The sequence below is a fragment of the Emys orbicularis genome, chromosome 2, assembly GCF_028017835.1.
Source record: "Emys orbicularis isolate rEmyOrb1 chromosome 2, rEmyOrb1.hap1, whole genome shotgun sequence".
NCBI lineage: Eukaryota > Metazoa > Chordata > Testudines > Emydidae > Emys > Emys orbicularis.
The window spans coordinates 250875198-250976335 of record NC_088684.1 but is presented as its reverse complement, the minus strand read 5'-3'; the positions used below and the strand labels follow the sequence as shown (position 1 = coordinate 250976335).

The window sequence follows — 101138 nt, the reverse complement described above, 5'->3', positions numbered from 1 at the left end:
GAACAGTCTGAGATGCCATGTTAACAGTCAGAGCAAGAGTAACATTTTGTTTAAAGTAGACCTGTATACTCCCGAAAGCTCGTTGAGGCTGAACATATTACTTGGTCAGACAATTAATATATTGTCAGAATAATGGTTCTTTGACAGACCTGGACAAAGACAATCTGTAAAGTCTTTGAGTTCAAGGAAGTGTAGGGGGCCTTAGAAAATCAATAATTGCCTGCAGTGTTTTTCACCACTTTCATCTAGTTAGTAGAGGAGAAGCAATGCTAAGAACAAGCATTTACAAACCAAAAGCTCAGTTTTGACTTACTAGAGGGTCTGTCATACTCCTCAGTATTGGTAAGTTTACTAGCAAATAGAGAAATAAGGTACTAAGCTTATAGAAATTGCAGTGTTTCTTCTAATCAATAGTAATTCACTTCTGGAGTCAGTCTCTTGGTGTATCTGGCAGATAGTTTCCATCCTGCTTGATATGAGTTATAACTTTTTATATCATGTTTCTGACTCTAATTCTTAGGTGTGGTATTGTGATGCTACATGACAGTAAGACTGGCTGCAACAAAGAGCTACCTGTTGTAAATGAGATTTTATGCAAACTTACAACTACTCACTGGTGGCAGCTCTTAGATCAAAAGTATAAGATGGAAGCAGTGGAAACTTTTTTTTATAAAATGCCAACCAGTATCCCTATAAAAACAGGAACAGATATTTTTCTTCAACCCATATAATATTTCAATCCTAGACATACAAATTATCCTAATGAAGTTACTTAGACTGTAAGATCTTCTGCTCAGAAACTACCATTTTGTTCTGTGTTTTTACAATGCTTAGCTAGTCTGTGACTGAGTCCCCTAGGCACTACTACAGGACAAATAATAAATAACTGGTTTGCGTGACAGGAAGACAACAATTGTATATTGCCTCAATAAATAAGTCAGCCCAAAATGATATACTGAGCTGGGTAAACCCCTCATCTGCACATGAACAGACAGAAGAACACTTAAAGGTTTTCCTCTGAATACTCATGCATGGTTTCCTGGGGGACTTCCAGGATGGCCTGCTGAGACAGTGAACTGAAACAGCCCTTGATCTGTGAGATAAATAAGCGCTTTCTGCTATGCCAGAATTACAATGTATAGCAATAATAACTTCATATTCTTATTGTCCACCCAGTGATATTTAGTAAGAAGGTGTAACTCTGTTTAGCTACCTCTTTATTTTGGACTACAAGCCGTCAGGAACAGTATCCCCAATAATGTGACGGCAAACCTGGTGGCTGAACTTTGTGACTCTGTCCTTACCCACAACTATTTCACATTTGGGGACAACGTATACCTTCAAGTCAGCGGCACTGCTATGGGTACCCGCATGGCCCCACAGTATGCCAACATTTTTATGGCTGACTTAGAACAACGCTTCCTCAGCTCTCATCCCCTAACGCCCCTACTCTACTTGCGCTACATTGATGACATCTTCATCATCTGGAACCACGGGAAGGAGGCCTTTGAGGAATTCCACCATGATTTCCACAATTTCCATCCCACCATCAACCTCAGCCTGGACCAGTCCACACAAGAGATCCACTTCCTGGACACTACAGTGCTAATAAGCGATGGTCACATAAACACCGCCCTATATCGGAAATCTACTGACCGCTATACTTACCTACATGCCTCCAGCTTTCATCCAGACCACATCACACGATCCATTGTCTACAGCCAAGCTCTAAGATACAACCGCATTTGCTCCAATCCCTCAGACAGAGACAAACACCTACAAGATCTCTATCAAGCGTTCTTAAAACTACCATACCCATCTGCTGAATTGAAGAAACAGATTGACAGAGCCAGAAGAATACCCAGAAGTCACCTACTCCAGGACAGGCCCAACAAAGAAAGTAACAGAACGCCACTAGCCGTCACCTTCAGCCCCCAACTAAAACCTCTCCAGCGCATCATCAAGGATCTACAACCTATCCTGAAGGACGATCCCTCACTCCCACAGATCTTGGGAGACAGGCCAGTCCTCGCTTACAGACAGCCCCCAAATCTGAAGCAAATACTCACCAGCAACCACACACCATACAACAAAAACACTAACCCAGGAACCTATCCTTGCAACAAAGCCCGTTGCCAACTGTCCACATATCTATTCAAGGGACACCATCATAGAACCTAATCACATCGGCCACACCATCAGAGGCTCGTTCACCTGCACATCTACCAATGTGATATATGCCATCATGTGCCAGCAATGCCCCTCTACCATGTACATTGGCCAAACCGGACAGTCTCTATGCAAAAGAATAAATGGACACAAATCAGACGTCAAGAATTATAACATTCAAAAGCCAGTCGGAGAACACTTCAACCTCCCTGGTCACTCAATTACAGACCTAAAAGTCGCAATTCTCCAACAAAAAAACTTCAAAAACAGACTCCAACGAAAAATTGCAGAATTGGAATTAATTTGCAAACTGGACACCATTAAATTAAGCTTGAATAAAGACTAGGAGTGGATGGGTCATTACACGAAGTAAAAACTATTTCCACATGCTAATTTTCCCCCTCCTGTTACTGACACCTTCTTGTCAACTGTTGGAATGGGCCATCCTGATTATCACTACAAAAGTTTTTTTTTCTCCTGCTGATAATAGCCCACCTTAATTGATTAGTCTCATTATAGTTGGTAAGGCAACACCGAATTTTTCATGTTCTCTGTGTATATGTATTTTCCTAATGTATTTTCCACTGCATGCATCCCATTAAGTGGGTTTTAGCCCACGAAAGCTTATGCCTAAATAAATTTGTTAGTCTCTAAGGCCTGGTCTACACTGGGGGGGATTGATCTAAGATACGTCGATTTCAGCTACGCTATTCTCGTAGCTGAAGTTGTGTATCTTAGATCGACTTAGAATCACTTACTTTGCATCCTTGCGGCGCGGGATCAATGGCCGCTGCTCCCCGTCGACTTTGCTTCCGCGTGTCGCCGAGCTGGAGTTCAGCAGTCGATGGGAGAGCGATCGGAAATCAATCCCCGATAGATCGATCGCTACCCGCCGATCCGGTACCCTAAGGTGCCACAAGTACTCCTCGTTCTTTTTGCTGATACAGACTAACAGGGCTACCACTCTAAAATCTTTATTTTCTGCCTTTCTCTCTGTTATCTACAGCATGACAGTGTTATCTGATTTCATTTAAGATAACTGGAATTAGTTGTTGAGACTGTTAAGCAGGGTAGTTGCTACTGGGACATATCAGAGAAAAGGACTGTGATCTCTTTTTATTTCAGAGGAGTTACGAGTAGAGTAATTGCTTCAGTATCTGGATCTCAAGCCAACTCCCACTGAAGCCCATGGAAATATTCCCATTCAGCGGGAGTTAGACTGGCTCTCTGGTAGGGACACAGGGATTTCAATTCCTCCCTTTTCCCAAACCCAAAGAGTGCCTAACAGGAGCTGGTGATTGCCAATGGGGGGACAGAGAGCCAAGTGCCCAGAATATTGCTAAGTCTTGTTAGAGTGTGAGTGATTAGAGTCTGAAGAGTATGCATCAATGGCCTTCGGAACAAGGTTTATAATGGCCTACTATTGTTACTGATGCTTAGCAATACTGAACAGGTAAGCTCTCTAAAATATTCCAAAACACATTGACCAGATCCTCAGCCGGTGTAAATCACTGTAGCACTATTGAAGTCAATGGAAGTAGGTATATTTACACCAGAGGAGGATCTAACCCCCTCTCCAGAGTTAAGCAAATAGAGGAAGCTGCTACTGAGGAAGGCACTTGTTTCTGTTTTAACAAATGTGAAGAATGTCCGATTCCTGAGAACTGCTGTTTAGTAATGAAATAGCTGCTCCCCTTTGAGCTTTGTAACCATCTCACACTGCAACAGGCAATTTACTGAAAAACAACTATCCTTGACTTTATACATAATGACACTTACCTTCTCAGAGGGAAATGTTTCAGCTGTCTTAGGCTACGTCCTCACTACGGGGGAGGAGCAGAGGGGGAGTTAAGATACGCAAATTCAGCTACGCGAATAGCGTAGCTGAATTCGACGTATCGGAGCCGACTTACCCCGCTGTGAGGACGGCACCAAATCGACCTCGGCAGCTCCCCCGTCGACGGCGCTTACTCCTACCTCTGCTGGTGGAGTACAAGCGTCGATTCGGGGATCGAATGTCGCGTCCCGACGAGACGCAATAATTCGATCCCCGAGAGATCGATTTCTACCCGCTGATTCAGGCGGGTAGTGTAGACGTAGCCTTAGCTATAGACTTTGATCCAGCATAACTACAAGCCATTATTCTTTCACATTATTCAACATTGCCTATCCCTTTCCACTGAATTCATACCCAACACACAAGTCAAAATAGTTAAACTGCATGACACCGTTCTGCATTTTCTAGTAATAAGATTTTGATTTCTGGGATCCCAGAAACATAAATTTTCCTGGAGACCTCTTTAAGAGAGAGAAGTTAGGTTTTTCCAAAACTAAGCAACGCTTTCAGGCCTGTAGTTAATTTCTAATTGCATGCCTTGGGTATGTGTGAAAGCCCATATTGTTATTGATGATGACTAAGGCTGCGAGTCTGTCTCGGAGGTCACGGATTCCATGACTTTCCAGGACTTCTGCATCAGCCGCTGCTGGGGCAGTCTCGGACTACCGTGCCCCTCCCCTGCAGAAGCAGCAGGAGTTTGGGTGTTGGAAGGGGCTCAGGGCTGAGGCAGAGGATCGGGGTGCAGGAGGGGATGGGGGCTCTGGGCAGTACAGTGTTTGTAGGACTGGAGCCTTGGATTGTAAAATCTTTGGGACAGAGTGTTTTCCTATATGCAGTGCTTAGCACAATGGGCACCTGATGCTGACAAGAGAGTCTCATAATACAAATTAAACAGGTTTAGCAGAATTTAATTTTTTTTATAACTTTCAGGGATAATAGTGATGGGGTTTAAAGCTGTTTTTTAGATTTTTATCCATTTAATTTTTCACAGTACAAAATTATGGGGGAGTGTCAGACAATAATTAGTGTGACTCAAAAAGTTAAAGCTTTATAACCAAACACAAATTGTCAACATCCAATGTCACAAGATACAAAGTAAATATCTTTAAATCAAACTCTGAGTTCTCAAGCAGCATTTTTCTTATTGTGCCTATCTGTAAATTTTGATTGTTATCGATGAATTTTTTTTTTTTTTTTGGTCAGTTTGTGTGCGTAGGATGAAAGCTACACTTACTGACAAAAATCTAATCTGCCAAACCTAAAATTAACCAATACACTTAGGCCACACACACCTCTTAGTTTCACTGCACAAGGTCTTTTTTTCAGCTATCTGTGCCTCTAGATCTCTTTATGAATTTCAGCAAAATGCATTGACAGTAGGTGAGGAAAGGGTTCTTGCTCTGTTTATTGAGTGTGCGTGACTGAATGCACCCCTGTATTCACATCCTACACAATATTCTAATAAGTTTTGTACAAAATATGCCTTTTTTAAAAAAAAGTTTATGAAGTATCATTTGAAAACTAATAACTCACTGGTTGATAATATCATGGTGAAATGTTTGTAGCAACATTATATGGGGAAAAAGGGAGGAGGTGTTGCCTTATATATTAAAAATGTACACACTTGGACTGAGGTAGAGATGGACATAGGAGATGGAAGTGTTGAGAGTCTCTGGGTTAGGCTAAAAGGGGTAAAAAACAAGGGTGATGTCATGCTAGGAGTCTACTACAGGCCACCTAACCAGGTGGAAGAGGTGGATGAGGCTTTTTTTAAACAACTAACAAAATCATCCAAAGCCCAAGATTTGGTGGTGATGGGGGACTTCAACTATCCGGATATATGTTGGGAAAATAACACAGCGGGGCACAGACTATCCAACAAATTCTTGGACTGCATTGCAGACAACAACTTTTTATTTCAGAAGGTTGAAAAAGCTACTAGGGGGGAAGCTGTTCTAGACTTGATTTTAACAAATAGGGAGGAACTCGTTGAGAATTTGAAAGTAGAAGGCAGCTTGGGTGAAAGTGATCATGAAATCATAGAGTTTGCAATTCTAAGGAAGGGTAGAAGGGAGAACAGCAAAATAGAGACAATGGATTTCAGGAAGGCGGATTTTGGTAAGCTCAGAGAGCTGATAGGTAAGGTCCCATGGGAATCAAGACTGAGGGGAAAAACAACTGAGGAGAGTTGGCAGTTTTTCAAAGGGACACTATTAAGGGCCCAAAAGCAAGCTATTCCGCTGGTTAGGAAAGATAGAAAATGTGGCAAAAGACCACCTTGGCTTAACCACGAGATCTTGCATGATCTAAAAAATAAAAAGGAGTCCTATAAAAAATGGAAACTAGGACAGATTACAAAGGATGAATATAGGCAAACAACACAGGAATGCAGGGGCAAGATTAGAAAGGCAAAGGCACAAAATGAGCTCAAACTAGCTACGGGAATAAAGGGAAACAAGAAGACTTTTTATCAATATATTAGAAGCAAGAGGAAGACCAAAGACAGGGTAGGCCCACTGCTTAGTGAAGAGGGAAAAACAGTAACAGGAAACTTGGAAATGGCAGAGATGCTTAATGACTTCTTTGTTTCGGTCTTCACCGAGAAGTCTGAAGGAATGCCTAACTTAGTGAATGCTAATGGGAAGGGGGTAGGTTTAGCAGATAAAATAAAAAAAGAACAAGTTAAAAATCACTTAGAAAAGTTAGATGCCTGCAAGTCACCAGGGCCTGATGAAATGCATCCTAGAATACTCAAGGAGCTAATAGAGGAGGTATCTGAGCCTCTAGCTATTATCTTTGGGAAATCATGGGAGACGGGAGAGATTCCAGAAGACTGGAAAAGGGCAAATATAGTGCCCATCTATAAAAAGGGAAATAAAAACAACCCAGGAAACTACAGACCAGTTAGTTTAACTTCTGTGCCAGGGAAGATAATGGAGCAAGTAATTAAGGAAATCATCTGCAAACACTTGAAAGGTGGTAAGGTGATAGGGAACAGCCAGCATGGATTTGTAAAGAACAAATCATGTCAAACCAATCTGATAGCTTTCTTCGATAGGATAACGAGTCTTGTGGATAAGGGAGAAGCTGTGGATGTGGTATACCTAGACTTTAGTAAGGCATTTGATACGGTCTCGCATGATATTCTTATCGATAAACTAGGCAAATACAATTTAGATGGGGCTACTATAAGGTGGGTGCATAACTGGCTGGATAACCTGGTTCCCAATCCTGCTGGAAAGGCATAACGAGTGGGGTTCCGCAGGGGTCTGTTTTGGGACCGGCTCTGTTCAATATCTTCATTAACGACTTAGATATTGGCATAGAAAGTACGCTTATTAAGTTTGCGGATGATACCAAACTGGGAGGGATTGCAACTGCTTTGGAGGACAGGGTCATAATTCAAAATGATCTGGACAAATTGGAGAAATGGTCTGAGTTAAACAGGATGAAGTTTAACAAAGACAAATGCAAAGTGCTCCACTTAGGAAGAAAAAATCAGTTTCACACATACAGAATGGGAAGAGACTGTCTAGGAAGGAGTACGGCAGAAAGGGATCTAGGGGTTATAGTGGACCACAAGCTAAATATGAGTCAACAGTGTGATGCTGTTGCAAAAAAAGCAAACATGATTCTGGGATGTATTAACAGGTGTGTTGTGAGCAAGACACGAGAAGTCATTCTTCCGCTCTACTCTGCTCTGATTAGGCCTCAGCTGGAGTATTGTGTCCAGTTTTGGGCACCGCATTTCAAGAAAGATGTGGAGAAATTGGAAAGGGTCCAGAGAAGAGCAACAAGAATGATTAAAGGTCTTGAGAACATGACCTATGAAGGAAGACTGAAAGAATTGGGTTTGTTTAGTTTGGAAAAGAGAAGACTGAGAGGGGACATGATAGCAGTTTTCAGGTATCTAAAAGGGTGTCATAAGGAGGAGGGAGAAAACTTGTTCACCTTAGCCTCTGAGGATAGAACAAGAAGCAATGGGCTTAAACTGCAGCAAGGGAGGTCTAGGTTGGACATTAGGAAAAAGTTCCTAACTGTCAGGGTGGTTAAACACTGGAATAAATTGCCTAGGGAGGTTGTGGAACCTACATCTCTGGAGATATTTAAGAGTAGGTTAGATAAATGTCTATCAGGGATGGTCTAGACAGTATTTGGTCCTGCCATGCGGGCAGGGGACTGGACTCGATGACCTCTCGAGGTCCCTTCCAGTCCTAGAATCTATGAATCTATGTAAAGGTATAAACATAAGCTAAAATTAGGTCTGAAATGTGTTTACCAGACAAGTCTGGATAAACCAGTTTCTGAAAGACAAAGGACAAGCTGATTCCTCTAACCAGCTGTCATCAAAGTTAAATGAACAATCACCTGTCAAATGGCCATTCTTTGGCAAGGAAGTGGGGCAAGAACAAACATCAGTATTTTAGCAAGAAACATGGAAACTCTTCCACCAGGAGACTCCTTGTTTACTCCCCAGGAAAATGTATTTGAAAGGGAGACTAGTTTATAAAGCCAGGGGCAAAAACACCCCAAGGTATCCTCCCCTAAGAAAACAAAGGAAGCAGCTACTTGATTTTGGGAGAGAGACTGACCTGAAATGTGGTCAGCCCTATTGCTGGGAGCATGTGGTAGGAATTTTATCTTGAACCAAGTTTAGTTTAAGTGATAGGACTAGAAAGCGTTTGATCTTTTTCTCTCATAATCATTTTTTTACTTTAATGCCTTGTACTTGTACTGACTTAAGTTAAATAAACTTATTTTAGTCTTTAATCAAACTATGCCATTCAATTTTGGGTAACTTCAATTAAAGCAGCAAACAGCTGAATATTGTTCCCTTACAGGGGCAATGGACCTAAACTACATGAACTGCCCAGGAGAGGGCTGCACACTGCAGAACACACAGTTTTTTTTTGGGGGGGGGGGGGATTTAGGACTGAGAGTGTGTTGGGAGCACCCTGCACCTGGTAACCAGGAGTGGTGGAAGCCACCTCTGGCTGCAGCTATCTGGGTGTGATGGGCATGCTGTTTGGGAAGGGCCCAGGCCTAGCCCAGGTTAGGTGCTCCAGCGTGAGGAACCCGACGTTGCAGGGAAGAAGGTGGTGACACAACCCCTCACTGGCCCCACTTGCACGAGGGGATGTCCTAGTGTGTGTACATGACTAATATGAGCGACTCCCTAGGGTCCCCAAAGGGTTTCAGTAGCTGCGCCCCAGCGTGCCTGCCACAGGGCAGAGGACGTTAGCGCCCCCCAATCCCAGGTGCGGTGCCTGCCTCGCTGCTGGGCAGGTGTCGAGGGCAGGAAGGGCCGCTTGGCCACCACCGAGCCCCGGGGAAGGGGTCGGGTTATAACATCAGCCCAGGAAAACTGTCCCCAGCCGCCAGCAGCAGCCACACGCCTGCCCGACGCGAGCCCCGGGCCCCGCCCCTGGCCTATGCTCGGGAGCAGCTGCAGGGCCACGCGGCCAGGGCGGAGGCGCGCTGGGGGAGGCAACAGGCGGCGCAGCGCGGGGCGGGGAAGGAAGGGACGGCCCGCTGCTGGCGGCTGAAGTGAAGCGGCGCTGCCAGGGGCAGAGGGCTGCGCCGCTGGGCTGGGCGGGGGGCGTCCTCTCGCCGTCCGCGGGGGTGTCGGGCACCACTCCGCGGCGCTACTGGCGCCGGCGGCAGCAGCGGAGGCTCCTCTCCCCTTCGCCGCCGCCGGAGACCCAGTGCTGCCCCGCTGCGCCCGCCCGCTCCATCGCACGCTGTTGTCATGGAGGAGCCAAGATGGCGGCCCTGGCCTACACCCTAGGCAAGCGGGAGATCAACCACTACTTCAGCGTGAGGAGCGCCAAGGCGCTGGCGCTGGGCGCCGTCCTGCTGCTCGCCGCCTGCCACGCCGCCTTCCGCCGCTACCGAGGTGAGGGGAGGACACGGCGCTAGGAGCCCTGCGGGGGAGGAGCCCCGGGACACTGGGGAGCCGGGCTAAGGTCCGCGGGGGGAGCCGCAGCGCCGGGGGAGGCATCCTGTGGGTCGCTCTTCCCCCGCGCCTCCTGCCTTGCAGGGGCACCTGGGTGCTGTCCCCGGCGTAAGGCGCTGCGGCTCCCGGCACCCGCCGCGGGACTGACCCGAGCCCTCCTGCGCAGAACGGGCGCTCCAGGGTCCGGGCAGGGTGGCTGGGTGCCCCGCGGCTGATGCCCGCAAGCTGGTGTCGCACGGAGGGGCCGCACCGCTTTGAGGGATGGGGACGGGGGTGGCTCCTAAACTTCGCCATAGTTGAGCATCATCTTCCTCCCCCCGTTACTTGTTATCGGAGCCGAGCTGTTCGCACGGACTGTACCTACTAGGGCAGCGCACGACGGGGACACCTTTTGCCTGGGGAGGGGCTGGCAGGAGGTAATTGAAATTGGCTGGTGTGTTTAGTCAGGGCCCCGCCCTGAGGACCTGGCAGTCTAGGACGCTCCAGTGCAAACAGTTAAGAGGCGGGGGAGTGAAAATAGAAAGCCCTAGCTGAGCCGGCACTGGGAGGCGTGGGGAGGAGAGGAACGAGTTTTGGAGGACAGGGAATGAATCCGAACTCCCATGGATGCTATTTAAAATGGTGGATGGCACCAGCGTGCTATACACCAGCCCCTGGCTTTGTTCAGTTTGGACTAGACAGTCAACAGAAATGTGCCTTGGTCTCAAACACCTTGCAGATTTCTTCTCCCTCCCCCCCCCCTTACAAAACCTGCATAGGTTGCTAGGGTTGCAAGGGATTTACAGTTGTGTGGTGATGTTCACCTCTAGGCTGCTGGTTGGGACCCAAAGTCAACAACTTTGAGTAAGCACACAAGTTGTACTGCTTTAACTATACTGGTATAGTTTAAGTGGTACAGTCCCCCTTCCAGTGGATGCAGTTGTCCATCTGTAAAAATACATTACTTATACCAATATTGTTTGTTCCCATACTGGAAGGGGAATAGCCTATACTGTATAACTACTTTCAGACCTGTATATGTGCATCCATAATATCAGTATAATTATTTTGGCTTGGAAAAAAATCAGGTCCTTGATTGAAATAGTAATAATGGTGTAAAATCTTAATTGTTTGATATATGCCCTTGTTCCATGTGAACAATTGACCTAAACCCAAAAATCACTGTCATAAATGCCCAATTTGATGAAAGCAAATAACATACTAGTGTCACTGTGTCTCTGTGGGTCACAATTGAGAATACCAAATTCAGGACAAGCTGATGGAAAAAGGGCAGATGCCCCAAAACCGGTGGTTATTCTTCCATGAGATATACCAATCCAGCAACAAAAGTAAACTTCTGTCTCACCACACTGGCTAACAAGAAGTCAGAAATGCAGCCTCCTTAGGTATTCCAGTCATGGATTCAACACCCAGACACCTAGACTTAATGATGAGTGGTTCTTTAAAACCAATTTCATCAAACAGAAGGGTTCTTCTGATCCCAAAGGACCAGCCGCATACCCAGGTCAATATATAACTCAGATCTTTACCCAATAATCATACTGTTGCCAATCCTTTAGTATCTAGTATCTAAAGGTTTATTTATAAAAAAGAAAGATGAGAGTTAAAATTGGTTAAAGGAATCAAATACATATAATAAATGCAAAGTTCTTGGATCAGGCTTGTAGCAGTGATGAAATAAACTGCTGAGTTGTCTCTGGTTGCTTCCAAATCATTGGAAGGTCCTCAGTCCCTTGGTTAGAATGCTCCCATTAGTACAAGTCCAGAGTTTTGAGGAGGACAAAATGGAGATGTTTCCAGGGCCTTTTATAGCTTCTGCCAAGTGAAGGGGAACCCATTGTTCTACTTTGTGGACAATTACAGGTAACAAGATGGTGTTTGGAGTCAGATAGGCAAGTCACATGTCCATGCACTCTTTGCTTAGTCAAGGCTATTACCCATACTCTAGTCAGAACATTCACATGAAAGTTCATCAGGTGTGGATGGGCGTCTTCCGTGGTGCATTGTGAGTTAAGTGTACCTTGGTGGGTCATTTAACTTGAGTAGTCCCTTCAAGATGTGCAGGCTAAATACCTTGTGCGTGTTACCACAGGAACAAACATTTGAAATACAGATACATAGTTAATATTCAGAACTTCAGATAAAAAAATAATACATGCATACAAATAGCATAATCATATTCAGCAAATCATAAGCTTTCCATAGACACTTACTTGACATACTTTGTACAAGATTTGTTGCAATTATATAACAGTGGTAGCAACAATGATCTACATGGTCATATTTTAATCCGATAACGTCACAACTAGATAGGTAGATTTTTTTTTAGTGGAAGAGCCAAGGGATGAGAAAGTACAAACATAGGTCAGCTTCTATATCATTTGAAATGACCCATTTTAAGGTTGAGGTAATTTGGCAGGACAGTACAGAGAAACTTGCACTGGTGCCTGTTCAGTGGATAATTAGAACATTTCAGTTCCAGTGTTGCAAATCCAACATATTCCATAAACAGCAATGAAACATTTAAAGGGATCTCATCACCTATTTCTAGTTTACACACACAGTCCTGCTGCACAGTCCTGTGGGTAAAGTAGGAAGTTTATCCACAATACAGCGCAGTAGGCCTTGTCTACAGTAGGAAAATTGGACATGTAAAAATTGAACTCAGTGCACAGTTAGCTAAGAATGGTAAAAATGCTTGTGTCCTATTATGCTACCACTTTCACTCTTGTACTGCCTATGAAGCTGTTCTAACGGTGTAGTACACATCCACATTTTTCCAGTATAGACTCAGTCTGTTTCAGAGATGTCAAGGAATGTAATGAACACCCTGTGTGGGTAGAGGCGGGTAGGGATAGGGTGTGGAGAGGGGGTCTGTGTACAAATCAAAGCCAGCAAAATGTCTGCTGTTTTCCAAAAGGTTGATGAATAATCACTGTGTTGGGTTGGATCACAGAAACCCCCTTTGGGCTGCCAACTGATGTGCCAAGACTACTTCTGCCCCTGCTTTCCCTGCCCGCTTGGGACTCCAGCACCCTGTCTTGTTGAGCCAGACGCGCCAGTCTGCTCCAACACAGACAGACCGAGGGTCTGAACCACGTGCCCCAAAGCTGCAGACTTAACTGAAAGCCACTTAAGAAGTGTTCCTGTCTTTAACACTCAGATACTCAACTCCCAATGGGGTCCAAACCCCAAATAAATCCGTTTTCCCCTGTATAAAGCTTATACAGGGTAAACTCATAAATTGTTCGCCCTCTATAACACTGATAGAGAGAGATGCACAGCTGTTTGCCCCCCCCCCCCAGTATTAATACATACTCTGGGTTAATTAATAAGTAAAAAGTGATTTTTATTAAATACAGAAAGTAGGATTTAAGTGGTTTCAAGTAATAGCAGACAGAACAAAGTGAATTACCAAGTAAAATAAAATAAAACCTGCAAGTCTATTCCTAATACAGTAATAAAACTGAATACAGATAAAATCTCACCCTCAGAGATGTTTCTTTCAGAGACTGGATGCCTTCCTTATCTGGGCACAATCCTTTCCCCTGGTATAGCCCTTGTTCCAGCTCAGGTGGTAGCTAGGGGATTTCTCATGATGGCCGCCCCCTTTGTTCTCTTCTACCCACTTATATAGCTTTTGCATAAGACGGGAATCCTTTGTCCCTCTCTGGGTTCCCACCCCTCCTTCTAAATGGAAAAACACCAGGTTAAAGATGGATTCCAGTTCAGGTGACATGATAACATGTCACTGTAAGACTTCATTACCCACTTGCCAGCACACAGGAAGACTTGCAAGTAAAACAGAGCCATTTACAGACAATTGCCCTGGTTAATGGGAGCCATCAAGATTCCAAACCACCATTAATGGCCCACACTTTGCATAACTACAATAGGACCTCAGTGTTATGTTTCATATTTCTAGTTTCAGATACAAGAGTGATACATTTATACAGATAGGACGACACCACTCAGTAGATTATAAGCTTTGTAATGATACCTTACAAGAGTCCTTTTGCATGAAGCATATTCCAGTTACATTATATTCACACTCATTAGCATATTTTTATAAAATCATATAGAGTGCAACGTCACAATCACTCTTTGCTAATTTCTCAAGTTTTCGCATAAAGTGAAATTGAAACTGTATGAGGAAGAGAGAACCCTGTCACAGGATTGGATATGAGTTTCTTAGATAACATCAAGCACTGCTGATCATATAAAACCTTAAAAGATTAAGAAGATTGCATGTGTTTTTTTGAGAGAAATCAGAAGATTGTGCATTAATAATTTGCTATAGCCAGTAAAAATGTGTTTTATTCCTCTTCTATGCTAATTAAAAACAAACAAACTTTTAATTAAATATGTACTTAAAAGAGCATCGGACTAGATCAGGGGCGGGCAAACTTTTTGGCCTGAGGGCAGCATCGGGTTTTATAAATTGTATGGAGGGCCGGTTAGGAGAGGGGGTCGTGGCCCGGCCCCCACCTCCTATATGCCTTCCCCCCTCCCCGGGACTCCTGCCCATCCAACCCCCCTGTTCCCTGACGGCCCCTCTGGGACCCCTGCCCCATCCACACACACCCCGCTCCCTGTCCTCTGACTGCCCCCAGACCCCAGCTGCCCCATCCAACCTCTCCTCTCATTCCTGATGCCCTCCCCCCTCCCCGGGACTCCTGCCCCATCCAACCCCCCTCCTTCCTGACTGCCCCCCGGAACCCCTGCTCCCATTCAACCCCCTGTTCCCCCCGACTACCATCCACACCCCCGCCCCCTGACCACCACCCCGAACTCCCCTGCCCTCTATCCAACCCCCCCTGCTCCCTTACCGCGCTGCCTGGAGCACTAGTGGCTGGCGGCGCTACAGCCGCGCCGCCCAGCTAGAGCCGGGCAACGCTGCCGCCACCACACAGCACAGAGCACCAGGTCAGGCCGGACTCTGCAGCTGTGCTGCCCCAGGAGCTCACAGCCCCGCCACCCAGAGCATTGCACCGGCGGCAGAGTGAGCAAGCTGAGGCTGCGGGGGAGGGGGAACAGCAGGGGAGGGGCCGGGGCTAGCCTCCTGGGCCAGGAGCTCGGGGGCCAGGCAGGACGGTCCCTCAGGCTGGGTGTGGCCCGCGGGCCGTAGTTTGCCCACCCCTGGACTAGATTGTTGGCTCAGACTTCTTGTATGTTGAGGCTTGCTTCCTAAATCAAGTAATGGGTCATTACCTGATCCTTTAGATAAGGGACAAAAACCTTTATGATTTGCTTAGTCAAATGTGCAGTGCTAAACGTGGAGACAATTAGTCAATAACATACTTTTTCTCGGTGATGGTAAAGACTAGTATTGTGGACTGTTAAAACAGTGAACATTAGAGCGGGACAAGAAAGGCAATAGCCAGTCACTAGAAAAGCATATGAAAAAGTGGGCAATCCTAAAAATGGGTAAAGACATATGAAGATGGGGGAAATTATAATGTATAATGATCACTACTACTAAACAATATCATGGTCTCCAAATAGGCAGGGGAATGGAGGTTAGTATAATTTTAATGTTTTTTAACTAGTAATTGGATACTATGTAACTTTTTGGTGGCTAACCTGTCCTTTCACCCTTGTCCCTTAGTCCAGTGGCTCTCAATCTTTCCAGACTACTGTACCCCTTTCAGGAGTCTGATTTGTCTTGCGTACCCCAAGTTTCACCCCACTTAAAAACTACTTGCTTGCAAAATCAGACATACAAAAGTATCACAACACACCATTACTGAAAAATCGCTTACTTTCTCAGTTTTACCATAGAATTATAAAATATATCAATTGGAATATAAATATTGTACTTACATTTAAGTGTATAGTATGTAGAGCAATATAAAACGCCATTGTCTGTATGAAATTTTAGTTTGTACTGACTTTGCTAGTGCTTTTTATGCAACCTGTTGTAAAACTAGACAAATGTCTAGATGAGTTGATGTACCCCCTGGAAGACTTCTGTGTACCACCACGGGTACGCATACCCCTGATTACGAACTACTGCCTTAGTCTGCAGAAATACGTGACTACTCACATGAGTAAAGCATGTGTGTAAATGTTTACTTTAGCTTTTATTGCCTCAATGGTCTTTTTCTGCTTTTGACTGAGGAGATGTTGTACTTGCTAAATGTTTTTTATTAGATTTTGTTTTCTATTGAAACATGGTAAAATTGCTCTTATTGCATGTTTGGAAGAAAAGTTAGTAGGAGAATGATGGGAAATTGTAGGTCTTACTGGCTAATTTTGGCCCTAATCCTGCAACTGCACATGGGAGGAATCTTACAGATGTAAGGGCTTGTCTACATTGGCACTTTACAGCGCTGCAACTTTCTCGCTCAGGGGTGTGAAAAAACATACCCCTGAGCGCTGCAAATTTCAGTGCTGTAAAGTGCCAGCGTAGACAGTGCACTAGCGCTGAGAGCTGCGCTCATAGGGTACCAGCGCTGGGAGCTACACCCCTTGTGGAGCTCTCTCCCAGCACTATGCCACGACTACACAAGCCGCGGCAGCGCTTTAACGTGGCCAGTGAAGACGTGCCCTAAGTAATCTATTACATTCAGTGAGACTATCCACTAGTGTAAAAATGATCATGTAAGTGCAGGACTGTGGCCTGTACGTGGAGGCAAGGGAAGCTTTCCTACTTATAAAGAGACAAACTAAAATTTGATACAGCTTTCAAATTAACTGCTAATGATGAGAGATGTGGATACATAGAACTTAATTATAAGCTTTGATATAGAAACTGTCTTTATGCAAAATTGTATGAAAACTAGCTTTAACCTATCTATACATCCTCCAGAGTATTCACTTGCCTAATTGTTTATAAAATGTCACAAATCTTAGCATTAGTATGGTGTATTTTGTCATCTTAGTAATATATATGTCAAAGCTATGGTGTTGAAATCCTATTGGGGATAGGTTTTTATTTATAATTTTGCATTTTTTCTTTATTAAATGGATCACCAAATATTCTGCAGTTAAATGTAAAATAACTTTAAATAGTACTTAACAAAATATTTATCACGGTTGTAATTCATATATCTGAAAATAAGGAAGATGCTTTGTCCATTCGGATTCAGAGTTTGTTTATTATGAGATTGTGTTGTTTTTGTCATTGGATGGAGACTGTTATTCCATGAATTCAGTAGAAAGCTATATAGAAGGAATAACTAACAAAATAGAATTAAATTATGTTCTCTATCAATTACTACAGTATGTGTGTTTGACATTTCATGAATATTAAACTTAATTTATTGTTTTTGCTATTTCAAATAAAACATGAGGGGAACAAAGAATAATAACTTCCTACATTTTAGCTATACTGGGGCACTTTTTAGGGTTCTTCTCATTATCACGTAAAAGGAATTGCTCTCAATAATGGTCAGAGATAGGGTAGGTTTTTTTGTTTTTGTTTTTTTTTAAGAAAGTATCATGGCCTGTTTGTTTTGTTAGTCAAGTGATTCATCCGTCTTCTGTTGTTCCTAGCGCTTCCTAATGCCTATATTGACTTTTCTTGGAGACACAATTTATGGTGGTCTGACTCTGCTTATTTTCTCTCCTCATTTTGATCCATGTTCTTTCCTTTTCTACCCTATTCATACCCTTTCCTTCACTAATATGTCACTTTTTGCTTCCTCACTTATCACTCTCTCCCCGCCCCCCCACTCCAAACTCTCCCATCTCTCCAAAAGATCTTCTGTTGTTACATGTTAACAGAAGTTCTTATGTCTAATGATAGAAGATAGACATCAGATGTTGGGAACACTTCTAGTGATCCCGTGGAACATGCTGTCTTGCTGACCTAAGGAGCTAAAACATCCAAACCCAGCTGTTGCTAGTGTATGTTGAAGGTGTAATCCCATGGTCTGAAATTATCCGTGTGTTAAAAGGATTATTTTTTGTGTGGATGTACTCTTGGGATTGATGAGTATTTGAGATTCATCCTATTGGTGATGCATGGTGTGTGAGAGCGGAGATTGTTACAGTTGCTCATAATAATAGTGTTGTCTCAGCTTTGTTATAGTTAAGGCTCAGGGCAGGTCTACACTTAAAAAGCTGCAGCTGCGCTGCTGTAGTGCTTTAGTGAAGACTCTACTATGCCAGTGGGAGAGCTTCTCTTGTTGGCATAGTTAATCCACCTCTGCCAGAGGCGACAGCTGTGTCAACAGGAGACGCTATCCTGTCGACGTAGCGCTGTCTACAGTGGGGATTATGTCAATATAACTAGGTCACTCAGGTGTGGATTTTTCACACCCCCGAGCAATGTAATGACACCAATGTAAGTTTGTATTGTAGACCTGGCCTTAGAATCGCCTACTGTTCAGTGCTCTATGGGTAGGTCTACTCTGCAGTCAGGAGGTGTGATCGTAGCATGTATAGGCATAGGCAACCTAGTCGTGATCTAGTTAGCTCACTAAAAATAGCAGTGTAGTCTAGCCATTCAAGTCTAATTCCACCTGGGACCCTGGGTGTGTACTCAGGGGGATAACCCATGCTGCTGCCTGTTCTGTTGTGGCTACACTGCTATTCTTAGCCCTGGTCTACACTACAAGTTTAGGTCGAATTTAGCAGCGTTAGATCGATTTAACCCTGCACCCGTCCACACGACGAAGCCATTTTTGTCGACTTTTAAAGGGCTCTTAAAATCAATTTCTGTACTCCTCCCCAACAAGGGGATTAGTGCGGAAATCGATCCTGCTGGGTCGAATTTGGGGTAGTGTGGACGCAATTCGACAGTATTGGCCTCTGGGAGCTATCCCAGAGTGCTCCATTGTGACCGCTCTGGACAGCACTCTCACCTCAGATGTACTGGCCAGGTAGACAGGAAAAGCCCCGCGAACTTTTGAATTTAATTTCCTGTTTGGCAAGCGTAGAGAGCTGATCAACAGCACAGGTGACCATGCAGAGCTCATTAGCACAGGGGACCATGGAGTCCCAGAATTGCAAAAGAGCTCCAGCATGGACCGAACGGGAGGTACTGCATCTGATCGCTGTATGGGGAGATGAATCCGTGCTATCCGAACTCCATTCCAAAAGACGAAATGCCAGAATATTTGAAAAAATCTCCAAGGGCATGAAGGACAGAGGTTATAACAGGGACCCGCAGCAGTGCCGCGTGAAGCCTACCAAAGAACCAGAGAGGCAAACGGCCAGTCCGGTCAGAGCCCCAGACATGCCGCTTCTATGATGAGCTGCGTGCCATTCTAGGGGGTGCCCCTACAACTACCCCACCCCTGTGCTTCCCTCCTCCCCTACCCCTCCCGGGCTACCTTGGCAGTTATCGCCCCATTTGTGTGACAAATTAATAAAGAATGCATGAATTTGAAACAACAATGACTTTATTGCCTCTGCAAGCAGAGATCAAAGGGAAGGGGGAAGGCGGTTGGCTTACAGGGAAGTAGGGTGAACCAAGGGGGCGGGATTTCATCAAGGAGAAACAAACCGAACTTTCACACCATAGCCTGGCCAGTCATGAAACTGGTTTTCAAAGCTTCTCTGATGCGCAGTGCGCCCTGCTGTGCTCTTCTAACCGCCCTGGTGTCTGGCTGCACGTAATCAGCGGCCAGGCGATTTGCCTCAACCTCCCACCCTGCCATAAACGTCTTCCCCTTACTCTCACAGATATTGTGGAGCACACAACAAGCAGTAATAACAATGGGAATATTGGTTTCGCTGAGGTCTAACTGAGTCAGTAAACTGCACCAGCGAGCTTTTAAATGTCCAAAGGCACATTCTACCACCATTCTGCACTTGCTCAGCCTATAGTTGAACTGCTCCTTACTACTGTCCAAGCTTCATGAGCCATGGGAGCAAGGGGTAGGCTGGGATAGGTGTGACCGCGTGGTGCTGCTGACTGGGAGAGCAGCCTGAGGTAGAAGCCTCCAGCTGGCATGATATTCCAGGCAGGACTGAATCTCCATTAGACGAAACTTAAAGAAGAGAATGACCTGGAGTTATTCCCATTTTTGTCCATGCGTCCCCGACCGACCTCACCGAGGCTGGCCAGGAGCACCCATGTCTGCCCAAAGCAACAGAGGGTCCTGTGGCACCTTTAAGACTAACAGAAGTATTGGGAGCATAAGCTTTCGTGGGTAAGAACCTCACTTCTTCAGATGCAAGTAATGGAAATCTCCAGAGGCAGGTATAAATCAGTATGGAGATAACGAGGTTAGTTCAATCAGGGAGGGTGAGGTGCTCTGCTAGCAGTAGAGGTGTGAACACCAAGGGAGGAGAAACTGCTTCTGTAGTTGGATAGCCATTCACAGTCTTTGTTTAATCCTGATCTGATGGTGTCAAATTTGCAAATGAACTGGAGCTCAGCAGTTTCTCTTTGGAGTCTGGTCCTGAAGTTTTGTTGCTATAAGATGGCTACCTTAACATCTGCTATTGTGTGGCCAGGGAAGTTGAAGTGTTCGCCTACAGGTTTTTGTATATTGCCATTCCTGATATCTGACTTGTGTCCATTTATCCTCTTGCGTAGTGACTGTCCAGTTTGGCCAATGTACATAGCAGAGGGGCATTGCTGGCACATGATGGCATATATAACATTGATGGACGTGCAGGTGAATGAGCCGGTGATGTTGTAGCTGATCTGGTTAGGTCCTGTGATGGTGTTGCTGGTGTAGATATGTGGGCAGAGTTGGCATCGAGGTTTGTTGCATGGGTTGGTTCCTGAGTTAGAGTTGTTATGGTGCGGTGTGTGGTTGCTGGTGAGAATATGCTTAAGGTTGGCGGGTTGTCTGTGGGCGAGGACTGGCCTGCCTCCCAAGGTCTGTGAAAGTGAGGGATCATTGTCCAGGATGGGTTGTAGATCACTGATGATGCGTTGGAGAGGTTTAAGCTGAGGACTGTAGGTGATGGCCAGTGGAGTTCTGTTGGTTTCTTTTTTGGGCCTGTCTTGTAGCAGGAGGCTTCTGGGTCCACGTCTGGCTCTGTTGATTTGTTTCTTTATTTCCTTGTGTGGGTATCGTAGTTTTGAGAATGCTTGGTGAAGATCTTGTAGGTGTTGGTCTCTGTCTGAGGGGTTGGCGCAGATGCGGTTGTACCTCAGTGCTTGGCTGTAGACGATGGATCGTGTGGTGTGTCCGGGGTGGAAGCTGGAGGCATGAAGGTAGGCATAGCGGTCGGTGGGTTTTCGGTATAGGGTGGTGTTAACGTGGCCATTGCTTATTTGTACTGTGGTGTCCAGGAAGTGGACCTCCCGTGTAGATTGGTCCACGCTGAGGTTGATGGTGGGGTGGAAGCTGTTGAAATCATGGTGGAATTCTTCCAGGGTCTCCTTCCCATGGGTCCAGATGATGAAGATGTCATCAATGTAGCGTAGGTAGAGAAGGGGCGTGAGTGGACGAGAGCTGAGGAAGCGTTGTTCCAGGTCAGCCATAAAGATGTTGGCATATTGTGGGGCCATGCGGGTGCCCATAGCGGTGCCACTGGTCTGGAGGTATATATTGTCACCAAATTTGAAATAATGTCTGCCCAGGCGCCCCCGACCAACCTAACCAAGGTCGGCCAGGAGCACCCACGGGGGGGACGATGACGGATAGCAGTTGTATTGCACCGTCTGCCGTCCTCAAGGCAAGGCAAGGGGATACTGCTCTGTAGCACTGCAGTACCGCATCTGCCAGCAGCACCCAGGAGACATACCGTGACAGTGAGCTGAGCGGGTTCCATGCCTGCCGTGGTATGTTGTCTGCAGGGGTAACCCAGGAAAAAAGGCGAGAAACATTTTTTTGCCGTTGCTTTCACGGAGGGAGGGGGGGCCTGACGACACGCACCCAGAGCCACCCGTGACAATGTTTTTGCTCCATCAGGCATTGGGGGCTCAAGCCAGAATTCCAGTGGGCAGCAGAGACTGCGGGAACTGTGGGATAGCTACCACAGTGCAATGCTCCGAAAGTCGACGCTAGCCTCGGTACTTTGTACGCACACCGCTGACTTAATGCACTTAGTGGGGACACACACAATCAACTGTATCAAATCGATTTCTAAAAAACCGACTTCTATTAAATCGACCTAATTTCGTAGTGTAGACATACCCTTAGTGAGCTAGTCTGCTTATGCCTACGCGTGCTGCAATCACACTTCCTGATTGCAGTGTAGACATGTCCTAAAATCCAGGTGCTGACTCAATTGCCTTAAAAATCGTTGTTCATTTTGGGGTTGTGAGGCAGGGGTAGTGGTCCAAATTTGGAGTCATTTGAGCAAGGGATTGCACAAATACTGTCCCTCCTTCTCTTCCCCCCCCCCCCCCCACACATGTTTACAAAATCACTTGGTTCTTAAAACATTTACTTGTCAACACCTGGAGCTCAAACTATGGAGCTTATCTTCCCTGAACTGATCTTACATGCTCAGGATTTATCTCAGCGCTGTACGGTATCCACTGTCCCTCTTTCCCCCTCCCCCCTTCTGGGGGGGGGGAGCAAAATTAAAGAAGTTATTGGAAAATTAAGTTTACTACTCCAGATTGGGTTGACCCTAACTAATGAACCAAAGAGAGTGAATTGTGTTTATGTAGCAAGTCTAGGCATCTGTTGAAGCTAGGGCTCTGTTGTCATAGTAACTGGGTAGCTCAAGGTGACATGCTCTGGTCATTGAACCTGAGCATATGCATACATTCTGAGTTTCAGCCCTACCCTGAGCAGTTTTCAAAGAAATTTGTGTTATGCACATTAGCTGCTTTCTTCCTGCATTCTGCTGGGGCTGTTTTTGGAAGTTTTGCCCCTAGACCAAAGCTTCTGGTTTTAGAGCCGACATTTTTAAGTGCTCTAAAGTAGAAATACGTACTGTGAAGGAAACGAGCATTAATTAAATAGAGGGAAGATGAAAGGCTAATAAGCACTTAGGATATGGCATTTTGGTCTTTGGCTGTTTCCTGAACAATAGGAGTGATTGTGAACAAAGAAAAGCTAGTTGGGTTATTTTTCAAGGGGTTAGGGATGTTGTGCATCAGTTAACATGAGTTGCTCATAACATTTTCAGATTTTTATATCTTTTGTGTGTGTGTGTGTGTGCGCAAATCTAAGGAATATGGGGTATTGGAGCAGTGCAGGGAGTGTGGGGGGTTGGGAGAGCTCTTGCCGTTGCCATGCTTCATCCTTTAGGGTTGCACTGTGGCACAACTGCTGAGGGTCCAGCACACCCCTAAACTACTCTAACTGGCTTAAACCACCCACATCCATACCCTGCATTTCTGTCCCCACTTTAAAACATGCCCCACTGACTCTTAGTCCCTACACTGTTTCTTCATCCTCTGTCCAGTTCCTCAATCAGTAGGGCCTCCACTGATGCCTACCCCTCCATGGGGAGGAGGGTTGGGGCGGGAGGACTGGGCTGTGCTGTACCAACAGAGAGATGAGGGATGAACAGATGATACAGGGACTCATTGAAAGGACTAACATCCATCCAGTGCCTTCTGTGACCAGTTTAATCATTGCCCAGGAGTGAGAGTCAGTGAATGGAAATAGCTGATCTGTGGAACATGGAAGTGCTGAGTTTTTTGTTTTTGTTTTGTTTTGTTAAAAAAAACATGCATTATTAACTGCCCCAAACCTTTTTTTATGGAGAGTTAATGTTGTGAATCTGACTCATGCTTTTCTGGGCCCGTTCTGCCAGCCTACATCAGATGCTTGGTTACATTTTCAAACAAATGCCTCTGTGCTTTCTCCCATGCTATTCCTCACGCTTGGGAAGTACTCCCCATAAATATCTGCACAACTAATTCATTATTCTCCTTCCAAAACCTTCTCAGAACTCTCCTTTGCCACAGTGCCTACAAAAAACACATGACATTGGTTAGGGTGCCAGTGTGCTGGGACCACCGTCTGTCATGTTAACCAAATATTGTCTCGTGTCCTTTTACTCATCTGCCTATATGTATCCATCTGTTGTCTCTTGTCTCATACGTAGTCCCTTACATAAAAAGCTTACATTCTATCTTTTTGTTCTGTATTTGTACAGTGCCTAGCAGAATGAGCTCCTGGTCCATGACTAGGGCTTCTAGGTGCTATGTTAATACAAATAATAAATACAAATAATAGAATGTTGAGTTCAGCTGCATTCAAACCTCTGAAAACCAGGAAATACAGAGTTAAGATACATACCACTAAACTAGGTGTAAATCAGGTGGATCAATAGTGAGTGATGAAAGACTGACAGCAAGGATTTCTGGCTGGATTCCTCAATGTCACAAGCTCATGCATTTATCTGTGAATGCACTCTGCTGGGGGATGTTGAGTTTTACTGAATCAGTGGTGCAGGTGGTTTATCTGAACCACCTACATCTGATAAACTATAGGAACCTTAGGAGCAGCCACGCCTTGAAAGAAGGCATGAGTTGAGCTTTTTACCTTGTGTTTAAATTTCTGTTTAATAAAACCAAATGCTATAAAGTGTGTGTGTGTGTGGACTGTGTTTAGAGCAGGCTGGGAAAAATGCACACACTTAGTAATACAAAAGCAGAAAAACTTTAACAATTGTTTTTTTACGTATTCATGATGTATCTCCCATTAGTTTTCAGTGTCTACAAAGTTCAATTCTTTGTAGGAATATTTATGATAATTGCAATGTACAGTGCTCTGAAATCCACCCTAAACGCATTGCCAAACTCATCCATTTCATCCTCTGCCACAACAACTTCACATTTAATAACAAATGCTTTGCCCAAACTATGGGAACAACCATGGGTGTTAGGATGGCTCCCCAGTGTGTCAATCTCTTCAGGGGCCACCTTGAGGAAGAATTTCTGGAAAAATGCACCACAGAATCAATGATATACTTGAGATACATAGACAATATTTTCGTCTTTTGGACAGATGACCTAAGCTCCCTTACAGATTTCCACCACAAATTTTAAACAACTACAACCCCTCTCTCAGACTCTCTAGAATATACCCATAGCAGCATCCATTCCGTGGACACCATAATCAGTTTCAAAAATGGTGTGCCACTGCACCCCATATTCTTCATAGTGATGATATGATATGGTTATAGCATAATTACGATGAAATTTTATGCAAGATAAGTCATGTGAGGTGTCATTGGAAAAGTTATGATTAGCTTAATATGATTATCCTATCTATGCATGTATCATTTTTGTATCTGAATATATGAATATTGACTGTGTATATGTATTTCAAATGTAGTTACACCTGGGTAACACCCACTAGACAGATGCTTTCAGTCTAGGTAAGTGGTTGTGAAGGGCCTATTCAGGGCAATGAGCCATTAGGGAGAACAATAGGCCATAGGAGAAGCTTATCTACCACCTGGTGAGCCTTCCTGAGAACACTACAGACAGCCCTTGAGTGATGGCTACTATGACTCTACAAGGACATGTGACCAGGCCACATGATGCTGGACTCCATCTTGGGATGTCAGTATTTTTCCACAGACTGGTCTGGGAACCAAGCTTTGGAACAAAGGGTTCCTGCCATATGCAAAAGCTATATAAGGCAGGGAGTGACATCATCTGTGGTTCTTCACTCCCCACATAAGAAGGCTCCTGGAAACACCTGAGATCTGAAGGAGAGCCCTGTGAAGCTCAAAAGCTTGTCCCTTCCACCAGCAGAATAAATTGGTCCAATAAACAATGTTACTTCACCAACCTTTTCTTTTTCTCCCTCTTTCTCTCTTATTCTGGGACCAATGTTGCTACACTGCAAAAAAAGCATATTAGTGACATTTGTAGATTTCACATTTTGCAGGAAATATTGTGATATTTATGACAGAGTATATAGCAAAATGTTTGGGACTGAGCTATTATGTGATTTTTCCCGTCTAAAGCAAGTAGACATTAATTCATTTTGTTACCTATTTAATATTGTGAATCGGTATGTGGGAGCTTATGATTTGAACTCATGGTACAAGGAAATAATTTTCCATTTGTAGCTGAATTCGCCCATATGAGCTTTTTCTTTGATACTTTAAATTTTGTTTTTCCTTTCATAGGAATTCACTTATTTTGTCATGGCTGTACTAATGTGAGAGTGCATATACTGAGAATTTTATTAGTTGATCAATGTAATTTAATAAATGTTTTTGTTCAATCAAAAGGTTTCTCTGTCCTTTTGTATTCCTTTATTATTCTGCATCTTAAATATGTTTTTTACAATTTGTATGTCATATAGCCTTTACATATTTATAGATATATCAAGAGTATCGTTAATACTAAATTAAAAAAAAAAAATTATTTTTTTTTTAATTAGAAGACCAGTAAGGTTGGAAATATTTCATGTTTTCCCAACAACTAGGAAATATAATGCAAAAGTGTTTTTTTGTTTTGTTTTTTGTTTTTTAGCTTTAATTAAGTGGCATATTATTTTTCCGAAGAATATCCAGCAGTATATTATTTCAGAACAAAAGGGGGCATAGTTTAGATTGGGTGGGAGATATAACTTGCATAGGATAAGAGAAGAAATGTATAGCATGAGTCATCATTTAACTGCATGCCTTAACTATTCATTTTTGAGGTAGAAGAGCTATTCTGTGAAAACCCTACTGTATTTTCAGGGTGGAGGGATGTAAGTTAGACTCCTTTCATATACACTGTCCATTTTAATTATTTATTCATTTTTTTATTAATATATGTTCACCCAACACTGAAATACATGAAGCTATTCTGTGATAGCAACACTACCCTATATTGGGACCAATGAGTTGTTGTCTCGAAGTTATACTTAGAAAACTGAAGATAGAGGTTGGGGAAGGTATATCAAATTAAAAACAAACCCTGAGCAATTCTGTCTAATGAAAATTAGTCAGGAGAGGAAAAGGAAATGCGTCCATTCTGTATGCCACCACAGCTACATCATAGCCATGTGAATCTGCTGCTATCTGAGTAAAATACTCTGACAAGAAAATAGCCTTTCTTTATTCAGTGTGCTTATTTCTTCCTTCCTCTTCCACTGCCTCTTGTCAGTGCAGATCCTCAAGTGATCTGTGTTTAAGATCATATTAAGCAATTTCAGCACACACTATCTCTTGCCTACAGATTTTCCTGAAACTTAGTTATAGAAAATTACTGTAATAAATATCCCCTCTAGTTTTCTTCTCTCTAGTGCCATGCTATAAGAAACTAGTGTTCAGTTTGCTTTGCTGAAACTCTGCTCTCCACATAAAAATTCTATATGATTTTTCCATACTGTGAACCCAAGTCTAAGGTTTAAGCTATTAGAACAAAGTGTGGTGTACATATGTGAGAATTTTGTTAGTTACTGCAGAGGCTGCAATCTCGTCATACTTTTCAAGCTAAGCAGGATTTGGCTGGGTCAGTACTTAGAACACCTCCAAAGAAATCCTAGGTTCTTCATGAAATGGTGGTGATTCATTAGGTAGCCTTCTCTTTGCGTTTGGGGACACTACAGTTGGTGTCCTCTTTTGGATCAGATGCACAATTGAGGTTTAGGCTAATGATAACCAAAAATCTCGTCGTAGTCTTCTCAAGACTAAGATGGCTAATCCTGATGTCCAGAACAAATTTCAGTTCAGATAACTACATTTTTCTACTGTATAATGTTGCTGTGAACCGCTAAACAGCGGGTGCATTTTACCTTATAGCTGACTATAAACCAGTGATTCCTAAATAGTTTGTAAAGCACTTTGGAATCCTTCTGGTTGAAGGTCTAGTGCCCATGAATATCATTTATTTTTTCTTTTGGGGGAGAAAGTTCAGAACTACTTGTAACTTTTTCAATATTGATTCATTGGAAAAATATCTTGGCAACAGCAGCAAAATCTTTCCCTTTTCTTCAGGCCCAGGTATTCATAACAATTTTAAAGAGGCCTTATTTATTGGTTTCATACCTAAGATGTTCATTTACTTGAGCTTGAAGAAAAAAATCACCATCTCTGTAGCTGACCCTTAGTTTGCAACTTTTAGACTGAAGGAGCTGACTGCATGCAGAATCAGAGGCTACAGAGAATTCCTATGCAAACCTCTTTCTGCTGAAACAGAGATATAATTCCACCTGCTTTAAGGTGGTACAGTAATTACATTTTAAGCAAGCAGATACGAACAGATAATCCTTCACATTTCTTTTTTAGACTTAGATTCTATATAAAATGCTTAAAGTATATGCTAAATCTTTACAGAAGAGCATTACATTAGGGTACTAGTACGTTAACCACTTCACCTTATATTATAATTGTAGGATGATAGGTGGCGCAGTAGATTGATGCTCTGTTCTTTTAATTCTGGAGGCCCAAGTATTATTCTAGTTCAGGTCACAACCTGCTCCTTAGTAGAAATTATGCAATCATCACCATTTGGCTGCGGACAGAGGAATGTTTTCAGACAGAAGTTAGGTGCAATAAATGGCAAAATTACATGGAGAAGTTTGTGCGGGACCTCCTTACAGTATACTTGGCTCTAGTTAGTGCTAATGATTTCTTATCTTTTTGTGGTTCAAACTTCAATTATTTATTTTTAAAAAAATAAAGTAGTTGGTGGTTAAGATATTGCATGATACATTTTGTAGTTGGATTCTAATTCTAATGTAATTTTTTTAAGGTGATGATACATGTGAATATCTTCTCTCCAGTGGGAGATTTCTTGGGGGAAAAGTATGGCAGCCCCACAGTTGTATGATGCATAAATATAAAAATAGGTAAGGATATCACCTTACATTCTTTTATTTTTATTCTGTTCTCTACAGGGGAAGGTAGTAAGAAATCTGTTTACTGGACTGCAGTCTTTTCAGTCCCTATAGCCTCTTCTCTTTTGACTGTCTTCATGCTTGCATCTGATTGTTTTTAAATGGGTTACAGTGAAATACATAATTTATCAGAGATCAGAAAAGGGCCCTTAGTATAAGTCCTTTGTGGCAGATATTCTTTTCATTATATGTCTAGAGTGCTAAGCATCATAATAGGATTGTGCTACTAAATATAAATAGATAAAGAGTAGTAGTAATAATTTATACTGCACATTTTGTTTATTATGAAGAATTTAAAGATAGTTCAAGGTGTATCACATGTTTTTTATATGGTTTCAAATTGTGATTTAAAGGTAAAATACGATTCTTAGTTATAATATCCCAAATAGTTAATGTATATTCCTTTTTTAGAATTTTTTAATAAGAAAATGTACTATCACTTTTCTCTTCATTCACTTAATATAGAAACCATGACAGATACCTTTATCACTCTAAATTATACTGTTACTTAATAAAGTTATACAACTTCTCAGTCTTTTTGATTTTTTTTAGCACAACCCAATGGGAAAGAGAGTCCTTTCACGCCTACAGTAATTTGTGTAATCAAATAATCAGGGTGGCTCCTTATTTCATACTTATCCCTTGTTATATGTAATGCATTCAGTATTTTTAAAAAAAAAACCAATTTACCCTTCTTAAGAGTTAGATGTAATGTTTAGAATTTTCTGTATAACATTCAAGGTTTCCTTTAAGGAATTGTCAATATCCTTCATTAAATTGATTCCTTAAATAATGTAATATGTTAATTTTGTAATGCTGTTTCTTTTTGCAGTGAAGCAAAAAACTGCCTCCTAGACAAACATATTGCATTTATAGGAGATTCCAGAATTCGCCAGTTGTTTTATTCTTTTGTAAAACTCATAAATCCTCAAGTCAAGGAAGAAGGAAACAAGGTAAGACTGTCTTTTTCCCCACCAATTTGTCACTTAACTGTTAAAACTTTACTTAATTTCCAGGTTGAAAACACCTGAAACTGGGTTTTTTCTAAGGACTTTGATGTCTGGAATGAGCATTTGTTGGGAAATAATACTACTTGCTATCCTAACATTCAGGAAAGGGAACCATGTAGCATAGTTCTGCAGAGAAACAAATCAAGCACTTGATAGAGAGATTGGGCCCAAGCAATTGTCAGAGGGTGATAACAGGAATGTTTGGCATCCTGAGAAGTGAAGTGGGAAGTTTGCAGGGGGAGGGTTCAGCAGATGATAGTTTTCTTTCCTAGGCTGTTCAACTAAAGTGGCTTGTCCAATGGCAACTAAGTGAGATTTGTTTTTCTGATGAGAAAATATGGCTGTCACAGTGTGTGATGACTCGGAAATCTGTACAATCTGTACAATTTATGAATTCTCTGTGTGATTATGAACTCTCTCTATATGTATCTTTACCAAGCTGCAAACTCTGTTTTGATTGTGGGGACAAGGTGCCTTCTCAGTGATCTCTTTACCTCCATATTGGACTGAAATGCCAAGGCATAGTGATGCAGGATTGACAATAGACAGTTGTTAAATTGGTATGGTCCTCTATTCAAGTACAAACATCCTAGACAGTAAGATAATGTCTACCCCAAGAATTGGCTAGATGGGGAGGGGTCACTTGGTAACAAAGTCATCTAGTATTGGGCTCTGGTCACCTGAGGAGGCTGATCAGGAGATCACCTGACAGAGGGACTGGAAGGTTACAAAAGCTGCTCTGTTGGGAGTTCTTTGGTAATTTTTCACCAGTTTAAGATGCGGGAGACTGCTGCAAGAACTGGATGAGGTTGAGGCAGGTTCCTCCTGTCCATCTACCTATCTGAACATAGATGGTCCTCCAAGGGAAGAGTGAGCTACAGTGAGGGGCATTGTGTTCAGGATGTGTGTTGTTTTCTATATGATCTATACCAGGGGTCGGCAACGTTTGGCACGCGGCTCGCCAGGGTAAGCACCCTGGTGGGCCGGGCCAGTTTATTTACCTGCTGATGTGGCAGGTTCGGCCGATCGCTGCCCCCACTGGCCGCGGTTCGCCATCCCGGGCCAATGGGAGCGGCGGGAAACCGCGGCGAGCACATCCCTCGCCCGTGCCGCTTCTCGCCGCCCCCATTGGCCCGGGACGGCGAACCGCGGCGAGTGGGGGCCGTGATCGGCCGAACCTGCCACGTCAGCAGGTAAATAAACTGGCCCGGCCCTGGCAAGTTTACCCTGGCGAGCCGTGTGCCAAACGTTGCCGACCCCTGATCTATACCCTCTATGTATTTGTCATTTTTAAGTAAAGAGCAATAACATGGTAGTATCTGTGTTATATGTTACACCTACCATGTGGCCCTTTGAAGAGGGGAAACTAGAATGCTTACACCTTTGGAGTTCTGGGAAAGGGTGTGTTTAAGCTTGGGGGCGGGGGGAGCTCAGGAGTCAGCAGTGAGACCAGAGGGGCTAGGAAGCTGGGCCACATGGTTGCAGCCTAGACAGAAGATCTGTGCTCCAGAGATGTCCCTAGGGACCCAAAGACAGGGACAGTGGGCTTTGTTCAGACTTCAGAGCCTTAAAACACCCAAGGAACTAATAGCAGGGTCTCCTCATAGCAAGCTGATGAGCCACCAGTAGAGGGAGCCAATCTGATCTATGCCAGTGTTTTGTTTTGTTCTTTTAGCCAGTATTAATTCAAGTCTTGTTGTAAGTCACTTCTTGAAAGGTTAATTGCTGATTTAATCTGCACTGAAATCCTAGATGCGTTGACTGATATACAAGTCTGATTGGGGCTGAAATTAAAAATAGCTTTCTGCCTTGCTTTTCTTGTAAATTGCACTGAAAAACAGTTGTGTGTTCATTTTCTAAAGATAAGTGTGAAGCACAGCTTGCTAAGTGGAGCCAGAGATAGACTATATCACTATAGTCTATCAGACAGCCAAATCATTAACTTCGTCTGCTATTCAGGGTTTGTATTCAGCTTCAGGTCGGACTTGTTGTCAAGGCTGATTCCCCATTCTGGCACTTCCAGTGCAGAAGGTGGGGGCCATCAAGGACTCTAAAAATTAATACACCTCTACCCCGATATAACGCGACCCGATATAACATGAATTCGGATATAACGCGGAAAAACAGCGCTCTGGGGGGCAGGGCTGCACGCTCCAGCAGATCAAAGCAAGTTCGATATAACGCAGTTTCACCTATAACGCGGTAAGATTTTTTTGGTTCCCAAGGACAGTGTTATATCGGGGTAGAGGTGTACTTACTACTCCAGGCTTGTATTAAACTTCCAAGGTTACAGCTTTTCTCTGATCTTGGAGTGGTAGATGCTGCCACCACCCAAGTGTAGAATCCCTTTGAGAACCCAGAAAGGCGCACTTGGGAATTCCTTCCTGTGAGGTACACTCAAGCCCTTTCACTCCCCACCCTTCTGGGGAAGAGCTGAGAGAGGGGGAAAAAGGGAAATCAGTTGTTGCCACCAGCTAATTAAACAACATGTTCACAAACCTCTTAAGACACAAAAATCCAGTTCTGTTCTTATAAAATGTAAACTTTATTAATAAAAAAAAAGAAAGAAAATACATCTGGGAATTTAGGCTTTTGCTAGATTAAAAAAAAAAAAAAAACTATGAGGATTAAGCATCAAGAATAGCTTTCTTGAGGTCCAGTTTAAAGATTACAAGCAAAAGAAAAACACTTGTGGACTCCTCTGTGCTAACCCTAAGCCATAAATAAATAAAAAGAGAGAAACCTAATTGCGTCTTCCTAGACATTTCCTGATCTACTTACATACCTGGGGTTCAAATGAGTAGTTTCTAGGTATGATATTGAGGATTTTTCATACCTGGCCCCAAGCTTCTTACAGCATAACTGCAGCTCTGTCTGCCTCTCCCCGGAGAGCAACCACAGACTGACAAAGGGGAGTCGTTTTTCAATTTTAGAAAGTTCTAGCCTTCCCATTGGCTCTTTTGGCCAGGTGTCCACTCACTTCCTTTTACCTATGCATAGCAGTTAGACTTTTTAACCCTTTACAGGTAGAGCAATTAGAGAACAGCTACTAAGAGGGATTTTATAGCTGCTGGCTAGCTGGGTGTCCATAAAAGAGAGCTCCCCCCTCCCCTTCATTTATCACACTTGTCAATTATTTAAAACAACCAGGGTATTTAAATGCACGATAGCAGTCTATCTGGCAGGCAGCATGTAATTAAATTTCACTTGTCAAAGCCAGATGTTTGGCTGATTGGATAACCGGAGTTTTCCTAGCCTGGGGGTTGGTGTTGGATTACTTGCCAGAGGTGGGGAGTGGTTTGGCAATTTATGAGAGTTTGGTGGGGAGGAGTAGTTAGGTTGGTTCTGAGCTGGAAGACCTTTGTGTCAAATGCTTATGAAACTGATGGGGTGACAGTGCATTTAACAGACATTGGAAGATATCAGAAGTTTCAGGATGGCTGAGTAGGGGGAATCACTGGCTTATGGAGAAAGAATGGGTATATTTGTCTACAGTACCGCAGCTCAGTTTGTGGAGGGAAATTGTACTTGTCCTTTTTGTTTCAGGGATTGAAACTGAAATAATACAACTCAGTTTAATGTTAAAGGAGTATTTGTGTCTACTGTAATTAAGGATGCCTAACTTATTCCATTCTAATCTCCTGTTTTCAGTCAGTAAATTATGAATTACATATTCCAGGCTTGATTTCTGCCTGTGGTGATTTTATTTTTTTCTGGAAACTTTGAGCAAAATTGGTTCAGCTGTTAGAGTACAGGGGGAGCAGGAAAGTAGGCATACTAGTGGTATAGACCAGGGAAGTGTGAGAGGAAAATGTTTTGTTTCTATTTCAGTCCTTTGAGAGGAATATTAAGGAAAATAGTGATGTCTAGAAAGGAAAGATTTCAGACTTTTTGAATCATTTGGTAATAGAAAGCTATGGTGTTCCCAGGGCTACATTTCAAAGTTTTACCAGCATAGCTAGATCAGTTAGGAGCATGAAAAAATCAGTTACACCAGCAACAAAAAAACAACTTTTGCTAGTATATCTTATTTCCTCTGGGAAGTGGTATAAGCTGTACAGACAAAAGAACTATTTTTCTGGTATAAACTGTCTCCTCTAGGAGCTGTACTAGCAAACACTTTTTAGTGTAGATGAGGCCTTAGATGGGAGATGAGTAGAGCCCTGTGTGGATACAAAACTTGTATCCGCACCCGATCCACAAAAATGGTCCAAGGATTGCCGCAGATTTGCAGGGCTCTAAAGATGAGAGGGATCAGTATTTGAACATACGCTACCTTCCAGTAGAACAAGTTTAACTTGCTTTTTATTTTGGCAGCATGGAAACATTCTTTTTGAAGACAAATCTGCATCAATTAAAGTGGTAAGTTTTTTGTGGTAATAAGCTCCAAGCTATAATAATCAATGTATACTTTTGTATGCTCCCCCTATACTTCTGGTGAAAACAATTAAGGACCTCTTTTCAGAGATACTGATCAGTCACAAATTAAACAGAAGTCAATCAGGATTGAAGGTGCTCAGCACCATTTATGATCGGATTCCCCCCCCCCCCCCCCCTCTGAAGATTTGTATCTTAAAGTTTAGTGAAATCTGAGTAAGGTCCTTTGAGGAGTGTGTTTTTCCCCAATCATTTCCATTATCTTACAGGAGCTTTGGACTCAATAGTAGTGACATACAATATTAGTCCTTTCATCAGATCTCATAATTGGCCCTTCCAATGGAAGGAGCTTGTGATACTTGTAGCAAGGAATGTGGTAAATGCAGATGAGCTTTCTGTGCCGCCCCAACCAATTCTCTGCCCCGGGTCCACTTTGATTGCAGTAACAGAGTGAGCCAGATGCATCACCAGTGTAGAAGGTTTTTAAAAACACACATACACACAAAAAAACTTGGGGGTTGTGGGTAGGTTTTGAGGAGAACTCTGTTCTCCTTCCGCATCCCCAGTGGTCTGGGAGTGGGGTCTTCCTCCTACAAAGACCTCAGTAGCATTACTTTCTTCCCACTCCTTTCCATATAATTCATCAAGAGAGTGCATGTTGAGTGGATTACTTAGGTCTTTGGAGGGAGCTATGATTTAAAAAGGATGGTCGGTGTTGTGTTCAGGAGAGGAGAACTTTGTGCTAGGCCAGTCTTTCTGCCTTCATTGTAACGTTTTCTTACAGTTCTTTGTTTTGTATTTTCCCTTTGATCTGACACCGTCTCTACTGTACTTTTTTAGAAGACCTCTTGATTGTGGAAGCAGAAACTACTTATGCTGTCAAGTAGCAGCTTGGGCCTTAAATGGAGAGGGAATAACATTAGCTGAAGTACAAATAAAGTTTTACATAAATCTTTTGGAATTAATTGAGAGATTTTATTTTTATTGAGGAGAATGATTTTAATAAAGTGCAAGTCATTAGCCCTTTTTGTTTCCCTCTGCTCTATTTTTAGAAGCCAGAAACGTGAAATGCTAGGGCCAAATGTTAGGACTCAACATAGTTTGAAATCTGGAATATTAAGCTTTCAGAAAATTGGTTTTCTGGTTCAGAGATTTGCAAGATAGCTGTTGCTAAAAGTTGTGGAGAACGAAGCTAAAAGTTAACTAGAATACCCTGATGTGATCCTTTGTAAACCTTAAAACATTTGTTTCTGTCCTTGATATTATTGGAAAACTGAGACTCTTCACTTCCAACTGGTTTAAAGGTTTAGATTCTATGTGAAATCTTGGCTCCATTGAAGTAAATGACAAAACTCCCATTTATTTTATCCTTTGTTCCTGGCTGATTAAGATATCAGATCTTTCATCTATGATTGGTCCATGAATCTAGTAAAGAAATGAAGCAAAATTTGGACCAGTGTAATTTTCCGTGTATGAAATGCATTGCTTGCAGTTGATATACACATGCATTTTCTGAATGATGAGCTATTCTTAAATTTACTCACAGGTATTAATACATTTTTTTTACAGGATTTCCTATGGTATCCAGAAATTAATGGCTCTATGAAGCAACGTATCAAATCTTGGACTGAGGTGTGTTCTAAAAATATACCGACTTTAGAAAATACCAACAGATTGAGGGACCTAGTCTCCTATTGTTCTATGTGCTTAACTCATATTGTGTACAAGTTCTGGATGTAGATAAAGGAGAATAATCATTTAAAAAATTGAGATCAAGTTATACACTAAGACCTCTGAAAAGATATAGTGTTACATCTATTATATCAACAGGATGTATTCACACAGAACAAGCTAGCACAAACTGCAGAAATTCACAATGTGGACTCAGAAGTTTAGAGCTCAAATGAAAGTCTCCAAAGAATCCCACAGCTCTGTAATATCTGGTGAACTCTTGCAAACTTGGAGGGGTGCACTGGATCTTATAATTATGCACTAGTTATACTTACTGTCTAATATGATTCTTGTTTTTATGCTATCCAGCATGTCAGGTGTTCTTTAAAATTGCTGGTTAACAAATTACTATACTTAACAAGTATAACAACTTGAACATGTATCTCTCTTGATAATTAGTCAAGTTCACAAATTGACTTTTACTAAAGACTAGTTGCCATTTCTGGGTTTCTTCCTTTGATGATTCTATAATGGCTCATTATGCCAGTCTCCACTGCCCACGTGTTAAATTTTCAAACAAACATCTCTGCGCTTTTTCCCCTGATGCCCTTCAGGTTTGGGAGGAACTCCCTGTAAACATCTGTGAAGCTACCTCTCTATCCTCCTCCAAAACCTTCTTTAAAATTGTCCTTTTCCATGATGGCTACAAAACGCTTGACAACAGTTAGGCTGCTGGTGTGCAGAGACCACTACCCATCATGCTGACTAATATTGTCTCATTGTTTTTCTTGCAACCCCCTCTGCCTCTACCTGTATCTTGTGTTAAATTTAGATTGTAAACGCTTTGGGGGCAGGGATTGTCTTTGTTCTGTGTTAGTACAGCACCTAGCGTAGTGGGGTCCTGTCCATGTATAGGACTCTTAGGCACAACAATATTACAAATAATAATAATAATAATATGATTATCACTTAATTATTTAGACAAATTTCTTTTTTTTATGGACAAATATCTTCAGTCATTGGCCACTTCATAACAATAAACATGTCTAGAATATTTATTTCAGCTGCTATAATGCATGTTTGTGTGATTTAGCAATGTATAGCATCTCATGAGTAGATGCCTGGATACCTTTTAAAGAGCAAACTTAAATATTGCCTAACTCAATAATTGATTTTGAACATATGGAAACATAATGATACTTTGCACTTACATAGAACCTTACATCTGAGGATCTCACTGCTTTACAAATTCTTTAGCCTCACAAGACAGCTGAGATGTGATAAAATCGAGGCACAGATGTTAAATAACTTGTGCAATAAATTGAATAATCGCTTTTAGTGATTTGTGAAAATATTTAGAAGACTGATCACTCTTTTACTTTGTGTTTTAGGGTTCTATTGCAAAACCTCATGTAATTGTAGCAGGAGCTGCTACGGTAAGCTTTTCATGCAGTAGACATTCTGGTGTGAATTTACAGGAGAATACGTATGCTTCTAGAAAAGTGACAAGAGGAAGTAGTTACTTTTAATTTCAAAAGGGAAAACATACACTGATCGTCAATCTTGTATTCCAATGGTCTTGTTCTTGTTATAACCAATACTTTTTAAAATATCAGAGTAATATTTGCTCACCGTTTCATTGTTAAAGATTGTGTTTTGGCTTGATGCATGGATGAAATGTAGAACAAATCCTATGAGAAGATAGCCAAGGTACTTCATAAACGTTTTAAATATTTGTATTAATAATTTGGCCAACTGAATATCAACTTTTTAATGAATATTATTTTCAAAAAAATATTGACCTTGATAATGGTCCTGTCTGCAAAGTTTTCCTTCCAGGAATCCATTCTTCTTACTTAATTTAAACTCTTCTGTGCTCTGTCGACTTGTTGAATACCCCCTTCTGCTGCTGCCAGGAGCCACCTAAGTATCTGTGCTTCCTGAGACTGTGAGTTTTGACATCCTGATTCAGGAATCTGAACGTCAGGGCAAGTCTACACTAGAATGCTACATCATCACAGCAGCACCGATGCAGCTGCGCCATTGTAGTGCATCTGGTGAAGATGCACTATGCCGATGGGAGAGTGTCTGGCACCGACATAGTGTGGGTGTGTACAGTGCTTAGGTCACTGTAACTTGTCACTCAGGGGGGTGGCTTTTTCACACCCCTGAGCAACGTAAGGTACATCATTTTACTTGGTAGTGTAGACTAATCCTCATTCTCTCCCCACTTCCAGTAGGAAGAGGAGTAGGGCCCTTCCCCCAATGCCAGGTATCAGCACCACTTCAGGAAATGGACTAGTCTTCCTACTATCTCCCACCTTTAATGACATCTGTCAAGGCTGCTTCCCCACTTTGAACTTTAGGGTACAAATGTGGGGGCCTGCATGAAGACTTCTAAGCTTAACTACCAGCTTAGATCTGGTCCGCTGCCACCATTCCCAAAGCTAATTCCCTTCCCTGGGAAGCCTTGAGAAACCTTTCACCAATTCCCTGGTGAATACAGATCCAAACCCCTTGGATCTTAAGACAAGGAGAAATTAACCATCCCCCTCCTTTCTCCCACCAACTCCTGGTGAATACAGATCCAAACCCTTTGGATCTTAAAACAAGGAGAAATTGACCATCCCCCCTCCTTCCTTTCACCAACTCCTGGTGAATACAGATCCAATCCCCTTGGATCTTAAAACAAGGAGAAATTGACCATCCCCCCTCCTTCCTTTCACCAAGTCCTGGTGAATACAGATCCAACCCCCTTGGATCTAAAAACAAGGAAAAATCAATCAGGTTCTTAAAAAGAAGGCTTTTAATTAAAGAAAAAGGTAAAAATCATCTCTGTAAAATCAGTATGGAAAATAACTTTACAGGGTAATCAAATTTAAAGAGCTCAGAGGACACCCCCCCTCTAGTCTTAGGTTCAAAGTACAGCAAACAAAGATAAACACTCTAGTAAAAGGTACATTTACAAGTTGAGAAAACAAAGTAAAACTAACACGCCTTGCCTGGCTGTTTACTCACAAGTTTGAAATATGAGAGACTTGTTTAGAAAGATGTGGAGAACCTGGATTGATGTCTGGTCCCTCTCAGTCCCAAGAGCGAACAACAACCAAAACAAAGAGCACAAACAAAAGCCTTTTTCCCCCCCCCAAGATTTGAAAGTATCTTGTCCCCTTATTGGTCCTTTGGGTCAGGTGTCAGCCAGGTTACCCGAGCTTCTTAACCCTTTACAGGTAAAAGGATTGTGGAGTCTCTGGCCAGGAGGGATTTTATAGTACTGTACACAGGAGAGCTGTTACCCTTCCCTTTATAGTTATGACAATATCATCCCGGTTAGCAAAAATACCCCAATTTAATATAAAGGCTATACTTAGTTGCAATTCACCATGTTTTAATGATTACCAACTAAGAAGAATCAGCCTTTCTTTAGGAAAATAACTGAAAAGTACAAATGCAAAACATGATTTAAATCATCAATTTCAATCAAGGTTTCCTGTTTGCGGATTTAAATCATGATTAAATTTGTCAATTTAAATAGTTTGGTTTAAATCAGTCCACCCTGGCTCAAATTCAGGAGTAGCACACTGGAAACAAAATCTTTTGAGTGCTGCTGTTTGATCTGTGAATTTGGAGACGATACCTGTCTAGGAGTCCTGCTAATCTATAAACCTCTGGACACCAAAAGTTTCCAAGAAGAGGTGATATATACATGTAGTCCGATGTAATCAAGAAGTTCACAAGAGCCATATGTTAGCTGTCTGGAGTGGCTCACAAATGTGAATACCAGCATCAGGACTGACTGTTACAAACCAGGGCACAAACCCCAAACTGATTGTGATTCTATGATTAAATTTCACCAACTAAGTAAGTATCCAGCATGAACTGCTCAAAAACTATAACAGCCTTGATGTGGAGTCACAGACAGTCCCCTTGTTATTCCAGTCTATCTTACCATCCCAGGCAAGCTTTCCTTTGTGACAGATGGTGCCTTACACCAAAAATCAAAATGATATTCAGGCTACTCCCAAGTCCAAATGACCGGTCACTTTCCTTAAGTCAGTTGCATCTCAGAGCTGAAACCAAAAACAATGCTTGTAGCCAATGCTATAATAAACTAACTGAAGTTTTATTAACTATTTATTAATAAATGATTTATTAATTATTATTAACTAAAGAAAATAAATGAGTTATTTACAAAATTAAAGCAGGTAAACGTACACACACAAATGAGTTATAATCTGGTTTCAGAAGATGATAGAAGCTGTTGTAATATGCAAGCTCTATATGTCCTTTAGGGCTAACCCAAGCTAAACAGTTCGGGGGCCCTTGCTTATGCTTAGAAATCTTTGCCCTTCAGAGTTCAAGCAGCATAGGGGTAACAGTTTCTTCCTGACAGAAATTTTTATTCCCTTCTCCCCAAAACTCAAGCTGATGGGATGAGTGTTTGTGCACTGTTTCCTCTTCATGGGTGTGGGGGGAGCAATCATCAAAGTCTTTTGTCCCCTGATGTTGCACAATAGCTTGTCTGATGTCTATGGGCCTTGTTTCATTGGGCAGGAGATGACACTTCTTGTGGTAAACTAGTATTTCACACTTGTTAATGCATCTCTCCTGACTGTGGGGCTTTATAGTTTCAGAGCAAACACCTAAATATTACCTTATATCATGGGACACAGATATTATGTGTGAGATTAATGCACACAACAACTTCCAAGAATTTCATACAGTCTAAACACATATTTATAAATCTAATACCTGTTTTAATAATACTAACACACAGATGAGCCAGACTGGTTTCCAGCTATGCATTTGTCAATGTTCCGTGAGGCCTGTGGGTCTTGGCATGAGCTAGTACCTGGTCTGCCAGCATCACACCATCTTGGGAGACTTCAGCATCCACACAGATGATAGCCTAAAACTCCTATCTGAACTCTGTGCTTTTTGTTTCTCATAAGTTTTCTTAGAAGTCTCTCTTTCACACACAGACACCAATACCCCAGACAAAATAGTAAGGCCTGGTCTACACTTAAAATTTAGATTGACATAACTATGTTGCTCAGGGGTGTGAAAAAAATCACACCCCTGAGAACCATGGCTGTGCTGACCTAACTCCTGGTGTAGAAGCAACCAGGGAAGAAAGCTTCCATTGACCTAGTTACTGCTGCTTGGGGAGATGGATTACCTACAGCGACGGAAAAACCCCTTCCATCATTTTAGGAAACAGTTATGCTGCGGTACTGAAACAGCATAGCTACAGTGCTGTAGGTGAGCCTTTATAGCACCTGTATTGTAGACATGGCCTACGGCTGGACACTAACATAAGAAACTCAAGAATAGCCCCCCAGTCCTGATTGCACCATGTCCTACCCCATATAGAAATGAAAACTCCGTGATATAAGATGAAAAAATCACCACCATAGTCTATCCTGAAAATCAAATTCCAAAATGTATTTACAGAAAACTCTACCCAGTCAAGAACTAGAAGAACCAGTGAAGCACAACTATTGTTCCCTGACTACTGCTTATAGATAGTCCAGTACCAAAATGCCCCCTTCTAGCTAACTGCAATCAAGGGCATCACCTTTGACTTCAAACTTTGCCTTTGTGGATATGAAAGAGAAAAATGAGCCAGCAATACACAGATGACACTCAGTTCTCTATGTCCTTTATCTCATACTAAACAACACCATCTTCAAGTTGGTCAAAGCTGAACTTGTACAAGTAATACTGAAGTAATACTCATAGGTTTCTGAAGCACTTTCCTATTTCTGCTGCCTATGCCCCCCCGCCACTACCAAGCATGTCTGCCCTCAGATTAAGTTGTTCTGCAGCCTTTGGGTCCATGGGATTCCTCAGCACTATTTGATGCTGAAGTACTGATGGTAGCAGAAATTCCCATTTCTGTCTTTGACTGGCCGGAATACTGTGCCCCTTCTTGGGTTTAGCAAAAGTATCTGTTTTGATATTCAGGGTTCTCTATGGGATTGGGCATAGCTTCTGAATAAATTTGTTTCTCCCTCCAAGATTATGACCTCTCACAATAGCTACTCTCCACTGAAATAATGAAATAATAAAGAAAGACCTTTCATAGGAGATGGACCTAGATCATGTAATTCACTCCCACAAAACATTACAATGGCTACGGGCCTCACCACGTTCAGGCTAATACAAAACTCATCTTTTCGGCTCTGCGTTCCTTCTGTAATGTCAACACAGACACACACACAACAATAATTTAAATAATTTCCTAAACTATTTCTATTACAGGCTGGGAAGGAAGACAGAAAGATTGTTATTGTAATTTCTTTATTTAAATATTTGGGAGGCACTTGGATACATAAATGTTCCCCTTCACCGTAGTACTTAAATAGATACCACCACAAATCTTCATAGCTGTTTCTGGTATAGTACTGTTTTTCAGGTACTTTCTTTTTCAGATACTGTCCATTAAATGAATGAATACACTAAAGAACTTAAAACCCCATAGGCTTTGCTCATACAAACCTCTGCTTCAAGTCAATGAGAGTTTTGCTTGAATAAAGTCCACAGGATTTGACCCTAAATCTTGTCTCTATATGTTACTGCTACCTTAATACTATTCCATCAAGTCAGTGAGGTTTCTAATCAAATTTGTATCAGAACAATTTTTGAGCAGACAAATGCCATCCTTACGTTAAACAGTTGCAACGTATATCTTGGTACTCTTTATGATAATAGTTTATTCTTCTGTTATGCGCCTAGCCTGTCAAACCAAAAAATGTTTTTAATGCTATAAAAATTATTAAAATATTTAAGAAATAAACAGGTTCTATAATAGTATTGAAAATAGCTGCTAATGATGGTGTGGAATCAGTAAAGTTTTATGGTTGTATATACTTTAGAGATAAAGAATCTGAATTTTTTTTTATTTAATCTTCTAGTGGTCTATCAAGATTCACAATGGCAGCAATGAAGCACTCATGCAATATAAAATCAATATCACTTCAATAGCACCTCTTTTGGAAAAATTAGCAGAGAGTAGTGATGTATACTGGGTCTTACAAGGTAAAATACAGTAGATAACTATAATTTGTGCTGTAATTGTCTGATTTGAATCACAATTTTGCAGGCTGTGGAGTACTAAACCATCTTTCACTGCCTTGCTTTGCTCCGAGGTTGTTCATAAGTAGTCTAGTGTGTGCATAAATATTCAGAAAATTTTGATATAAAATCTGGAAGACTTGGATCTTTGTCAATACTGGTATGCTAGATTTCACCCATTTCCTCTTGACTGTACATTCCATGTGTTTGACCAGTTCCTACCTTCATGAGTTACAGCTATCTGAAATTACATGTGTTGACATTTATATCTAGACATAAGCAGTTGATTTCTTTTTCCTGGGGGGGGCGGAGAATCTTAATCCCCCCTAAACACTGACTTCTTGTTGAAAGATTCCTGTAATAAAATTTCTTCAAATTGCTTGAGTTATACAACCCATGATAAAGCTTAAGAGAAATGCTCCTTTCAAGTTTTTTTATGTTATGGAGTTAGCTGTTAGCCAGAAAGGGATACATTTTCCAAAGAGGAGCACTAAGGCTGGGCATACCCACACCCAATAAGCAACCATGACTACAGTTAATTACATACATCAAATAGACTGTTGGTGTAAAATATTTTCAAACTTTAATAACTGAATTTTAACTTAAATAAAAAAACAGCAGAGAAATTTAAGAAAACGTTAAGCTTGCTTAGTTAATGGTTTACAAGTCAAGTTTTGCCAAAGTCCAGGTTACACATGCGGTCTCAACTCTTTCACCTATGTATTGTATTCGTTTTTAATTATATGATCACATACAATTTCTCAAATAATACAATATATGTAATATATATTCTACAACTTTATGACCTTATTTTGTGCATACTTATTAAATGTAGTGCTTACTACTCTAATTAGCCCCATAGCCATCAGTATCTGTGTCTGAAACCTGGGAGGGACTGCTCATGGTAGGAAGCACTGTACACATTAGTGTTTTGCAGGATTAAGCCCTCAGATACACATGTGGGGCATGTGATAGTGTTCGGTACTATTCTGTACATCAATCCATTAAAGTCATTAGTGTGAAACTATTCCTGGGGGAATTCTGTGCTACTGCATGCACATAATTAATGAGCTGTGCATATTTTTAATTTTTTGCACAGAAAGAAACTTCTGCTGAAATGTTGCTGCAGTTCTGCCTTTTGCCCACCGGAGGGCGCTGTGGCAATAGAACATAGCAGCAGCTCTCAGCCAGCTAGGGAAGACAAAGAGCCTGCCTTCTTCGCAGCGCCTGTCAGGCCAGGTCAGGAGACAGGGGCTATGGGGAGACAGATGGTGTCCGGTGCTGGGGGTCAGAGAGGAGCTCATAAGGGGTAATCGGGGAGAACAGACTGGGGCAGGGGCTGAATGGGGGAGTGGAGGCACAGGCCCATGGGAGGGAAGTGCAGCGCCACATGGTGATGGGGGAGGGTGTGCAGAGCTACATAGCAACAGAGGGTGTCTGAGTGAGGGCACAGAGACACATGGGGGGAGAGGGTACAGGGACACAGAGACAGGGGAGTGGCTGGGTGGGAGCACAGAGACACATGGGGAAGGGGTCAGAGCCACGTAGGGATGGGGAGGGGGTGTCTGAGTGGGGGTGGAGGGACACATGGACGGGGGTGTGCAAGGACACATGGGGGTGCAGGAACACAAAGGGACAGGAGTAGATGTGCCTGACTGAATGGGAGAGGCTAGGGGTCAGCCAGAGCCTGCATAGGGGAAGATCCCTAACAATCCCTCCCCGCTCGCCCCAAAAAAACCTGTTCCAAACTTTTCCCTTCCATACCCAACAACCTTCCAAATTCACACCCAGGCTCCTTCCCAGCAATTTATTTCCCCCTCCCTCAGCTCCTTTGTTATCCCTGACTCCCCCAAGCCTTTGCACTGCTTCTGAGGGATGCAGGAAATACAGTCCTGTATTGTAGTTTAAATGAATTATTACTCAGAATTCTGTATTAATATGCCTAATAAGGAATCTATTTGTCAAAAAACATTTCCTGAATCTTTTTTTGTTGTCTGTATTGTTACAGATATACTTGCTAACAGGTATTTTTAAATAAATGACCAAAAATAATTGAAACTGGTGTGTTTATATTGTTATTTTGACAAATAAAATATTCAGAATTCTGCAGAATTTTAAACTATTGTGCACAGAATTGTTAATTTTTTGTTGCAGAATTTAAAATTTTTTGTTGGAGAATTCCCCCAAGAGGAGTATGAAACATACAAAATAACCAATTCTTGCACAACATAACCAATTCTTGCACAACATTTTACAGTTTCATGTCATAAAGTAATAGTGAAAATTATGCGGAAACACAGAGGCCATCTACATTAGTTCAGTTAAGTGCCTCATATCCTGAACTCCATCCAGCTGTGCTGCTGATTGGGAAAAAAAGTGATATATTACATTAAAATATATACTTGGAGAACATGTATAAAAATTCAATGTCATTAAAGGTAAACTAGACTATGAAAATAGCACAAGTATAGAGATATGAAAAATATAAGTGTTTTAATGTGTTTTTAAGGCTATAGGAAAAATAGTGCGATGTATTGAATTATTTGAGAACTAGTGTTTGATCATGAATTTAAAGATTGTGATGTAATGAATATGAGGGGACAGAATTAAGGTAGCTAATCCTGTTTTAATTTTGATGTTTCTGGATTTTTAGATTAGAATGTAAACACTTATGTAACCTTAACTGTATTGATGGCTGATGTGCCCATTTTAATGTTCAATTGACATATTCAACATTATGAATTCTGAACAAGCAGAGTTAGACTTAAAAAAAAATAAAAAATCCCAAACTATTGATGTGGATTCATTGAAATGTGCAGGAGCATTTGAGAAGAGAAAATCTCTTTTTTACTAGATGACTAAATACATGTTCTGAGAGGTTTTAGGAAAACTTGCTCCCAAACTAAATTCTTGCATGCCAGATTGAAGATTACAGTGAACTATTGGTCTTAAACCTCATAAAAAACAAGGACTATAATACAAATGGTAAAATGTTAATTTTACCATCCAGCGTAGCGCTGAAAAATTAGGATTAATTTTATAGTCTATAGAATTTGAGTTATGATGATGGATTTTTTTAATAAAGCTTAACATTCTTTTAAATTCAGATCCTGTTTATGAAGATATGTTGAGTGACAGTAGGAAAATGATCACTAATGAGAAAATAGATGCTTACAATGAAGCTGCAATCAGTATTCTGAACAGCAGCTCCAGAAATTCCAAAGCTAAAGTTAAAGTGTTCAGCGTTTCTAAACTCATAGCACAAGAAACTATCATGCAATCTTCAGATGGCCTGCATCTCCCAGAATCAAGCAGAGAAACAGTGAGTACTTTCATTGTTAGTCAACATAACAAAAAATTAATAATGGAGCAAGATTTTAATTGAACATGTTGTACTCATAATGGCAGATAGTATGGACTTTGGTGTCCCTTGATGATTGTAGTCTTAAAAATGACATGCAAGAGTTTTCCAGGAAATTGTTTGCAAGACCCCAGCAGATGAAAGGGTATCTTTTGGGATCTTGCAAACAAATTTTACAAGATGCTACTTGCCATTTTGTAAGTAACTGTGTAGCTGTTTAAAAAACGTAGTTTTTTTATATGTTAAACACTATTGAGACCATCACTAAATCCTTCACATCCTGAGGAATCCAAGCTGCAAATTTGTTGCTTTCCTCTGTATGAATGAATGACAATCACAACTTTTTGGAGAGCTGCTCTCAGGGCTAAATCCTAAATCTCGCCTTTTGTGAGTGTGCAGGATCCTCCGCATATTAGTAGTAATTCTGTTATGGCGGAGGCTGGGGGGATGTGGGGAACCCATTCAGGGGATCATCATCCCATATAAATCTCAGTAAAGGCTCCCTGCAGCACGACATGGAGGAAGTTTGTGGTTGTGGGGGTGGGCTAATAGATAGGCAGAAGGTGGGTTATTGGATCCATGTCTGTGCAGGTCAGCTGGCAAGCTGCATGAGTTACTTCAATACTGAGTCTGCAGTAATGTTTGCAAAGCAGTTTTGCTGCCATTCCGCAGTTTGAGGTAGAAGAATTACATTTCCACACCCTCCATAGCAGACCTTCCCAGGTCTACTTATTTGGATTGTGCTCCCGCCCGTGACTTTGGCTCTTGTTGCTTTTTCAAAATCAATAATAAAAATTAAAACTGTTTGTTTACATCAGGACACTTAGGCCTGGTCCACACTAACCCCCCACTTCGGACTAAGGTACGCAAATTCAGCTACGTTAATAACGTAGCTGAATTCGAAGTACCTTAGTCCGAACTTACCGCGGGTCCAGACGCGGCAGGCAGGCTCCCCCGTCGATGCCGCGTACTCCTCTCGCCGAGCTGGAGTACCGGCGTCGACGGCGAGCACTTCCGGGATCGATCTGGGATCGATTTATCGCGTCTAGACAAGAGGCGATAAATCGATCCCAGAAGATCGATTGCCTGCCGCCGAACCAGGAAGTAAGTGTAGACGTACCCTTAAAAATATGGGGTCCTGTGGCACCTTTAAGACTAACAGATGTATTGGAGCATAAGCTTTCGTGGGTGAATGCCCACTTCGTCAGATGCATGCATTCACCCCGAAAGCTTATGCTCCAATACATCTGTTAGTCTTAAAGGTGCCACAGGACACTCTGTTGCTTTTTACAGATCCAGACTAACACAGCTACCCCTCTGATACTTAAAAATATGGGTTATTTTAATCCTGGTATTTGTGTGTAACTAGCTGTGTGCGCATATATGAAGTGCTTAAATATAAAATGATAGGGGAAAATGCCTCTTTACTAATGTGAAATATTAGTAAATATATTTGAAAAAAAATCTCCTATGCTGAGAATGTTTGATAGCTAGTTACTTGTTTCTTTGACAGAGTGCAATGATTCTTATGAACGTCTACTGCAATAAGATTCTGAAGCCCATTGATGGTTCCTGTTGCCAGCCTCAGCCTCCTCTCACTCTGATACAGAAGCTAGCTTTTTGCTTTTTTGCTTTGTCCATTATTGGATATTTAATTCTCAGTTTTATTTATCGTAATAATCATCGAAAAAACAAGCCATGCACCGATATGGAAAGTGGAGAGGAGAAAAAACCTGTCACCAATACATCTCCTGTTTCTACTCTAGAGACACTGTTATACTCCTTCTTCAAGCTGGGTCTAATCATGGCCTATTTCTATCTGTGTGACAGAGCAAATCTATTCATGAAGGAAAACAAATTTTATACACATTCATCTTTCTTCATACCAATAATCTACATCCTGGTTTTAGGGGTATTTTATACCGAAAACACCAAAGAGGTAAAGATCATGCTGGTGTCATTTCCCAGTTCAGAATTGTAATTGAATTCATTTTTATTCACTAAAATATTACAGGTCAAATTTTCAGAAGGATATAGCTGATGCACTCACAAAATATATAGTTGCATATGGTAATTCATTAATTGTACACAAACTGGTAATTAGGTCCAAAAGGACGTTTTTGCAAGTGCATTGGGTAAAGTATTTTTGTGGGTGCAGCTGTTGGTAGGGTTCATCCATCAACTGGCCACAATGCATCAGAGTCAAATCCTAGTTCAAACTAGTAGATGAGCATTGATTTATGGGGCAACATCTAATACACACTGAACTTTATATAATGTCATTAGTGTAGAAGTTTTTCTTCTTAGATCCAACTGCCCATAAACTGGTTTATTGTTTTGAACTTTTTCTCCTCATTTTGTAGATGTTCGTTGTACTTGTTGGAATAGCAACACTCTTGTTTTGTTTTGCATAGACTAAGATGTTAAATAGAGAGCAGACAGATGAATGGAAAGGCTGGATGCAGCTTGTTATTTTGATTTATCATATCTCTGGAGCAAGCACTGTAAGTGATTTGAATTGAATTATTTTTTTTAAAAAGTAATGTGATTTGGATTCAATGCTTTAAAGGAAAAATAAGCTTCTGGCTTTTACCGCCAAGATACAGAAGTTAAAATATCCAAGCATTTATTAGACTTGAGTATCATAAACAGTTCACATTATGCTCCTCGTTTAACCTTTAATTTTGAAAACATAATTTTTGTGAGGCCTCATTTATATCATTTCCTTCAATAAGTGAAGATATCAATGGGGCTATACTGTTTTGGTTTTTTTGTCATCTTTCCTCCCTCCCCTCCCCCGCCCCAAAATATCCAGTGAAGGGGAATTATTTTCTCATTGTGGAAGACTGTATTAACTTAGTTACAAAAACTTGCTGGAGACAGCTTTTTTGTGTTTTAGGAGTTGAAACTGTTAAAGGGCAAACTTTCAATAACACTTTTCCCCCCCTTTAATCCAGTTATAGACCCACAAGAAAGTAGAGCTGTTGATACAGTTGTAAGAAGTTTATTCAGATTTTACAATTTGAGAGAGGCTAGGTCAAAATAATTGCTTTACGTAGTAGTAAGTAGGTCATAACATTTCTTTCCTTTGTTACAGTTGGTTTACAATGACAGAAAGTTTTATGAAACAGAAACACAACAAGCCTAAAATACAGAAGAACTTTCTCCTCTTTGTCCCTGAACTTATTTACAATTAATAGTGTTTTTTAAAAAAAAAAAAAGAGAGAGAGAGAGAGAGAGAGCACTTCTGTGGCCCTCTGTAAAAGGGTAAATTATTTTTCTCAACAGTTTTTGCCTGTGTATATGCACGTTCGGGTTCTGGTTGCTGCATATCTGTTCCAAACAGGTTATGGGCATTTTTCATACTTTTGGATCAAAGGAGACTTTGGATTGTATAGAGTGTGTCAGGTAAGAATAAATCTTTCACTGATTTATATAAAAATATTCCCAAATTAGATCTCTCTCTGCTCGCTAAATTATCTGAGATTAAAATTATTTTGGTTGATACAGGTCTGTCTCATCTTACGCTGGGGATACGTTCCACAGTCAGCGCCTAAAGCGAAAATCGCGTATAGTCAAAATTACATTGAGTGTAATGGCGGGCGGAATCGCCCGCACTACAGAAACAGTATTTAAATTGTTATTTTTCTCTTTTTTTTGGTTTTGTTTTTTGCCGACCGTGTAAAGCTGAAATCGCACATGTTAAATGCGCCTAAGATGCGACAGACCTGTATTCATAACAAACTGATCATTGTCTCTATCTCTCTCTCATCTGGTCTATTTAATGTAGTCTGATCAATCTAGTCTATCTAATACAAACATCATAAAATTTTTTAGAGGGAAGGCTAGTAACCCATTAGAATGTGGCTGAGGTGAAAAATAATCATTCTTAATATTTTCATCAGAAATTGGGCACAATAAATAGAGGTGAACATAAACCAATGTAATATTATGAAAAGGCAAGACTGAAACAAATTATCTAAATTATCCATTTTGGATCTTTCTTTCCCCAACCCATCCCCCCATCTTGTCTGTTTAATGTGGATATTCTATTTTACATACCACTAGAGCATTTTTCTGTTGGCTGTTATACAAATAGATAAATATTTGGTGAATCCAGGATGCTACCACTGGAAACAAAATTAAATTTTTCTCACTGTGAAGAGTGTGATGCTTCTTAGGGCAGCCAGGGCTGTGAGCCACCACGTTGCCACCTCCCTCCAGCATGAGGAAGTCTTGCCTGTGCAAGCTGAGTGTTAGCTCCCTCACACAAACAGCCTGTCAGCCACTCAAGTACTCTCCTTTGGGCTATACTAGCCCTGCATTTGCCCTGCAGGCTGACAATAGATGTACCCCAGGCCCTGGGTCCCTTCAGAGTGTCCCCCTATGGTATCCAGTCCCTGATCACTAGATACCCACAGAATCCCAGATCCTCTGTTCCCAAAGGAAGAGTGTACCCCAGTTTAACAGTTTTACCTTAGACCAACACTCCTGTGTCACACATATCACTTGAGTTTGATTATAGTAAACCAAAATAAGATTTATTTAAGAATAAAATTCAAATAGAATGGTTGCATATAAAATAAAATTGTAAAATGCAAACTAGGGCCTACACTCATTATTAGATAGGAAAGTTCACTATTAAAGTTCAGTCTTTTGCAGCACTTGATAGCCCCAAGGAGCTAGGACCCAGTCTTTCATGAAGCTCCCTCGCTTTACCTCCTCAGTGAATGGATCCACCCTGAGATATACCAAATACGTTTTTTGTCTTTATTCACAGACAGGGCAATCCCCTCACTGTCATGTTGTTCCTTTTCATTTCCAAGTGGTTTCAATGTTTATAGTGAGTCTTGTATGGTTTTCCATTGACTTGTCTATGTTGGTCCAAAGTTACTCTGTTGATCAATACGTTACATAATCAGCTAGCCAGGGAGGGTGATCACCCAGACATATTTCCTGCTGACTCATTTTCACTCCAAAACCAGAAGGGAATAATTTTTTATATATTTATATTATTTCTTAAATATCACCCTGTGATGGGTTTCCCGGCATGCAACTTGGAAATGGGGTACCACTGAGCCCTTGGCCTCTGTCTCACCAACCTGGGATCCCTATCACACTGTGATGCTGTGACAAGCTGCAAGCCCTCCAGGAACTGCATTTACACAGACATCCACAGGCAGGGACACACCCTGCTGAGTTACATGAATGCTTTTGCCAGCCACTCGTGAATCAACAATAGAGAGGCTCCAGCGAATTCCCCACAGCTCTCCAGACCCAGGAACCCAGAATTGTACTGTCTTGCCTTGGTCAGAAGCCTGACCAGTGTAAGTTTATTACCCAGTCCACCCCTCCCTAAATGTGGAGAGGACATGTACCAGCTCTTGTTCCTGAGCAGATTTCCCATGCATTTCAAGCACAACCCACTGTTTTAGGTAAAATATAAAACAGATTTATTAACTACAGAAAGGTAGATTTTAAGTGATTGTAAGTAGTAAGCAATATAGATCAAATGTGGTTACCTAAGAAATAAAACATTAAATCACAATCTGAGTTCCATAAACTAGACAGGATTTAAATCAAGCAGTGTCTCACCCTGATGGTATAGATCCTTAATACATAAGCTGGGATTCTCCTTTTCAGCCTGGGACCATCTCCCCATATCAGACTTTGTTCTCCAGATATGTTTCCAGGTGTTGGGGGGGAGAGAGAGGCCAAATGATAATGTCACTTCCCCTCCTTTATAAGTTCCTCCAGCTTGCTGGAAAGATCTTTTGCTATGATGTGAGTCAAACAGTCTCCATTGTTTATATGCTCTCTCTGAGAGGTCTTTAATGTATACAATTCCCGGGGTAGTCCTTGTGAATGTGTATTCCCCTTAATGGGCCATTATCAGTGTCTGGCTGCTCCATTGTTGTACCTGAAGGGCTGGTTGTGAGTGTTCCCAACCTTACAATTTATTACAGTAACACACATAGTAAAACTTCATAACTTCCCATACAATTATAGCATGTACAATCTAACAGGATATTAATGTTCAACAGATCAAGACTTTTAAAATGATACATCACACGACATACTTTGTATAAAACATATAATTATATCACGGTGGTAAATATGGGGGTGCCAAGGTGTTGCTTTGGGGTACCTAGTGACACACACCCGTACACAGATCTCACAATGATTAATGAGTATTGGTACATTACAAGCTTGTAGTAGAGGCCTCACATACTACTCTATGGATAATTACCATGAAGGTGGAGTATTAGGTGTAGTGAGTTTGTGGGGTCTGAGACAGTTGTTGTTTGTAAAGAACAGTGTGAAGCCTTTGCCAATTGGCACCAATGGGCCTTTATGTCTTAAGGAGTTTTTCTTTCTCTGTGGATAAGAGCAATTGAATTCAGCACTCCAGCACATTGGATTGCCTGCTTCCAAGACTGCAGGTCTTGCTTTGGATGGCACAAACTACTGTCATCTCTGGTTTGAACTACAGCCATTTTCATTCAATTAAGTTCTAGAAGCTTTAAGCTGCTGTATGCATGTTGGACTCATGACCTCCCTTGTCATTAGTAAAATAAAATAAAAAGGTATTGGGTGTTTTAGTGGAGATCATTCATGCTCCCCTAAAAGATGGTGGAATGGCTGCTTCACTCAAATGAGTGCTTATTAGGCCCTGTCACAGCTTCAGAGTAATTGCACCTTTAACCCTCTCCCCTCCATGGTCTGGTACAGGAATGTCCATTCAGGTCTCACCCCCCTAGCTATGACCCCCTGCCAGGTCTTCTACCAGATCTATTAATTATTCTCTTTTCAAAATGAAAGGGTATCTCAAAGTCCGCTCTTGTTCATAACAATCAGTTGTTCCAATACAAGGATGACTGGAGAAAACATTGTGTTGTAGGGTTTTTTTGCCCAGTTAATGTGAGGGAGTACACTATACATTTTTAAAATATGTGACTGGCTTACCCTGTTGGTATCAAATGGTATCTTGATTCAAACAACAAACTGCAACCCTTCAGTTCTACTTCTTTGCTAAAGTTTGAACTGCTTATTGAGACAGCCATTCAAATTTCAAGAAAGGTAATATTGTAGGTGTTTAAATTGATATGCATAATATTTATATATTTTTTATAGTGTTAAAGAAAAACCCAGTTTGATGGTAATCCTAAATGAAAAAAACTCTTCTCTCTTCCTTCTCATCCCAACCATCCACAGGTTTTATTTCGTCTCAATTTCCTGGTTGTGGTGTTATGTATAGTGATGGATCGACCTTACCAATTTTACTACTTTGTTCCACTAGTCACTGTCTGGTTTATGATCATCTATGCTACATTAGCTGTATGGCCTCAGATAGTCCAGAAGAAAGCAAATGGTAAAATACATTTTGTTTCTTTCCTTTTACTGTAAAGGTGTTTACATGATAATGTACACAATTACAATCATACACAAAACTTGATAGCTAGTGTGTTTGTCTTTATTTGGAGATGTGAATAATGTAGAAGTAAATTCTGTAAATATGTTAAACCACTGTCCACCAAACTTGGAGAGAGAGTTTTCACTTGCTGTAGTTCTCAACAGAAAACAATCAAGTGTTTGTTGAACTGTATCCTTGCTTAAATTTGTTGGAATATGAATTATATTTCTGAGGTTTTGAAAATTATGTTTGGTGAACACTGCAAGAAACAAACAATTGCTGAATGCAAGCTAAAAACCTCACATTAACTTGTTCCTAGATTGCTATACCTGTATTCATTGAACTCAGAGTTTTAATGTTATCTATGGCTTTCCCTTTTATTTACAAAAGCTCACTTTTTAAAAAGTAGAATGAAATTCAGAACTATATATTCCCAACCATTCTTCATTGTGGAACTTTGAGAGGGAATGGCATAGTGTATTTTCTACCTTACAAACTAAAGTTAGTGTTCTAGAAAAATACTTTGTCCACAGAAAACGGACAGCATGAGCAACAGTATTGCAAACTTCCCCTAGTCTGTGCTGCCAATGTACCTCAACCCTCTTCTTGAGGGACCAATTTTGTTATCTCTTACCTAGTAGGGGTCTCCTTGCTGCTACAGTGTCTGACCCCTTTGCTGAGATTGTCAAGGTGGTTCTAAATGCATTATTTCTTGTAATGTGGATGCTTGTTCTTTAGAAAGTTGAAGTGAGACCACCAGCTTGTTTCACATACTATAGCGCAGTGAACATCTGTCATGTGGTAACTGTTTTTTTAGATCATTTACCTCACCTAGATTAGAACCAGTGACCTGGAGAGTAAAGACTCTATATACTATCACAACATAGATCCCCACCCCTTCTTCTTCGAGTAGTGTCACTATGGTGTTGCTCCATTGTAGATGTATGTGCATCCCTCACTTCTGACTGGAGATCTTTGGTAGCAGTGTTCGTTCAGCATGTACATGCGCTCTCTCCTCCTCATGCGTTGCCTTGAGGCTAATTAGCTTTGCATGGGCGAACCACCCTCAGTTCCTTCTCAACCGTCCCTGGCTAGAGACAGAGCAATTAGGAGTCCGTTCACGGATACTTTACTCTTTAGAAATTCGTTCTTAGCTAGTTTGTGTTTTTGTAACCTCACTTTTGTCAATAAAACTATGTAGGGTAGATGTAGACAAGGCCAAAGAGGTTGGCAGATACCTTACAGATATTTCTCAAGGAGGTAAAAGACACTCGCCATAAGTTGCTGGATATTTTACATTCCTCCTCCTCCTCCTCCTCCTCCAGAATAATGCTCCCCATCAACAAGGCGCTTTTGGACCCAGCTAAGCTTATATGACAGACGCCAGCATCGGCCACACCAACATGCAAATTGGATGATAAAAAATATATTATGTACCTCCCAGTGTTATCTGGGGTCTTTAGAACTTTTACCTGGGGCAACTTAATTTATTCCTAACACTGCCTAAAATAAAATAATTAATAGGAACACAGCAATTTTGTTTGATAAGATTTATGCAAGTAGACGTGCTTTCTTTAAAACAGCAGTTTATTAGATATAAGCACATATAAACATAAGCAATAGATTTAGAATGTTTTAGATATTAAGTAAATAAGAGCAGGTTTGCTGTGGCCAGTTGTTTACCCTGTGGCCAGTTGTTTACCCATCAGGGAGAAAGGGTGTCAGGAAAAATGTTTTTTAAGATGGCTTTCGAGGATTCTTTAAAATACATTTTATTAGCTAATTTTTTGTAACTAATTTTTATAAAACATAGGTTATGATGATTTTTACTAGTTTTTTTTTTTAATTCTTAAGAAATTTTTAATAGTAGAGGTGTTTAGATTTGATTTTTTTTTAATTATTAAGATTTTTAGTTTTAGTTGTTTACTTGTCTATTCCCTTTTTTTATTCTGATTAGCAGAAACTGCCAGCTAGATATGACCTTGCTTCTAAAAGCCTGTCTTCAAATTAACCCTTAACTATGTGGTGTTTTATTTCATTAATTCAGGGTGGCTGAATGCACATAATATGGCTGCAATTAACTTGATTACATTCTGGGGTATACACACCCCTTAAATTCAAGGCAACACCAGGGATACAGAATTTTTTTCCCCCACCCTCATCCTAATTCCATTGTGATAGATGCAATGAACTCCCGCGGCCAGCAACAGCATTCAGAGTCCACCCCTTATGATAGGGATTGGAAGCACCTGGACTTATCTGGATGAAAGGTCTACTCATCTGCTACTCTGCAATTTAGAATTGCAAACTACCAGACATTAACTGCAAAATATGATTACATGAACTATACCAAACTTAACCTCTTTATTGACCATCTCACTGAATCATAATGGGAACAATTTCGAGCCATTAACAATGAAGGGCAGTTGGTGGTCAAAACAGCACTCCAGGCAGTGCTTGATGCAGCTGATACAATGACCCAGTCCATCTCAACAGCAGTTGTGATGCAAAGAGCGTTATAGTAGGGTTACCATATTTAACAAATAAAAAAAGAGGACCCTCCACGGGGCCCTGGCCCCGCCCATTTCCCACCCCCACCCCCGCCCCAACTCCGCCCCTTCCCCGCCCCAACCCCGCCCTAACTCCGCCCCCTCCTCCCTCCCACTCCCAGCCACGCGAAAAGGGCTGCCCGAGCGCTACCGGCTTCACGGTTTGCCGGGCAGCCCCCAGACCCTGCGCCCCCGGCCGGCGCTTCCCCAGCGCAGCTGGAGCCCGGGAGGGGAAGCGCCCAGCCGGGGGCGCAGGGTCTGGAGGCTGCCCGGCAAACCGTGAAGCCGGTAGCGCTCGGGCTTCGGGCAGCCCCCATGCCTCCGGACCCTGCGCCCCCGGCCGGGCACTTCCCCTCCCGCGGCTGCTCTGCTCCTCCCCTGATTCTTCGGCTCTGTTTAAGAGCCGAGCTGCCCGAGCGCTACCGGCTTCGGGCAGCCCCCATGCCTCTGGACCCTGCGCCGCCGGAGCCCGGGAGGGGAAGTGCCCGGCCGGCGGCTGGGGTCCGGAGGCAAGGGGGCTGCCTGAAACCCATAGCGCTCGGGCAGCTCGGCTCTTAAACAGAGCCGAAGAATCAGGGGAGGAGCAGAGCAGCCGCGGGAGGGGAAGTGCCCGGCCGGCATTTTCCCGGACGTGTTCGGCTTTTTGGCAATTCCCCCCGGACGGGGGTTTGATTACCAAAAAGCCGGACATGTCCGGGAAAAACCGGACGTATGGTAACCCTAGTTATAGTTGCAGCTTTCAGGTTTCCCAAAGGAGGTGCAAACAACTATTGAAGACCTCTCCTTCTATGGCTCTGAGTTGTCTGCTGAGAAGACCAATGCATTGCTCCACACACTTGGGGATTCCAGAGCCAAACTTCAGTCACTGGAGATCTATACAACCAGACAAAAGAGAAAATTTAGTCCTCAGTCTTCTTGCAAACTGCGTGCACCACTGTTCCTACCACAACACTACTAAAAGCCACGGAGAAAGAAATCCAAATTCCAGAGACACAAACTATCAGGCCCTCTATCTTCAACATCGCAGTCTGTCACTTCAAAACATCAGTTTTGACATCCTGTTCGAGGCCACTCCCTTCAAAATCAGCTGCCACTTCCCAACCCATTGCATCCCTTCTGTAGTGTTTTGTTCCAGCACAACTGGGAACACATGACATCTGACAGATGGGTTTTGGAGGCTATTTCCAATGGGTATTCAATCCACTCTACCTCCATCCCCCTTCCCCATGCCTCTTCAGGGACCCTTCTCATGAGAGATTGTTGCAACAGGAGATAGATCATCTCCTCCACCTAGGAGCCATAGAACTTGTCCATCTACATCTCCATGCCAGAGGGTTTTACTCTATTTCCTGATCCCCAAGAAAAAAGGGAGGTTGGAGACCCATATTGGACCTCAAGGCATTGAACAAATACTTCAAGGCCCAAAAATCCAAGATGGTCACACTAGCAGTGATTATTCTATCTCTGGAACAGGGAGATTGGTTCTCAGCCCTGAACCACCAAGACGCGTATTTCCATGAATCATCTGTGAGATGGTAGGGTCGATATCTCAGATTTACTCTGAGTCAGGACTAGTACAGAGTGCTCCTCTTTGGCCTCTCGTGGGCTCCCAGAGTATTGTCCAAGATCCTTTCTGTAGTGGCGGCTCACCTACATACCCAGGAGATCATGATCTACCCATACTTGGACAACTGCCTCCTGAGGGCCCACTTCTTTGAAGAAGTTCTACGTGCCACCCATGGAACTATGGATGTATTCACAAACCTGGGCCTGCAAATCAACATCCAAACATTGACCATAACTCCGGTACAACGCCTGGAGTTTATGGGAGCCGACCTTGACTCACTGCAAGGAGAGCGCTCTTTCCACAACACAGATTTCACAGCCTGTCCACGCTTATAGAGACAGTTCAAGCCAGCCTTCAGAGTTCTGCCAGACATTGCTTCCTGCTTCTGGGGCACATAGCCGCCAGTATGTTCATAATATCTCATGCCAGACTGCACATGAGGTATCTGCAGACATGGTTCAGCTCTGTTTACAGGCCACAGAGACAGGTTAGATGCCTTCCAGGGTCAAACACTTCCTGGATTGGTGGAAAGATGCAGGAAATGTTTGCCTGGGGGTCCTGTTCACTCAGCCTCTCCTCCCCTCCCCTGACATCAGTTCTCACTATGGACACATCCCTCATGGGTTGAGGTGCACACCTCAACAACCTCAGAACTCAGGGCAAATGGTCGCCCATAGAGATGACTCTCCACATCAACCTCTTCAAACTCAGGGTGGTCAGGAATGCTTTCTCCCACTGATCAGAAGTACACACACGAAGGTCATGACCAATAACATTGCATGCATGTACTACATAAATCATCAGGGAGGTGCCAGATCATCCTCTCTCTGCACAGAAGCACTAAAGCTATGGAACTGGTGCATTTGCCACAATGTTCTAATATCAACAGCCTACCTATTGGGAGTGCAGAACACAACAGCGGACAGTCTCAATTGCATGTTCTCATACAATCACGAGTGGGAACTGAACCCAGCAGTACTTCACAGCATATTCAATCAATGGGGGACACCATCAATACAGTTGTTCGCTCCTTACCTGAACAGGAAATGCCCACACTGCTGCTTCAGGACCGGCCTCGGACAGCACTCATTAGGGGCCGTTTTCCTTCTTCCATGGGATGAGGGTCTTCTTTATGCTTTTCCCCTGTTCCCTCTGATGGTGAAGGTCCTGTTGAAAATAAAAAGAGAAAAACCAAACGTTCTACTGATTATTCTCATCTGGCCAGGACAGACTTGGTATTCGTACCTGTCACAGCTGGTGATGCGTCCACCCATCTCTCTTCAACCCACTACTTACTTCCTCTCACAGAACAAAGGAGACACTCTCCATCCCAACCTGCGGATACTCCGGTTCAAGGCTTGGCTCTTTCTTGGTTCCAACGCATAGAGAGCACCTGATCTGAGGAGGTACAGAAAGTGTTACTACACAGTCGGTAATCGGCTACCCATCATACTTACCTGCAGAAGTTGTCCAGGTTTCAGGTTTGCTGTGGTTCCAGGCAAATTATCCTGACATGCTACTCTCCCTGTGGTGTTAGATTACATACTGGCTCTTAAGAAAACAAGGCTATCCCTCAGTTTGCTCAAGGTACACCTGGCAGCCATAGTGACTTTCCATCCACAAGAGTTTTCTCACATCCAACCACAAAGAGATTCCTCAAGGGCATAATAAACCTTTTTCCCCAGCCCAGATGCCGCACTCCAACATGGGACCTAAATCTAGTTTTAAAGAGCCTTGAACCTATGGCCACTTGTTCACTTACACACCTGTCAATGAAGACCGCATTTCTCGTGGCCATCACTTCAGCTAGGAGAATAGGGGAAATAGCTGCTCTTATGACGCACCCCCCTTTACAGAATTCTTTCACAACAAGATTATTCTCAGACCACACTCAAAGGTTATTCCTCCTTTTTTTCACGTGAACCAATTAATCTCCCAACGTCTTATCCTAAGCCTCACTGTTATAACAGAGAGGCCATAGTCCACATGCTAGATGTTAGGAGAGTTCTGGCCTTCTACCTGGACAGGATGAAGACTTTTAGGAAATCTCCCAAGCTCTTCCTTTCCATTGCGGAAAGGTCTAAAGGCACAGCAATATCACCCCAAAGGCTCTCTAAGTGAGTCTCGAACTATATGAAGCTCTGCTATCATGTTCGCAACATAGTGTCTCCATCTGGAATTCTCACACACAACATGAGGTCCGTTTCTTCTTCTGTTGCTTTCTTCAAGAATGTCCCTATCTCAGAAATCTGCAGAGCAGCCACCTGGGCGTCTGTACATACCTTCGCAGAATACTGTATGATTATTGGGGACTCTGCTTCTGATGCTAGCTTCAGCGCAGCAGTATTATCCCTAACAGACTCAACTTCAAAGCCCGAACCTCCCATTAGGGATACTGCTCGGGAGTCACCTACAGTGGAGCACCCATAGGGACACTACTTGAAGAAGAAGAAGAAGAAGAAGAAGTAGTTACTCACCTTGTGCAGTAACGATGGTTCTTCAAGATGTGTCCCACTTTTGGTGCTCCGGAACCCACCCTCCTCTCCTCTACTTCGGAGTTCTTGATAGGGACTCTGCGGTAGAGAAGGAACTGAGGGTGGTTGGCCTGCGCAGCATTAATTAGCCTCGAAGTAGAGCACGAGGAGAGAGAGCACGTGCAGGCCAAACGGACACTGCTACCAAAGATTTCTGATCAGAAGCGCAGGGACACACATATACCTACAGTGGAGCACCCATAGGGGGGACACATCTCGAAGAAGCATAGTTACTGCACAAGGTGAGTAACTTCTTCCCTGATGTATTAATGGTGTAATATTCCAATTGTGTAGATTACATTTTTGATAGTGAAGCACTTTAAACGTGTATCTGGAATACATACTTCAGAACTGGTAATTGGCCTGTACTTTGACACGATGTCCAGAATATTTACTGTTAATTTTAAAGCACTGACAACCAGCTCATGAGGTTATATGTAACACCCTGATATTTCTCTTACAACAGCTCCTCCTTCCTCATGTGCACTGTGCAACAGAAGTCCCACTGTGGACCTCACAGCACTACTTCCTGAAAGCTCCTTTCACTGACCACTTTCCTTCAGCTCTGTGCCTGTTGCCGCTTCCAATCTTTGAATCAGGAGTGAGAGCCATTCTCCGCTGCACAGCTGAGTTGTGGGATCAAAACAGTGTCTGCCAGCAGCCTGAGGGAGCTGTTCCTTTTGGCTAGCCTTGGCAAGATACAGCTCCTCAACTGACCAGTTCAGCTTATAAGGAGCAAAATTAGATGTGCCTCATAGTACCTCACTCCTGACTCACAGTTTAAATATACACTCATTTTACGTAACTGCTCTTAGATTTTTCATGTGTAACTAAAATTAAAAATTCCCATGCTGAGTGTCTGGCAAAACTGAGTCTTTAAAGCATTGTTTGCTTTTGTAGGGTTAAATTGTGCTCTTGGATATGTGCACATCAGTTTCATTCAAGCCAGAAGGGGTTGTACTTGTGCATCTGAGGATAGAATAATGTGTGAATTTATGATTGTGACTGTTTGTGGTGTGGATTTTACTTTATATGAAAGAAAGCAAAATCACCAAATTAAAATGTTTGGATAATGGCAGATTGTGACTGGCTAATACCTGGACAATATACATATTAAATTATAAAGAATATCTGTGTGACACAGCTACTGACTTCTTATTAAATGTATCATTTGTTTTTGTTTTGAAAAATAACAGCCAGATACTCATTGATTTTTCAATTCTCCCACAGGGAACTGCTTCTGGCACTTTGGCTTACTGCTGAAACTAATTTCCTTACTTATGTGTATATATTTTCTAGCAAATTCTCAGGTTTGTAAATTATATTTATTGTATCCTTAGAGAATTAATAGTAGCCTGTGTATTCAGTTTGGAAAGCCACTCTGAATAGAACATTATGACCAGTTTTCTGTTACTATATAGGGGAATATGGGGGAAAAAATTGAATATTTAAATGCCTCCTTTTCATATCTGATTTTATCTGGGAGGCTGGAATTTTCAGTATCCTACATTTTGTTTGTTTCTCACAACACTTTTAAAATTCATTGTTCTTTCCTACAATGTTATGTAAATTGAGAGATCAGCTTTATATTTATCTTTCAGGGCCTGTCTGGCTAATTTATTGGGGGTGAGGGGAAGGTTGTGCTGTTAGCGCTTATGGCCAGTATAGTTGCAGAGCAAGCTGCATTCTCTTTTCTCATGCATCTCAACAAAATTGTCAGCTAAATCCTGAGGGCAGAAATTTTGTCAGTTATGAGCGATATACAAATCAAAGAACAGTTTCTTTCAGATGCCAGGTTGAGCTGAAGTACCAGGAGTTAGAAAGATTTCATTTTTCTTCACTACATTTCCTATGATTGAAAATAGAGAAAAATCTAAATTTAAAAAGACAGATCTCACTTTGACATAGAAACCAAGCAAATGTGGCACAGAAGTCATTGGAAAATTGACACCAACGTATATAACTTCTGTTAGGATTTTCCCCCAGCCCCTTTGATCCTACCTGGAGGGCCTAATTTTGGCTGCCGTTTGTCTATTGAAAACTTTGGAAACAGGAAGGTCTGCACTCTTTGGAGGATGTCAGTTGCTCATGGCTGAAATTCATGCCTACGCAGATTTCCAGGACAAGGTTTATGTACCACTTAAGATCTATTGTTGAAGATTTAAGTGGCACATGAGTAGTGCATAGGTTTTGTGTAGATCTTCTGTATCGTTGTGAATTTCATGCCAAATGCATGACTTACCACATACTATATCATGTACAGGGTACAGAATGAAGGGCAGAATTTGCCCCTTACTAAGTAAACAAAAACAAAAAAACACCAACTCGCATTAGTATTGGTACTGAAGTTTTCTGTAAAGCTTTCATTTACGTCTCCCAACACATAAATTATTGTCTCCATTTAAGCCCCCAGTGCAAAATCGAGTAGTGAGAGGAAAAATTGTAGATGTTTTTATCAATGGGAAATTAGAGGGAAATGTCAGATGCCTTTCAGAGCACTTCTATCATGGTGCATAGAGAATAACATCTATCTGCAGAAATACTCAAATTATTATTTATTTGTATTAACAGAGCACCTAAGTCATGGACCAGGATCCCACTGAGCTAGGTTCTATGGAAACACAGAACAAAATTACAGTCTCTTCTCCAAAGAGCTTGCAATGTAACACAATATGTCATACTTTGGACACATTTATAATAGGGCCCAATAACGTTGGAATAATGTTAAAACTCCAGCTCCTCAGAATGATTGAAAAGATTATTCACCGGTACAGCTGATTGAAAAATGTGGGGAAAATGTTTAACACATTTTTTAGTTGAAACTTGGAATTTTCAGAAAACTTCAACTACCCTTGAAGTTGATCAGAAAAATAAAACAAATTCAGGAATAGTTTCAGGTAATTCTGTTCCTTTTCAACCACTTCTAGTCATTAGTAAAGATTTTAATCTCCTGGAGGAATGGTAGACTGGCCGCCTTCTTCCCTACAATTAGAGGAACACTTTCTGCGAGCTAATTCATGGAGGGGTATGAACAATGATCTGTAAGAAGGAGACCATGAATTCATTCCATCTGGCTGCTGAGAACTGTACTGACTACAGATAGGGAGGGAGGATTAGGAAATACTGTACAGTATATCATGATACAGTCAGAGGCCCACAGAATAACAAGGTGTGTGTTTCCAATTTGTGTTTAAGGGAGTGGGGGTCAGGCAGCAACTTGGAGATATTGTCTAGTGAGTATTAGATGTGTATATCTAACACTTTTATTAAAATAGGTTCATTCAGTTAGATAATTTGAAACAAACAACACATTTTTACTTCTTCCATATCTGAGAATATTCAGTGTTTAAATTAAATGTAGGGAATGGGAAGCATGCTGCAGCTTAACTGTACATCTGTAGTGTTTTGCCATTCAAAAATTTATCTGCACTCATTTCAGGGTTGTTGTTTTTTTAAGGAAGGAATTTGTTTCAGGCTCAGGCCTGTATCTGGTAGAACATGACACAGGCAGTGTAGACAAATATCCTAGCTGCTTTAAAATTAATTGATGTGAAAATTGAACTATTAAACCAACATTAACTGACATAAGTATTCTGGGCCTTATCTTGAGAGGGCAGTGTGTGCACAAGTCCTGTTGACTTTATTTTTAGGTTAGGCCAATTAAACTGATTTAGTACTGGTACGATGGTATTAAAATATAATGAAATGAATTAAATTTATTAAATGGGGTTGAAGTCAATGTTAACATTCTTGCCATGTTTGTATTTTGCAGGGTGTATTTGAGAAGATTTTTTCTCTTTGGCCATTGTCCACATGTTTTGAGCTGAATGGAAATGTCTATGAATGGTGGTTTAGGTGGAAGTTAGACCGCTATGTATGTAATCCTTTCATAAATTAATTGTGGTCTTGTGTTTTAAGAAGTATTCCTGAACATATTTTAACTTTTAGAATCTACTTCTCCCTCTTCCCATGGAAAAAATAAATTTGAAGTTCCAGGCAATGGTTTGTTGTAGGGCCAGGGAGCATCCTCTTTTACTTCAAGTATTTGTCAAAGCCATGCAGAAAAGATGGAAGCTGACTTGTTTATATCCTGAGCCTATAAAGTGTCCATAATCAGAGCTCTGCATATTCTGTCTTGTCCCAGACTTAAATTTAGCTGGGAGACAACTGACTTCTTTGGTTGGCACTTCAAGGCTAAATTCTGCAGGAAATTGAAATTGTAAATGGTAAATCTTTTTTTAAAAACCCAAAGGAACCTCCAAAGAAACTTTAATTATATAAACAACATAATTTATAAATTAATGATATTTCCATGGGGTCAAGTATCAGAGGGGTAGCCGTGTTAGTCTAGATCTGTAAAAAGCAACAGAGTCCTGTGGCACCTTATAGACTAACAAATGTTTTGGAGCATAAGCTTTCGTGGGTGAATACCCACTTCATCAGACTTTGTTGCCATTTCCATGGGAGTGTTCTTTTTGAATATTCTGTGCTGCTAAAATCAGAAGGTCTTGATATAGAATTTATTTCACCTTTTATATAGAGATGCTATTTTTATCTTATTGTTTATAAATATATTTTAAATACTATGTTTTAAAATAGCTTTTCGAGAAGGCATTCTTCTTCCCCCACAGTGTGGTGTGCTGGCAGAGAGAGAAATTTCTGCCTGTTCTCTCCTGTATGATGTTTGGGTAGTGGGAGGATGTGAGACCAGAGCGTATTTTTCCTCTGACCTCTTCTGGAAGGCATTGTCATGCCTGCTGTGGTTGGGGGCAGCAGTCTTCAAATTCTTCTTTCCACTCCACAGAGTGGGTGGTCTGGGACCAATCAGTGGCACACCTTCTCCCCCTGCTGCCAATTTTAATAACTGCCTAAATTTTTTGTATGCCCCAGGGAGAGCTGTGTACTTAACAAAACTCCAAATCTCACAAGTGTTGCAGTTTGTGAAGCATACATTGCATTCTGGGGAGGTGCTAAAGTGCCAGAACACCAAAAAATGTAAAACAGGCGGCGGCAGCAGTGCTCTGAACCATAGCCTGATGTTAATGGAGGAGTCTGGAGTAACATCCTAGACCAAATATCTTAACAACCCTGTTACCTTGGTGTTTTTACCTGTGTTCATTAAATGCCACGAGTGAGTAGTTACCCTGTTTTTCTTTTGCAGGTAGTCTTTCATGGGATGATGTTCGCTTTTATTTATCTGGCATTACAAAAACGTCAGGTGCTTTCGGAAGGGAAAGGAGAGCCTCTCTTCTCCAACAAAATTTCAAATGTTTTACTATTTATTTCTGTAGTTTGCTTTTTGGTAAGTCCACAATATGAATTGAAATTTTGTAAATTTAAAACAGTCATCCTGAGGATGGTCAGCTTTCTGGAGAAGTTCCTGTGTAGCAATGAGTGGACATTTCATAAGAGATGATCTTGGGTTGCAGAAGTTTATTTCAGTTATATTTTATAAATAGCTACTACCCATCTTAAACCTTCACTGGACTCCTTTTTTTTTTTTTTTTTAGTCTATTGTAGATTTAAATATTACAGTTTCTCCAGTTGATTATCTTGGATGATCTTAGTAAGAATAGAGTGGTAGATGACTTGTATAAACAATCAAGAAATGACCTAATGTCTAAGTGTGATTAACAAAATTGTCAGCAGTGAGGGGTTTTTTTGTATTTTCGAGTACAAATGATTATTGCATTCATCAGCTGCAAAACAGTGTTTAAGAAATGCATAACTAACTAGAAAGTGTAAAGAATCTACTCCTCCCTCCCTACACCACACTGCTGCTGTTTTAACATATTTTAAAATGTTTTATCCATTTTAAAATCTCTTAAGCACAGTCATCAAACAGACTGATATGTATATTTATATCTTGTAGACCTACTCTATCTGGGCTAGTAGCTGTAAAAACAAAACTGAGTGCAATGAACTGCATCCTTCTGTTTCTGTGGTGCAGGTAATTATGCTCCTTTTCCTTAGTGACAGAATCTATATTCTATTAAAAAAAATAATATAGTCTGTCTCTGATGTCTTAGCACTTAACATCAGTTGATGAACATTATTTTCATGTATGAATGTGAAAAAGGGCTTGTTGCATTGCTGGTTATTTTTCTTTGACCTGTATAATATAAAGTTTAAAATTTAGCATTTTATTTACATATTGTGACACCACATTTTCATTCTATTCTGTGTATAAATGTAAGAGTATAGCTATATCAGTATGTGTGTACAATTTATATACATACTAATATACTGATATAATATATATAGGAATATGTATTTTAATTTTTATATATAAAGCTATCTATATATTTATTTTACACAAGGGTATATTTGTGTGTGTATGTGTATATATGTACGCACTACATATATATCCTTGTGTAAAATAAATATAGATATCTTTATATATAAAAATTAAAATACGCATTCATGGCCGTACACCGTACCTGAATACTAATTCATATACAGTAGAATCTCAGAGTTACAAACTGACCAGTCAACCCCACACTTCATTTGGAACCAGAAGTATGCAATCAGGTAGCAGCAGAGACAAAAAAAAAAGAAGCAAATATAGTACAGTACTGTGTTAAATGTAAACTACTAAAAAAAAGGGGGGGGGGAAGCAGCATTTTTCTTCTGCATAGTAAAGTTTCAAAGCTGTATTAAGTCAATGTTCAGTTCTAAACTTTTGAAAGAACAATCATAACATTTTGTTCAGGGTTCAAACAACCTCCATTCCTGAGGTGTTCGTACTCTGAGGTTCTACTGCATATAGTGTAGCTCTGATCCTGCAAACATTTGTGCACATGCTTATATTACGTATATACTGTATGTATTTTTTAAGTTTTTAATATGTACATATATAGCAAAAATATCTGATTACATTAATTTTCCTACTTAGTTATAATGCATAATCTCTTTTTAGATTTTAGCTTTCATCCTCATCAGGAACATTCCTGGATATGCCCGTTCTGTATACAGTTCATTTTTTGCCTGGTTTGGCAGAATTTCTTTAGAGGTAAGTAGAGTGATCACAAATGCAATAATAGGGTGTTTCATTTTAGGAATCTATAAATGGTGGGTTTATAATGTACACTGTAGTGTAACTGATAAATAGTAAAAACATATCAAAGCAAGTGAACCAAAAATATCCAACTGTGGCTGTTTATATTCTTCATTGAGAGAGACAAGATGGATGAGGTAATATCTCTTAGTGGATTGGCTTCTGTTGGTGGAAGAGACAAATTTTTGAGCTTCACAGAGCTCTTCTTCAGGTCTGGCAAAGGTAACCAGAGTATCACAGCTAAATACTAGGGACACATTGTTAAATGTAAGCATTTAACATGTTGCAAGAAACCACTTACAATGAAGTGGGCAGTCAATACCTCTTCAGTCATAGGTCAAAGGAGGGTTGTAGGTTACAAATTGTTGTAATGAGCCATAAACCAGTGTCTCTGAGACTGATTTTTCGGGCTTGTCTACACTGGCACTTTACAGCGCTGCAACTTTCTCGCTCAAGGGTGTGAAAAACCACCTCCCTGAGCACTGCAAGTTTCAGCACTGTAACATGGCAGTATAGACAGTGCACCAGCACTAGGAGAAATGCCCCTCGTGGAGTGGTTTTTTTAGAGCCCTGGGAGAGCTCTCTCTCAGCACTATGCCACGGACTCGTGGCAGCACTTTAACGTTGCCAGTGAAGACGTGCCCTTAATTACGAATTTAAGTTCCCAACAATTTGTAACCTACTAACCATCCTGTGTCCTATGACTGCAGAGGTGTTAATTGCCTACTTCATTTTGAGTGGTTTCTTACATCATGTTTTAACCCCTTATGCTTAATAATCTGTCCCACCTTATATTTAGTTGATACTCATAAGAATGTAAGAATGGCCTTCCCGGGTCAGACCAATGGTCCATCTAGCCCACTATCCTGTCTTCCGACAGTGGCCAGTGCCAGATGCTTCAGAGGGAATGAACAGAACAGGATGGTTGAGTGATCCATCCCCTGTCATCCAGTCCCAGCTTTTGACAGTCAGAGGCTTAGCAATATCCAAAGCATGTGATTACATCCCTGATTATCTTGGCTAATAGCCATCCCTGGACCTATCCTCCATGGACTTATCTAATCCTTTTTTTAGCTCAGTTATACTTTTGGCCTTCACAGCATTCTGTGGCAACAAGTTCTACAGGTTGACTGTAAGAAGTACTTCATAGGTTTTAAATCTGCTGCCAATTAATTTAATTGGATGACCCCTGGTTCTTGTGTTGTGAAGGGGTAAAACACTTATTTATTCACTTTCTCCAAACCATTCATGATTTTATAGCCCTCTATCATATCTTCCCTTAGTTATCTCTTTTCTAAGATGAACAGTCCCAGTCTTCTTAATCTCTCCTCATATGGAAGCTGTTTCATACCCTTAATCATTTTTGTTGCCCTTCTCTGTACTTTTTCCAGCCAGAACTGCATGCAGTATTCAAGGTGTGGGTGTTCCAGGGATTTATATAGTGGCATTGTGATATTGGCTATCTTACTTTCTATCTCTTTCTTAATGGTACCGAACATTTGGTTAGCTTTTTTACGGCCATTGCACATTGAGCAGATGTTTTCAGAGAACTATCCACAGTGACTCAAGATCTCTTTGTTGAGTGGTAATAGCTAATTTAGATTCCATCATTTTGTATGTACAGTTGGGATGATGTTTTCCAGTGTGCAGTACTTTGCATTTATCAACACTGAATTTCATCTGCCATTGTCTTGCCCGGTCACTCAGTTTTGTGAGATTGCTTTGTAGCTTTTCGCAGTCTGCTTTGGCCTTACCTATCTTAAGTAATTTTGTATCATCTGCAAACTTTGCCACCTCACTGTTTACCCCTTTAACAGGAGTAAGCCCTGTATCAGCTAATGTAGTAGTAATGATTATACTCTTATTTATATATAAATTTGTAAACTGAATCTCTTTTCCTTCTAGCTGTTCATCTGCCAATACCACATCTGGCTAGCAGCAGATACAAAGGGGATCTTGGTGCTCATTCCTGGAAATCCAATGCTCAACATAATTGTCAGCACTTTTATATTTGTGTGTGTGGCACATGAAATTTCTCAGATCACTAATGATCTAGCACAGATGGTTGTTCCTAAAGATAATACGACTCTGCTTAGAAGGCTGCTATGTATAGCTGGGTTTTTTTCTGGACTCCTCTTTTTGGCAGCAATTCAAGATCAATCAAGGCATTAACTTCAAGAAGTCCTTAAAACTTCCTTCAGGCTTACTTTGTGTCTGCCTGACGAAAAATATTTAACTGGAGATACAAAAAACGTGTACAGTGCTCAGCAGCAGCAGCAGGACATCTAAATGAAGTCTATTGAATGTGTATATAATGGAAATGTACATATTTTGTGTGGAAATATCCTTCTCAAAGGAACCTGAGAAACAAGAATGCACTGTACAGAATTGCATGTGAAAAACAAGTCTTTTTTTCTACTGGATATATATTTCTGTTTACATATCTGTTTAAATGTAACATGAAGAAGAGAAATGGGTGGCTTGGCAGCATAATTTGGAGATTACTGAATTAACTTTACCTTGATACACCTAACTCGCGGATATTTACTAGCATACTACAGTATACAAGAGAGACGCTTTAATTGTTCTCCTCAAGAAACTTTTTGTAACAACAAAGCAGACCTGATGTATGATCTTTAGCTAATGGCCATTTTTTGCTAATTTCAAAATGAAGTTATCTTACTGGTAATCAGGGTCATTTTTCTAAACTAAGTGTTAACTCATTGTTTAGAGATCAATGTTTTGGGTGTAGCTAGTATGTAGTATATGAAACCCTTTATGCATTGAACAAAAGCCCCTCAATTTAAAGTGATTCCATGTAACATTCTAGCCAGGTTTACACAGTACTTCATAGGTGTTTTGTATTTTTTTTTTTTTTTTCCCCCTGAAGACAGTTTTCAAGAAATATTTTTCAGTTCTGGATATGTGGGATTTGTTAAGAATGCATAAGTAATTTTATTTTAAATTTTCTACAAGTATGTTTGGTTTTTCATCAGCATTTTCCAATTATTGCTCTTTCAAACTCTCTGTAGTTCACAGTATTAATACAGCCCCACTGATAAAACAATGATAAGCAATATTTCAGCTGAACATTGAAAAGTTGGGGAAATTCCCACCCTTTTCCAGTCATACATCTACTGTATTCAGATATTACAGAGAAGGGCATAAGCAGGGGCACAACAACCTCAGAACCCCCAGATCGTGTGTGACTTGAAGATATGGAAAGCAAGCCTGCATGGGAAAAATTGGTTGACTAGCAGTCTGGCCAGCTGTAGACAATGGGTCCCTTTTTAAAATAACAATGAAATAAGGTTGAGGTTCATTGTTCAGAAGAGCCAATTCTTCCATTCCCATTTAGCAGTATCTTTCCTTTGTTGCTGTGATTCAGACTCAGAATCAAAGGCTTTTTCTTTATCATGTAACCTTCTTTTGCATACAGCATAGAACTGAAAGAAATACCACTTCAAATTAGAACTGATAGGTTGTAATTTTAAATTCTGCAAATTCAGTGAACTACGGTGATACTTTGTTCCGTTGAACCATAATAGTCTTCACAGTTTTTTGTGAGTTTGGCTTACGTAATGCTTGGAGGTTCATGTGCATCTTCGTTCTGTCCTCCTTTTGGTGGCTACTGTTTAGCATTCAAAGAATGAATACGACATTGTTTTCTCAGCATATGTGCAATTATATGTAATGATAAACTATATGAATCTTAATTTATACAGTAAGTGGTCTGATATCTATGTATTTTCTGATGTTATCTCAGTTGAACTGTGGAGTCCGAACTTGCAAAGCCACCTGTGTCTGTAGGAAAACTTTCCTGACAGTGAAAGAATAGCTGCAAAATTTTGTTCCAGTAAAGAAAACAATTTCTGTAAGAATGATGGAGCCAGTAATGAGAGGAAGATAGCAAGATAAAAGATAATACAGGTTTCAAGAATAAACTCTTAGTGCATTAATTCAACAACCTTGGGTATGTCAACTAGTTTTATTAACAAGCTTGAGGAAAGATACTCAACATTTTCTCAGTTATGTTTTCTTTTGGACGTTATTTCCAATGTTTGGAAAGTCATCCTTAGCCACTGATCAGTACATCTGATTTATTGAAAGTCATGGTATAGCTGAGCACTGTAGAGATAGTTGCTATGGACAGGATGTACAACCTACATCTATGCCATTGTTAGAAGTAAGAAAAAGTGAGTTTGGGGGGGAATTTTTTGGTTTTCTTCTTCACAAACTAAGTATTGTAGATAAAATTTTATTTATCTGTTGTACAGATTTGGTTAAAGATTATTTTTAATGTTTGAAATAGTGCACTTGTTTGCTATTACTGTATGTGGGAGAAATATATTTTCTTTTAAGGTTTTGTGAAAATATGAAGTAATTTAAACATTAAATAAATGTGCTGTGGATGCTTATTTTTGTTCTCTAAGGAGCATCAGTTACTCAGGGGTTCTTTGTTATATTTTTCTTATTGTTTAAACCTAGGTTCTTTGTTATATTTTTCTTATTGTGGTAACTTATTAGTATGCCTAGCCAAAGTCAGAGGTTCAGGTTATAGGGCACCTCCAAAGTAATTCCCTACCCACTATTAATTCAGCTAATTCCCAGCTAAGGGGAAATGTTCACCCTCACAAACAGCAGAAGTAACAGGGCTGTGCATATGGTTACAAGGGGGGGTGGAGAGAGAAGGAATCCTCCACAGCAAGCCAAAGTGTGACAGTGTGGCTGTTCCATTGTCACTTCTGTAGCCTCAGGGATTCAGCAACCCTCACATGTGCAGGGGCCTAGCTAGGGTTGCCAACTTTCTAATAGTAGAAAACCGAACACCCTTGCCTTGCCCCGGCCGTTCTCTGAGGCCTCACTCCCCACTCACTCCATCCCCTGTCGCTCTGCCACTTACTCGCTACCACCCTCACTCACTCATTTTCAGCAGGCTGGGGCAGGGGGTTGGGGTGCAGAGGGGGTGAGGGGGGCAGGAGGGGGCCCTAGCTGAAGCAGGGGGTTGGGGTGTGGGAGGTGGTACGGGCTCTGCACTGGGTGTGCGGGGTTCAAGGTGCGGGAGGGAGCTCTGGGCTGGGGCAGGGGGCTGGGGTGTGGGAGGGTGTGCGGGGTGGGGGAGGGGGCTCAAGGCTGGGGCAGGGGGTTGGGATGCAGGAGGTGGGGAGGGGTGCAGGCTCGGTGGTGCTTACCTTAGGCGGCTCCCAGGAGACGACCAGCATGTCCGTCCAGCTCCTAGACACAGGTGTGGCCAGGAGGCTCTGCGCAGCATGCGCTGCCTCCACCTGCAGGCACGCCCCCGCAGCTCCCTTTGGTCATGGTTTCCGGCCAATGTGAGCTGTGGAGCTGGCGCTCGGGGAAGGGGCAGCGCGCAGAGCCCCCGTGGCTGCCCCTATGCTTAGGAGCTGGTGGGACATGCCAGCCGCTTCTGGGAGCCATGCAGAGCCGGTTAGGGAGTAGGGGCGGCACCAGCGCAGCAAGCGCGTGCCTGGGGCGGCAAGCCACGGGAGGGCGGCCTGCCGGTTGCTGTGAGGCCAGCCGTCAGGCTGCCTTCGACGGCATGCCTGCGGGAGGTCCGCCGGTCCCGCGGCTTCGGCGGCAGGGACACTGAAGGCACGGCACCGGCGGACGTCCCGCAGGCATGCCGCCGAATCCGCGTGGCCAGCGGACCGCCCACAGGCGTGCCGACGAAAGCCGCCTGACTGCCTTGCTTGGGGCGGCAAAAAACATAGAGCTGCCTGCGCTGCCAACAGGACTTTTAACATCCTAATCAGTGGTGCTGACTGGAGCTGCAAGGGTGCCTTTTTGACCGGGTGTTCCAGTCGAAAACTGGACACCTGGCAACTTTAGGCCTAACTGATGAATTGGTGTAAATCCACTAGGCCCACCCCCAAAACCTTCTTCTATGGCTGTACAAAAGAAACCAGCAGAGCCTGGATCCACAACACACAGGGGATGCAGGCCCCTATCTCAGTTCCCAGCATTTCTCTTCCAAGTGTGTGGTAGTTTAGAAGCTAAAAACTGGGATGAAATGCAGAATGAAAGCATAAAGGAATAGTCTTCATATCAGGATGGCAGAGTCAAGCAACTCCTGAAACTAATAGTATTAGAATGGGAAGGTAACTATATCAGTTAATTGCAATATCGACCAGGGCATCTCTTCCACTCAAAGAAAAAACCCCAGCAGGATCAGCTCAGTTTCTTGAACCTATGACATCAGGCATCATTACCTTCTTTGAGATCCGTTGTTGGCCATAGCAATTACCATAGCACTGGAATCTATGTAGGCATCATGACCCAATAAAAACAGTAACCAAAATCCTGTAAGTAAATTAAGTATTTACCTGCTGTATTTATTGCAGAAACTGTTGTTTCATATATCTAAAAAAGAAAACTCTTAAAACCCTCTGTTCATTTAAGTTGCTGCACTTCAACCTTATTGTAATGATACAATGGAGTTTCAGTTCTTCCCTCTTGGATCTTAATCATATGGTCAAAATAGGGCTGTGAATTTACATGCTAACACTTTTAACTATCCCCAATGTGGTGTTCAATTTATATATATATATATATATATATATATATATATATATATATATATATATATAATTATTTTTATTTAGCTACAGTTTTGTGAGTCCATATTTCTAATCCATCTGTAATATGTAAATAATGAAATATCGGGTTCACGTGAGATGGGATAAACTAAAATGAATGATGCTTTTTACAAAAAGGACAGTAAAGAGGTGTGCTGATACCAAACCATTAACATCATCAGAACCTTTTCAGACTATATAAAGTTCATTTGTTATAGACTTGTCATTTATGATCTTCAACTGACAACAGATATGTAATAATCTTGGGAATTCACTTACATTTCCCAGTGCTATTATGTATAATTAGTGCTTTCTGGTTCCTATATCTAAATGTATTTTTTTATTTCAGTTGAACTGATAATATTCAACAATCAGTAGAAAAAAGCAACTTTCAGTATAGAAACAAAACAGACTAATTTCACAAGATCTATTAATATATTTCAATTTAGTTTCATACCGAATTGGAAATTAGAAATTTCGAGCCATTAAATCTGTGCCATATAACAGTTGTGATGACACTTTATGTATTGAAAATTTGTCATAGAAGCCCCGGTGCAGCTAGAAGTCCATTGACAGTCCTCCATATTATTGGAAAAGGAATACATTGTTCAGCCATCAACTCATTTAACTCATTCAACCCAATCAAATTACCAGAGTCCTGGGGCGATAAGGAAGTGGTGACTGGGACAGGCAGAGGATGCCACTGGCTGTCCTAAGTCACAACTCTACACATAGGCGGCCTTAGGGCAAAGTTTGTTCTCTGCAGAACAGCCGATACAGCGCTTGGAGCTCATATCCTCCTGAGGTGACAGAAGCAGGCCTTTTTAGGCACAGCGCTGTTCTCCCCAGTCCAGGGAAAAGGGGACTGAAAAGGAACCTTAAACACAACCTACCCTTTCGATATCTATCTGGCTACTGCTCCTGCCTGGTCACCCAACTTAGCAGTCAAAATAAAATAAAGATTCACAGATTGACATTTGGGTCATGGAATGTCAGAACTCTTTTTGATAATGACCAAAGACCAGAACAAAGAATAGCCTCTATTGCCAAAACACTGAAGAGATATAATACATCATTCCCGCATTGAAATCAGACTTGCTGATGAATCCCACCCTGAGGACATGGGAGCAGGCTACACCTACTACTGGAATGACAAGGACAAGCCAAAACAGTCAAGAGTAGGTTTCACCATACAGTCTGACATTGCCCACAAGCTTGACTCGCTCTCCAAGGGAGTCAATGATCGACTGTAGTGAGGCTGAGTGGCCTCCCTCCGAGCAGGAGAGCGAGGGACCATTACACTCCCCTTGGAGGGCAGAGCCTAGATTGCCCCACCCCCCTCACCAGAAGTACTGGGGCATGGCTGGAAGTATAACAGGCAGGCCCTGCAGCACAGTTGGGGCAGAGCCTGCGGAGGAGAAGGACAGTCCGCCTGTTCTGCAGTGTCCCAGAGGGGAACCTACGTCTGGCTGTTCCCGATCCCCAGATGCCGACAAGGACTGTCCCAGAGTGCCTGCTGCTGTATACCCCGAGGAGCCGGAAGAAGCCTGGAGGCCACAGGTACCAAACCCCGTGGAGGCAGGAAGTGGCCCAGGGGCAGCCACGGAGCAGCCGGCTGCAGAGCCAGGTGTGGTTCAGTCGGCGTGTTGTGGCTGGATTCCCGCCAATGCAGGGGCAGCCAATCCTGGACTGGGAAGCAGTGGAGTAGGGTGGGCCCATGTCCCCCTGCCACTCCACCCTGGGGTGGCTGACTCCCTACACTGTGCAGGGAAGCTCTAGCCCTGAAGGAGTCTCCCTTACCAGCTCCCTTATAGACTGTTTGCTTTGCTGGCTGCCGGACCCTCCTCAAGCCCAGCCCCCAGCTCAGTTATAGACTCTGTTTAAGGGCTGACAGCTTGAGCCGCCCAAACCCAGGCTAAAGCCTGACTGTGACTATTGGTCGCTCAGCACTATTGTGGGCTCTTGGCTGTCCTGCAGACTCTGGTCCTGGCCAGACAGGATCGGACTGAGTGGCCTCCCTCCCCACGGGAGAGCAAGGGACCATTACACCAACTTATACTGCTCCTCCTAAACTTGTCTAGAGACCAGTACGCCACCATTATCATTGCCTATGTGCTGACAGTGACTCGTACAGATGAGGTCAAGGAAGCTTTTTATGAAGACCTTAGCAAGGCCATTAAACAGGTGCCATACCAGGACAAACTTATTGTCCTTGGAGACTTTAATGCTCGTGTGAGAGCCGACTCTGACACATGGAGCAGGGTGCTAGGCCATCACAGCATTGGACAGTCAAACTCCAACAGCCAACTACTTCTTTCCCAGTGGGCCAAGTTCAATCTCACTATTACCAACATAATCTTTCAACAGGCCAACAACAATAAGACAACATAGATGGTTTGAGGTGTTGGCCTTATGATGTGCTCTCTTCTGCAGAGACCTCACATGCCACTTCTCAAAAGCGGATAGAGACTCATAGCACAGATCTCTCTGTGTGGGTCTGTCAAGTGTAACGAGTTCTCAGATTTTAATGTCTGCATGTTTGCATGCTTTGAGATTGGCCTTCATAGTGTCTTTATATCTGAGGATGGGTCAACACTGAGTGGGTTCCTGTGCTGAGTTGGCTGTAGAGCAGCACTTTCCATATACAGGAAATCTCCATGTGGACCACGTGTCTGCCCTAGTGAAGTTGAGCCCTGATGAGCATGCTCTTGATGCCAGGGATTTGGTGCTTCAAAGACTTCAGTGTTGGAGATCCGGTCCTGCCAGTTAATGTTGCAAATGGATCTTAAGCAGTGAAGGTGGAAGCTCTGCAGCTGTTGGATGTGGCATCAGTACAGCATCCATGTCTCACAGCCATAGAGGAGTGAGGTGAGTACAACAGCACAGTAAATTTTTATCTGGGTGCTGAAGCAGACTCCAGGCTCTCTCCAGAGATGTGCTTCATGCCCACCTGTCTTCCAGCATCAGATGAACATATTAGATGCCTTACGTGCCTGGGAGAAGGCATCCTCCTAGGAGTTCTGTTTGTTGGACTTTCACACCCAGAGCATGCATGGACAGGCAGACCAGACTACAGGTGCTTCTGCTTAAAGAAGCTCTTGCTGCTAGACCATCTGATTCCAGAGGGTCATCAGATTCGAAGACCAAGAGGCTTATTTCAGCGCTGATGGCTTCCTCCAGCAAGGCTAAGTTGTCTAAGGGTTCCAAGTCATCAGGATCTTTGTTAATGATGGCTCCTGATCCTTCAGTTAAAGCTGTCAAGACTTTGGGGCACAGTTGGTAGAAAAGGGCCAGCTGCCTGTTAAGGAACCTAAAGCCATTTCAGTTCTGAAAAGAAGTAGCTGAAGGAGAAGACTGCAACTGTTAGCAGTGCCAGATCCCATATGTCAGACTTATCAGATCTATCCAATTCTGACATAGCCTCTACGGTTCTGACTTTGAAATCCAAATCAGTTGTGTTCCACTTCGAAGTCCAGAGTTGTGGAGCTGAGTATTTCTCTGAAACTCTCCAGGCCTGTGGCACTGGTTCTGTCCTCCTCTCCTATTCTGGGACCATCGTTGGATCTGAAAAGGATGCTAACAGAGGTGTCTGATGTGCACCTTCCTGCGTATGACCATTCCTCTGATCCGACTGATAGGAAGTTAGCAATGAGGAAGACCATCTTCTTTAATTCTGCAATCTGCTGCTAAGATTCCCGTATGGTATCTCCAGGCAGATATTTCTCACCATTACTCTCTCTTCACCCTATGGTTCTGTTGCTGTCTCCCTTGTGGTCCACGGCAGTTTCAAGATTGGATACTCCTTTGGATCCCAGGTAATGCCTCTTTATCCTTTTGCTCCTCCTCCTTTGGGTATGTTTCTGGATCCCAGCTATTGGAAAGACTGGCAAAACTGGTCTTCAAGACCCTGTTGGGTTCCACCACAGAAGTTTTTGGATCATCCTCCTTATTGGAGGAAACACCTCCTTTCAATTCATAAGGATCTTGTGGTTCAACGTCCCTGTATCCAGTTTCTCTGCATCCAGACAATTCTGCCTGCTAAATGATTTCTGAAAAAGAGGATGAGGAGATAGATCCTCTTTTTGAGCAGGAACAAATGGATACTGACTTTGATCTTGATTTGTCACCTAATGAGCATGTGAGTGTAGCTTCTGCTTCCTCTCCTTCTGGGGTTGCTTTGTAATTCCATTGTGATGCTTTATGGAATATGGGTGACCATTTATAATATTATCAATACCAATATTACAAAATTGCAATGAATCTTATACCAGATATGCCATGTAAGGTATCAGTGGAAAGGGTATGATTTGCTAAATATGCTGAGCTTGTTTATATTTATGTATCATTTTTGTATCATGAGTTATAAATATGTGTGGTATATTAATATCTCAAACTTGTGCTATGTATCTGGGTGACACCCCCAGACAGATTGGCATCAGCACTATCCAGTCTGCTTGGTGGCCCATCAAGGGTAATCAGCTGTACAATTAACCCATTGAAAGAAGCCAGGAGCTATGCCTATGAATCACCAGGACATGTAGGGATATGCCTATGGACCGGGGACTCTAAGTACTTTCCATGCCCATGTGCTGTGAGCGTGTGTTTGGGACAAAGGATGTAAAAGCCACATGGAAAAAGATATAAAAAGGCAGTTGCATCACCTCCATTTTGTCTTCAATCCTGCTTCTCATCTCTGGAATAACTTCTCTATAAACCTGAAACTTTGAACAAAGGACTGATAGACCCATCCAAGCTTTCCAGAGGGACTTTACAAGCCAGCAAACTCACCAATGCTGCTAAGAATCTGATATGTATGTATGATATATATGTATGTATCTGATTGCTTTGACCATATAACAACTCTTTTTCTTTTATAATAAAACCTTAGTTTTACAAACTAAAGGATTCACTGGCAGCATGGTATTTTGGCTAAGATCCAAACTAGTATTGATCTGGTAATGTGGCTGGCCCTTTGGGGATCAGAAGAACATTTTGTATAGTGAATAGAGTTTTAAGTAACTTCTCACTTTACTGGACCTATTTGATTGGGAGCCAGAGACTGGAATGCAATAAAGGGGGCTGTGTGGATAATAACTTTCCCCCCCCCCCCTTGATAACCATTGCAGGGGATCAGGAGCACAATTTATGACTGGTTGGTGAACCTAACTGTGTTAACCACCAGTTTTGGGGGAATCTGCTCTCCTTTTTGCAGCCTGCCCTGACATTGGCATTTTCAGGGTGGGCTAAACCAGGCACCTGGGGTCACATCCATGATCGTGTAGACTGCATGGAAGCCACATTGAACTTATCTAAGTTAGCTGTGAAGGGAAGCCTCCCATCCAGTATTTGACATTATTGGGGCTACCTCCACAAATAGGATGTTGCTCCCTATCCTAGACATATTTTGCAGCATGTTGAGACTGTTTGATGAACTTCTGCTTCCTGTCAGCTTATTTCCAAGAAAGCAAACTGCAACAGATTCCCCATGAGGGATTTTATTTCTTTTTGACACATCCTCTGCCAAATTTGTTGATTGTGGCTACTGCCAGTAACAGGTTTAGGTCTGGCCAACCTCACTCCACTCCTGCTGAGAGAGAGGGATGGAAAATGATACACTTGGGAGAAAAGTTCTTACCTTCTTCTCTGGGAATTAGAGTGGCTAATTACTAGGCAATAAAGGTCCATTTACCAATTCCACCCGTGGCAAAAGTTTGATTTCTTTGTCCAAGATTTGCCAGATGATAAAAGAAGGCTGGTTAATGCTATTTTGACAGAATGAAGTGTTGCAAAGCATGTCCTCAACATTGTTTGACGCTTCAGACTCTTCCCCCAGAGCATTGGTATTTTCAGTTACCTTGAGGAAGCATGCTTGGCTTCTTTCCTCTTCTCTGGCTGTGGACACTAGAATCAAGGTGGAAGATCTCCCCATTGAAGGGAAAGTCTTTTCAACAATAAGACTAATTTTTCCAACAATGTATCAAAGGAAACTAGATCCATTACTCCTTCGCTATATTGTTATCCCTGGATCAGAAAGAAATCTTCTACTCCTTTTTGATATCGGAGGCAATATTACCCTCAGTCATCTGCTTATTTTTTCCTCAAATCAGAGACATCAGCAACTGCAACAGCAACCTCCATCTTCATTCCAGACTCAGCATAAAAAGAGGTCTTTCAGATCCAGATATAAGTTGAACAGATCTGCTCTCCTTCTTCATCTTCCATGAACACCAGGCCTCAAATTTGATGTGAGGATCGAGAGTTGTGGATCAATCAGCAAGAATTCATCCATCCTTTTATTTCGGGACAGGCAATTCATCAATAGATGGAGGCTGATTACATTGGACTTATGGGTACTAGAAATAGTAGAGAGAGGCTATACTATTCAGTTCAATTCCCCTTCTCTTTTCAGGGAACCTTCTCCATGAGGTTATTCTACATACAGAAGAACACAAGCTGCTCCAGACAGGAGCTGTCAAGGAGGTACCAAAACTTCTGTGGGGTCAGGTGTTCTATTCAACATACTTCCTGGTACAGGAACAAAGATGTTTTAGATTTAAGAAAATTGAACAGATACAAAACTGGAACGTCCGAACGTATATTAACTCTGGTCTCCATAACTCCCTCGCTTACAGTTATGGATTAGTTCTCCACTCTCTATTTAAAGGATACTTATTTTCATATCTCTGTCCGACACAGTCATAGAAAATATCTGCATTTAATGGTGGAGGGGATGCCATTTCCAGTACAAGGTGCTCCCATTTGGGCTGTCCACAGCACCAAGAATCTTTTCAAAGTGCCTTTCTGTGATAACAGCACATCTAAGAAAACAGGGTATTTTTGCTTACCCATATTTGGACAATTGGTTGCTAAAAGCTGCTGAACTCAAGGATCTGTTACTTCAGATCATGTTTACAATCTCCCTCTTTTTGGATCTGGGTCTGCTTCTCAATATAAAAAAAAATGAAATAAACTCAAAAAAATTGTATAGGTTCTATATTGGACTCAGTAGCACGGAAAGCTTTTCTTCCGGAGAACAGGTTTCTAAAAATTGAGCAAGTGTTTTGCCCATTCAGACCTGCCAATTCTAGAAAATGAACGTCTTCCTGGGTTTCATGGATTTGATGGCAGTTATCACTTACATAACTCCTCCCTTTGCTTGTCTCAGAATGAGACTGATGCAGCATTGGATGTCTCAAGTCTAAACACCCAATCAGGATAGTCTTCAAACATTTGTCACCATGCCACAAGATGTTCTAAATTCACTACAGCAGTGGACAGACAGATCAAATGTTCTCAGAGGCATCCTCTTCAATCCCCCCTCACCATTGCTCACAATAATGCCAGGTGCAGCCAATAGTGGATGGGGAGCCCATTTAAGTTGGTTTACACTCTGGGGTCATTGGGCTTTTCAAGAAAAGAGCTTGCATGTAAATGTTTGGAATTAAGCCATTCATTTGGCCCTCAGATCTTTACTTCCTCATACAAAAGGGAAGGTTGTTCAGGTAGCAATGGACAATACAACAACTATGTATTATGTGAACAAACACGGGGGTCCTCGTTCTTTTCATGTATGTGCCAAAACCGTAAGATTATGGAACTGGTGCATTCTTCATGAGATCTATCCAGTGGCCCAGCATTTGGCAGGGGAGAGCAACATGCTCACAGATTGTCTCAGTAGGGACTGTTCTCAGATGCACAAGTGGTCCCTGAAGGATCAAGTAGCACAAGATCTCTCCAGTTGGGGTCAGCCCAGTGTAGACCTGTTTGCTGTAAGGTTCAACAAAAAGCGTCTCTTCTCTTCAAGAGCGGGCAAGGACAGTCAGTCCATCTCAGATACCTTGCTTTTGCACTGGGGAAGGGACTGTATGTATGCTTCCTCCCCTTTTCCATTAATTCAGAAAGTGATTTAAAAGATTAGTTAGGACAAGGCAAAAATGATATTGATTACCCCAGTTGGGCTGAGATAGCAGAAATATATGGACCTGCTTCAGCTATCAAATGGTTTTTACATGCATCTTCCTCTGTCTCCAAATCTCTTGTCACAGCAACAAAGAAGCATTCTTTATCCAGGTCATCAGTCTCTTCAGCTTACTGCTTGGGCTATTGGACTTTGACTAGTCTTAAACACTCATGTTCCTTATTGGTACAGAATATACTGCTGACTAATAGAAAACCGTCTACTAAAAAGTGTTTCTATTTAAAACGGTCTAGATTTGTTTCTTGGATTTACTAGGGTTCCCCCCCCCCGAAACCTCATGCTAAAAAGGGGAGTCTGTGTTACATGCTTTAGCTGCTAAAAGGGTTCTTATATATTATTTAAATAGAACTCAAAGTTTTAGGAGGTCATGTGGATTGTTTCTTATGCTAAGAAAAATAGGGGTCAGTGGGCGTGTCTGCTCAGATTATTTCCAGGTGGTTTAAACAAAACAGAAATTCCTGTGTGTTCTGTTTTATGGTGTCATTCTACTAGTACTGTAGCAGCATCTTTCACTTGCCTTAAATGTGTTCCTATTAGGAAAATGTGCAAAGCTGCTACTTGGAAGCGAGAGCTCACATTCACTAAATGTTATACTCTGGATCTAGCTTCACGAGTGGATGCCACATTTGGCAGAGCGGTGCTTCAATCGTTATTTAATTAGGACTCTGTTCCCACCTCCTGGGTTTTCAGCACAGCTTGTCAAACTAGCTATAAGTGGAAATATGCAGAGCCACTTGAAGAACCGAATAAGATTGGTTATTGTAACTGGAGTTGTTCTTCAAAATGGCTCTGCATATTCCCACTTCCCACCCACCTTACCCTCTCTCTCAAAGTCCTATTATGATCTCTCTGGGTTAGCATTGGAAGGAACCAAAGCAGTAGAGAGTGCAGCACCCCCTTATATAGCCTCATCTTCTGAATGTCTGGAAACGCTGAGGGGAGGATTAGGAGGGCGCTGCTTGGAGAAGGTTCTATTGTTTGGCACCAGCAGGCAGCGCAATACCCCTAAGCGTGAATATACCGTCATCTTGAAGAACTCTGGTTAAAATAAGCAACCTTAATTTATTATTACCCAGCTCCTTTTCCTGAACTATTTTATAGAGCGATAAAAACCATTGAATTGTACTTTTTAGCCTCTATCCATGAATGTCAAAGCTAGTCTGTCAACTCATGTTCTGGATATTTCTGAGGCAGAATGAGGGGAAGCCTCAGCTGAGGAAATATGTAAAATCACTTGTAACAGGGCTTGGAAGGCCGGGCGGCCTGGAGTCTAAATGGAGTCTAAATCCACTGTCCTGGGCTACTTCCAGTGTCTCTTCAGTTTGGGGCATGGCCCCTCTAGTCCGGTTCACTGGGTGGCTCGCCTCCCATAGCGCCACTTGTGGATGTTGGACTGTGCCCTGCTGCGATCCCAGGCTCCTTCGGGTGGGGCAGCTGCAAGTTAGTGAGGCCGAGTCCCACAATGTCTCTGGGCTTCGCTCAGTTACCTCAGGTGCCAGAGGCTCCTAGGTCTCCACTGCAGTTTCCCTTGGCTGGAGAGACAGTGCTTACACCCAGGTGGCTGCCTTGGTTGGCTGGCTCCTACCTCTTCACCAGTCAGCCCCAAACTGAGCCAGGTTCTTTCCTTTTCTCCCCGCTCCAGGCCTGGAATTGGCTGCAGGTATACCGGGGCAGGGCTAGCTGGGCACAAAGGTTCTCTTTAATCCCTGGTGTGCTGGCAGGCAGATTCTCTGCTTCATCACATGATTCTTAATCATTTCTTTCCCGGTATTAGTAGTTGAAATATTATTGATGCTTGTGGATGTGGCATTTGGTCATCTTGTTCTTTAGAGCAGTGGTTCTCAATCAGGGGCATATGTACCCCTAAGGATACGCAGAGTTCTTCCCGTGGGTATAGCAACTCATCTAGATCAGTGGTTCTCAACCAGGGGTCCAGGCAGGTTTCAGGGGGTCCTCCAAGTAGGGCCAGCGTTAGACTAGTTGGGGCCCAGGGCAGAAAGCCGAAGGGCCCCCCCCCCCCGCATTGGGCTGAAGCCCAGGGCCCTGAGCCCTGTCTCTTGGGTCTGAAGCCAAAGCCTGAGCAACTTAACTTGCTACCTGCTAACTTTGGCCCTGGGTTTTATATGCAGAAAACCAGTTGTTGTGGCACAGGTGGGCCGTGGAGTTTTTATATCATGTGGGGGGGGGAGGGGCCTCAGAAAGAAAAAGATTGAGAACTCCGATCTAGATATCTGCCTAGTTTTTTACAACAGGCTACATTAAAAGCACTAGTGAAGTCAGTAAGTACAATATTTATATTCCAATTGATTTATTTTATAATTCTATGGTAAAAATAAGAAAGTAAGCTATTTGTCAGTAATACTGTGCTGTGACACTTGTATCTTTTTGTCTGGTTTTGTAAGCAAGTAGTTTTTAAATGAGGTGAAAGTTGGGAGTATGCAAGACAAATCAGACTCCCGAAAGGGGTACAGTAGTCTGGAAAGGTTGAGAGCCCCTGCTTTAGAGAACACACTTATATTGTGAGGAAAAGACTCTTGGTGCCATCCAGAGCTCACCAGTTTGAGTTCTCAGGCCTTGTTACAACTGTCCCACAAAGTGGCAGATGCCACTAATACACTGGGTTTTGGACATGTCACACCAGCTCAGCAGGCTATTTACAATTTGTACTGTACTTATAGACTAAAGAAATATAGATGCTCAGAATCCAAAGGCCGTCAGATGATAGTAGTTTTAAAGCATGTACCGTTTTGTACCTCAAATTCAAAGAGTCCTATTAAAGTTGAAATGCTAGCCTTAACTTGTGTAACAGCAAAACAAAAATACAGATCCTGGAAAAACAAAGCACAAATACGAGTTAAAAGCAGAGTATTAGCTCCAGCGTCATGATCCTGCCAATTCAATGGGGATCTGCTATGTTGACCCCCTTTGCCAGACGACAGCAGGAGTTTTGAAGGTTTGTGTCAACCATATTTGAACGGAGATTATAGAAATTAATAAAATATTCAGGAAAATGTTACCTAGGAGATTAGAAAGATATTCTGGTAAATATATATTTATATGCACGGAGACATAAATTTAGATCCTTTTAACAAACCCACAGATTTTTAAAAGTTGCATGGATGAATGCCTCTAAGTCATTACATTTTACCAGGTAAAGCAAATAAGTAGTAGAGAGAAATATTGATTACCAGAAATATTATTTGAGAGACTGAGTTACTCTGAGTTGTATTGTGTATTGGTATTCTGATAATTTTAAGATTTTTTAAAAAATTATTTTTAAAAGACAGCACACTGAATATATAAAATAGCCATTTATGCCTTAAACTACACTGTTACATTAGAAAATACATCACCAAAATGATTAATTTTTGTGTTTAAAAAAACATACATATATACAAGAGAAAAATACTTAAATTTTGGCACGACATGGACTAAACATGGTTTGTTTAAAGAAATGGATTTCTCCGTGCTGTGATCTATTATCTATGTTCTTCTAAAATGCATGGATTAGTGGATGGCCAGATTGTTGAATACTTTGTCCTGCAAAGCCTGTGTACTGATAAACTTGACAATGATGATAAAGTATTGTAGAGTAGTGGAAACCAATTTTTCAACATTTTTAGCCCCTTTAAAACAGCTATCTAGGTTTTTATAATTGTGCTTTTCACTAGAATATCTGTGTGTCTAGATAATAAAAATGCTACTTTAGATTTAATAAAGCCTCAATATATCCCACAAACTTCAGTCTTGCTCCAGTATGAAAGTGAGAAGGAATAATGCATCACATGTGGGAGGTGCTTTAGAAATGTCAGAAATGATTATATTTCAGATTCGCAAAGATGTGATGCTGGTAAGGCAAGTGTACCATCCTACCAACAAAATGTCAGCACATCTTCCTCAAATGGTAATGCTAAGGACTTTCTGGCTTAGCAGAGATCCATTGATTTTTTTGAGCTAATTTTTCCACTATTTCCTAGATCAATTCTTTCTAAATCAAACGTTAAAAAACTAAATTTCTATAGAAATGAGTCTAAAAATCTTTGAATCTGGCTGTTACTTTGTGTAGTGGGGCGGCTGCCCCACTCCCTGAGATTATGGGCTGCGGCAGGCCAGTGGGCCTGCGCAGACGCACAGCCAATCAGAGGAGGGCTTACTGGGAGCCAATCAGGGCCCAGGTTGGAGACAGCCAATCAGGGCCAGGCTCAGCCCTATAAAAGGCTGCACAGGGAGAGAGCAGTCAGTCTGTCCCAGGCCTTCGAGAGGGGAAGGTCTATCTCCAAATTGGGAGACTAGCACCGCGGACAGCGCAGTGCTGGCCAGGCTCAGGGAGCAGAGGAGAGCTCTAGCCTGAGGCATGCCAGGCTGCAGGCCCTGAGTGGAAGGGCCTAGCGGGTGCAAGGGGCCGTAGGGGAAGCGGCCCAGGGAAGCGGACAGACGAGGGGAGAGTAGGAGGACAGCGAGGCTGCCACCAGAGGGTCCCTGGGTCGGGACCCAGAGTAGAGGGCGGGCCTGGGTCCCCCCCTACCCCCTTGCAGTACATCTAGCCATTGGCTGTAGGGAGCGGCCAGTACAGACCACGCCAGATCCCTGACGGTAGGGATTAGACTTTGGGGTGTGTGGTTGACTACGGTGGCTGGACAAGGAGACTGCTGATTGACACCCCCCTCCCTCCCCGGAAGGGGGTGTGGAAAGACAGAGGGGCACTGCTGGAGGGCAGTGGTCCCGAAGAGGACGGTGCGAGTTGGTGAGCGACGAGGGCTCAGACACGCCAACCGAGGGTGAGACAACGGACGGGACACCACCAGGAGGGGCGCTCCACTGGACTGAGCTAATTCCCGGAACAACCAGTAGGAGGCGCCATGGTGGTGAGTCCCAACCCCGTTACACTTTGAAAGAACTCACTTTTTCCTTAGAATTCTCAGTTGATCATAAAGACAGTGAGAAGAAAGTTTGATATTTATTAATATGTTTATTTTAAAGATAGTTTCCTTAATGTAACAAATATAAAAAGTTATCAGTGTTTTACAAATTGTCAAAAATGTCCAAAGTACAAAAAAGATACGATACACTAGTTAAATGGAAATGATTGTATAATCTGGCACTGAAGTACTTAATACTGTGGGCATGCACACTGTACACCAGAAAAGCACATGCATTATTTGCACAAATAAGGAAATAAGACATGATTACTGCATTATCTGATTACAAATTCATTGCTTCTGTCAATTTTCTTTCTTCAGGGATACCATTTACCTGTAAATAAATAAGAAAGTATATAATCCATTAATGGTTACAGCTCCTCTTAGAATACAGAACTATATTGTCACCATTATAAATAGGAATTGTGTATCCTTTCCCTAAGCCTCAAGAACTCAAAGTATGCATTAGAACTGTCAGCAACTCAAGTCTATGGCCACCCAACTGTCCACGTTTGATGTAAAGTATGACAACTTCAGACTTTTTTTTTTCCAGATTCTTCCAAACCTGAATCCAAATATGTCTCCCTGTTTAGAATTCCGGTATTTAGACAGGCCCGTCTACGCTTTTAGCTTGTTTGGACTAAGCAAGTATGGTAGATGTGAATAACAACTCTTTTTTGATGTAAGGATGACCACGCTATCTGAAATCCACTCACTTTGAAGATACTTTCCATCTCCTAGACCAAAGAATTTTTGGGTAGAGGGGTAGGGAAGAATCAATGTGACTGTGAATCTATCCCTCTAGAATCATAAGACTGGAAGGCACCTCTAGAGGTCATCTAGTCCAGTCCCCTGCACTCATGGCAGGACTAAATATTATCTAGACCATCCCTGACAGGTGTTTGTCTAACCTGTTTTTAACCATCTCCAATGATGGAGATTCCACAACCTCCCTAGGCAATTTATTCCAGTGCTTAACCACCCTGACAGGAAGTTTTTCCTAATGTCTAACCTAAACCTCCCTTGCTGCAATTTAAGCCCATTGCTTTTTTGTCCTATCCTCAGAGGTTAAGAAGAACAATTTTTCTCCCTCCTCCGTCTATTTTCCAGACTAAACAAACCCAATTTTTTCCATCGTCCCTCACAGGTCATGCTTTCTAGACCTTTAATCATTTTTGTTGCTCTTCTCTGGACTTTTTGTCCACAACTTTCCTGAAATGTGGTGCCCAGAACTGGACACAATACTCCAGCTGAGGCCTAATTAGCATGGAGTAGAGTGGAAGAATTACTTCTCATGTCTTGTTACTACTCCTGTTTAGGTAGGATGGGGAAGGGGGGATGGGAAGCCTGTTCATGGCCCTGTCCTGGGGCACAGAGGCTGGTCCTTACCAGTACTGAAATGAGCCCCTGGCAGACTGGCCTGGTAGGGAGCTGTGGTGAGCTGGAGGGGGAAGGGCTGTGCCACTGCTGCTGAGGTAGGGGGTGTGTTTCATGTGCTCTGGGCTGTGATGGCAACTCCCTCCCAGGGTCCCTGGAAGTGTGGCAAGGGGCAGGGGGCAGAGAAGCAAAGACCCTAAATCCCTTCCTCCAAAGAAGCCTCAAGCTAGCAGGAAGGGAGTAAGAAGCAGGGTAGGGGAGGCAGGGGCACTCTAAAAGCCTGATTCTCCTGGGTTTCTTTGTGTGGTTTTTAACTCTCAAACTCTTGAAAGCTAATAGGTACTGAAATCACTTGTATGTATGCCTGTGTCCCCCATATGTATGTGTATTATTGAAATATCACTAAAAATACCTTCCACTTTTCAATGCAATATAATGTATGAAGATTTTAATTTTTTTTAAATGTAAGCTTGCCCAAGGACAAAAATACAGTGCTCAGTGAAGTTTGTTGCTCACTGAGAACAAAGAAAATTTAGAGGGAATGTTGGTCCCTATGCTGAAGAACCTACCCAAAGCCCCTTTTTACAAATTGTGTAGAAAATGGGGGTATTTAATCTCTGGGGCACCTCTAACTGCTACGAAGAACATTTTTGTACAGTTCATTTTTGTTTATATAAACTGGCTACCTCTCAGACAATGCAACAACCTGAAACTTGGTATAAAGTGAGCTGAGCTCACGGTTATGGGAAAAGTAATATCTTTTAGTGGACCAACTTCTGTTGGTGAGAGAGAGAAGATTTTGAGCTACACACAGCTCCTCTTCACGTCTGACATGAAGAAGAGCCCTGTGTAGCTGGAGAGCCTGTTGGTGAAAGAGACAAAAGTTGGTCCAATAAAAGATATTACCACACCCACCTTGTGTCTCTAATATCCTGGGATCAACATGGCTATGACAATGCAAAATTATGGGAAATACATTTTTGAAAGAGTTTTTACACTTTTTCTAGAACATTCTCTATTTACTGTTGGGTACAGATGGGGTAGTTTTACTAAAATAGTGTATTACAGAAAACAAGATAAAGGTGTAGGATTAACCATACGGAGGGTTGTAAAATGTATTTTTATATCATTTTTTGTTATGGGGTAGGGGGCAAATGTGCTGCTTTGTATTTCATGCCTTTGTTTGCATTGAGCATGTATTTAAAGTCCTGTGCATCCCTTTGTTTTTTTTGTTTGTTTTTGTTTTTGTTTTTTTTGCCACTGCAGGGCCGACTGAAATCCCAATGGGAAAAAGACATGAGCCCAGAAATCTGCTGTGCCTAGTTACAGCTCCGTGTAGCAGGGAGGAGATGCCTCTTACAATTTCCTGGTTCTCAGGGTAGATATGCACTGATGCCAGGTAGTGTAATCCTTGGGGTGTGTTCTAACCTATGCCACCTGGCAACAATCCCTAAGGGACCATACAAAAGCTGGGGATAGCTGAAGTGCACTGAGCTCTGCCCTTCTCCCCAATGTGGCCTCTATGTTGGGGCTGGATGGAGGATGTGGCAGAGGAGCTAGGTACATGAGCTGACAGTTCTTCCACAATAGGAAAACTTATAGCTAGCCTGATGTGGCTATTTCCCTAAAAGGGACATGATGGAACACACCAGAACATCTGGCCCAAATAGACAGTCATGTGAGAGCTAACTTTGGGGATGTCAGAACAAGCACTTCTTATTTGGGGGAAAGGGAAGGAAGGGACATATAACAGCTTGTCAACAACCTCGAACCTGAATTGCAAAATGAAACACCTTTCTGATCAGATAAGCTAGGAGACATGATGGCAGATTACATTCCCATTGTATTGTCCTCTTCTGCTGCTGATCCTCTTTTGTTTCCACTCAAATGAGCAAAAACTGGGATTTTCACCACCAGTCATATTTACTAACAATTTACTAATATTTCACAGTAATTTTACCCTCAATTGCTAGAGATCTAAATTATGGGGCAGAAGTTGCCAAGTAGAGTGCTATCAGCTTCTAGGTGCAGAGGACATGGATGCTTCAGGTAGTCCGGTTTCTCCTTGAACACTGACATCCCCAGTGAGAATAGCAACTTCAGTAACTATTTCTATTCCTTCTATTTGCTGTGCCCAGCACTTTCATAATTCCAAAGCATTTTATGGAAAGAATATCTGCCACTAAGTTTCAGTGAAATGGCAACACTGTATTGTTTCTAGTAACACAAATATTGAACACGGGGGACACATCATTTTCAAATGTTCTCAAAAAGAACAGTGAATGCTCTGCAAGTTTTTTCTGTCTAGAACTATGCACTTCAATCTGATCTTGTCTAAAACTTGGTTTCTTCTGAGTGGAAAATTGTTTGTTTGTTTGTTTTTAAGGCTGAATTGTGTGGTGTTTCTACAACTGACCAAAACACACTTTTCTCTCTGGGATGAGCTTCACTAAATTTAAACCATAAGCCTCAGGACAGAGATCCACTGTGCCACCTACCACTTTCTTAAAATTATCTGAAAACATAATTAAAAACCATTTAATGATATTGTGCAGAATTATCAAATTTTATACGTGTTTTTAATTCTTAGATAACTAAAAAACACAAGGGCATAAACATCTATTATATACTTGCCTCAAATCTTTGAAATGTTGTCATACGAAATTCTCCTTTAATCCCCGAAAGCAGTAATGAAGAAGAAGAATTTTGAATGAAAACACCAAACAAGGGTTTCTTACATATAAGACAAACCTTTGTCTAAGAGGTGCACACACATCATGATACGTATAACTCTTGTTTCTGCTGTTGTGGATACTTTCCTTCCCATGAGCAATCTCAGACTTGGTTGTCCCTAGCATACCCCCTGAATAACCCACTCATTTTGGCCACTATATTTTCCTAGTATGAATCTTATCCTCTTTCCTACAAATGTAAATTTCTTTCTCAATCGAGATGCTAACTGAAGATAAGCAGCTGATGCCTCACATTTTTGCACTCTAGACAGATGGAATTCATTCACTAAGGCCAATGGAAATTACAGCATGGATTTAATTGTTCTGCCCAGAAATTCCCCGATCTCCATTGTTTATATCTGGTAAAAGCAAGATAAAAGTGCTACTTTATCACTCACTGTCCTTGACAGTAGCAAGAAGAAATTAGGTGTGGCTAGCTATTGGGGTGAGAGAGGCTAGTCTATGTAAGAAGATCTCTGTTTTAACTTCACTGGATCTGTGTTACTAGCCCCACTTGCATTGTAACCTTTCTGCCTACTCTCAAGCTGCCCCCTGCCAAACGTTTCCAGTGATTTCTCCATGAAAACTGGAACTATAATTTTGCAACATCTTATAACATTTCAAAATTGTTTCCACAGGCCAAAGGTTGAGTAAGTATTGGGTGCTGATTGCTCCCCATTATCACCTGATCTTTCAGCATTTTTTTTTTTATACTGACCTGCAGTTTGCTGCTGTGGAATCTGAGTCTGATGTGGCAGGTTCCTAAAAATAATAATTTAACATCTTTAAAACATCTATATATTATGTACGGTGCACATCTATGAATACAGTCATGGTATTTAAACTGTACACGCATCATTCTTCTATGAGGCAATAACCTAGTTTTCCCCAAGTGGATAAACCAAGTGACCAAAAGGCTAAGCAGTTCAACATGAGCAAGGAACTAGATTATTGCTAAAGCATGGTAGTGTGATTCTCATTGTTACCCATGTTCAAATAATAAATTACTAAGTGAAAAATGTAGCACAACAGAAGGAAGGTGAAGCAAGCTGAATTCTAAAAATGTAGACACTTGAAATACAGAAATGTAAAGACAGACCAGTATAACTATAAAGGTAAATTTCTTATTTTGGAAGAAAAGAGAAACACTTTTTGGATTTTTTTTTTTTTGAAGTGGCTATTTGAGGAGGTTTTAAATGTTAGAAGTAGTAGGGCTGTCGATTAATCGCAGTTAACTCATGCAATTAATTCAAAAAATGAATCACAGTTTTAATCGCATTATTAAGCAATAGAATACCAAGTAAAATTTATTAAATATTTTTGGATGTTTTTCTACATTTTCAAATATATTGATTTCAATTACAACACAGAATACAAAGTGTAAAGTGCTCACTTTATATTATTAGTTTTGATTACTAATATGTGCACTCTAAAAATGATAAAAGAAATAGTATTTTTCAATTCACCTCATACGAGTGCTGTAGTGCAATCTTATCATCACGAAAGCGCAATTTACAAAGATTTAGATTTTTTTTTTTGTTACATAACTGCACTCAAAAACAAACCAATGTAAAACTTTAGAGCCTACAAGTCCACTCAGTTCTCCTCCTTGTTCAGCCAATTGCAAAGACAAAGAAGTTTGTTTACATTTATGGGAGATATTGTAAATAATAAGCAGGCAGCATTGTCACCTGTAAGTGAGAAGAAGGCATTTGTACTTTTGTAGCCGGCATTGCAATGTATTTACATGCCAGATGTGCTAAACATTCATATGCCCCTTCATGCTTCGGCCACCATTCCAGAGCACATGCTTCCATGCTGGTGATACTTGTTTAAAAAAAAATGCATTCATTAAATTTGTGACTGAACTCTTTGTGGGAGAATTGTATGTCTCCTGCTCTGTTTTACCTGCATTCTGCCATATATTTCATGTTATATCAGTCTCGGATGATTACCCAGCACATGTTGTTCATTTTAAGAACACTTTCACTGCAGATTTGACAAAACGCAAAGACGGTACCAATGTGAGATTTCTAAAGATAGCTACAGCATCTGACCCAAGGTTTAAGAATTTGAAGTGCCTTCCAAAATCTGAGAGGGACCAGGTGTGGAACATGCTTTCAGAAGTCTTAAAAGAGCAACACTCTGATGCGGAAACTACAGAACCTGAACCACCAAAAAAGAAAATCAATCTTCTGCTGGTGGCATCTGACTCAGATGATGAAAATGAACATGCGTCGGTCCACACTGCTTTGGATCGTTATCGAGCAGAACCCATCATCAGCATGGATGCATGCCCTCTGGAATGGGGGTTGAAGTATGAAGGGACATATGAGTGCCATATGAATGTCTGTTCTCACTTTCGGGTGACATTGTAAACAAGAAGCGAGCAGCATTATCTGCTGAAAATATAAACAAACAAACTTGTTTCTCTGAGCAACTGGCTGAACAAGAAGTAGGACTGAGTGGACTTGTAGGCGCTAAAGTTTTACATTGTTTTATTTTTGAATGCAGGTTTTTTTTACATAATTCTACATTTGTAAATTCAACTTTCATGATAAAGAGATTGCACTATGGTACTTGCAATAGGGGAATTTAAAAATTATTTCTTTTGTTTTTTACAGTGCAAATATTTATCAAAAATAAATATAAACTGAGCACTGTACACGTTGTATTGTGTGTTGTAATTGGTAGAAAACATCCAAAAACATTTAAATAAATGGTATTCTATTATTGTTTAACAGCATGATTAATCGTGATTCATTTTTTTAATTGTGTGATTAATTGCAATTAATTTTTTTAATCACTTGACAGCCCTTGTTAGAAGTAGTCTTAGCAGATGTGGATTAGTGGTCAGAGTGCAGGTGAGGCAATTAAAGCTGCATTTATTTATTTCATTTATAACTAAAAGGAGAAAAAAAAGCATTTATCCTTGGCTCCAGTGTAACAGGAAATTTTGCTTTTAGCTGTATTGAAAAACCTTGAAACACCTTGATAGAGACCGGCAGGAAAAAACCTCAGAGGGGGTTTAAAAACACTGTAAAATTCACTTCTCCCAATTTACATAATTAAGGTGGTGACAGTATCAGGACACTTTGATTTGCATAAAACAGTAATTAGTTCTAAGATTTAGGCTTTAGATAAGTAGAAATTAATATATAAATTTAGAGAGTGGAAAATTCCAGAAGTTTCCAGCAACTCAGGGGAAGGAGCTCTACCCAAGATGGCATTAGGGGGAGGAGCTCTGTATCTAAAAATAGGTATGACATAATGTGGAGGAGCTAGAAAAGCTAGAAGCTGATTAGCTGAGATGAGCTGACCTTGAGAGAGCAACTAGTATATAAGGCCAACAGCTAGCAGGCTGAAAATGTGGGGGTTTGGGGGCTTGTGAAGATCAGAAACCTCAAGCAGCAACCAGAACAACAGCAGCAGCTAAGACAACTGCAGCAGCATCTTAAGAAGATTCCAGAAAACAGTTACCCGGAAAAACAGCAGCAGCATTCTAAAGGTCACCCTGGCAACGACTTTCATAGCAGTGCAATTGGCAGCAACAGCCAGCAGCTGCTGCTACGCCTGCAGCAGCAGCAACCATCATCTCCAGGTGCTGCCACCATCATCTCCAGATACTGACAGAGCAGAAGGGCCCCTGAGACGAGTCAGAGGGAATTAAGAAGATATAGTGTAAGTCTGATTTTACCATCTCCTGTTAAAGGGTGTTTCGGTATGTCTGTCAATAAAGCTGGATGCCTGTGCTTCTGAATGAGATCTCCCCTGCCATCTTGTGACTGGCTGATCACCGCTCACAGGATGTTAAATATTAAATGATTAGATATTAAATGTTAGATGTTAAATCAGGGGTCGGCAATGTTCGGCACGCGGCTTGCCAGGGTAAGCACCCTGGCGGGCCGGGCCAGTTTTATTTACCTGCTGACGCGGCAGGTTCGGCTGATCGCGGCCCCCACTGGCCGCGGTTCGCCGTCCCGGGCCAATGGGGGCGGCGAGAAGCGGCGCGGGCGAGCGATGTGCTGGCCACGGCTTCTCGCCACCGCCGTTGGCCCGGGACGGCGAACCGCGGCCAGTGGGGGCCGCGATCGGCCGAACCTGCCGCGTCAGTAGGTAAATAAAACTGGCCCGGCCCGCCAGGGTGCTTACCCTGGCGAGCCGCGTGCCGAACGTTGCCGACCCCTGTGTTAAATGTTTAGTGTTAAGTAGTAATGTTAGTGTTTAATAAATGTTTTCTTTTTAATCTGTGAATATGATAATGGTTTCTCATATGTGTATATAGAGGTCGCGTATACTACATTGTATTAAGTACGGTATTAGATTTTAACACTAAGGTCTGGTCTACACTAGGAGTTTATGTCGAATTTAGCGCCGTTACATCGAATTAACCCTGCATCCGTCCACACCACGAAGCTATTTATTTCGACATAGAGCTCTCTTAAATTCGACTTCGCTACTCCTCGAAAACGAGAGGAGTAGCGCTAAATTCGAAATGGCAATATCGAATTAGGCTAGGTGTGGATGGAAATCAACGGTAATAGCTCCGGGAGCTATCCCACAGTGCACCACTCTGTTGACGCTCTGGACAGCACTTCGAGCTCGGATGCTCTGACCAGCCACACAGGAAAAGCCCCGGGAAAATTTGAATTCCTTTTCCTGTCTGGCCAGTTTGAATCTCATTTTCTGTTTGGACAGCGTGGAGAGCTCAGCAGCACTGGCAACGATGCAGAGCTCTCCAGCAGAGATGGCCGTGCAATCTAATAGAAAGAGGGCCCCAGCATGGACTGATCGGGAAGTCTTGGATCTCATCGCTGTGTGGGGCGATGAGTCCGTGCTTTCAGAGCTGCGCTCCAAAAGAAGGAATGCAAAGATCTACGAGAAGATCTCTAAAGCCATGGCAGAGAGAGGATACAGCCGGGATGCAACGCAGTGCCGCGTGAAAATCAAGGAGCTGAGACAAGGCTACCAAAAAACCAAAGAGGCAAACCGACGCTCCGGATCCCAGCCCCACACATCACGTTTCTACGAGGCACTGCATTCCATCCTAGGTGCGGCCGCCACCACTACCCCACCAGTGACCGTGGACTCTGAGGATGGGATATTGTCCACGGCCGGTTCCTCGTCAGAAATGTTAGCGGACGGGGAAGATGAGGAAGGAGATGAGGAGGACGAGGCAGTCGACAGCGCTTGCACCGCTGATTTCCCCGACAGCCAGGAGCTCTTCATCACCCATACCGAGATCCCCTACCAACCGTCCACAGCCGTTACCCCGGACACCGAATCAGGGGAAGGATCAAGCAGAGAGTGCTTTAAACATCTAAACATTTAATTTTAACATAACTGGAATATTTATATTGTTAAGAATGGGCTTTTCATTCACTCATTTAAACATAGAAACTTTTATTTATAACAAAACAGGAATATTAACTATATCAGCAATTGGGTGTTCATGATTTCTTTGGCTTAGTCAACTATTTAGTCCCAACTATGTATAAAAAATCAAATAATGTCCGGATTTTCATGATTAGTCCACCACAGGACGCTCCACTCTGTAGTCCCTTCTAGTGCAGTTAAACGAAAAGACGGTCAATATGCCCGGGAATTGACAGAGAGTCCTCCTGGGATAGCTCAGCATAGCTCTCCTGGAGGTACCGCTCAAGCATGCGCATCAGGTTCCGTGGCAGGGCGATCTTGTTCGGTCCACCGTGGTAACACACGTTCCCACGCCATGAGTCTATTAAGTAGTCCGGGATCATGGCACGGCAGAGCATGGCGGCATACGGCCCTGGCCTCTGCATGCTCTCCCGAAGCATCGGTCCCCTCTTGCTCTCCGAGATCCTCATTAGCGTTATGTCGCACATGACGCCCTGCTTTAAATTAGGGAGGGGAATGTTAGTATTGGGACTGCTTTACAGCCACGCGGTGGAGGCGGCAGAGGGGCAGCATACAGGGATCTTTCCCTGGGACAGCCGCGAGGTGGTGGGACAGGGGCAGAGCTCATGCTTCCCTGATTGCTGCCAGCAGAGAGTGGCCTTGCTTTCAGTGCGAAAGGAGCCCAGTGCTACTATTAAATTTTTAGGCTGCCACAAGTCTACGGCTTACCATGTTTTCCTGCAACAAAAGTAGAGGTGTCCTGCCACGCTTCTCTGATCGCAACTGCAAGACCCCAGGCACTGAAGGCGAGGGCCGAAAATTCGACCTTGTCCTAAGTGCGCATGTGAAAGGTGCAGTGCATGGTGTTGTTCACAGAGAAAGACTATGTTCTTTGTTAGCAACTTCATTTATCTGTCTCAGGAATTCACTCCCTTTTTCCCATTCCCACAGACACATCTGCGACTGTCTCACAACCCAGCCTGGCATCACACTCCCAGAGGCTAGCGCAGATTAGGAGAAGGAAGAAGAAGACGCGTGAGGACATGTTTTATGAACTTATGGACTGCTCACGAGAGCAGGCAACCCAGACGACACAGTGGAGGGAGAACTTGTCACAAATGCACCGAGCAGTCATGGAACGGGAGGAGAGGTGGCGCCAGGAGGACCAGCAGGCTACTCAAACCCTGCTTGGACTAATGAGGGAGCAAACGGAGACGCTCCGGCGCCTAGTGGATGTTCTGCAAGACCGGAGGCAGGAGGACAGAGCCCTGCTGCTGTCTATCTCTAACCGCCCTCCCCCGCCACCAAGTCCCACACCCCCCTCACCAAAAGTCCAAAGAAGGAGGGGCGGCAAGGGCCGTTAAAACTTTCAGTCAACCCCTGCAGACTGCTGCAGCAATAGAAGGCTCTCGTTCCACAAAGTTTGAAAAGTCCTTTCCTACCCATCTCACACAAGCCCCCGTCCAAGTTTCCTCCCCCCCCTTTTCATGTGCGGTTCATAATAAAACATCTGTTTCTGTTAAGTACTGTTTCCGAGAGTGTCTTTTAGAGGGGATTCTGTCTGAAGGGGGGGAAGGGGTTTGTTACTTGGACAGGACAGTCACCTTTAGCAGGCTACAGAGGCGGGGGCAGGTCCAGCATCAGGACACATACACAGTGCAGTCAACAGTTAACCTGGTCAGTCTGGGAGGCGGTTTTCATGTTCTGGGGTGCGGGGGGGTTGATCTGTGACTTTGTGGCGGGGGAGGGCAGTTAGAGATCTTATGCCGCGGTCCTTATCCTGGATCACAGAGCCACGCAGCAGGGGGTCTGTAACCCTCCGCTCCCTGCCAGAAAGTCACTTGGCCGACACATACACGCAGTCCCGCCCAGGACTGCTGGCAGGCTCCGTTGAAACAACCAATCCAGCACTGCGGAGCCTGTCATTCCAGGAGTTTAGAAGCATCATTTGCATCAAAACACTAAACCAGCCCCCCACCACAGTCTGCGTCCCCGGTTTAAAACATTCCCGCGAAAACAGTAAGAAAGAGAACCTTGTTCATTAACAAAACGGAACAGATTTTATTTGTTGGGAAGGTGGTGAAGGGGGTATGTAACTTGGAAGGATAGTGAACAGTACCTGGGTAAAGAAACGGGGGCAGGTTCAGCATCTGTGTCCACAAACTAAACAGTCACTGGAGACCCTGCTCAGTCAGGAACCTGGCTTTCAAAGCCTCCCTGATGCATAGCGCGTCCCGCTGGGATCTTCTAATCGCCCGGCTGTCTGGCTGGGCGTAATCAGAAGCCAGGCTATTTGCCTCAACCTCCCACCCCGCCATAAAGGTCTCCCCCTTGCTCTCACACAGATTGTGGAGCACACAGCAAGCAGCTATCACAGTGGGGATATTGGTTTCGCTGAGATCACAGCGAGTGAGTAAGCTTCTCCATCTCCCCTTGAGACGGCCAAAAGCACACTCCACCACCATTCTGCACTTGCTGAGCCGGTAGTTGAAGAGTTCTTTCCCTGAGTCCAGTGCGCCAGTGTAGGGCTTCATGAGCCAGGGCATTAGCGGGTATGCAGGGTCCCCGAGGATCACTGTAGGCATCTCCACATCCCCAACAGTTACTTTGTGGTCCGGGAAGTAAAGACCTTCCTGCAGCCGTCTAAACAGACCTGAGTTCCTGAAAACCCGAGCGTCATGAACCTTGCCAGGCCATCCAACGTTGATATTTGTAAAACGTCCCCGATGGTCCACCAGTGCTTGCAGCACCATGGAAAAGTAGCCCTTTCTGTTTATGTACTGGCTGGCCTGGTGGTCCGGTCCCAGGATAGGGATGTGAGTCCCATCTATAGCCCCACAGCAGTTTGGGAATCCCATCTCGGCAAAGCCATCTATGATGAGCTCCACGTTTCCCAGGGTCACTACCTTTGATAGCAGTACCTTGACGATTGCCTTGGCTACTTGCATGACAGCAACCCCCACGGTAGACTTCCCCACACCAAAGTGGTTAGCGACTGACCGGTAGCTGTCTGGCGTTGCAAGCTTCCAGAGGGCTATGGCCACTCGCTTCTGGACAGTCAGGGCTGCTCGCATCCGGGTGTCCTTTCGCTTCAGGGCAGGGGACAGCAACTCACACAGTTCGAGGAAAGTCCCCTTCCGCATCCGAAAGTTGCGCAGCCACTGGGATTCATCCCAGACCTGCAGCACTATGCGGTCCCACCAGTCCGTGCTTGTTTCCAGGGCCCAGAATCGCCGTTCCACAACATCCACATGACCCATTGTCACCGTGATGTCCTCGGCGCTGGGTCTCATGTTTTCTGAGAGGTCGGAGCTAGTGTCCGACTTCATGCCGTCATGGTGGTGCCGTAGCCTCCTCTCCTGATTTCTCTGCAGCTGCTTCTGGTAAAGGTGGAGGAGAAGCTGCGAGGCGTTGAGAACTGCCACAACTGCAGCGATGGTCGCAGCGGGATCCATGCTCGCACTGCTGTGGCGTCCGTGCTGTCAGTAATCAGAAAAGTGCGCGAACTGATTTCCCGCCGGCGCTTTCAGGGAGGGAGGGAGGGCGGGAGTGACGGACGGATGACGACAGGCACCCAAAAGCAGCCTCGACACATTTTTTTACCCAGAAGGCATTTGGGGCTCGACCCAGAATTCCAATGGGCAGCGGGGACTGCGGGAACTGTGGGATAGCTGCCCACAGTGCACCGCTTCCAATGTCGACGCTTGCCCCGTTAGTGTGGACTCACAAAGTCGAATTACTGTCCTTAGTGTGGACACACACGTTCGACTTTGTAATATCGATTCCACATAGTCGAATTAACTAAAATCGAAGTACTCTCGTAGTGTAGACATACCCTAAGACTAAAGCCTTTTTGTATGCAGGGTCCCTATATGCCTATTACATTGTAAATGCTACATAGACTAAGTCTCCTGTGTATTTTATTTTGTTGCACTGCTTTATTGTATAATTCTTAAATGTAATTCTACTGTGTTTTTATTAAGTCCTGTGTATCTTTTCTTGCTTTATTAAACTCTCTTTATTTTTTTTATTTCTGTTAAATAAATAAATCTTTTGTTTTTGAAGAATTTCTACTTGTGTGGGTCAATCCTTGAGCGGAAGGCTGTATCCATGCCCTTTCAGGGGTTAGCTAAACTAGCTTGCTCTGGGGAGCCCTCTGCAGATCGGAGACAGGCCCCCTGGTAACACCCTGGCAATTCCTTTAGGACGGGCCACAACCTTGTTACCCTTTTGTTAAATTAGAAGCACTATCGTAGGCTAACATAATTGGCGGGCTTGTGCTCAAGGCACTAAGAGCCCCACGCAAATTTGTAGGTAACATAATTGGTGTCTAAAATTTAAAACACCAGAGCCCCAGTCATGAAAACACCAATACACATGCTTAACTTTACTCACATGAATAATCCCACTAAAGTCAAAGCAACTATTCATCTGAGTAAAATTAAACACGTGCATAAGCATTTGAAAGACCAAGGTCTAGGTGCATAAAGTTAGGCAGGGAAGTATCCTCTCACGGATAGAGGCAACTCCTTAAAAATGGCTAACACAACATATGGGGCATAAATATACTTTCACTATATTTAGTGAAATATACCCCACTTCAGTTGTTTTCAATTCATTAGATGCTGATATAAATGTACTTACCTAATCAGTTCTAATTTCTGATTATACTAGTTAGAAAAGCAAATGGAATGATACAGATAGTGCTTATCAAAATATGGAACTAAAGATGTTTTAATTTAACAACTTGCTACTTTACGTGCAGAAGAAGCTGCCCTTCATAATACAGGAAAGGCCACATAAGCCTGGACAAACTATGCAAAGCCTAATTGGTCTGTTAATTGAGGTCTATTGTAAGTAGCCACATTTTGTGCCAGGTAGGGAAGAAGTGAGAACACTCCGTTTGTCAGCAGAAG

At 42.3% G+C, this 101138-nt stretch overlaps 1 protein-coding gene across 2 annotated transcripts; it reads left to right on the top strand.

Moving 5' to 3' along the window:
- The first annotated feature begins 9769 nt into the window (after window positions 1-9769).
- Window positions 9770-69498, top strand: CASD1 (CAS1 domain containing 1). Of its 2 annotated transcripts, XM_065399108.1 has the most exons (18): window positions 9770-9902; window positions 28483-28579; window positions 29460-29580; window positions 33955-33999; window positions 35584-35646; window positions 37077-37121; window positions 42603-42726; window positions 45870-46084; window positions 47637-48062; window positions 48538-48627; window positions 49412-49531; window positions 53339-53495; window positions 61418-61497; window positions 63960-64061; window positions 65349-65489; window positions 66060-66137; window positions 67107-67199; window positions 69150-69498. In XM_065399108.1, exons 1-18 carry the CDS (start codon window positions 9770-9772, stop codon window positions 69414-69416), a joined length of 2397 nt encoding a protein of 798 aa, XP_065255180.1. In that variant the 3' UTR covers window positions 69417-69498. The 2 variants fall into 2 exon arrangements, with proteins under 2 accessions (XP_065255180.1, XP_065255181.1); XM_065399109.1 differs by lacking the exons at window positions 9770-9902; window positions 28483-28579; window positions 29460-29580; ... (2 more) ...; window positions 37077-37121; window positions 45870-46084 and having other exon boundaries at window positions 42639-42726.
- The last annotated feature ends 31640 nt before the right edge of the window (window positions 69499-101138 follow it).

What these genes read in the sequence shown, in the direction of transcription:
- CASD1 (XM_065399108.1), top strand. Translation starts at nt 9,770, where the DNA reads ATGGCGGCCCTGGCCTACACCCTAGGCAAGCGGGAGATCAACCACTAC. An exon ending in GATTGTATAGAGTGTGTCAG is followed by an intron (nt 49,532 to 53,338) that starts GTAAGAATAAAT and finishes AACCATCCACAG; the next exon opens with GTTTTATTTCGTCTCAATTT. An exon ending in AGTCCAGAAGAAAGCAAATG is followed by an intron (nt 53,496 to 61,417) that starts GTAAAATACATT and finishes ATTCTCCCACAG; the next exon opens with GGAACTGCTTCTGGCACTTT.